Genomic DNA, 121,754 nt, shown 5'->3' with positions numbered 1-121,754 from the left:
GGGGATTAATCCAGCATTAGATTATTATTTACGATCATTCCGACGTTATTCATCGAAGAGTGATGCACTGACGTCAGCATCGCCGGGGTATTAAAAGAGTCTGTTTACAAAACGCTTGAGGGGCATCATTTTCAAGGATGAAGATCCAAGATGAAGCAGCGACCCATTTCAGATTCAACATCTAAGAGAAGTCAAGTCTGTAAAGTGGACTGTCTTGTAATGTGAAAACTTTTATTTCTGGTGAAAATTGTTCTAAAATATTCAGTGTGGGGATCAACATTTCTGCATTTGCATTTGCATCGTTGCATTTTGCATAACATTCATTTAAGCATGTTTACATGCATTAATCATACCTTGCTGGAAACTTTGAGGAAGCACTTCTAACTGTGCAACTACATTCACACAGTACTGAGAATGGATGCAAAATTCGAGCAACTGAAGAAAGAGCTAGAAGAGAGGTTACAAAAGATGCAAGCTGAGTGGGAGGTTAAAATGGAGCAGATGCAAAAGACCACCGTGGATCGTATCTTGCAAAAAAAAAAAAAACCAAAAGGACATAGTTGGCCAAATGGTAGCAAAAATGGTTGAGCTTAACCAAGGAGAGGCAGAGAGAAAATTTCCTTGACCCGTGAAACAGTTGAATGTGTGAAGGCACAGGCTAATTCACAACCACTTATCTCGTCTAACAGGATTCCTAGTCACCAAGCGACGAGAAGAGCCAAGAACGAGATCCCAGAGAATTTGAAACAGTGGTGCAGAGAGACATTTCAGGGAATGAGAGGACAAACCTCTCACAACGGGATGGATGCAACAGAACTAGTACTAGTTCCCGACTTGGTGCTCCCGCCCAAATTTAAGATGCCCGAGTTTGAAAAGTACAGGGGAACTAGTTGCCCCAATGCCCACCTCACGATGTTTATTCGAAGGATGACTGGATACACTAACAATGATCAGATGTTGATCCACTGCTTTCAAGAAAGTTTGATTGGACCCGCTTCAGGGTGGTACCACCAACTGAGTCGTTCTCAAGTCCGCTCCAGGAGGGATTTGGCTAGTGCTTCTTTGGGCCCATACAAGCACATGATTGATATGGCCCCCGATCGAACAATGCTTCAGAATATGGGGATGAAAAAATTATGAGAGCTTTCGACAGTACGCACAACGAGGGAGGGATATTGCATCTCAAGTGCATCCACCAATGACTAAAAAGAGTTCATCACTCTATTCATCGATCCATTGAAGTCTCCATATATTGACTACATGATAGGGGTTGCCACTAAGAGTTTCTCTGACATTGTCATGTGTGGAGAAATGATCGAAAGTGCAGTCAAGAATGGCCAGATAGGAGGCACTGGTCTTTCCGACCAAGAGGAAAGAGATGAGATTAACATTGAAGGATCTTATCTAGCTAATCTGGGGACCAAACCTCATAAGGCATTCTGTCGTATCAATCCAATCCCAATGACATATGAGGAATTGCTCCCAATGCTAGTTGAGAGGAACCTTGTGACTCCAGTTCAATCCAAACCAAGAGAGACCCCATATCCTGAAGGCCATGATATTAACGCCATATGCAGCTATCATGTTGGAAGCTCGGGGCATACCTCTGACAACGGCAAGACACTAAAGCACAAAATCCATAATATGATTTATTCAGGGGTATCCTAATACTAAGCCAGAGAAGTCATTGCATCAACCACTTGCATCCATAGAGATTGTTTTGTTTGAACTCGTTTTTGTTCTTTCTTCAATATTTGCTTAAATATTTTTAATCTTTGATGACTGAAATGATGCTACTTTCTAAGGTTAAATAATTGAACAAATTTTAATCTTTAGTTCTTTGAATATCAAATGAATTACATATTCTTTTAATTCTTCAAGAATTATAGATTTTTGACATATGGCAAGATTAGACCTATTTTATCTTGTCTAAAACCTTAAAATAAAATCTCTCGATTTTTACCCGAAATAATTCCTGGTCACTACCAAATAACCAATTTTTGACATTCTATCTCTTTGAGACCTTGAAACATTATTTCCACTTTGAAACACTGTATTTATTCTTGAGACACAAAAGTTATACCCGTACCTTTCTTTGAGCCAATAAAGTCATCATCGTCTTCTTAGATGTAAAACCAACATTTTCTACCAATAAAACCTACAGACATTGAGTACAAGATGTTCAATTGAACATAAACCTTCCTACAAAGAAGACACAGTGTGGGGCATCTCGCATCAATTTTCTGAAGACGAGCATGAGCAATTGAGACATGTTGAGAGCAAGAAGCGAAGAAAAAATAATTCTATCATGCATTAATTACTGTTTTCATTTAAATAAAAATTAATCCTGAAAATCTATCCCCTGGGGATACCTCTTCTGCAAGGACTTCTGTGTATGAGATGACGAACGGCTTTCTTTCATTATCCCTTCACAACAAGAGAAAATATATATCCCTTGTGTCCCCATTTGAGCCTGAATTATATTTTCTTCTGATTAAACCCTAACCAAGGATCACCCTCCACACTGGGGGGCAAGTTGGAGGAAATCTGCTCGTATAAGTGAAGACCATTGATCCAGATAAGATACCAAAAGGTGAACCAAATACATAGTGCAAAGATCATATTAAAGCGAAGAGAAAAGAAGAGCAAAGAGCAGAGAGAAAAATCAAAGCAAAAATCAAAGAAAAAGCAAAGAACAAAAAGAGGACAAAGAACACAGACAAAGAGTCTCCTGACTCAAATGACGCATTGAGCTTCAAACCGTGAGATTAATCAAACACAATCACTCTAGAATCACTTGACTCGAAGATCATAAAACATCAAGAGAAGGGCACGCGAGTAGATTCAAATTGAGCAAAACAAGATCGAAGGCATCAGAGTTAATTGATCCTTGGTTCAAATACCCTTAAAACACATGTTTGGGCCTTTTATCCCTTTCTTTCATAACCCTGAACCATGACCTACATTACGTGCCTTACAAGTCCCTTCTAATCATACATGGATTTCTAAGCGGAAGAGACTATCCTCATATTTCATCCCGCCTATCAGGATTAATATTTTACTTATAAAGATTTTCTAAAATCTTTAATGCATGATAGAGAAAAATAACCAAGGGGGGTTAAAGACGTAAAATTCTGAGTAACGTCTTGAAACCAAAGGAGGATTCGAGTTGAAAACCTGAAAAGGCGGCTCGAATATGAAGATTATTACATAGGAGATGATTGCTCAAATCCCTTGATGAGGCATCACTACATGAATGAGAACATGAGAGTTGGGAGTCAGAGAACACTTCCAATAACTGAGTACAGAAGCTGCTCCATCAGATCAGAGAACATCAAATAAATGAGAACACTATACTTTTGACCAAAAATAACCACTTGAGACTTTTTTATCCTTCCTTACTTAACCATATCTCAAAGATAGCATTGATCTTGACACTTGTCAAATAGCTATAATTTATTAAAGGATTAAAAGAGTAATTAATTCTTTGATATCCAATGAACTATTGTTTTATGATTTGTCAATTGTGAAACCTTGAAAGGAGCAATATTTTCAAAACTTTTGATTAAACATTTTTTAAAACTATTGATATTTTCAGACTTTTGAAAATAAAAGAAGAAGAAAAACATTTTCAAACAAGATAATCTCTCTGGAGGCATATCTTGGAATTCAAAAAAAAAATATATCTATCTGAAGCTCAAGATCGAAGCTGGGGCAAGAGAAAGCCAAATTGTTGGGGCAAAATTTGATGGGGCAAGGAAAACAAATTGTCTCAGGTCTAAGTTTGCAAGAGTACACCCTAGTGGAAATGCAGACAAGCTGAATCAATGATAGAGTGAAGAATACTCTCGCAACTATTCTCCTTCCAGATCGAGAAAACATACATACATACATACATACATACATACATATATACACATACATACATAATACATAAAATTTGCATCAAACATTTATCATCATATATATTAAAGACATTTTTCTCCTCACGTGGGGACAAATTGGACAAAAAAATCAAATAAATTTCATCTTGACATCCATCATAACATCCAATATAGTCAGTCAAAAATGCATCATTTTGATCTCTCAGGAAATCAAAGCTCGGAAATGACCAGATGTCTAACTTGCAGAAACAATGATTTGGGCTTCCTGAAGTCAACAATCAAGACATTTCCTCAACATGCATGAACAAACAGACTTTTTATCGCCTTTGAGGGTGTTTTTCTTGAAACAAAAATTTTGTCTTACTGGAGATATTTTCCCACAAATTTTGAGAATTTTAAAAACAAATTTTATTTTGTCTCGCTTGAGACAACATTCTCTTTAAAACAAATTACGTCTCGCTTAAGACATTTTTCCACAAATTTTGAGAATTTTAAAACAAATTGCGTCGCTTGAGACATTTTTCCTTTGAGATACAAATTTTGAATTTGATTCACTTAAAACAAAATTAATCTCACCTTAGATTGTTGTTTCTTTCAAAACAATTTTGTCTCGCTTGAGACCTTTTCCCTCTGAGATCCAAATTTCGAATTTGTTTCACATTAAACAAAGTTGATCTCACTTGAGATCGTTTTATCAAAAACAAACTTTGTCTCGCTTGAGACAATTTCTCTAAAAACAAATTTTGTCTCATTTGAGACTATATCTTAAAGCAAATTTCATCTCGCTTGAGACATCATTTTCTCTCATAATACAAATTTCAAGGTTGTTGTACTTAAAGCAAAATTAATATCACTTGAGATTTTCAAAGCTGATTTGTCTCATACAAGACAGTTTTCCCTTTTAACAAATCCTGAAATTGTTTCATTCGAAACAAAATAAACACTTTTGAAAACACCCTTGAGATTATTTCCATATAAACAAAATCGACAATATTTGAGTCTATTTATTTTAAAACGATTTTTGTCTCTTGAGACAGTTTCTCTTGAAAAAATCTTTGAGTTTGTTCCTTTTGAATAAAAATCTTGGAGTTTGTTCATTTCGAATAAATATCTTTGAGTTGTTTCTTTTGAAAAAATCTTTGAGTCTATTTATCTTAAAACGATTTTTGTCTCTTGAGACAGTTTCTCTTGAAAAAAATCTTTGAGTTTGTTCCTTTTGAATAAAAATCTTGGAGTTTGTTCCTTTTGAATAAATATCTTTGAGTCGTTTCTTTTGAAAAATCTTTGAGTCTATTTATTTTGAAACAAAGTTTTGTCTCTCTTGAGACAATTTCGTGAAAAATCTTTGAGTCTGAAACAAGGTTTTGTCTCTCTTGAGACAATTTTGTGAAAAAAAATCTTTGAGATTGTTTCTTTTGGAAAAAATCTTTGAGTTTGTTTATTTGGAAACAAAATTTTTCTCTCTTAAGATAGTTTCTTTTGAAACAAAAAAAATCTTTGAGTTTGTTTCTTTTGAAACAAAATTTTGTCTCTCTTAAGATAATTTCTTTTGAAACAAAAATCTTTGAATCTGTTTCTCTTAAAATGAATTTTGTATCTCTTGAGACCGTTTCTTTTGAAGTAAATCTTTGAATATGTTCATTTTGAAAATCTTTGAGTTTGTTTCTCTTAACAAAATCATCTTTGAGTCAATTTCTTTAAAAAAAAACAACAACAAATGTTGTCTCTCTTGAGACGGTTTCTAATGAAAAAAACTAACTTTTGAGATTGTTTCATTTGAAACAAATTTGGTCTCACTTAAGATGAGATACATCTTTGAGTCTGTTTCTTTTGAAACAAAATTTTATCTCTTAATGACAATTTCTTTTGAGAAAAATCTTTGAGTTTGTTTCCTTTGAAACAAAATTTTGTCTCTCGAGACAACTTCTTTTGAAAATACCCACATTTGAGATCGTTTAGACAATTTCTTTTAAAACTACCCACCTTTGAGATTGTGATTATTAAAACAAATTTTGACTCTCTTGAGGCAGTTTCTCTAGAAATACAAAATCTTTGAGTTTGTTTCACTTGAAATAAAACCATTTTTGAGTCGTTTCACTTGAAACATTTTCTATTGAAGCATTTTCTCTTAAAACAAGATCATCTTTGAGCTTGTTTCTCTGGAAACAATGTTTTATCCCTTAAAACAATTTGTTTTGAAGAAAAATCTTTGAGTCTATTTCTTTGGAAACAAAATTTTGTCTCACTAAGATACCATTTTCTGAAAAACAAAGTTTTGTCTCTTATGACAATGTCTTTTCAAAAAAATAAAAAAATAAAAAAATCATTGAATCTCTTTCTTTGGAAACAAAATTTTGTGTCTCTCGAGACAGTCTTTGAGAAAAATCTTTGAGTTTGTTTCTTTGGAAACAAAATTTGCCATCTTTGAGTATGTTTCCCTTGAAACAAAGCAAACATCTTTGAGATCGTTTCTCTTAAAACGAATTTTGTCTCATTTGAGACAGTTTTCAATGAAACCCCGATCTTTGAGAACATTTCCCTTAAAAAACAAATTTTCTTGAGACAGTTTCCTTTAAATCATTTTTGAGTCATTTCCCTTGAAAAGAATTTTGTCTATTTCGAGACAGTTGCTTTTGAAACACACATCTTTGAGTTGTTTTCTTGAAACGAATCTTTGGGTTTGTTTCTTTTGAAACAAATCTTTAATTTGGTTTCTCTTGAAACCATAACTCTTAAAGATGGCCAGCCGTCCTCATCATGTAGGAACCGTGTCATCCCCAGACCAGATCTCCTCATCACGTAGGAGCCGTGTCAACCATAGATAACCAGCCGTCCTCATCACGTAGGAACCGTGTTATCACCTTTAGATGGCCAAGAACTCTTCATCACGTAGGAGCCGTGTCACTTTTAGATGGCCAGAACTCTTCATCACGTATGAGCCGTGTCATCCCCAGACCAGATCTCCTCATCACGTAGGAGCCGTGTCAACCATAGATAAACAGCCGTCCTCGTCACGTAGGAACCGTGTTATCACCTTTAGATGGCCAAGAACTCTTCATCACGTAGGAGCCGTGTCACCTTTAGACGACCCAAACTCTTCATCACGTATGAGCAGTGTCGTCCCCAACAACCAATATTATCCAATTTCTATGTATAAATGGAAGAGAACCAGACAAAAACGTGTGGTCTTATCATCTTTGCCCTATTCTTGTTAACACAAGAATGTGCAAAGAGGGGCAGCTGTAGACACCCGTTTTTGTCCGGGTTTTTTATCGTTATTTTATTATTATAATTATTATTATTATTTATTATTATATTATTAATATTACATTTTACATATTTTGCAGGCCAAAGCCCAATACAACAAGGCCCACCCGAAGCCCAATCGGCCCAATCCCGGAGCCCAACAACCCATCAGATTAGGGTTTCAAACCCTAAATCAGATTAGGGTTTCAAACCCTAAAACAAATTAGGGTTTCAAACCCTAATCCCCTACTCAGCCGCCACAGCCGTTTGGCCTCCAGTTTCACAGTCGTTCAAGCTGGCTACTTCCCACCGCCGCCGTCGCTGCTGCCGGTCCATCTCATCGTCGCCGTCATCATTAACAGAGGCCGAACAGTAAAAAAAAAAAAAAAAAAAAACAACAATCACAGAAACCAAATCAATATCAACTTATCATCTACAGTTCAATCTCAACAAATCTGAAAACCCATTAAAATATGCCTAAATCCCGGTAAATCGGGAAATTGGTCACCCTAAATCAACAACCCATAATTTCCCCTATTCCTAGACCTCATCATCTCAACCAAATGGAGGATTAAAGCACATGCAGTAGAAAAAAGGGGGTCATTCGGTTGAGGTTTGAAAAACAGAAGAAGAAAAAAAATATGAAAAAATAAAAAGAAAAAGGAAAGAAGAGATTACCTTTCGTGATACCTCTGCCGTGGGCTTCGCCGAGACCAAAGCTAGGCCACCGCACCGAAGGTAAACAAAAGGGTTATCGTTTTGGTTTAGGGTTGAGTGTTTCAAGGGTTTTGAGCGATTTAAACAGAGGATAGAGGAGAGTTTAAGGTTTTATTCGTATAACCCCGTGGCCACCGATTCACGGTGGCCGGGGTTTTCTTTCTCTTTCGGCAACAAGAAAGAGGATTGAGGGTCTTTAGGGTCGGTTTGCTCCCCATGGCCACCGATACGGTGGCCGGGAGCCTCTGTTTGGTTGTTGCGGCGAGGGAGAAAGGAGAGTAGAGAAAGGAAAAGGAAAGGAGGCTGAGAGAGGGGTGAAAGTGATTTAGGGTTCGGTTAATAACCCTAAAATGGGATTATATCCCAGTTTCAAAAACGACGCCGTTTAGAGGTTTCCGTGTTTTCATATTAAGGGGTAAACTACTCTTTTAGTCCCTGATTCTTTGTAACCGTGCGATTTAACCATTGAATGAAGTTTCATTTTATTTGACTTGGGCTTTCATCTTTTCACTGTTACATATTGGTCACTATCCGTGCTTTATGGCATTTTGTCTATATTTGATTCTGGTTTTAATATTTTCAAATATTTCAATTTGATCACTGATTCAATGTATTGTATAATCTTTGTGTTATTCGAATCTGGCCATCACATTTATCAATATTTTATTTTAGTCCTATTAATGCATGTTATGTCGTTTTTGTGGATATTTGATTTTGGTTCCAATGTTTGTAATAGTCTCATTTTAGTCACTAATTTCGTGTGTGTGTATTTTTGTGGATGTTCGAATTTGGCCATGATATTTATGTTTCTTTATTTTAGCCACTGTTTGGTATTTGGTATAATTACTGTTTGAATCTTTAAGTTTCTGTTTATTCTAAAATTGACCACTGATTTTGTTCTGTTTTATTGTAGCCATTGATTAATCTAGTTTCTTTATTTTATGTTTCTGATATTGTAGTTTCAATTTACACAGTTTAGTCACTTGTCTATAAAGCTTAGTTATTTTATTTTATTTTGCGTTATGGTTTGCCATGTTTGCATGTTTACATTTTAACCCATGTTATATTATTGTACTCATATTTTACTTTGGCCACAATGTTTGTATTAGTTTCATTTTAGTCATTGATTTTTATATGTTGTATGTTTTGGCTGATGTTCAAATTTGACCCTACGATTTGTAAATCTGTTCATTTTAGTCACTAGTTTGCATTCGGTTTAATTACTATTTTAGTCCCTACGTTTCTGTTTTTGCCATTTTAGTCTTTAATTTTATTTTTCTGTTTTAGCCCTTTAATTCGTTATTACCATGTTAGTCATTGTAATTATTAATACTTACTTTTTGACCATTATATTTTGGGTTGTAAATTCTTTTAATCCCCTATGAATGTACATTTTTCATGTTATGTATTTATTTGTACCATATGTAATTAAACATGCTTAATTCTATTTGTTGTAAATATTTATTTCACATATTTTTATTTCTATTTATTTCCATTTTTCTTTATTTTAATATTATCCAAATATTTTTAAGAACGCGTATGCGTAGAATGGGCGTGGAAAGTATCACTTGATCGAAGTGGTGTGATCCGGTACGGCATTTTAACGACATAGAAACTTGCAACAAGTCGAGTATATTTCACTAATTAATTTGTGCAAATGATGCAATGTGTGTTATTTTAAATAGTAATTCATTTTATTTTATGTAAATGTCAATTTCAAAATTTGCATTTGTATTCAATTCACATTTTAGTTAATCAATTTATTTTGTTGTATGCAAACGTCAATTTTATTTATATTCGATTCACATTTATCAAGAGAGAAATATTCTTTATGGATGAGAAATAGTCGAGTTAGCTTTCCCGATGGAGGATTGCTAATTTCGAGATTTCTTTTCGAGTTAAAGAATTTTCTCTAATTATTTAATTCGAAGCAAATTAATCAACGTTCGATAAATAGATCATATTTTAACCTTATATTTGATTTATAATTTCCACCATTTACAATGATGTGTAAGCGACACAGTACCAATTTTGGGCGTTGTGGGGGTGTTTACCCTTCCCTGCACGTAACCGACTCCCGAATCCATTTAAAATGAATCTTTGGTAACGCAGACCGAATCTTGTCTTAAAAAAAAATGATTTTTTCTTAAAATTGTTTTAAAAGACGTTTTTAGGTATTCGACCTACCTAACCCAAAGGTTGATGGCGACTCTTTTTAATTTTATTCAAATCAATTCAAAATCACCCAATCTTTCCAAATTAAAGTAATAATCGTTTTTTTAATAATATTTAATTGTTTTTTCCTAAAAATGGTTATGACTTATAATGAATATTTTATCTTTTCAACCTTTTCTTTAACAATAATCTTAAACAGTTAAATTTTAAATTACACTTTTAAACAACACTTTTAAAAGTTTTTTATACAACACTTTAAAAAGTAACTTTTCGAAAGTCTTGCTAAAATAACCTTAATTAGATGAAACTTGCGTAGTTTATTTTTGCACCAAATGAAAGAATTCAAACTCATATATTAAGATTTATTTAGGAATTTTTATAGGTCAGGACGTATTGGGTTTATAGTACATTTGAACTTGATCAGAGTATAACACTCAAATTTACAGAAGGTCTACTCGACCTGATTTTAGAGTAAAAATTCACATCCCACCTAATATAAATAAATTTATAAAAAAATATTTTTATCAGGTAAAATAGAGACTTGATTGAAAAAATATAAAGAGAATGATGTTATAACAATCTTACTCAAATATATATAAAAAAATTATACTACTAATTCGGAATCGAATCGAATTGAATATTTTTCATCAATACATATGAATATAATTGATAAAACTTAAATTTTTGAAAGATTAATCCTATCAAATTTAATCGAGTCAAAACCAATCGAATTTAGATCGAATTTTTATCCCTGTGCTTAGAGAGATTTTGAGGACAAGACGATGCCACCAAGTTAATTCCTGTGTTTAGCATGACCAAAGTCCAGGAGCAGTCGGAATCCGAACAAATGTTTCAAACACTTTTCCAGGAAACTTCTGCTGGTAATAAAGTCTTCATATATATTTGAACTGGTTTGGCCCACACCTTTGCTGTAGTTTATTCCTCACGAATCACCCGTTGATCGATTCTGATGGATCGAACGGGAGTGTATAGAGACAATTATGTTATTAAAATTTTTAAATAGTGTATATTTTTTATATTTTTAATTTATAAATTAATTTTATTCCTTACAATTTTATAAATTCGCATTCTTTTAGAATTTTACAAATTTAATCTCGTAATATAAGATTTTTGCGTCCGTTTTTGACTGTTCATTTTATTAGCTGTGGATCCACTCATTATTTAGGATAAGCATTTTGAAATTTGAATTTTTTTCAGTTAATTATTTATTTGATTAATTATACTCATATTAAAATTTTATTTGTTTTATTATGTATATAAAATTATATTATTAATATATATATTCATCCTAAAAAATATTTCTAAATTCACTACTACATTTTGTTCCAATAGTTTAAAAATCCTATAGTTAATTGCAACATAAATTTAAGGGTAAAATATACAAATGATCGTCTGACTATAGGACACTGTTTTATTGAGTCCCTACTATTAAAAATTACAAAATGATAGTCCAATTATTTATATGTTTCAAACTCATTTTTCGTTAAAAAAATGATGATCGTTTGAGTTTGATGTCGATATGTTGATTATGATATGATAAAATCATATTTTAATGATGTCTACTAACACTAATGTTGTTTTTAAATAGGGATGGAAAAGAGTTGGATTGGGTCGGTTTTTGGTCAGTCTTGACCCAAAAATATGTATTCTCCATCCGAATATGACTTGACTCGAAAATTATATATCTTCCACCGACCTAACCCAAAAAATATATATCCTACATCGAATCTGATCCAACCCGAATTTTTAAAGTATAAATCTGACCCGATCAACCAGACCCAACGTTACTCTTTTAAGAAAATTCGATCCAACTAGAACCCAAATTATTTTAAAAAAACCCGGCCTTATCAGATTAGGTCAGGTCAGAACCATCTATTTCGAGTTAAATTATCATCCTTACTTTCAAGCATGGGCTCGATAACATAATATTTCAAACAATGGGTCGACAATATAATATAAATAGAGGCTCAATCCATAAAGTACAACTTAAACAATTATGATATCATATTTTTATCATATCACAATGAGTATGTTAATATTCAACTTAGACGATTATAAAAGTTTTAACAAAAAAGGACAGGTTCGGAACATATAAATAGCCATGTAACTATTTTATAATTTTTAATAGTCAATAGACTTAATAAAATAATATTCTATATTCGAAGGACCATTTATGTATTTTACCTTAAATTTAAATATTTGAGTAATGATCCTATTATCAGTGACGAAATTATTGCGACGCGACGAGAAACATTGATTATTTCATTAATTAATCTGCGACTTACAACATTTCTTCACATTTTCTCGGAGTGATTTGTGATCTAATGTTTATTAATTTTATCATGCGATTCTTTCTAATTATATTATAATAATTTAAATATAAAAATATCTAAAATAATTATGGAGAATAACTAAAATATATGATAATGCCACGTTACATTTTGGCTTTAAAACGATCGCCTAGTCGGCCTCCATCCACGTCAGAACACTGTGGGCCACCACCTTACAAAAAGTTAATGGGTAAAATACTCATGATATCGACAAAGATGTTAGTTTTTTGAGTTTTTTTATTATAAAAATTTTAAAATAATTTAATGTTGTTGTTTGTTAACTCATCGACTATTAAAAATTACAAGATGATCACTCGATTATTCATATTTTAAACTTGTCATTTTTGTTAAAAATTTCACGATTTTAACATATAATTGTGATATGATAAAATTTGATCTCAAAATTATTTAACTTGTATTTTATGGATCGACACTTTGTTTATATTATGTCATCGAGTCATTGTCGAAACATTATATTGTCGGATGCTTAAGAGCAACGAAGACACCAATAGACATCATTAGGTTATAATTTTATTTTATCTCAATTAGTATTAACATCCAACATAGAAGGCCGTTAATTTTTAATAAAAAAATAATGAATTTAAAACATATGAATAATTAAATGATATTTTTTAACTTTTAATAATTGAAATATCAAATAAAATAATATCTTATATTCAAAAAAACTATTCTAAACTTTTAATAATAAATAGACTCAACCACGTATCTCGCTATAATTGGGGACCACTGATGTCTTATGCCCAAAGTTAAAAATCTCTACATTCGCGTTTGCATTCACTCCAAACCCAAATCAAACGATCCATTTCAACGGCCTTTCCCTTTACACGTGTCCATACTTTTAATCGCAACCGTAAATACCAGCTCACCTGGTCGGTCATTTGGTCAGTTACAAAATCTTTAACAATCGTTGGATCAGAAAGCAGACTCCATCTAACGATCAAATATTTGCCCGAAACTCTATCGGGCAGATCTCTTCACCTTTAAGAATCGAGCGCAGGCACTCTCTTGTTTATTGCTCATACTAGGATTCCAAACCCTAGTTCCTGATGTATAAATTATTCGCCAATTGCTCGTTTTAAATTCTCGATTCACATTGGTTTGGGCGGCGCGTGGTGGCCGTTCAGGTAGCTCGTGAAAGGAACGATTTACCGTTTCATGGTTTGAATTTGCCATTCCGAATTGGGAAACCCTCGTCATTGCTCTTCCGGCTCCTGATTATTTTAATGGCATCGGCCGTTTTGGCGAACCAAAGTGAGTCGAATTGGTCACCGCAGCCGAGAAGCAGTGTAGCTAAATTCATGGGCAAAGTTCCTTACCCAGCAACAAAGCGTAAACACAACCCTAAATTGAAAAAGAAACGTCAATTCAACAAGCAATTGCCGCCGTGTGATGATGATGCTGGCCATGTCGTCGATGATTTCCTGGCCGTAGCCCGACCGGCGGCTTCTGATGCTGCGTCGTCGATTGATCGGAAACAGAACCAGTTTAGCTCCAGCGCTATTGTAAGCTTCTGCGTCAGCACTTATTCGAGGAATGAGTTGATTGATCTGAAGAGCCAGTTGATTGTCGAGCTGGATCGGGTTCGTGAGTTGAAGAATCGAGTCAATTCGAACGATTTTCAGTTGAGATCCAGCTCAAAACCCTTACCTCAAAAAGGAATTTCCGGTGACAAACGTCCTTTGCCCCCTAATTCCATCAAAGAATTGAAGAGACTGAACACACAAGAGAATGGAAAAGCACCACAAGCTCATTTGATGAAAATTTGTTCCCAAATACTGAACAAATTGATGAAACATAAGTATGGCCATGTCTTCAATTCTCCGGTTTATGTCATTGGGTTGGGGCTTCATGATTACTACAGTGTAATTAAGAACCCAATGGATCTGGGCACTATTAGGACGAGACTAGCGAAGAAATTCTATGGGTCACCGTTGGATTTCGCAGCTGATTTAAGGTTAGCTTTCAATAACGCCATGTTATACAATCCTAAAGGGCTTGAAATAAATGCGTTGGCTGAACAGTTGCTTGCAAGATTCGAGAAGTTGTTTCAGCCGCTGAGTTATAAGCTGGAGTACGAAGAGCCATTGGAAAGAGGTTATTTTGAAGAAGAGTTGCTGGCTAGTTCTTGGGATCATGGCGATGATAGGTTGAAGAAAGATAGAGAAAGAAATGGGGAGAAAAATACTGTTGAAAGTGATTGTTTAATTAATATGTCAGCAAGACCCGGTAAAGATGGCGCCGGTTCACGCTTTGTTTCAAACCCAAATGTTCCACCGCTTCCGCTTCAGTTGCCCTAACCGGCAAGGGTGGCGAGGGTTGGTTCGCCGATTCGGGTACCGAAGCAGCCAAAGCCAAAGGCTAAGGATCCGAGCAAGAGGGAAATGACTATGGAGGAGAAGCATAGGCTGGGAATGGGATTGCAGAGCTTGCCGCAAGAGAAGATGGATAATGTGGTTCAGATTATAAGGAAAAGGAATGGGCATTTGAGCCAGGATGGGGATGAGATTGAACTTGATATCGAAGCAATGGATACTGAAACACTGTGGGAGTTGGATCGATTCGTCACTAATTACAAGAAGATGGCCAGCAAGATAAGGCGGCAAGCATTGTTGGCGAACAATGTGGTGTCTAATGGCACCGATAGGGTAAGCACATATTTGGTTGCTTGATGAATGGTTGATAATTTGTTTACTTCATTGCATTAATGTTTGGATATTATGTTTTTTTTTGACCCAAAAATGGTGGAATGTTTTTTTTTCTGACCCAAAAATGGTGGAAAATACAGGGGGAGATAACTATGAAGAAAATTGAAGCTCCAGTGGAGATGAAGAAACCCAAGAAAGCGGATGCTGGCGAGGAAGATGTAGATATTGGGGATGAAATGCCAATGAGTAGTTTCCCACCCGTCGAGATTGAGAAGGACAACGATGTGCTAGTAGCAGTTCTAGTGACCCCAGCAGCTCGAGCAGTGGTTCATCATCTTCAAGTGGTATTACTCAACCCTCTTTCGAATTTCAGAATGATGGTTTCTGAAAAAAATAACAACCAAAAGAACTGCGGGAAGAAATTCTTATCTAGATAGGTTATCATTTGCAGATTCGGATTCTGGGTCTTCTTCAGGAAGTGATTACGATGCAGATGACAGACAGTCTTAAAAGCTCGGATTGAAGGATTGGTTATTCATTTCCGAAGCTTGTGAGGTGTGGTTCTGGGAAATCCGGTGCTTGAGATGGGGTTGGAACCCTGGTACTCAATTTTTTCTCCGAGGCATCTACCATCCTATCTTTTGTTTATTGGTTGGTGGCATGTATGCGTGGTATATGGAAACAGACTGGAATGCCGGCGTTAGCCTCTTTGGGGTCATACGTTGAGAGGCGGCAACAGCGTTGGCTTGAGAACATCACATATATTGGAGCAACCACCTAATAAAGCAAAAGTGCGATCCCAATGCATGTGCTCGGTTCCGGGTTAACCATTGCCGTGTCTGGAGAAGGTTAGCATCTCTTGTTATCGGCCTTTGCTTAAGAGACAAGTTGATGAAAATTGACTGCCAGTTTGGGATTTGGAAGCCCTATTCGAAGTGATGATTCAGATATATGATATATGCAGAACTTAGTTTTTGTTGCATATGCAAAGTTTCTTAATGTACGAATGAGAAAACACGTTTGAAAACAAGATGGAATCACTTCCCCCAAGTATTGGGTGGAACTACCGTTTATTATCAGTGATATTTTATGTCGTATAAAACAAACAAAAAACGGGTGGAGATTCTACAGTGCTGGAATTAGCCAGAAATGATGTTGTGGGGACCCAGTTGCTGGAACCACGAAGCTTCAACCCAACACACTTCAAACACATACCCACGATTCACTTGCAGATATATATTTGTTTAATGGATAAACTCGGAAACAACAGTGAACCCACTAGCCTACATTCACTTCATTTATATACAAAACTGCTTTATCGCCATATGCAAAAGGATCTGCATCGTTCGAAGAATAAGGGGAAACAACTAAGCGAATCATTGCCTAATCACTCACTTTTTCACCTCCTCGTACTCTGCCTCTTACGCCTGCTCACCACGTTGAGCATCTCCGGAAGAACCACCTTGGGCACCACAAGAACCACCAGACGTGTTCCCCCGATCTTTGAGACTGCCTTGTTTGCTGCGTCGATTTTGGCCTTAATATCCTCCACATTCTCTCCTTCCATTTCCTTCCTCAAATTGGCGACAGCATCACAACAACCTCTATTGCTTTTCCTACTTCACTAGGAACTTTGTCAGTGTACTCGTTCAAGCTTTCTCCACACTATAGATGGTAGTGTCTGCAATGTTTTTTATATCGATCAAAGCTTTTCTTTGTTGGTCCTTCTGAGCATGCAACTTGGAGGAGGCGACCGGATGGTAATCTGCTGTTCTTTCCCGGTGGCCTTATCCTTGGCAGAGACGGTCACAATACCATTGGCTTCAATGTCAAAAGTCACTTCAATATGTGGCATGCCACTAGGAGCAGGTGGAATGCCAACCAAGTCGAACTCACCCAACATCTTATTGTCGGCAGCCGTTTAACGCTCAACTTGAAGTACCTTTGTGCCTACTTGAGTCTGGTTATCAGCTGCAGTGGAGAACACCTGAAAAAAAAGGAACCCCATCAAATACGGGAAAAAAAAGATAACATTTGTACACAATAAATCTGGAAGCAATTAGACTGTGGTTGCACAAAAAACAGCAAACTACTTATCATGTCTCAAGGACTAATACATATAAATGTCTAAGAAAAATGCAGACAATTGCACAGAAGACAAACCTGACTTCTCTTGGTGGGAATGGTTGTGTTCCGGTTGATTAGCCTTGTGAATATACCGCCAAGTGTCTCAATACCAAATGAAAGAGTGACATCAAGCAGAAGCAACTCTTTAACATCACCTCGAAGTAGGTCACCCTCAATTGCAGCTCCCATAGCAACTGCCTCATCAGGATTGACACCTTTGCTCGGACTCCTCCCAATGATGCCTGACACAACTTCTTGAACTTTTGAAACACGAGTCATCCCTCCAACAGAACCTCATCAATATATCCTTCGTAGAAATGCCAGCATCCTTCAAAAAATTCTTACATGGAGCCCTAGTCCTCTCAATCAAGTGATTTACCAAAGACTCGAACTTTGATCTGGTCAATGTTATATTCAAGTGTTTTGCCCCAGATGCATCAGCTGTTATAAATGGCAGGTTAATTTCAGTCTGTGATGCAGATGAGAGTTAAATTTTAGCATTCTCAGCCGCTTCCCGAAGCCTCTGGAGAGCAAGTCTATCCTTTGAAAGATCAATTCCCTCAGTTTTCTTGAATTCGCTCACCAAGAAATCCAGCAAGGCATTGTCGAAGTCTTCACCTCCCAAGAAAGTATCACCATTTGTTGCTTTGACCTGGATAAGTGATATATTAATATAATTAGCCTAAGCATACCAAAAACAAACCCTCTTAGAATAGAAAAATATGCGTACCTCAAAGACGCCATTAGAGATCTCCAAAATTGAAATATCAATTTATCCAAAAAAAAATTGAAATATCAAATGTTCCACCACCAAGATCTACGATTGCAATGAGACCCTTCTTGTTGATCATTCCATATGAAAGGACAGATGCGGTAGGCTCATTGATTATTCTCTGAACATCAAGACCTGCAATTCTACCAGCATCCTTAGTTGCTCATCTCTGAGCATCATTGAATTAAGCTGGAACAGTGATAACAGCATTAGAAACACTCTTTCCCAGGTAAGCCTCGGCAGTTTCCTTCATCTTGGTCAAAATAAATGCCCCAACTTGACTAGGAGAATATTGCTGCCCATTTGCTTCGACCCAGGCATCTCCATTGGGAGCCTTCACAATCTTGACAGGAACCATTCCTATTTCTTTTGCTGTCTGGGGATCATCAATCGTCTACCAATCAGACGCTTGGTACCAAATAGTGTATTAGTTGGATTGGTCACTGCCTGTCGTTTTGCAGGGGTGTCAACAAGTAACTCTCCCTTTTGGTTGAAGGCAATAACAGACGGTGTGGTCCTTGCACATTCGGAGTTCTCAATAACCTTGGGATTCTGAATACAATAACAGACTCAAGCAGATATAATCACAGAATGACTTCACTGTCCAAAGCTAACAACGAAATCATTAAGCCTATCAGTCACAAGAAAGTTACACTGAGCAAATCACAAATTTACTACAAATAAACAATAATGAAAATATATCAAATCAACCTTACCTGAAAGCTCTCGAAAAACATCTCCAATTAATTCCTACTGAGGACTTGCCATTGCTAGTAAGCTGCACAACAACAAATTAAGCATAGGCATCATCTCATTCCATTTCATTCAGATGGGAATCCTATTCTTGTACTGAACAAACAAACTGCAATAATCATTCACAGAATAGCTGAATCTCACGCATAATCGTCTTTGACTCTAGTTGGAGAACTAAGCTCACGTTATAAGAGACAATCCAGAAATCAAAACACGTCCACTTAAAACTACTAGGCAAAAATGGTTATTTTTAGTATCCTTCATATCTTATCATAAGATACAACAACTAAAAATATCAGGCTAAATTCCCTCTTCCCTCGACTTTACCGAAAGCCAAACAGAATATATAACACCAGGTAATACAGATGAATCAAACAAATCACCTAAACCGAACATGAAAAGTTCCAAAGCGAACAGAAAAGGATTAGAAACTTACGCATCAATAAGCGGAGAGAGGCTTAGAGACGGCATCACGGCGTCGAAATGAACGGATCAAAGCTGCCGTAGCCATGGCTATAACTAAGCTAGAGCCGGGGAGGATCTATTCTACGTTCTTCGTGAAACTGATATTGAAATGCGAGGAGAAAGACGTTTCTAGGGTTTAGGGTTTTGTATCGAAAAGATTTTAAGAAATATGCCGTATTTTAAGATTTTTTCCTGGTAAGTTATGGAATGTTCTAGACTAACACCACAGCATTCATTTCAAATTTTCTTAAACTACATTATTAATTACTTAATTATAAAAATTGTAATATAATTATTTTATCTTTTAATTTTATCTATTAAGTTATTTAATTATGGATAAAGTATATCAATGATCCCCTACTACAGGGCGATGTTTTGTTAAGTTATATAACTATTAAAAGTTATAAAATGATCTTTTAATTATAAGATAATATTTTGTTAAGTCTTCAATTATTAAAAATTATAAGATAGTCACTCAATTATTCATATATTTCAAACTTAAAACTTTTATTAAAAAATTAACGATAATTTAAGTTGAATGTTTACTCGCTCATTAGCGGGTAGTAAATGTGGAAATTTATTGTTAGTTGTCATAGTCGTAATCATAGGTAACTTCTATTTTCTTCTTAGCTTCATTACTACGGTAAGTCAAGAGTCTTCCTAATATATATTAAGTTAATTTTATATTTATTGTATTATTTTTAAGCAATTATATTATGTAGATATTTGGTTTTAAAATATGTTTTGGAAAATACTTTCCTTTGTTCATCTATTTTCAGTGAATTCTTTTAATTATCTTGGATCAAACAAAGGGAATTTACATCACATAACTCTGATAATATTTTAAAATAAAATTATTTTTGTTTAATAATAAAAAAAATCCATGTTCAAGTGAAGGGAGGGGTCGAGATGAGAAGATATATCAATAAAAGTTTAACTTCAAATGCGTAATGTTGAAATTTGCATAATAAGTATTCCCATTGTATTGCAAACATTAACTTGAGCATCTTGTGATCGCAGATTAGTTGCCATTTGACAAATTTACCGATGATCAGTTCATTAACTTTTTGTTTGATAGGTTTAGCTTTGTTCCCTCCTATGTGTGCGCAATCCGCACCATCAGCTAACAATTTGATGTAAGGCACTTGTATCTTAACAAATTGATTGTGGATCTAGGAAGGAAGCAAACAACCTGCACAAGTGAATGGCTCAAAAAGAGATGGTTAAGGGTGTTAAACGTATGGGTGAATAGGTGGGTTGTTTAAATGAGAGATGGAAGTGGAAGATGATTGAAATGGCTATGGGTTATGGCTATGAAACAAAGGGATGGTAGTGAGGATAATATCTTGAAGAAGTCTCAAAGAAGAACCAGTGCTATAGAGAGCAAAGACTCAAACTTTATATTGCTTCTTCAAGGGGTGGTGTTAAGGACTTTGACCCACTAGTTATAAGAACTAGGAACCAGAAGTATCAAGGTGAAAAGAAAAGGGGTTGACGCCACAAGTATAAAATAATACTTGATAAGTCGATAAAAGTCACCAGGACTTAAGGAAGAGAATAATCTCACTTATATTAATCAAAATGGTCTGATTACAAATGAAATATGCTTTCCTATTTATAGGAAATAGAGAGGCATGGCCGAATGGTTACAAGGGGATTCAACCAGCCTTGTACCTTCCTATAGTGACATAATTAATTACAAAATAGAGATGATATTTCAGTTTAAATGGAGGGTGATAACCCTTGGCCGAATAGCTATACTGTCCCTTCATGTTGGCGCCAAATTGGATGGGAGATGATGCATGGCCGAATAGAGAGAAGGCTCTTTATCTTGGCGCCTAAATGAGTCCACATGCAAGGCACATAGGGGCTGGTCATATGTCATGCACATGGGTGTTCTAGGGAACATTATGGTACAACCTTGTGCATTGAATGATGGCTGGTCATGTGCTCCATCATGGGCGTGCATGTGTCTCCTTCCAAGCTAGCTTGAATGTGGAGCTTAACTAGCAAGCATGGGCTGTTTGTGAACAAGCTTCTTAGCCGAATCCTTGTGAGCTTCATAACATCACGTTCAGCTATATTCAGCTACCATTGACATCATTTTTGACAACTCAGCTCCAAATAGTTCAACTAGCTGAGTTTAGCTATCATTGAGCTCCTCTAGCTGAATTGAGCTTTCATTAGTGTTCCATGAGTTGCCTTGTACTTTGTAAGCTGTTTGTGAGCTGCATAGGACGTCCAAATCATCCACCAAGCTACCTCATCGTGCATCTCACTCCAATGTACCTATATGTGCAAGGAAACAAGGTAAGTCCATGGTATTGAGCTGTTATGAGCTAAATACATTGCTGCCATGTAAGAATATGGTAATGTGAGCTATGATTGAAGGTCATGAGCTAAATATATCATCTCATAATATGTGTAAGATAATGCATGAAGCTTAAGAGCTAATATGAATGCATATGAACTAATAAAACGAATTATAATGATGCTGCCTTGATGTATATAAGGTAATCATGTTTAATATGATAAAACTATCCTAATATGCTTAAATATCAATGTGCATGTTGTGTTCATACTAAGTTATTCTTTAACTTCATAACAAGAATTCTTATCATGAATTGTATTATAAAAGCATGTAGTATATAACTAATATATAGTAATTTCAATATAAAGGTGTTAAAGAGTACTCCCTTTATTGATGAAAACGTGCTTGCATCATCCCCCTTCTTTAAGGCAATTTATCCTCAAATCGAGTTCATTCTGTCCTTGCATAACTTCACGTCTCCTTACTAAAAGAAAGCATCCTTTGAACGGTTATGTTCTTCCATTAGGTATCCTTTCATAAGATTTCCCTTTTGGCCTTTCTTTGGAATTTGATTTACCAACAGGTACCTTTTGAGAGTGATCTTCCTTTAAGGATATCCCTTTTGATAGTGACCATTCACGTTGTAGACATCAATTTTTTTTTTATTTTAAAATTTATTATTATTATTATTATTAATATATATTATTTATTAATATTACAAAACCCAAATTGAGGCCCAATTACAAACTTGGTGGCCCATATCCAGAAGCCCAATGGAAACCCTAAACCAGATTAGGGTTTCCCTCTTCTCCCAGCCGCCTCAGCTTGCCACCGTTGGATCTGGCAAGATCCAACGGTCCAGAAATACCCAACAAGGAAACCCTAGGGTATCATAACCCTAGGGACACGTCCCAGCTGCCAGTGCCACGCCACGGCGCCTCCGCCTCGTTGAAGAATCTAGAAGCTTTGCTACTTCAACACCCGCCGCCCACGTCGCAAGCTCTAGGGGTGAGTCACCACATAGCTCGGTGACTCACCGAACTCCACCTTTCAGACCGGTCCGAGACAGACGCCGGTGATGGCTATAAAGCCATCACCCAACCTGCAAAGAAAAAGGGACCCCCAGTAAAAAACAGAGAAAAAAAAAAGGGAAAGAAGAGAAGCTTACCGAGGAAGCCACGACCGCCGGACCTCACCAAAACCTTCGAAAACCGAAGGTATATTTCTTAGATTTGCTTCGATCGGGAGCCGTTTAAAAGAAAAGACCATCGGAACCGTCATTAGGACGGTTCGATCTATGTTTTAGTATAAAAAAAAATTTATTCCGAAGAACGCCGGCGAGCGGCTGCCGGCCGGATAGCTTCTCTCTGTTTTAGAGAGAAGCGAGAGAATTTTCTCTCTCTCAGAGAAGAGAGAGAGAGGGAAGAAATGAGAAATGAAGCTGGCCCTTCGGGCCAGCCGATTTTAGCTTTAAATAGCCCTTCCCGAATGACGTCGTTTCGGGGAGGGCTATTTGTGTAATTAAATAATAGTTAAATCCTTTCCGCAGTCAGCCTAATTTGTAAACTTTATATTTTAGTCACTAAATCAATTTATAATCCTTTTAATTTGGTTCTTTAATGTTAATTTTATTTATTTTAGTCCTTTATATTAAATAATATATTTAGGGTAAATAACAGATTTAGTCCTATAATTTTAATAATTAATATTTTAATCTGAATAGTATGTTTTAATTTATTTTATTCTAATATCCGAATTTTATATAATTTTATTTTAGTCACTAAATTAATAAATAAGAAAATAGCATGTTTAATCCCTATAATTTTGATTAATTATGAATTAGGTATTTAATTTTAATTTTACTATAATTTAGTCACTAATTTTAAATCTTTTCATTTATTTTACTGCTTTTAAAATATATAGTTCTAATTGTATTTTTATGGTTTTAATTTTACTTGTTTATATATTTAAATATTTTTATTATTATTATGTAGTCATAAATATATATACAATAAATAATATATATATATATATATATATTTAATAAATTAGTTTAACATTTATTTGTCAATATCGAAGAAAAGGGCAGTCTTAATACAACTGGATGTCCTATTCTAGTATTTTAAAATTAAATATTATAAAAAATTATTATTTAATTTTATTCAAATTAATATTTATTAATATCAAAGAAAAGAGCTGTCTTAAGGCACCTAGAAGTCCTTTTTGATATTTTTAAATATTTTTTTATAATTTTGAAATAATAGGATTATAAATTAAATATATATTAAATTTTTAAATTTTTAATAATAAAGACAATTTATAATTAAAAAGTACCAATTTTGGGCGTTGTAGGGGTACTAATCATTCCCTAAACGTAACCGACCACGAATCCCTTTTTATTATTAAAAAGAACAAATTTTTGGTTATAAACGCAGATCAGTTCATTTTTTAATTGATGTTTTCTTAAAACTCTTTTAAAAAATAATTTTTAGGTATTCGACCTACCTGACCCAAAAGGCCGATGGCGATTCCCAAATTATTTTCAAAAACCATTTATTCACATCAATTTTCCCGCCAAATAAATATTTCGTACCTGGACGAAAACAGGTTACGACAGCTTGGCGATTCCACTGGGGAACTGGTCAAACTTTTAAAAATCAATTATAAATTATCTCTATTAATTATAAATTAAAATTTCATATATTTAATTTATAATTCTTTTTATATATATACATATTATTTTTATAGTATTTATATATATTATTAATATTTCATTTTATTTGCAAGTATTTTATTTCATTATTTATTTTTCTGTCAGAGGTTTGAACATTTCTCCTCACATACAATACTTGCATTGCATAACATAAGCTCTATAATTGAGTTTGTCCCTTTTAAGTGGGAGTGAAAGCGACGTCTTCGTGAGAATTTATTCTCCGTGTCAGACCTAGCAAGTAACTTTCGGGGTTCATATGCTCTATGTCTTCGTGAGAATTTATTCTCCGTGTCAGGCATAGAGAAATGTATCCCCTCGAATTGAACTCGATCCATTTTAGTTTGTGATGGACTAGGATTGAGGGTTAGCAACCCAAGGGGGCACTAACAAGGACAATTCGGGTACCTTTATTCTTAGATCTGAAACCTTGCATATAATAAACCCTAGAAACTCTTCCGATCTGAAGTCATGCCGAAATAGGTGTACACACAGGAGAAATGAATTCTAACTTTCCTTTTAATTAATTTATTTATTATCTTACTGATTAAATTACATGTGAATTTAAATTATTTAAAAACATGTTTAAATAAAGATATTTAGGTAGATATTATTGTTAAATTTCTTTATTATGTAAACTAATTCATTTCTTTTTGTGTGTTCTTTATTTTTTCTGTTTTCATAGCATCATACAGGATAAAAGGAATTGATCCTCGTGTTAATTGTCTCATTGGAAAGCCTTCATCCATGGATAAAAAGTGTTCAAATCAAATAATTCTAAACTCAGAAGTAAGACAGTGGGCTGAGGACTTACAAAGACAAGGAGGAGACAGTCTGCAAGATGATTATGTATCAGACTTGGCCAGTTATGCTCCAGTTTCGCTAAAAAGAAATGACATGCAAGATTTGCGAAGCATTTGGGAAAGTTGAGACTCAAACAAAAAATTGCAGTTTTATCATACTTACGGAGACATCCCATATTTGCTCTATGTCGAAGTTGATGATGAATTACTCAGAGCCCTAATTCAATTCTGGAATCCATGGTACAATTGCTTCACTCTCAATAAGGAGGACTTAGTCCCTACTATTGAAGAGTACACAACTTTGCTACATATAGAAGGGGCTTTGGAGAATCGAATTTATTCAAAGTCAATTAAAACTCAACCCTTTCGAGTTAAATTAGCAAAGATTGCCGGGGTACGAGAAGAATGGGTGGCATCCCGTACAAAACAAAAAGGCGAAAGCGAAGGCATTGCTTGGACCAACATTAAAGAACTTTTTCAGAGTCATCCAGACACTAAAGTACGATTCGATCTATTTGCTATGGGTATGTATGGTATGGTCATCTTCCCTAAAGTATTGGGATATGTTGAAGCTACAGTGGTAGATTTGTTTGAACAGCTACCGAAAAAGATTAATCCTGCTTCTGCAATTCTAGCAGAGACCTTCATATCGTTAAATGCTTGTAGAAAGCTAGGAGGTGGACGATTCTCAGGGTGTACCCAGTTGTTATATGTTTGGATCCGTAGTCATTTCTGGAGGACAGAAAAGGTTTCATACCGACGCTTTAATACGGATTACTCACCATTAGGAGAATTTCTGGAGCAAGAATGGCCGAAAGAAATTAAGAAAGATATGTGGATTAATGCCTTTCGAAATCTACAAAGCAATGACATTGTTTGGCGAGCCCCATGGCAAATCCAAAGGGAATTCTTTTACAAATGTGGTGATTACAACTGGATAATGCTGCTCGGATTGTGGGGAGGAATTGGATATGCACCACTTCTGGTCATAAAATAGTATGAAGGTCGTCAATTTGTACCTGTCACCATTGGATTACATTCATCTGAGTTCGCATTCCACAACAAAAATTATAAAAGAAATATCATGGAAGCTGTTACAGCTTGGAAAACAACTTTTTGTATCCGAGCTAAAGCAGCAAAAGAAATGCTAACTCCTGATTATGAGGAATGGAGATCTGTCAGGAAAAATGAAAATATTCCTCTACCAGATCAAAATGAGGATATCTCTATGGAAGATCGCATTAAGGTGGTTCCATCAGAAATTGAAATCTTGAGAGCTGAGTTTGAAGCAGAAAGAGAAGGCTGGTCAAGAGAATTAGAGCAAATGAGACGAGATAAAGCTATGTTGGGTGTTGATATTGACTTTCATTCATCACAATGTGCAATGTTGAGAGAAAACAAAGAAAAAGTTGATGGTGAATTTAGAGCATTAAAGAAAAATTACCAAGAGTTATATAAATCCCGGAAAGCATCAGAACCAAGCCAATCAACAGTACAGATGAGCAGAGAATTGAACATCGAGAAAAGTCGAGTTGAAGATCTGAAAGGAAAGAATAGCCGTCTACTCAAAAGCCTTGAGAAAGGAAAGCAAAAAATGGAAGATTTTGAGGTTGACAGAAGAGAGCGAATTATAAAACACAAAGCTGAACACCGCGAAATCATGAATGAAATGCAAAGAGAAAGGGATCGAGCCAAAGATTTAGAAGAGATGAAAAATGACATCTTTGATAAATTTGAAGGTGAGAAAATATCATGTTCAAAGGATTTGAATCTGAAATGAACCAGTTGATTGCCGAACTTGAAGTCAGGGGCCAAAAGATTGAAGAGTTTAATATTGAAAAAGAAAAATGGGAGTTGGAAAGAAAGAATTTCAACACCAAACTTGAGGTAGAGCAAGAAGTGGCTAGCAATTGGATGCAAAGATGCAGAAACAAGAATGTTCAAATCCAGAAGATTAATCAAAGAACGCAAGAAGCACGAACAAAACTTGAAGAAGATCTGGATCAGTCTAGAAACAAAAACTCAGAGTTTAACGCTTACATTTTGCAACTTGAAGAATCATTATTTCAAGAAAAGGTTCGTCTAGGACCTAATGATCTCAAAGAAAGTAATGAGGAAAGTGCTTCACTGCAAAGACACATTAGAGATCTTGAAAAAATTCTGCAAAATTATCAAGTCAGAATCACTGAATTAGAGCAAACTCTTGAAGGAACTAATGAGCAATGGCAAAAGTCAACTGATTTCTATGTAGAAAGAAGTGAAGAAAGAAGTAATATGGTATTCGAGGCCATGGTACAAATGAGTGAATTTGCTAGATATGTCGGGGAATTAGCTGTTGAAGCTAAAATAATTGAGCATCACGTTGATCCAGTTTCTAAGTTTGGAAAGAATGTGTCATGGTTAATGAAAGAAATTATAGAGCTTAATAGGAAAGCTACGCCTTATCTGTAGTTATGAACTATTATAAAGAAACTTTTGTATGCCGATGAAAGTTGTTCTATGACAGTTAACTTTTTGGGATCAATACCTTTTTGCATACATGCATTTTGCATACATTCATTATTCATTTCATGATTTTCTTTATGGATATTTTTTTATTTTATTAAGATAAAATTCATTAATTAAAATTTGGAAAAAAATAATATCAAAAGATTTTTCAATCGCAGTTATTCTGGCCAAAAGAGAAATACAACATCACTACGGTACTAGACAAGCTACTAAGAGAATTATGGAGGATAAAATACAACGTATTGAGGAACAGCATAATAAAGAACAAGCAGAAATGAGAATGAAGCTGGAGAAAATTGAAGCCAGTATTGCAAATTCACAAGACAGTATGATGCAGAAAATATAGGACATGTTTAAAAGGCAGGCTATCATTGGAAAAATGCATGAAAATCCTGTATCTTTTGACCAAGAACCTATGTATCCTCTAGGTTTTCCACCAGAACCAATTTATCACTATGGTACTACACCTATACAAATTAATGCTCGCACTTCAGCATTTCAAGAAGCCAAATCACATGAAAATCGACAAGTGGATCATGCATCTTCAAGCAAAAATCCACTTATATCAGATGTGAAGATAGGGGATTTTAATACTGAGCATTTAATCCCATATTTGAATGAGCTGAATGAGAAAGAAAAAGTAAATGAAGAATTGACCAGACAGATCAAGAGCTTAGAAGAACGAATGAAATCCGTGGAAATAACTGAATCATTCTATGGGTTTGACGCTAGTGAGTTGAGTTTGGTTCCAGACCTAATCCTCCCCATCAAGTTCAAAGCTCCCGAATTTGATAGATATGACGGTACTACATGCCCTTCATCCCACATCACTCTGTTTTGTCGCAGAATGGCAGGATATGTGAAAGACGAGAAATTGTTAATTCACTGCTTTCAAGATAGTTTGACAGGACCAGCTTTAAAATGGTATACTCAATTGACCAAAGCCAACATTAGATCCTGGAAAGATCTGGCTAAAGCATTCCTAGAGCAGTACCGCCACGTAACAGACATGGTCCCTGATAGATGGACTCTCCAAAATTTAGAGAAAAAGAATAACGAAACGTTCAGACAATATGCCCAGAGATGGCGTGACACAGCAGCCCAAGTTCAACCACCTTTGTCAGAAAAAGAGGCCACAGTAATATTTGTCCATACATTGAAAGCTCCTTATTTAAATCATCTAATAGGGAATGCAACCAGAAATTTTGCAGATTTGGTCATTTCTGGAGAACTCATTGAAAATGTCTTGAAAAGTGGCAAAATTGAATCAAATGAGGGGTCTAGTTCCAAAAGACCTATGTACCGGAAAAAAGAGAATGAAGTCAACAATGCAAACTCTTACAACAAGGATTCATCGAAAAGTGTTACAATAACCCAGCCAAGGGTTAAGAAAGAGGAAACAAACACTAATCGAGCAGAGTCCAGAGGATCTCGAAAGGAAAATGAAAGGTTATCTTTTACACCTTTACCAGTACCATATGCTGAGATCTATGATTCGCTGTTAAAAACAGATGTCATACGGCCCTATCCTTTGGTTCCCATGCAACCACCATTCCCTCCTTGGTATGATATAAAGGCACACTGTGTTTACCATGAAGGAATTACGGGTCATTCTATTGAAAACTGTTTGGCATTCAAAAGGGTGGTTCAAAATTTGATCAACACTGGAAAGTTGGAATTCAATTCACCATCTACATCAAATCATCCATTGCCAAATCATGGAGATAAAAATGTGAATGCAATTCAGGAAGAGAACAGAAAGAAAGCAAAAACTGACATTTCTGAAATTAAATCTCCTTTTGTTTGGGTATTCCAACAACTCTCTTTAGCCGGTATAATTCCACAACAATTCAGGCCAAAACATAATGAAGGCAAGAATTATTGTGAATATCATCAAGATAAGGGGCATGAAATTCAACTATGTTTTGAGTTTAAGGATTTGGTGCAAAAATTAATGAATAGCAGAGAGATAGAATTCTTTGAAGAAGAACCAAGGAAAAAAGAAGATGATGTTTGCTCATCAGAGGATTCTAAACCTAGTCAAAGAACAAATGATCATGTGATCATTAATGTGAAATCATCTACGGTGATTCCTGTACCAATAAAGCCGAAAGTAGTTATCACCACTCATCTACCATTTCCATACAAAGATACCCGCAGGGTACCTTGGAATTATACTACCAATGTTTCAATGGTAGGAGGATCTGTTTCTCTAGAAAAAATGGAAGAGAAAATACAGAGTTTGGATACAACATCGACATCTGAAGCAGTGAGTGAAGTCTGTTTCTTTACAAGAAGTGGGAGATGTTACTCTCCCGAAACATCCAATGCCTCGGAACAAGTGAAAACAAAAGGAAAAACCATGGTAATACCTCAGAAGGTATTTGATGATGAATCTCCTCCAGCATTCAATGAGCCTGTGACAGAAAAACAAGCTCAAGAATTTTTTGAAATTCCTGAAGCATAGTGAGTATAGTGTGGTTGAACAACTACACAAACAACAAGCGAGAATTTCTATTCTTGATCTATTGATGAATTCAGAAGCACATAGAAATGCTTTGATGAAAATGCTCAATCAAACATTTATCCATGAGGATATATCCCTCAATAAACTTGACAGAATTGTGGGACATATAGCCGCTGACAATTACATAACGTTCACGGATGATGAAATACCTGAAGGTGGAATGGGGTCAGTAAAAGCTTTGAATATCACGACACATTGTCATGGTCATGTGTTGCCAGGAGTATTGATTGACAATGAATCCGCTCTCAACTTGATGCCTCTAGTCACACTTCAAAGAATGCCTGTGGATAAATCACACATGAAGAGCTATCAGAATGTAGTACAAGCCTTTGATGGTACTCAAAAAGAGGTGCTTGGGAAAATGGAAATACCGTTGTTAATCGGACCAGTCGTGTACAATATTGACTTTGTGGTGATGGACATCCACCCTACATATAATTGTTTATTAGGGAGGCCATGGATTCATTCAGCAGGAGCCGTTCCTTCTTCATTACATCAGAAATTGAAATTTGTTGTTGATGGACAACTAATATGTGTTAGAGCTGAAGAAGAAATCATTGCGTCTGTAACAAGTGATGTTCCATATATTGAAACCAATGATGATGCTCTTGAATGTTCTTTCCGAGCTCTTGAATTTGTCAATGCAACTTTTATTGCAGAAGGAAGCAAAATTCCATATCCCAGATTATCTGATTGTACCAAGATGACGGTACAACAAACTTTAGGCATCGGAGCTAAAGCTGGGAAAGGTTTAGGAAAGAATCTTCAAGGGATTTCAGTTCCTGTAAGTATAAAGATGAAGAAAGATCGTTTTGGGCTTGGATTTAAGCCCAATTTTCAGCAAAAGAACAAAGAGATGAAAAGAAGATGTGAAGACAGAAAGGCAAGGTTGAAAGGGAAAGAAATCCTTTGGGAACACATGTTTTTCCCACAGTTGAAGACCACATTCAGATCAGGGGGAACAATTAATGTAGAACAACAGCTTGTTGAAGCCTTTAAAGAAGAAAAGTTGACGAAAGATCAAAACATAGTTGAAGAAGCTATGAATGGATTATTTATCAACATGATCATGAATGACAACAAGACTGGCAAATACTTGGATAGGATTCGCCCATGTTTTCCTGGAGAAACACTCAACAATTGGACCACTGAAGACCTTCCTATAGTTTTTAATATTGACGCAGAGTAATATTCAGAACTAATCTTTATGTTTAGCTCAAAAGTATGAAAACTTTTTGTTATCTTGTAAAGAAAATTAGGTTAAATATAAGAAATTTTCTTTAAAATTTTCAGATGACAATCATTCTTTACATTTTCTTACATTTTTACATTTATTTCATAAATTTACTATATTCTTTCGGAAATGTGTCCGACTTAAATTTGCAGGTGTCACCATGTTAATAGCATGTTTATTCCTAAATTTAATCAAGAGATAAATTTAGAGTAGCCCATATGTCTGGAAGAAATCAATGGGTGTGAGGATGAACTAGAATATGCAGTTCCTACTGAATTATTAAGATTGGTAGAAAAAGAAGACAAACAAATTCTACCTCACAAAGAAGAGATTGAAACTGTGAATCTGGGAACAGATGAAGAAATAAAAGAGGTGAAAATTGGTATACTCTGACCATCCAGATAAAACAAGAATTGATAAATCTCCTTCAAGAGTTCAAGGATATCTTCGCCTGGTCTTATCAAGATATGCCTGGTTTGAGTACAGATATAGTGATGCACAAGCTTCCAATCAATCCAGAATATAAACCGGTCCAACAAAAGCTCAGGCGAATGAGGCCAGAAATGTTGTTACAGATCAAAGAGGAAGTAATGAAACAGATTAATGCAGGTTTCTTACAGGCAGCCAAATACCCAGAATGGGTAGCCAACATTGTTCCCGTACCGAAGAAAAATGGAAAAGTTCGAATGTGTGTGGATTACAGAGATCTCAACAAAGCTAGTCCGAAAGATAGCTTTCCATTACCCCACATAGACACATTGGTAGACAATACTGCAGGACACGCATGGTTTTCATTCATGGATGGCTTTTCAGGATATAATCAGATAAAAATGAATCCTGAAGACATGGAAAAAACAACATTTGTAACCATATGGGGCACATTCTGCTATAAAGTGATGCCATTTGGATTGAAAAATGCAGGGGCAACGTATCAAAGAGCCATGGTAACTTTGTTTCATGACATGATGCACAAAGAGATTGAAGTATACGTGGATGACATGATTGCTAAATCCCGAACTGAAGAAGAACATATTCAAAAATCTGAGAAAGCTTTTCCAGAGATTGAGGAAGTATCAATTAAAGCTCAACCCCGTAAAATGCACTTTTGGGGTAACTTCCGGGAAACTTTTGGGATTTGTGGTCAGCAAAGGAATCGAGATTGATCCAGATAAAGTAAAAGCAATTCAAGATCTTCCACCACCCAATACAAAAAAAGAAGTTCGAGGCTTTTTGGGAAGATTAAATTATATATCTCGGTTCATTTCTCAATTAACTGACAAATGTGATCCAGTGTTCAAATTACTTCAAAAGAACAATCCTGAAGTCTGGAATGAAGAATATCAAGAAACTTTGGATATTATTAAGAAATATTTATCCAATGCCCCAATTTTAGTATCACCAATGCCTGATAGACCATTAATTCTCTACTTGACGGTCTTTGAAAATTCAATGGGATGCGTACTGGGACAACATGATGAATCTGGAAGGAAAGAAAAAGCTATTTATTATCTGAGTAAGAAATTTACTGATTGTGAAATTCGATATCCACCAATACAAAAATTATGTTGTGCCTTGGTGTGGACTACTCGAAGACTCAGACAATATATGTTATACCATAATACTTGGTTGATATCAAAACTTGATCCTTTGAAATTCTTAATGGAATCACCAGCTTTGACAGGCAGAATGGCTAGATGGCAGATGTTATTATCTGAGTTTGATATTGTATATGTCAAAACAAAAAGCGATAAAAGGAAGTGTCATAGCTGATTTTCTGGCCAGTCGTGTATCAAATGATTATCAGCCTTTGAGTTTCAATTTTCCCGATGAAGATTTGTTGTGCATATCCATGAATAAAGAAGTCAGAACAAATGATGCATATGCATCTTGGAAGCTTTACTTTGACGGAGCATCCAATGCTTTGGGACGAGGAATCGGAGCAGTGTTAATTTCTCTAGAAAATATTTATTATCCCTTTACAAGTAGACTGGAGTTCTTTTGCACCAATAACATGGCGGAATACGAAGCTTGTGTCATGGGATTGAAAGCAGCTATAGAAAGAAAAATCAAATGTCTCAAAATATATGGAGATTCATCGTTAGTGGTGTATCAATTGCGAGGAGAATGGGAAACAAAAGATCCCAAATTGTTGGAATACCGAAATTTTACCCTCGAATTAGTGAAAGAATTTGAGAGAGTTACCTTCAATTATCTCCCTCGAGAAGAAAATCAAATGGCAGATGCTTTGGCTACATTAGCTGCTATGTTTCAGGCAACTAAGAAAGTTGATATGATGCCAATCAAAATGCAAGTATATGAAATTCCTGCACACTGTTATAGTGTGGAAGAAGAGGTAGATGGTAAACCATGGTATCATGATATTCTGCAATATATCAAAAATCAAAGTTATCCACAAAATGCATCTGAAATTGATAAAAGAACCTTGAGAAGAATGGTTGCTGGATATTTTCTTGATGGAGAGATTATGTATAGAAGAAGCAATGATCAAATGCTATTGAGATGTTTAAATACCAGCGAAGCTAGAAAACATCATTGAAGAAGTACACAGTGGAATATGTGGAACACATGCAAATGGTTTTTCCATGGCCAGAAAAATAATGAGATATGGATACTATTGGGCTACCATGCACACAGATTGCATTGATTATGCAAGGAAATGTCATAAATGTCAGATATATGCAGACAAAATTCATGTACCCCCATCTCCTTTACATGTAATGACAACACCATGGCCGTTTTCTATGTGGGGAATAGATGTCATTGGAGCAATCACACCAAAAGCATCGAATGGACATTGCTTCATCCTTGTGGCAATTGATTATTTTACCAAATGGGTTGAAGCTGCTTCATATGCCAATATTAAGAAGTCCACAGTCTGCAAATTCATAAAGAAAGAGATAGTTTGCCGGTATGGCCTACCAGAAAGGATCATTACAGATAATGCTCTGAACCTGAACAACAAAATGATGACCAAACTTTGTGCACAGTTCAAGATCAAACATGCAAACTCAGTGGCATATCGTCCAAATATGAATGGGGCAGTTGAAGCAGCAAATAAGAACATCAAGATAATCATTAAAAAGACCACTGAAACTTACAAAGATTGGCACGAGAAGTTACCTTTTGCTCTATACGCATACCGAACTACTGTTCGAACATCTACTGGGGCAACGCCTTTTTCTTTAGTCTATGGGATGGAAGCAGTCTTACCAATTGAAGTTGAGATTCCATCGCTTCGAATTTTGAGAGAAACAAAATTGGATGAATCTGAATGGATCCAAGCTAGATTTGATCAATTGAACCTTATTGAGGAGAAAAGATTGAAAGCTATTTGCCATGGACAGATGTATCAGAAACGGATGATGAAGTCTCATGACAAAAAGGTACATCCAAGAGAATTCCAAGAGAGTGATCTAGTACTAAAAAAGATTTTGCCTATACATAAAGATTTCGTGGGAAATGGATGCCTAATTGGGAAGGGCCATACGTTGTGAAAAAGGCCTTTTCCGGAGGAGCGTTGATCTTGGCAGAAATGGATGGAAAAATTCTGAGAAATCCAATAAACTCGGATTCTGTCAAGAAATATTATGCTTGAAGAGAAAAAGAAAAAAAAAGAAAGAAAAAAAAAGAAAAGAAAAAAGAAAGAAAAAAGAAAAAAGGGGGGTCAAGGTGAAAACCCGCAAAGGGCATCTTGTAACCAAAGGAAGGATTTGAGTTGAAAACCTGAAAGGGCGGCTCAAATGCATGTTGATATTAGGCATCTGGCAATTGAACTCTCTTAAGATTTTGACAGTTTGGGAGAAACTTCACATCTACAAGCATTTTGACAACGTTTGAGATCTTCCAGACAAAAGTTTACATCATTACTCTAAATTGTGTCAATTTGATTAATTTAGAAATACTTATGCTAATAATTTGTTGAGTCATTTAAATTTTTATCATTCTTATGCTTGTCATAACTTTGAATACAATTCTATCTATTTCAAGTTCAATTTATTTGAGATTCAATTTATTTTCAAAAATTCAATTTATTCTTTTATGGATTAACATAATTTTGAAATAAGTTAAAGATTTCTGAATATCACTTTATGTTAATACTTTTAAAGGCATGAAATACAATGATTCAAAAAGAATGGGGTATATTGGAGCAGTAGAAAAGATAGTTCGTTGTAGCAATCATTACAAGTAAATACACCAACAAAAATCTAGTTCATCATGATGATGTTTATTGCTTCCATTAAGATTGTTACACGGGATGCTACCGACAACAAGGTCGAATTCGACAAATCTACTCATCAATTGCTCCAATCGATCATCATTCAGTTCTTGCACATCTGCTTTCAAAAGTATGCCAAGACAGTAAAAGGCAACTTCTGCATCATGATCCCAGAGAAAAGAGACAGGACATTGATACCACCATGGAACATGTCTCTATACAGATCATTGTGTATGGTTTTTAGGAAACCTAGAAGCATTTCCACCTCATCAGATCCAAGTGGAGCAACTTTATTCCTTCAAACCCATACTAGATTCCATTTTCAGCACTCATCAAGAACATACTTCTGGACACTCGAATGTGACTCATTGTCATAAGCTTCAAGAGCCTTACAGATCCTTTCTGTCAATTTGGCACTTCATGTACATGTTTATAAACAGTTCAACTTTGTTCTTGGATCCCAGGAAGGCCATCATTTCTTTGTCAATGGAAAAGCATCAGCACATGGAGGAAGCAAAATAAGAGAAAATCTGTTCTTAATTGGCAGAATTATGAATATTTTTCAGTGTAGTAGCATGAAAATGCTACGAATCTACAAATTCTGGCTTTACATCGAATAAGTATTGTGATATCTCAGTCCAAACATTAACTGGAACAAATACCATGTGCTCATAGCATCTTATGGAAGTGTTCTTTGAGTTATCTGATCTGGTTTGGTAAAATCAATCATTGAATTTGGAAGAGTAATGTGCTCATAGCATCTTCTGGAAGTGTTCTTTGAGTTATCTGATCTGGTTTGGTAAAATCAATCATTGAATTTGGAAGAATAATGTGCTCATAGCATCTTCTGGAAGTGTTCTTTGAGTTATCTGATCTGGTTTGGTAAAATCAATCATTGAATTTGGAAGAATAATGTGCTCATAGCATCTTCTGGAAGTGTTCTTTGAGTTATCTGATCTGGTTTGGTAAAATCAATCATTGAATTTGGAAGAGGAATGTGCTCATTGCATCTTCTGGAAGTGTTCTTTGAGTTATCTGATCTGGTTTGGTATGAACAACAGAACCAGTTATTGAATTTGGAAGAGGAATGTGCTAATAGCATCTTCTGGAAGTGTTCTTTGAGTTCTCTGATTTGGTTTGATATAAAACCCAGAACCAATATTTGGAATTAAAAAATGAATTGCATGATCATCTTCATTAAGAAGTTTCTTTTAAAGCTTCTTTTGCTTATTCCTTTCCCAAAAATCATAGCCCAAGTTTCGCATTTTCTTGTAATTGGGATCATTGCATAATGGCTTCCCATCTTTTACCGGAAGAAATGTGTCAGTAACCTTAGCCATTTGAGCAGCACATATAAAATTTGTCAATTTTGCAATTGATGAATCTGGACCACATCTCTCCATGGCTATTGAAGCTTCAGCCTCTGAGAATCCCATTTTTGTCAAGTATAACAGTTTATTCTCCTCATCAGAATCAGAATTCAAGATTTCTCGGTATTAAAAGAACTATCGATATCTGTGAAATCATCTTGAAAGATCACTTCATAATCAGATGAGTTGTTATCAGAATCAGAATTCAAGATTTCTCGGTATTAAAAGAACTATCGATATCTGTGAAATCATCTTGAAAGATCACTTCATAATCAGATGAGTTGTTATCAGAATTAACATGTTGCATGAATGCAAGCTTTTCAAGAGCCTATACTATTGAGTTTTATTCTCAAGAGGTTTTGTGACATTATATCTACATCTACATTTGTCAAAGATGATAGATTCTCTGATTTGAAGAAGAAAGATTTATTGGGTTTCTACAACTGAAGAAATATTCAGTTCATAAATCTGAAATCAAATAACTTAACAATCATGCATCATATTTAGGTGTTTGCAAAAATAGGTGCATTTTCATTCATTTTCATCCATGTTGAATTTTTTACAGGAATTTCAAAGATTTTAGCAAAGATTTAAATCCATCATTCAATGGATCAACAGTGTCAGTTAGAGTTCATAATGAGAAGAACTCATCTGAAGAGAAGAAGAAGTTCATAATAAGAAGAACTTGTTCAACTTTTGCTCAAATCCATCACTTGATGGATTAGCTTTGCCAGAGAAAGTTCATAATAAGAAGAACTCATCTGAAGAAGGAAGAATAAATTCATAATGAGAAGAATTTGTTCAACCTTTTGCTCAAATCCATCACTTGATGGATTAGCTTTGCCAGAGAAAGTTCATAATGAGAAGAACTCATCTGAAGAAGGAAGAAGAAATTCATAATGAGAAGAATTTGTTCAACCTTTTGCTCAAATCCATCATTTGATGGATCAACTTTTCCAGGTAGAGTTCATAATGAGAAGAACTCATTACTTGAAGGAGGAAGAAGAAATTCATAATGAGAAGAATTTGTTCAACCTTATGCTCAAATCCATCACTTGATGGATCAGCTTTTCCAGTTAGAGTTCATAATGAGAAAATTCATCTGAAGAAGGAAGAAAAAGTTCATAATGAGAAGAACTTGTTTAACCTTTTGTTCAAATTCATCACTTGATGGATCAACATTTCCAGAGAAAGTTCATAATAAGAAGAACTTATTTGAAGAGGAAGAAGAAGTTCACAATGAGAAGAGCTTGTTCAACCTTTTGCATAATTCTATCACAGAAGCAGATAGATTAGCATAAACCTTTCCAGAGAAAGTTCATAATAAGAAAAACTCATCTGAAAAAGAAAGAAGAAGTTCAAAATAAGAAGAACTTATTCAACCTTTTGAATGACTCTATCACAGAAGGAAATAGGTCAACATCATCCCCAGTGGAAAAGTTCGTAATGAGAAGAGCTAATCCCAAAGAAGAATTATTTCAACATTCCCATCATAATCAAGGGAAGCCAAATGAAAAAAATTATTGTCTTTTTCGTCTTTGCTCTATTCTTGTTAACACAAGGATGAGCAAAGAGGGGCAGCTGTAGACATCAATTTTTTTTTATTTTATTTTAAAATTTATTATTATTATTATTATTATTATTATTAATATATATTATTTATTAATATTACAAAACCCAAATTGAGGCCCAATTACAAACTTGGTAGCCCATATCCAGAAGCCCAATGGAAACCCTAAACCAGATTAGGGTTTCCCTATTCTCCCAACCGCCTCAGCTTGCCACCGTTGGATCTGGCAAGATCCAACGGTCCAGAAATACCCAACAAGGAAACCCTAGGGTATCATAACCCTAGGGACACGTCCCAGCTGCCAGTGCCACGCCACGGCGCCACCGCCTCGTTGAAGAATCCAGAAGCTTTGCTGCTTCAACACCCGCCGCCCACGTCGCAAGCTCTAGGGGTGAGTCACCACATAGCTCGGTGACTCACCGAACTCCACCTTTCGGACCGGTCCGAGACAGACGCCGGTGATGGCTATAAAGCCATCACCCAACTTGCAAAGAAAAAGGGACCCCCAGCAAAAAACAGAGAAAAAAAAAGGGAAAGAAGAGAAGCTTACCGAGGAAGCCACGACCGCCGGACCTCACCAAAACCTTCGAAAATCGAAGGTATATTTCTTAGATTTGCTCCGATCGGGAGCCGTTTAAAAGGAAAGACCATCGGAACCGTCATTAGGACGGTCCAATCTATGTTTTAGTATAAAAAAAATTTTATTCCGGCCACCGAAGGCGGTGGCCGGCGGCGGAAGAACGCCGGCAAGCGGCAGCCGGCCGGATAGCTTCTCTCTGTTTTAGAGAGAAGTGAGAGAATTTTCTCTCTCTCAGAGAAGAGAGAGAGAGGGAAGAAATGAGAAATGAAGCTGGCCCTTCGGGCCAGCCGATTTTGGCTTTAAATAGCCCTTCCCGAACGACGTTGTTTCGGGGAGGGCTATTTGTGTAATTAAATAATAGTTAAATCCTTTTTGCAGTCAGCCTAATTTGTAAACTTTACATTTTAGTCACTAAATCAATTTATAATCCTTTTAATTCGGTTCTTTAATGTTAATTTTATTTATTTTAGTCCTTTATATTAAAATAATATATTTAGGGTAATAACAGATTTAGTCCTATAATTTTAATAATTAATATTTTAATCTGAATAGTATGTTTTAATTTATTTTATTCTAATATCCGAATTTTATATAATTTTATTTTAGTCACTAAATTAATAAATAAGAAAATAGCATGTTTAATCCCTATAATTTTGATTAATTATGAATTAGGTATTTAATTTTAATTTTACTATAATTTAGTCACTAATTTTAAATCTTTTCATTTATTTTACTGCTTTTAAAATATATAGTTCTAATTGTATTTTTATGGTTTTAATTTTACTTGTTTATATATTTAAATATTTTTATTATTATTATGTAGTCATAAATATATATATAATATATATATATATATATATATATATATAATAAATTATTTTAACATTTATTTGTCAATATCGAAGAAAAGGGCAGTCTTAATACAACTGGATGTCCTATTCTGGTATTTTAAAATTAAATATTATAAAAAATTATTATTTAATTTTATTCAAATTAATATTTATTAATATCAAAAAAAGAGTTGTCTTAAGGCACCTAGAAGTCCTTTTCCGATATTTTTAAATATTTTTTTTATAATTTTGAAATAATAGGATTATAAATTAAATATATATTAAATTTTTAAATTTGTAATAATAGAGACAATTTATAATTAAAAAGTACCAATTTTGGGCGTTGTAGGGGTGCTAATCCTTCCCTAAACGTAACCGACCACGAATCCCTTTTTATTATTAAAAAGAACGAATTTTTGGTTATAAACGCAGATCAGTTCATTTTTTAATTGATGTTTTCTTAAAACTCTTTTAAAAAATAATTTTTAGGTATTCGACCTACCTGACCCAAAAGGCCGATGGTGATTCCCAAATTATTTTCAAAAACCATTTATTCACATCAATTTTCCCGCCAAATAAATATTTCGTACTCGGACGAAAACAGGTTACGACACACGTGATTGGTCCTGAAAAGTGAGGAGAGAAGAGGTTTCAAATGAAGGGTTACTTACCTTTTGGTGATTAAAACCCTTGGTGAAGAGTTGTGTCTTTAAATTCCAATCATCACCAATTTTCGTAGGAACCTCTTCATTTTCTAGCCTTGAACCATCGTGTTTCTCTATGAAGAAGTTTGGTGTCATGTTTCGTTCCTCTTCATTCTTTATTGGGGTTTTGTCTTTGCGCCATGCTTGTACACTCTTTTGCATATGCAACTGATCTTGTTGCACCTCTTTTGGCGTCAAAGGCATCAAGGTTACCTTGCGACCATCATGCTTAAAAATGTATTGATTGTGATAACAATCATGAATGGCCCTTTTGTCATACTACCATGGTCTTCCAAGTAAGATGTGGCTAGCATGCATAGGGACAATGTCACAAAGTACCTCATCCTTGTACCTACCAACTGAAAAAGGAATTAGAACATGTTTGGTAACGTTTAACTCACCTCCTTCATTGAGACATTGAAGTTTATATGGAGTGGGATGCTTTGATGTTGCCAATTCAAGTTTTTCAACCATAAGAGTGCTGGCGACGTTTGTGCAACTTCCTCCATCGATGATCATTGTGCAAACCTTGTCCTTGACATGGCATCTTGTATGGAAAATATTGTTTCTTTGAATATCCTCTTGGGATGTTTGTGATTGTAGGCATCTTTTCGAAACAAGCATTTCACCATGATCTGCATTTTCTTTAGTTTCTTCGTCTTGCTTTGTTTCAGGTTCCTCATCAAAAATAGGCTCGTCAGAATCTGATACAATATCTCCATTGTCAAGTATCATCATGGCATTTCAATTGGGAAATTGACTAGCAACATGTCTTTTCCCAAAATATTTGAAACATTTGATGTCTTTGGATCTCTCAAAAGTACTGGTTTGCTTTTTTTTACCCTTACTAGATTCACCCACTTGTTTAGTCTTGGTAACTTCTATATGATCCTTTGTTTGTGCTGGAATTGGTTTCCTGAAGGTAATAGGCTCTTGTTTCCATTTGGTGGCCGAACTTGGACTGCTCTTAGTGTAGGATTTCCTTTTGAGTTGTCTTTCAATTTTCATGGCCACATGTACCATCTCTTCAATCTCTACATAATGCTGAAGTTCAACAAGGTTAGCAATATCAGAATTTAGGCTAGATAAAAACCTTGCCATGGTTGTTTCTCTGTCTTCATCAATATTGGCTCGGATCATGGCTATCTCCATTTCTTTGAAATAATCTTCAACGCTCTTGCTTCCTTGTTTCAGATTTTGTAATTTATGGTAAAGATCTCGGTGATAATGAGTAGGAACGAACATTTTTCTCATAATGGCCTTCTTTCTTCCTACGTATTGATGGGACGTTCACCATTTCGTCTTCTGGAACTCACTAATTGGTCCCACCAAACTAACACATAATCCACGAATTCCATAGCAGCAAGCCTGACATTCTTTTTCTCCGTATAATTTTGGCATTAAAAAATGTGTTCAATCTTGATTACCAAATCAAGATAGGCTTCAGGATCAGTTCGTCCTTGAAATGGAGGAATGGTCACTTTGATATTGCTGAAGTTGTCATTCTGATTTCGATAAGCATCTCTTCGTGCTACTGATGTTACTTCAGCCTCCTCTTCTTCAAATTCTTCTTTCATTCTAGGACGATTTACTCTTCGATTGCCTAAAGATGCCTCAAATTGGTCTATACGATCATACGAAGGCTCCAATTCTAATTTTAGCAATCTGGCCATTTCATGCATGATTGCTTGAGTTTGTAAATTAGGGGCATCTCTTTCAGGGGTTCGTCCTGGACTTCGAGACATGGTTAGTGAAATAAGAAAAAGAGTAAGATGTGTAAAAGACATTACCAAAATGTACTCTCACAAAGCCTCGCAAGTCACTCCAAGGAAACTTGAATGTCACTCAATCCGCTCGTGTTTGCAACTCTAGGACTTAATGGCTTTTATTTGTCCTCTTCTTATCTCACACACTCTCTAGCCTTTTTCTTCTCGATTCTCTTGTCTCAAGTTCTAGAGAACTTTACTCAAGACTATATCAAGTAAATTTTACTTGTTTGGCGTCGGTTGCAAAAAGGTTAGTAGGAAGGGAAAACAAATATAATGAAAGGGTGGCTTAGAAATAGAAAGAAAAGAACAAAAGGGGGTTACTTACACAAGTCACTTTAAAAGCTTCTATCACCACAATCAATTTAAACGACTTACTTTACTTGCTTGATAATGAGAATTGTTGATGAGTGATTCAACTTCTTTCTCTTCTTTTCTTTGCTTTTCTTCTTTTTGAGTGCTGGATTTTTCTTTCTTTTGAGTGTTTCACTTTGTTTTCTGATTTTTCTTGATTTCTTTGACTTTGCACTTCTTTTTGTATTTTTCTTTTTGTTGTTGTTGCACGTTGCTTTCTTCCACCAATAGCTCTGATACCACTTGATGTAAGACACTTATATCTTAACAAATTGATTGTGGATCTAGGAAGGAAAAAACAACCTGTACAAGTGAATGACTCAAAAAGAGATGGTTAAGGGTGGTAAACGTATGAGTGAATAGGTGGGCTGTTTAAATGAGATATGGAAGCGAAAGATGATTGAAATGACTATGGGTTATGGCTATGAAACAAAGGGATGGTAGTGAGGATAATATCTTGAAGAAGTCTCAAAGAAGAACCAGTGCTATAGAGAGCAAAGACCCAGACTTTATATTGCTTCTTCAAGGGGTGGTGTTAAGGACTTTGACTCACTAGTTATAAGAACTAGGAACCAGAAGTATCAAGGTGAAAAGAAAAGGGGGTTAACGCCACAAGTATAAAATAATACTTGATAAGTCGATAAAAGTCACAAGGACTTAAGGAAGAGAATGATCTCACTTATATTAATCAAAATGGTCTGATTACAAATGAAATATGCTTTCCTATTTATAGGAAATGGAGAGACATGGCCGAATGGTTACAAGGGGATTCAGACAGCCTTGTGCCTTCCTATAGTGACATAATTAATTACAAAATAGAGATGATGTTTCAGTTTAAATGAAGGGTGATAACCTTTGGCCGAATAGCTCTAGTGTCCCTTCATGTTGGCGCCAAATTTGATGGGAGATGATGCATGGCCGAATAGAGAGAAGGCTCTTCATCTTGGCGCCTAAATAAGTCCATATGCAAGGCACATGGGGGCTGGTCATATGGCATGCACATGGGTGTTCTAGGGAACCTTGTGGTACAACCTTGTGCATTGAATGATGGTTGGTCATGTGCTCCATCATGGGCGTGCATGTGTCTCCTTCCAAGCTAGCTTGAGTGTGGAGCTTAACTAGCAAGCATTGGCTGTTTATGAACAAGCTTCTTAGCCGAATCCTTGTGAGCTTCATAACAACACGTTCAGCTATATTCAGCTACCATTGACATCATTTTTGACAACTCAGCTCCAAATAGTTCAACTAGATGAGTTTAGCTATTTTTAGCTCCTCCAGCTGAATTGAGCTTTCCTTAGTGTTCCATGAGCTGCCTTTTACTTTGTGAGCTGTTTGTGAGCTGCATAAGACGTCCAAATCATCCACCAAGCTACCTCATCGTGCATCACACTCCAATGTACCTATATGTGCAAGGAAACAAGGTAAGTCCATGGTATGGAGCTGTTATGAGCTAAATACCTTGCTGTCATGTAAGAATATGGTAATGTGAGCTTTGATTGAAGGTCATGAGCTAAATATATCATCTCATAATATGTGTAAGATAATGCATGAAGCTTAAGAACTAATATGAATGCATATGAACTAATAAAATGAATTATAATGATGTTGCCTTGATGTATATAAGGTAAACATGTTTAATATGATAAAAATATCCTAATATGCTTAAATATCAATGTGCATGTTGTGTTCATACTAAGTTATTCTTTAACTTCATAACAAGAATACTTATCATGAATTGTATTATAAAAGGTAGTATATAACTAATATATAGTAATTTCAATATAAAGGTGTTAAAGAGTACTCCATTTATTGATGAAAATGTGCTTGCCATACAAGCCATATCATGGGGCATGGAGCTTTGAAACCGAGTATGTCGATAACCTGCGTTATCGACGGGCGGGCGAAATAGCCTGGATGAGCACAAGCCAGCCCGACTAAGAGCAACCGTTCCATTTGTTCCATGTCGTAATTGCCATACAAGCGTTGGTCTGCAACATCTACAAGACTCTCTTTCCCATACAGTTCCCAAACCCATTCCACCAGTTTTGTCCTGCTTTTCTTGCTACGCCTTTCGTGTGCAGCAATGGCCTTCTTCCCAGAGGCTATCTCTAAGATGACGATACCAAAGCTGTATATGTCGGATTCCTTGACGGCTCTGTGTGTGTCGAGACACTCGGGGGCGATATAACCGTCAGTTCCGAGCATAAATTTAGTTGTTCGAGACCCTTGTCCATGTTCAACAAGCCTAGCCAGCCCAAAGTCACCGAGCTTGGCGTTGAAACTCAAATCCAACAGAACATTACTTGACTTGATGTCTCGATGCAGCACGCACTGGTCACATTCTTCCTGCAGATACAACAACGCCGAGGCCAATCCCATAGCGATTTTGTACCTTTTATCCCATGTCAACAAGCATGGCTCTCTGTGTAGATGGTAATCGAGGCTCTTATTGGGAAGGAACTCGTACACGATGAGGAATTCGTTATTGTCATGGCACCAACCAATGAGTTGGGCCAAATTTCTGTGTCGCAACCATGCTAATAATTTTAACTTCCGATACGTACTCTTTCACACCTTGTCGAGAATCCGGGGTAATTCTTTTGACAGCAACATTGCAATTCATATCCATCAAGAAGCCTAAATAAACCTTCCCGAAACCGCCCTCCCGAGCAAACCTTCGTCGGAAAAATTACCGGTTGCAAGTCTTAGTTTCTTGTAGGAAAACTGCCTAGGTGCGGTCACCATTTCCATTTCTACATTGACAGAAATGGCCCCATCTTCCCTGCTGATGTACTTCCTTCTCCTGCAGAAAAACCAAACCGAACCGAGACCTGGGATCAAAGCAGAAATGGCACCAGCAATGGCTAGAACTACCCATAGCCATGACCTGCTCTTCCTTCTTGGGATTTTTGCCGCTGCAGGTGCTTCTGTTGGAGGAGGATTGGTAAGGGCCTGGAAACTTGTAAGCTTGAGCTGAAATTCCAGGAATAAATAGAGTGCATCTCGTTCGAATCTTCTCCGGTGGCCGCGGCGGATCCTGAGAAGCCAAAAGTGACCCATTCGGTTAAATATAGGCTAAGATCCAGTGTTGTGGAGAGAGTAAGTGAATATGAGCAGTAGAATCATCAGCATCAAGTAAATGAACACTCAGGTTCTTCGTACTAAAGTTGTAGCTGATGAAAGCATAAACCTGTCCCCCATCTTCAACGTCATTCCACCGCCACTGGACGGCCTTGAGGGAAGTTGTGACATTGTTGATATCAATACCGACGTGATCTGAGATCCCGGACGTATCAAACTCCACCGCAACAAAACTAGAGCCGTTGATGCCTGACTCCGGGTAGCAACTTTGAAGTCCCAAGCAACCGCCTCCGGAGTCGGGGGGGATTTTGAGCCATTGGGAGCGAGGAAAAACGTGAGCCCGTCACCAGACATGCCGCCTTGGGAGGAGGAATCGATGGAGAATGAGAAATGAGTGGTGAAATATGCAAGTGTGAGATACCAAGATGAGTTGTCCCAAAGGTGCATTGGTTTGTAATAAGTGGCTCGACCAACACCGTCAACGTCTCCATTTGAACCGGTGAGTTGGATCGCGTTGTCCAATACGTATGCATCGGATTCATAAACCATCTCCGGCATAGTTGGGATGATAAAAATGATAAAGCCTTAAGCCGTTACAACAACAACAACAACAAAAACAATGCTTCTATGAGTTTTCTCATTTTTCAAGAAGAAAAAGTTGCTACAGAATTTTTTTTTTCTTGGATAAAATGTATGTATTATATCTAAAGAAAACCAATACAATCACCTATCAAAACTAGATACTCGAGAACAAACTCCCCAAGCACTACACACTTGGAGAACCTGCCTATCTTTACAAATACTATTAATCTTTACCTGTACAATCTCGGCAGTAAAACAAAGAATACCATTTCTAGACAATTGTAGATTCTGAAAAAACCCCTATTACGTTCCTCCCAAACAAAATATAAGAATGCAGTCCAAGCAAGTTTAAAGATCATGGCACAAAACGACTTACCTCTTGCATTCGCACATGTCCATTCTACCTTCCGATCCCAACCCAAAAAAGGGCTGAATATCCCACACCTGCCAAGTATCACACTCCAAACATCCATCGAGAAGGAACAACCAAAAAATAGGTGGTGTGAGATTCACTCTCCTCCCCACACATCACTCACTCTCTCCGGACCAAAACCCCCATGCGTACCAAGCGATCATGCATCGGCAACATGTAGCCATCCACACTATGATTGCGTGCCTCAGAACATGCAGCGGGAACCACACAAGTCTTTTCCAAGCAACCTTCTGCCCCCACGTTCTCATTTCCTCCCAAATCTCACGAGCTCGAGTAACTCCTTGGAACCTCACCAAACCAAAGACCCGAACTACCTCCTCCCTCAAAGCAAAGATCCTCCTCAAGCTCCAACTCACCATCCCTTTCGACACAAAACTCCATAAATTAACGTCCTTGACGATATACGTACGAACCCAAGCAACCCACAATGACCCCTCATCCTCAAACAGCTTCCTCAGCAATTGAACCAGGCACACCTTATTCCAACCCACTAAATTCAACAACCCCAACCCGCCTTCAGATTTAGGAGTGCAAACCTGACTCCATCCTACTCTCGCCCCCGAACCAGCCACATCACTACCCTTCCAAAAATACCTCATACAAAGCTGGTTAACTCGCTCCACCACCACCTTCGGCAACACAAGTTGCCTTCGCCAAAAATTGTAAATACCATATAGGACTGAACGAATCAGCTGCAATATGCCCGCAAAGCTAAGTTTCCGAAGCATAGGTTGCCGCAAGAGAAGATGGCAAGAGAAGCATAGGTTGGGAATGGGATTGCAGAGCTTGCCGCAAGAGAAGATGGATAACGTGGTTCAGATTATAAGGAAGAGGAATGGGCATTTGAGCCAGGATGGGGATGAGATTGAACTTGATATCGAGGCAATGGATACTGAAACACTGTGGGAGTTGGATCGATTCGTCACTAATTACAAGAAGATGGCCAGCAAGATAAGGCGGCAAGCATTGTTGGCGAACAATGTGGTATCTAATGGCACCGATAGGGTAAACACATATTTGATTGCTTGATGAATGGTTGATAATTTGTTTACTTCATTGCATTAATGTTTGGATATTATGTTTTGTCTGACCGAAAAATGGTGGAAAATACAGGGGGAGATAACTATGAAGAAAATTGAAGCTCCAGTGGAGATGAAGAAACCCAAGAAAGCGGATGCTGGCGAGGAAGATGTAGATATTGGGGATGAAATGCTAATGAGTAGTTTCCCACCCGTCGAGATTGAGAAGGACAACGATCGTGCTAGTAGCAGTTCTAGTGACCCCAGCAGCTCGAGCAGTGGTTCATCATCTTCAAGTGGTATTACTCAACCCTCTTTCGAATATCAGAATGATGGTTTCTGAAAAAAATAACAAGCCAAAAGAACTGCGGGAAGAAATTCTTATCTTGATAGGTTATCATTTGCAGATTCGGATTCTGGGTCTTCTTCAGGAAGTGATTACGATGCAGATGACAGACAGTCTTAAAAGCTCGGATTGAAGGATTGGTTATTCATTTCCGAACCTTGTGAGGTGTGGTTTTGGGGAAATCCGGTGCTTGAGATGGGGTTGGAACCCTGGTACTCAATTTTTTCTCCGAGGCATCTACCATCCTATCTTTTGTTTATTGGTTGGTGGCATGCAAGCGTGGTATATGGAAACAGACTGGAATACCGGCGTCAGCCTCTTTGGGGTCATACGCTGAGAGGCGGCAACAGCCTTGGCTTGTGAACATTACATATATTGGAGCAACCACCTAATAAAGCAAAAGTGTGATTCCAATGCATGCGCTCGGTTCCGGGTTAACCATTGCCGTGTCTAGAGAAGGTTAGCATCTCTTGTCATCTGCCTTTGCTTAAGAGACGACGTTGATGAAAACTGACTGCCAGTATGGGATTTGGAAGCCCTATTCGAAGTGATGATTCAGATATATATGTTATATGCAGAACTTAGTTTTTGTTGTATATGCAAGTTTCTTATAATGTACGTATGGGAAGACACGTTTGAAAACAAGATGGAATCATTTCCCCCAAGTATTGGGTGGCACTACCGTTTATTATCAGTGATATTTTATGTAGTATAAAACAAACAAAAAAGGGGTGGAGAATCTACAGTGCTGGAATTAGCCAGAAATGATGTTGTGGGGACCCAGTTGCTGGAACCACGAAGCTTCAACCCAACACACTTCAAACTCATATCCACGATTCACTTGCAGATATATATTTGTTTAATGAATAAACTCGGAAAAAGCAGTGAACCTCATTATTCTAGCCTACATTCAACCTTTTTGTTCATTTAGATACAAAACTGCTTTTATCGTTCGAAGAATAAGGGGAAACAACTAAGCGAATCATTGCCTAATCACTCACTTTTTCACCTCCCTGCCTCTTGCGCCTGCTCACCACCCTGAGCACCTCCGGAAGAACCACCTTGGGCACCACAAGAACCACCAGACATGTGTTCCCTGATCTTTGAGACTGCCTTGTTTGCTGCATCGATTTTGGCTTTAATATCCTCCACATTCTCTCTCCTTCCATTGCCTTACTCAAATTGGCGACAGCATCCTCTATTGCTTTTCCAACTTCACTAGGAACTTTGTCTCTGTACTCGTTCAAGCTTTCTCCACACTATAGATGGTAGTGTCTGCATTGTTTTTGATATCGATCAAAGCTTTTCTTTGTTGGTCCTTCTGAGCATGCAACTCGGCAGAGACGACCGGATGGTAATCTGCTGTTCTTTCCCGGTGGCCTTATCCTTGGCAGAGACGGTCACAATACCATTGGCATCAATGTCAAAAGTCACTTCAATATGTGGCATGCCACTAGGAGCAGGTGGAATGCCGACCAAGTCGAACTCACCCAACATCTTATTGTTGGCAGCCATTTAACGCTCACCTTGAAGTACCTTAATGCTTACTTGAGTCTGGTTATCAGCTGCAGTGGAGAACACCTGAAAAAAAGGAACCCCATCAAATACGGAAAAAAAAGGATAACATTTGTAAACAATAAATCAGGAAGCAATTAGACTGTAGTTGCATAAAAAACAGCAAACTACTTATCATGTCTCAACGACTAATACATATAAAATGTCTAAGAAAAATGCAAACAATTGCACAGAAGGCAAACCTGACTTCTCTTGGTGGGAATGGTTGTGTTCCGGTTGATTAGCCTTGTGAATATACCGCCAAGTGTCTTGATACCAAATGAAAGAGTGACATCAAGCAGAAACAACTCTTTAACATCACCTCGATGTATGCCACCCTGAATCGCAGCTCCCATAGCAACTGCTCAGGATTGACACCTTTGCTCGGACTCCTCCCAAAGATGCCTGACAACTTCTTGAACTTTTGAAACACGAGTCATCCCTCCAACAGAACCTCATCAAACAATTCTTACATGGAGCCTTGGTCCTCTCAATCAAGTGATTTACCAAAGACTCTAACTTTGATCTGGTCAATGTGATATTCAAGTGTTTTGCCCCGGATGCATCAGCTGTTATAAATGGCTGGTTGATTTCAGTCTGTGATGCAGATGAGAGTTCAATTTTAGTCTTCTCAGCCGCTTCCTGAAGCCTCTGGAGAGTAAGTATATCCCTTGAAAGATCAATTCCCTCGGTTTTCTTGAATTCGCTCACCAAGAAATCCAGCAAGGTATTGTCGAAGTCTTCACCTCCCAAGAAAGTATAACCATTTGTTGCTTTGACCTGGATAAGAGATATATTAATATAATTAGCCTAAGCATACTGAAAACAAACCCTCTTAGAATAGAAAAATATGTGTACCTCAAAGACACCATTAGAGATCTCCAAAATTGAAATATCAAATGTTCCACCACAAAGATCGACGATTGCAATGAGACCCTCCTTGTTGTTCATTCCATATGAAAGGGCAGCTGCTGTAGGCTCGTTGATTATTCTCTGAACATCAAGGCCTGCAATTCTACCAGCATCCTTAGTTGCGCTTGTCTCTGAGCATCATTGAATTAAGCTGGAACAGTGATAACAGCATTAGAAACACTCTTTCCCAGGTAAGCCTCGGCAGTTTCCTTCATCTTGGTCAAAATAAATGCCCCAACTTGACTAGGAGAATATTGCTGCCCATTTGCTTCGACCCAGGCATCTCCATTGGGAGCCTTCACAATCTTGAAAGGAACCATTCCCATTTCTTTTGCTGTCTGGGGATCATCATATCATCTACCAATCAGACGCTTGGTACCAAATAGTGTATTAGTTGGATTGGTCACTGCCTAACGTTTTGCAGGGGTGCCAACATGTAACTCTCCCTTTTGGTTGAAGGCAACAACAGACGGTGTGGTCCTTGCACCTTCAGAGTTCTTAATATCCTTGGGATTCTGAATACAATAACAGACTCAATCAGATATAATCACAGAATGACTTCACTGTCCAAAGCTAACAACGAAATCATTAAGCCTATCAGTCACACTAGTTTAATTCTTACCTTCCCCTCCATGACAGCAACACAAGAGTTGGTTGTCCTCAAATCAATACCAAATGACATCATTACCAACATGTTTTGAACTGCTTCAAAGGAATAACAAGAAAGTTACATTGAGCAAATAACAAATTTACTACAAATAAACAATAATGAGAATATATCAAATCAACCTTACCTGAAAGCTCTCGAAAAACATCTCCAATTAATTCCTACTGAGGACTTGCCATTGCTAGTAAGCTGCACAACAACAAATTAAGCATAGGCATCATCTCATTGCATTTCATTCAGATGGGAATCCTATTCTTGTACTGAACAAACTAACTGCAATAATCATTCACAAAATAGCTGAATCTCACACATAATCGTCTTTGACTCTAGTTGGAGAACAAAGCTCACGTTATAAGAGACAATCCAGAAATCAAAACATGTCCACTTAAAACTACTGGGAAAAAATGGTTGTTTTTAGTATCCTTCATATCATATCATAAGATACAACAACTAAAAATATCAGGCTAAATTCCCTATTCCCTCAACTTTACCGAAAGCCAAACAGAATATATAACACCAGGTAATACAGATGAATCAAACAAATCACCTAAACCGAACATGAAAAGTTCCAAAGCGAACAGAAAAGGATTAGAAACTTACGCATCAATAAACGGAGAGAGGCGCAGAGACGGCATCACGGCGTCGAAATGAACGGAGCAAAGCTGCCGTAGCCATGGCTATAACTAACCGAGAGCCGGGGAGGATCTATTCTAAGTTCTTCGTGAAGCTGATATTGAAATGCGAGGAGAAAGACGTTTCTAGGGTTTAGGGTTTTGTATCGAAAAGATTTTAAGAAATATGCCGTATTTTAAGATTTTTTTCCTGGTAAGATATGGAATGTTCTAGACTAACACCACAGCATTCATTTCAAATTTTCTTAAACTACATTATTAATTACTTAATTATAAAAATTGTAATTTAATTATTTTATCTTTTAATTTTATCTATTAAGTTATTTAATTATGGATAAAGTACATCAATGAGGCAATGTTTTGTTAAGTTATATAACTATTAAAAAGTTATAAAATGATCTCTTAATTATAAGATAATATTTTGTTAAGTCTTCAATTATTAAAAATTATAAGATAGTCACTCAATTATTCATATATTTCAAACTTACAAATTTTTATTAAAAAATTAACGATAATTTAAGTCGAATGTTTACTCGCTCATTAGCGGGTAGTAAATGTGTAAATTTATTGTTAGTTGTCATAGTCGTAATCATAGGTAACTTCTATTTTTTTCTTAGCTCTATTACTACGGTAAGTTAAGAGTCTTCCTAATATATATTAAGTTAATTTTATATTTATTGTATTAATTTTTAAGCAATTATATTATGTAGATATTTGGTTTTAAAATATGTTTTGGAAAATACTTTCCTTTGTTCATCTATTTTCAGTAAATTCTTTTAATTATCTTGGATCAAACAAAGAGAATTTACATCACATAACTATGATAATATTTTAAAATAAAATTATTTTTGTTTAATAATAAAAAAAATCCATGGTTCAAGGGAAGGGAGGGGCCGAGATGAGAAGATATATCAATAAAAGTTTAACTTCAAATGCGTAATGTTGAAATTTGCATAATAAGTATTCCCATTGCATTGCAAACATTAACTTGAGCATCTTGTGATCGCAGATTAGTTGCCATTTGACAAATTTACCGATGATCGGTTCATTAACTTTTTGTTTGATAGGTTTAGCTTTGTTCCCTCCTATGTGTGCGCAATCCGCACCATCAGCTAACAGTTTTGATGTAAGGCACTTGTATCTTAACAAATTGATTGTGGATCTAGGAAGGAAGCAAACAACCTACACAAGTGAATGGCTCAAAAAGAGATGGTTAAGGGTGATATAAACGTATGGGTGAATAGGTGGGCTGTTTAAATGAGAGATGGAAGCGGAAGATGATTGAAATGACTATGGGTTATGGCTATGAAACAAAGGGATGGTAGTGAGGATAATATCTTGAAGAAGTCTCAAAGAAGAACCAGTGCTATAGAGAGCAACGACCCAGACTTTATATTGGTTCTTCAAGGGGTGGTGTTAAGGACTTTGACCCACTAGTTATAAGAACTAGGAACCAGAAGTATCAAGGTGAAAAGAAAAGGGGTTGACGCCACAAGTATAAAATAATACTTGATAAGTCGATAAAAGTCACCAGGACTTAAGGAAGAGAATAATCTCACTTATATTAATCAAAATGGTCTGATTACAAATGAAATATGCTTTCCTTTTTTATAGGAAATGGAGAGGCATGACCGAATGGTTACAAGGGGATTCGGCCAGCCTTGTGCCTTCCTATAGTGACATAATTAATTACAAAATAGAGATGATGTTTCAGTTTAAATGGAGGGTGATAACCCTTGGCCGAATAGCTCTAGTGTCCCTTCATGTTGGCGCCAAATTTGATGGGAGATGATGCATGGCCGAATAGAGAGAAGGCTCTTCATCTTGGCGCCTAAATGAGTCCACATGCAAGGCACATGGGGGCTGGTCATATGGCATGCACATGGTGTTCTAGGGAACCTTGTGGTACAGCCTTGTGCATTGAATGATGGTTGGTCATGTGCTCCATCATGGGCGTACATGTGTCTCCTTCCAAGCTAGCTTGAGTGTGGAGCTTAACTAGCAAGCATGGGCTGTTTGTGAACAAGCTTCTTAGCCGAATCCTTGTGAGCTTCATAACAACACGTTCATCTATATTCAGCTACCATTGACATCATTTTTGACAACTCAGCTCCAAATAGTTCAACTAGCTGAGTTTAGCTATCATTGAGCTCCTCCAGCTGAATTGAGCTTTCCTTAGTGTTCCATGAGTTGCCTTGTACTTTGTGAGCTATTTGTGAGCTGCATAGGACGTCCAATATATAATTTCAATATAAAGGTGTTAAAGAGTACTCCCTTTATTGATGAAAACGTGCTTGCATTATCCCTCATTCTTTAAGGCGATTTGTCCTCAAATCAAGTTCATTCTGTCCTTGCATAACTTCACGTCTCCTTGCTAAAGGAAAACATCATTTGAACGGTTATGTTCTTCCATTAGGTATCATTTCATAAGATTTCCCTTTTGGCCTTTCTTTGGAATTTGATTTACCAACATGTACCTTTTGAGAGTGATCTTCCTTTAAGGATATCCCTTTTGGAAGTGACCTTTCACGTGATTGGTCCTGAAAAGTGAGGAGAGAAGTGGTTTCAAATGAAGGGTTACTTACCTTTTGGTGATTAAAACCCTTGGTGAAGAGTTGTGTCTTTAAATTCCAATCATCACCAATTTTCGTAGGAACCTCTTTATTTTCTAGCCTTGAACCATCGTGTTTCTCTATGAAGAAGTTTGGTGTCATGTTTCGTTCCTCTTTATTCTTAATTGGGGTTTTGTCTTTGCGCCATGCTTGTACACTCTTTCGCATATGCAACTGATCTTGTTGCACCTCTTTTGGCGTCAAAGGCATCAAGGTTACCTTGCGTCCATCATTCTTAAAAATGTATTGATTGTGATAACAATCATGAATGGCCCTTTTGTCATACTACCATGGTCTTCCAAGTAAGATGTGGCTAGCATACATAGGGACAATGTCACAAAGCACCTCGTCCTTGTACCTACCAACTGAAAAAGGAATTAGAACCTGTTTGGTAACGTTTAACTCACCTCCTTCATTGAGCCATTGGAGTTTATATGGAGTGGGATGCTTTGATGTTGCCAATCCAAGTTTTTCAACCATAAGAGTGTTGGCGACGTTTGTGCAACTTCCTCCATCGATGATCATTGTGCAAACCTTGTCCTTGACATGGCATCTTGTATGGAAAATATTGTTTCTTTGAATATCCTCTTGAGATGTTTGTGATTGTAGGCACATTTTCGAAACAAGCATTTCACCATGATCTGCATTTTCTTCAGTTTCTTCGTCTTGCTTTGTTTCAGGTTCCTCATCAAAAATAGGCTCGTCAGAATCTGATACAATATCTCCATTGTCAAGTATCATCATGACATTTCGATTGGGAAATTGACTAGCAACATGTATTTTCCCAAAACATTTGAAACATTTGATGTCTTTGGATCTCTCAAAAGTAATGGTTTGCTTTTCTTTACCCTTGCTAGATTTACCCACTTGTTTAGTCTTGGTAACTTCTATATGATCCTTTGCTTGTGCTGGAATTGGTTTCCTGAAGGTAATAGGCTCTTGTTTCCATTTGGTGGCCGAACTTGGACTGCTCTTAGTGTAGGATTTCCTTTTGAGTTGTCTTTCAATTTTCATGGCCACATGTACCATCTCTTCAACCTCTACATAATGCTGAAGTTCAACAAGGTTAGCAATATCAGAATTTAGGCCAAATAAAATCCTTGCCATGGTTGTCTCTGTCTTCATCAATATTGGCTCGGATCATGGCTATCTCCATTTCTTTGAAATAATCTTCAATGCTCTTGCTTCCTTGTTTCAGATTTTGTAATTTATGGTAAAGATCTCGGTGATAATGAGTAGGAACGAACATTTTTCTCATAATGGCCTTCATTTCTTCCCACGTATTGATGGGACATTCACCATTTCGTCTTCTGGAACTCACTAATTGGTCCCACCAAACTAACACATAATCCACGAATTCCATAACAGCAAGCCTGACATTCTTTTGCTCCGTATAATTTTGGCATTAAAAAATTTGTTCAATCTTGATTACCAAATCAAGATAGGCTTCAGGATCAGTTCGTCCTTGAAATGGAGGAATGGTCACTTTGATGTTGTTGAAGTTGTCATTCTGATTTCGATGAGCATCTCTTCGTGCTTCTGATGTTACTTCAGCCTCCTCTTCTTCAAATTCTTCTTCCATTCTAGGACGATTTACTATTTGATTGCCTAAAGATGCTTCAAATTGGTCTATACGATCATACGAAGGCTCCAATTCTAATTTTAGCAATCTGGCCATTTCATGCATGATTGCTTGAGTTTGTAAATTAGGGGCATCTCTTTCAGGGGTTCGTCTTGGATTTCGAGACATGGTTAGTGAAATAAGAAAAAGAGTAAGATATGTAAAAGACATTACCAAAATGTACTCTCACAAAGCCTCACAAGTCACTCCAAGGAAACTTGAATGTCACTCAATCCGCTCGTGTTTGCAACTCTAGGACTTAATGGCTTTTATTTGTCCTCTTCTGATCTCACACACTCTCTAGCCTTTTTCTTCTCGATTCTCTTGTCTCAAGTTCTAGAGAACTTTACTCAAGACTATATCAAGTAAATTTTACTTGTTTGGCGTCAGTTGCAAAAAGGTTAGTAGGAAGGGAAAACAAATATAATGAAAGGGTGGCTTAGAAATAGAAAGAAAAGAACAAAAGGGGGTTACTTACACAAGTCACTTTACAACCTTCTATCACCACAATCAATTTAAACGGCTTACTTGACTTGCTTGGTAATGAGAATTGTTGATGAGTGCTTCAATTTCTTTCTCTTCTTTTCTTTTTTTTTCTTCTTTTTTGAGTCCTGGATTTTTCTTTCTTTTGAGTGCTTCACTTTGTTTTCTGATTTTTCTTGATTTCTTTGACTTTGCACTTCTTTTTGTATTTTTCTTTTTCTTTTTGTTGCACGTTGCTTTCTTCCACCAATAGCTCTGATACCACTTGATGTAAGGCACTTATACCTTAACAAATTGATTTTGGATCTAGGAAGGAAGCAAACAACCTGCACAAGTGAATGGCTCAAAAAGAGATGGTTAAGGGTAGTAAACGTATGGGTGAATAGGTGGGTTGTTTAAATGAGAGATGGAAGCGGAAGATGATTGAAATGGCTATGGGTTATGGCTATGAAACAAAGGGATGGTAGTGATGATAATATCTTGAAGAAGTCTCAAAGAAGAACCAGTGCTATAGAGAGCAAAGACCCAGACTTTATATTGGTTCTTCAAGGGGTGGTGTTAAGGACTTTGACTCACTAGTTATAAGAACTAGGAACCAGAAGTATCAAGGTGAAAAGAAAAGGGGGTTAACGCCACAAGTATAAAATAATACTTGATAAGTCAATAAAAGTCACCAGGACTTAAGGAAGAGAATAATCTCACTTATATTAATCAAAATGGTCTGGTTACAAATAAAATATGCTTTCCTATTTATAGGAAATGGAGAGGCATGGTCGAATGGTTACAAGGGGATTCAGACAGCCTTGTGCCTTCCTATAGTGACATAATTAATTACAAAATAGAGATGATGTTTCAATTTAAATGGAGGTTGATAACCTTTGGCCGAATAGCTCTACTGTCCCTTCATGTTGGCGCCAAATTGGATGGGAGATGATGCATGGCCGAAAAGAGAGAAGGCTCTTCATCTTGGCGCCTAAATGAGTCCACATGCAAGGCACATGGGGGCTGGTCATATGGCATGCACATGGGTGTTCTAGGGAACCTTGTGGTACAACCTTGTGCATTGAATGATGGCTGGTCATGTGCTCCATCATGGGCGTGCATGTGTCTCCTTCCAAGCTAGCTTGAGTGTGGAGCTTAACTAGCAAGCATGGGATGTTTCTGAACAAGATTCTTAGCCGAATCCTTGTGAGCTTCATAACAACACGTTCAGCTATATTCAGCTACCATTGACATCATTTTTGACAACTCAGCTCCAAATAGTTCAACTAGCTGAGTTGAGCTATCCTTGAGCTCCTCCAGCTGAATTGAGCTTTCCTTAGTGTTCCATAAGCTGCCTTGTACTTTGTGAGCTGTTTGTGAGCTGCATAGGACGTCCAAATCATCCACCAAGCTACCTCATCGTGCATCACACTCCAATGTACCTATATGTGCAAGGAAACAAGGTAAGTCCATGGTATTGAGCTGTTATGAGCTAAATACCTTACTGCCATGTAAGAATATGGTAATGTGAGCTATGATTGAAGGTCATGAGCTAAATATATCATCTTATAATATGTGTAAGAGAATGCATGAAGCTTAAGAGCTAATAAATGCATATGAACTAATAAAACGATTATAATGATGCTGCCTTGATGTATATAAGGTAATCATGTTTAATATGATAAACTATCCTAATATGCTTAAATATCAATGTGTATGTTGTGTTCATACTAAGTATTCTTTAATTTCATAACAAGAATACTTATCATGAATTGTTATAAAAAACATGTTATAACTAATATATAGTAATTTTCAATATAAAGGTGTTAAGGATTACTCCCTTTATTGATGAAATGTGCTTGCATCAAGTTTGTTTCGATGCGGCCCTGCAGTCACTCTTGGCGTCGTTGCTAATGGCCCAGCAACCACTGCTACTGGCACTGCATCCAATGTCATTGTACATGGCCCTGCATCCATGGTGGTGGTGGTGTACCTACCGTCGTTGCTTATGGCCCTGCAACCACTGTTGGCGGCTTCCTTACGTTGTTTCCCTGCAGCCACTGCTGGTGGCGTACCTTACGTCATTGCTCATGGCCCTGCAGCCACTGCTGATGCCCTACTGCTGGTTGTACCTTACGTCATTGCTCATGGCCCTGCAATGGTTGCCCAAGCCCCCGTATCGTGCCAGAAAATGGGACCGACTCGAAAGATTCACATCAATCTCATTCGACGATTGACACTGTGGTGATCGGGTTAATATTAGGAGGAGCCGGTGCTTTGATTTTTGGCATAGGTACCATTTGGTTCATATTAAGGAGAAGAAGAAAGAAAGCAAACAAAGTTAATGAGGACATATTTGAAGGTGATTTCCAAAATGGAAAGGGACCTAAGAAGTTTTCCTTGGTACAAATAGCTAAAATGACCTCTAATTTCAAGGGTGAAAAGCTTGGAGAAGGAGAGTTTGGTGCTGTTTTTAAAGCGTACTTGACGAATTGGATACCAATGTTGCCGTTAAACGGATTTCGAAGGCCTCGAAGCAAGGTATCAAGGAATACGCGTCGGAAGTGAAAATAATCAGCCGATTGAGGCACAAGAACTGTGAATCTTGTCGGTTGGTGCCACGAAAAAGGCAAACTAATACTCGTTTACGAGTTCGTGGCTAATGGAAGCTTGGATTCCCATATTTTTAAAGGTAAACCCTTATTGACTTGGGATGTAAAGTTTAAAATCGTGCATGGCTTGGCATCGGCTCTGTTCTATCTACACGAAGAAGGCGACCATTGCATACTACATAGAGATATTAAAGCAAGCAACATTATGTTGGATTCTGGTTTCAACGTTAAACTCGGCGATTTCGAGTTAACTAGACTAGTCGACCATGCTAAAGGGTCGCAAACGACACATTTAGCCTGGACTATGGGCTATATGGCACCCAAATGCATTTCATTGGTAGCGTGGGTGTGGGACTTGTACGGAAACCGACGGTTCCTCGATATGGCTGACCTGAAACTATCAGTGGGCTTCGATGATAAAGAGACGGAATGTTTGTTGACAGTCGGACTGTGGTGTGTTCATCCGGACCAGAATTCGAGACCGTCGATAAGGCAAGTGATTGGGGCTCTTAATTTCGAGGCACCGTTGCCAAAGCTTCCAAGTACGAGGCCTACTCCAACGTATGATGTACCAATCGGTCGTGCAATTCAAGCAAGTGAGCTTTGTTGTTCTATTGTTTCTATTACTCTCCCGAGTTAGAGCCATGCGTGTTGTATAAGTATTTGAAATACAATTATAAGATTATAAAAAGAACAATAAACGAAGTACAAAAGCATCGAAACTGGAAAAACAAGACGTCAAATGAACAAATAAATAGACAAAAATGCTAGCTACCAACAACATATGACTGACCGGCTTCCATGTCTGAACCTGCAACACTCCTTGTTTTGCGTTTATCCTTCAAGAAACGGACACTTGGACCGGAAATTTGGGGTTGGCTTCTGCTACAACCAACGGTAGGTAACGAAATGAATCCTGAAGATGCAACATTATTGTCTTCAAGAGCTGAACCGAATATTGGCAGTGGCATCTCCCGTGGTACCATGGGGCATGGAGCTTTGAAACCGAGTATGTCGATAACCTGCGTTATCGACGGGCGGGCGAAATAGCCTGGATGAGCACAAGCCAGCCCGACTAAGAGCAACCGTTCCATTTGTTCCATGTCGTAATTGCCATACAAGCGTTGGTCTGCAGCATCTACAAGACTCTCTTTCCCATACAGTTCCCAAACCCATTCCACCAGTTTTGTCCTGCTTTTCTTGCTACGCCTTTCGTGTGCAGCAATGGCCTTCTTCCCAGAGGCTATCTCTAAGATGACGATACCGAAGCTGTATATGTCGGATTCCTTGACGGCTCTGTATGTGTCGAGACACTCAGGGGCGATATAACCGTCAGTTCCGAGCATAACTTTAGTTGTTCGAGACCCTTGTCCATGTTCAACAAGCCTAGCCAGCCCAAAGTCACCGAGCTTGGCATTGAAACTCAAATCCAACAGAACATTACTTGACTTGATGTCTCGATGCAGCACGCACTGGTCACATTCTTCCTGCAGATACAACAACGCCGAGGCCAATCCCATAGCGATTTTGTACCTTTTATCCCATGTCAACAAGCATGGCTCTCTGTGTAGATGGTAATCGAGGCTCTTATTGGGAAGGAACTCGTACACGATGAGGAGTTCGTTATTGTCATGGCACCAACCGATGAGTTGGACCAAATTTCTGTGTCGCAACCTGCTAATAATTTTAACTTCCGATACGTACTCTTTCATACCTTGTCGAGAATCCGGGGTAATTCTTTTGACAGCAACATTGCAGTTCATATCCATCAAGAAGCCTAAATAAACCTTCCCGAAACCGCCCTCGCCGAGCAGACCTTCGTCGGAAAAATTACCGGTTGCAAGTCTTAGTTTCTTGTAGGAAAACTGCCTAGGTGCGGTCACCATTTCCATTTCTACATTGACAGAAATGGCCCCATCTTCCCTGCTGATGTACTTCCTTCTCCTGCAGAAAAACCAAACCGAACCGAGACCTAGGATCAAAGCAGTAATGGCACCAGCAATGGCTAGAACTACCCATAGCCATGACCTGCTCTTCCTTCTTGGGATTTTCGCCGCTGCAGGTGCTGGTGTTGGAGGAGGAGGATTGGTACTTGTATTCCTGGAAACTTGTAAGCTTGAGCTGAAATTCCAGGAACAAATAGAGTGCATCTCGTTCGAATCTTCTCCGGTGGCGGCGGCGGATCCTGAGAAGCCAAAAGTGACCCATTCGGTTAAATATAGGCTAAGATCCAGTGTTGTGGAAAGAGTAAGTGAATTCTGAGCAGTAGAATCATCATTATCAAGTAAATGAACACTCAGGTTCTTTGTACTAGAGTTGTAGCTGATGAAAGCATAAACCTGTCCCCCATCTTCAACGTCATTCCACCGCCACTGGACGGCCTTGAGGGAAGTTGTGACATTGTTGATATCAATACCGACGTGATCTGAGATCCCGGTCGTATCAAACTCCACCGCAACAAAAAACTAGAGCCGTTGATGCCCGACTCCGGGTAGCAACTTTGAAGTCCCAAGCAACCGCCTCCGGAGTCGGGGGGGATTTTCGAGCCATTGGGAGCGAGGAAAAACGCGAGCCCGTCACCGGACATGCCGCCTTGGGAGGAGGAATCGATGGTGAATGAGAAATGAGTGGTGAAATCTGCAAGTGTGAGATACCCAGATGAGTTGTCCCAAAGGTGCATTGGTTTGTAATAAGTGGCTCGACCAACACCGTCAACGTCTCCATTTGAACCGGTGAGTTGGATCGCGTTTTTCAATACGTATGCATCGGATTCATAAACCATCTCCGGCATAGTTGGGATGAAACGAGTGAAACTGAAGTTGATGTTATCATCAACTGATGCAGCCTTGGAAAGATTAACAAGGATGGATAATAGGAACACAAATGCACGTTTCTGTGATCTGAAACACAAATTCTCTGCATTTTCAGCTTTCATCATCTTGGGAGTAAGATCGATGGTCGTTACTGCAAACGCAAGGTGACTGATTGCATTCATATGTATGGATGGGCATTCAATCCGAACTATCATTTCTTTTTAATTCGATTCTAGTTGGGTCATATATTTTTTAGGATAGATCAAAATAAATTCAAATTTAAGATAAAAAAAAGAATTCTGATTTGACTTATATGATATGTGCGTGCCTACTTGTGTATGCATGTGTGTGTAAGTGTGCCTATATGTTTCTGGTCAGATCAGGTTTTATCTCAAAAATTATATCGAATAGAGTTCTCTTAAACTCGGGACGAGTCGGATGCAAGATAAATGTGTTTAGTTTTCAGATCGAGTTATGATGAGCCAAAAATTCTCGATTCTAGAAATTCTCGATTCTAGTTCGAATGAGTCAAAAATATGATCCGACCCGACCTATAATCATTCCTAATTATATATATTAGCAAGTGGTTTTAGGGTCATGTAACTTTTGGTCCCTGACTTTGGCTTCGGTATACAATTTGACCCCTGACTTGCAGCTGTCTGGCCAAGAAAAATGTCATTGGTGCAATATTAATAGTAAGCGTATCCAGAGGTGGAACGAGAGCTTTGGTCAGACGTGTTTAAAGGTTAATTTGCTACAATCCAAAACTATACAACAGCTGAGATTGAAGTCATAAATAAATTTCAATAGTGCACTACAAAAAGATTAGACGTGTTTAAGGATCAAATGTTTTGGAATAATGTTGCTAGATTTTACGTATTCAAGGGGTTCCGACGATTAACTTGATTTATGGGACTTGTATTTTGACAAAATCTTTTATAATTGTTTGATCCGATTGTTATTTAATCATTTAAAGAAGCGTTTTTATTTAATTTTAATTTTATATAAGGTATTGAACATAAAAATGATAAAGCCTTAAGCCGTTACAACAACAACAAAAATGCTTGTATGAGTTTTCTCCTTTTTCAAGAAGAAAAAAGTTGCTATAGAATAATTTTTTTTCTTGGATAAAATGATTGTATTATATCTAAAGAAAACCAATACAATCGCCTATCAAAACTAGATACTATTAATCTTTACCTGTACAATCTTAGCAATAAAACAAAGAATATCATCACTAGACAATTGCAGATTCTGAAAACACCTCCTATTACGTTCCTCACATACAAAATATATGAATGCACTCCCAGCAAGTTTAAAGATCATGGCACAAAACGACTTACCTCTTGCATTCGCACATGTCCATTCTACCTCTCGATCCCACCCCAAAAAAGGACTGAATATCCCACACCTGCCAAGTATCACACTCCAAACATCCATCGAGAAGGAACAACCAAAAAATAGGTGCGAGTGAGATTCACTCTCCTCCCCATACATCACGCACTCTCTCGGGACCAAAACCCCCATGCGTACCAAGCGATCATGCGTTGGCAACATGTGCAACAGAGCCATCCACGCTATGATTGCGTGCCTCAGAACATGCAGCGGGAACCACACAAGTCTTTTCCAAGCAACCTTCTGCCTCCGCGTTCTCATTTCCTCCCAAATCTCACGAGCTCGAGTAACTCCTTGGAACCTCACCAAACCAAAGACCCGAACTACCTCCTCCCTCAAAGCAAAGATCCTCCTCAAGCTCCAACTCACCATCCCTTTCGGCACAAAACTCCATAAATTAACGCCCTTGACGATATACGTACGAACCCAAGCAACACACAATGACCCCTCATCCGCAAACAGCTTCCTCAGCAATTGAACCAGGAACACCTTATTCCAACCCGCTAAATTCAACAACCCCAACCTGCCTTCAAATTTAGGAGTGCAAACCTGACTCCATCCTACTCTCGCCCCGAACTAGCCACATCACTACCCTTCCAAAAATACCTTATACAGAGCTGGTTAACTCGCTCCACCACCACTTTCGGCAACACAAGTTGCCTGCGCCAAAAATTGTAAATACCATATAAGGACAGAACGAATCCGCTGCAATCTGCCCGCAAAGCTTTGTTTCCTATTCTCCCACCGCTCTAACTTCCCCCTCACACTCGCAATCAGCATATGACAATCTTTCTCCAAAAGCTTCCTCGTAACGAGAGGAGTCCCAATATATCTAATTGGAAGACACCCATTTTTAAAGCCCGTGTCACTCTCAATTCTACACAACTCATCATTGGACACACCAGACGAATAAATCTCACACTTTGTAGCATTCAGTCGTAATCTAGAAATCTCATAGAATCGCTCTAACACACAATTCACCCCATTACTGAATCCACCGACCCCTTAGAGAATATGAGGAGGTTCTCGATAAAAAAGAGATGAGTACCCTCAAAGAATCTCACTCTCTTGCATCCCGGGTGAAATTGAAAAATTCCACTCTTTGCTGGCAGGTCCAATAGCTTGGACAACACATTCATCACCAAGACCAAAACATACGGGGACAAAGGATCCCCTTGTCGAACCCACTCGTCCCCTCAAAGAATCCCACCAATGAACCACTAAACGCAATCGAAAATTGAGGCGTAGTTAGACACACCCGAATCCAAGTTCGAAACTTTTCCAGCAGCCCCACCGCTTCTAACACCGCAAGCACAAAACCCCAATCAAGACTATCAAAAGCCTTTTGTAGGTCCACCTTTATCTCACATCTTGGAATCAAGGATTTCCGAGCATAACACTTGACTAACTCTTGTGCCAACAGTGTGTTATCAATTATGTTCCGACCCTTAACAAACTCTTATTGATTAGAAGCGATCATGTCAGGGAAAGGAACAACCAACCTACCCACCAAAATTCTTATAATGGTCTGATACACCATACTACAATACGAAATCGATCTTAATTCTTTTATGCCACTAGCATTAGTAGTCTTAGGAACAAGGACAATCGTTGTAGAGTTAAATGCATGTAACAAAGAGGCAGTATCAAAGAAATACCGCTGCCTGAAAATCAGCCCCAACATGGCCGTCTTGTAAATTTTAGTGGCCCTATGCCATAACGGTAAAATAGGCCTTTTAAAACTAAAATATTAGATATATAAAGAAGTTCACTAATATTTTAAAATTTATTATAACTATAGGAAAACGTTAAATAGTGGTAAAAAATATCTTCAAGTAATAATGTGGACCTTGGACTTGAAAATTCTTGGACCAAACATCCTAAATACACATATATACAAAAGACTTAAAAAAATTTGGAGGCCCTTACAAAAATTAGGCCATGTGCGGTTGGGCAGCCCGTACAGGCTCAAAACCGGCCCTGAGCCCCAAGTATCTCCCAAGCAGCCTTGAAAAACATCGGAGAATACCTATCTGGCCCTGGGGCTTTATCATCTCCTGCCTGAAAATAGCCAACCTAATATCCTCATCCGAAACATCTCTCGAAAGTAACAAGCTAGCATCCTCTGGTAAAGAATAACCAATAATCTCCTTCAACAAACTGATTTCACACCCGAGCACACGCGAATCACCTTTTCCAATTAAATCCCCAAAAAACCCCACTGCCTCCGAGATATCTCCTCAAAAGACCCTAACATTCTTCACAATTGATCATGCAAGACTCTAATAGTGTCAGGCTTCCTCTTTGTTACAAATGAAGGGTGGAAAAATCTAGTATTCTGATCCCCCTACTGCAACCAATGAACCTTTGCTTTTTGTCTATAAAACAAATTCTCAGTTTCTTCTAGATCCTGCAACTCTCAATTTAAAACCCCTTCCTGAGCAAATGGTCCATTATTACCCTGGCCCGAGAGATTAAGCAGTTGTTGCCCCTACAGTTGCATTCTCGCAACAGCAACATACCCGAGTAACTCTTGTTAAAAGCCTTAAGGACCCTTTTCAATCTCTTCAGCTTGCGAAAAAGAACAAGCATTGGATCTCCCTCAACAGACCTCAACCAAGACTCACGAACCATGCTAAAAAACTCTATATGATGCACCCAAAAATTAAAGAATTTAAACGCCTTCGGTTTGTTAACCAGGTTACTCTTATCCAACAAAATCAATGTAGGGCAATGATCCGAAACCCCTAGAGCTTGAAACTCCACAAAAGAAGCAGACAAGCGCATCAAACCACAAAGAATTAACTAGAACCTTCCTTAAAAAAAATTAACTAGAACCCGATCAAGCTTCTTAGTAATAAAACCCTCCTAGTGATTTGACCATGTGAACATAGGTCCACAAAACACATGGTCCATCACCCCCACCTCTTCAAGACAGCTCCTAAATTTCCCCATCTCAACCGAAGGCAACACTTTTAACCTAGAACTCTCATCCGGTCCCAAGGAGACATTAAAATCTCCCCCAATTACCCAAGACAAAGAGCCAACCAAAGAATGAACAGTTCGTAACTGCTACCACGATCTTATTCGATCCACACCATTATTACTGCCATAAACCGCAGTGACACCAAGCCTAACACCCCACAAGTTACCAACCACTGGAACGGATTGATCCCCCACATGACACACCCACAAAATTCAACCCACTCTTCCACAAGAACCAAATCCTACCATTCCCAATACAACTGTAATTAGAAGAAAATTCTCACCCCTCAAATAAATTAGACACAATGCCAATAACCTTATCCTCCTGTACTTTAGTTTCCAACAAGCATAAAACCTCCACTCTCAGCCTAGCCATCCTACTCAACACCAACTTCTACTTTGCAAGGGCATTAAACCCCCTAATATTCCAAAAACAAATCACCATTACAAAGCATTAGAGGAACCGTCCTCTCACTCGACTCCCTTCTTCAACTTCTCAACTTTATCATTTTTCTTTGACTTAATATCATTTAAAAAATCACCAATTGAAGCAGCCCTTGTGCGACACTCCATCCCCAATTCCTGGACAGCAATCAGTAAGGGCTCAAACCTATTTCGCGCCTCAATCGTAGTCTTACGAGCCCCTCCTTCAGACTTTTCCCCTACTTTTCTTCTTAGGCACTGACTGCATAACCGACACCTCAACCACCTCATTTACCTCTCCACTCTGCATAGGCCCATCACCAACAAAAGAACTAGACCCTTCACAAGCAATTCCTACCTTAACGATAACAACCTCAACCACAGCAATTGAACCCACCTCAGCACAAGCCAAAACCACCTCATTGGAACCAACAACAACTTCCTCTGGAGCAGATTGCTCAACTAACTGATGAGTACCGCTTCCCCCTGGACCAGACTGATCCCTCACTGCACCCTTATTCAAACAATCCCTATCCCCATGTAAAAATTAATTACACCTACAACAGCTAGTATGAATCCAGGGAATAACCATACCAATCGACGCAACTACTTCATTACTAAGCTCAACATCAATATGATTAGGACATCTAAAACCAGGGGAGATTTTAACACATACCTTTGCAAAGGAAAGACGTTGTCTCGACGCTGTAATTCCATCCATACATAGAGGCGTTCCCAACGCACTAGAGATATAACTGAGTCCCTTGTTCGTAAAGAGCTCTAGAGGCAACTTAGACAATTGAACCCACACCAGAACCCTATCAAGCTTGAAATCCAACTTTGGCAAATTCAGCTTGAAATATATAATTATTAATTTTATTAACGGTTAAATCAAAATTGATATATTTAAATAATTAAGTGATTTGATTGATAAAATTGAAAGATCAATGATATTATGAGAATCCCTCCTTAATTAAGTGCTCACAGTTGTAGTTTACCATTTCATTTATTTATTTATTATTTATCGTGTCTAATATTATTAGATTATCATTTGTTTATTCAGGTGAATAACATACAATTCATGCATCATACAACTAACAGAAAAAAAATGCTAAAAATGGCCATAAAAACCATCCCAATGATGAAAACATAACAGAGACAATCAAAGCTCCCTCAGCTAATGACTTTTGCACGAGACAACACAAAAAATTTGAGTTTGAAGAGTTTCATTCTTCAGTGGCACTGGCAGCACTCAGGTCCACAGATAAATCAAGAGCCTGCACAATATGACCAACTGTTATTCGAATTCGGATCAAGTTCGAATACGGATACTAATTGCGAATACTTTAGAGAAAACGAAGAATCTGGGTAAATAATGTGTATGCTACTTTGGAGAATGAAACCCTTACTTTTCCAGTAATCTTGGTATACATCTGGATCACATCATTCACGGTGGTTTCGAAGTGTGTCTTCGGATCATAACTCTGATACGAAATTTCGATATCCGAATCAGCAGATTATATGCTTCGAAGTGCTTAAGGTTCTTTCAATCATACAAGGACATGAAGAGTAATGAAGAGAGAGGTGTGTCCTTAGTCTTACAGCGGATATGAAGCAGTTGTCGGCCGTGTGGTCGTTAGTCGGGACGTATCTGTCATAGGTGTCGTAAAATATCTCATCCACCGGTCCCAGTAGCTTAATGCCGGGCTCCAACTCTACCTTGGGGTCGTCTGTCTCGGCCTCTGTCGAAACAAATGCAATGTATTTCCCTTGGGAGCCACATTATGAGCATATGAGCAACAAAAAAGGTACCTGCAACATCAAAAGCAAACCTCAGAAGGTGCAGAACACTGACGATAAGCAAATTAAGATAGCTGAGACAGTTATCAGCAAACATGTCCGATTTACGGCCGAGTTGCTTCTGAGGCAGAATAACTTGGGCCGAGTGTGAATCATTGGTATCCGGAATAGGATGGCTCATTATGCAGATGGCACGCGCTACTTTTCCAACCTTCTGAATCTGTTACATCAAAAGAACACGAAGAAAAAAGTTGAAATACTTGTGTTTCGAGGATGCAAAAAACGAAAAAATACGTGAGAGGCATCGTTTTTTCGGGAGTTACCCTATCAAATAAATAAGATGGATCACAAACAACTTTCTTGCACTTTGCAGTTTCCCCTTCCGAAGTCACACCGATAACTTTTCCGTCATCACCTAATTCTACCTGCAACCCGAAATTTTGCAAGAGATATGACACCTACTTGCCAATTCGTGAATTACAAAAACCATGATCATAAAAACGTCCAGAAAGCGAAAATTAGTTAGCGATATCGTGTACGTTGGAGAAAACGAAGCAAAATACATGCAGGGTTTCGGGTTCTGGGAGATTTACCTTGCATTCAGGCTTGTCGAGCATTTAAGTACCTACGTAAACTGCACTTAAACATGCAAATGCCTGCCGATGGAAACTTAATTACAAATCAACGTCAACAATTACTTTTTATTAAACTAGAAGAAAAAAAACTACAGAATGAAAAACCTGAGGCAATTCTCCCAGTCCATATAGTGGATAGATATAAGGAGATTCTCCTTGAAACCGAGCCAATGACTCTGCATAGAGCTATACAAAATGCGAATGCATAAATACTGAATATAATTATCGATATGATATAGGAAATAAACTTTTACCTTCATCCACTTAACAGAACTCGTAGCCGGCTGATCCAAGTAACTATCATCACTGTAAAGTGCCAGGGCATGACCGATGAAGTCAATTGTATTATCTTCTAGCCCATACTTTTTAGATTGCAAACAATACCATGTATCAAGACCAGTGCTAGAGCAGGTTTTTTAGAGGGCAATAGGGATGAGAAACATACGATATAAGCTCTTTCGCTGTCATTACATTCAGGTCTAGTCCATGAGATTTCGGATCGCTGTCCTCATAGTCCTGGACATAAATGAAGAACTTTCTGGCACGGCGCTTCTCAAACAGCCCCATCAGTGGTAATTTCAGTGCTTCGATGTCAGTCGCCGGAACTTTGTAGATCTACAAGTAATGGTGATTAAGTCATTGAAGACCATAAACGTTTGAACTAAACAAGTGATACAAAATTTTAAAACTACATCCCTTACTTGTGACTTGTTGTACACGAAACTACCTTCCACAGCCTTGAAGTTGAGATACTTGGTAACATCGGTGTGGATGAGAATTCGAACCAGACTGCCATTAGCCATCATGAACTGCAGTAAAACCACTTCAAACATTGGTCATGAAACATGAATAACTAGCACAAATAACAAAATTCGGAGGTCATATAGCATGCCTTGGGAACCATGTCAACATTATAATCCCTGCTTGAACCTAGCGTTTCCGGAGGCTTTTCATCTCCCTTGAAATGTTTCCAAAGCTATATATATATATAGATATATATACATATACATCAGTAAAACAGAGTTGAGAAATTGCCTAATGAAAATGTCAGATATGAACAAAATAGGTATGAATGTCTTGAAAGAAGAATGACCTGCGTAAGATTAAGCGAAGTTGATTCTCCGCCGTAATAGTCATTTCTGTCCGTGTGCAATGTCTATGGAGGAAATGCAGATATAGAATCGGTTAACGCAGAATCCGGTACCGATATGATCGTATTTAGAGGATCACACGCATATAGAGACAAATATTTTAAGAAAAACGAAGAGTTCGGGTATCATTAACATCAATCTCACTTCCTCACCTATATCACCCTAACAAATACTAATTCACACCTTCTGTTCGTAGTAATGCCTGTGCGAAAAATGTTCAAAAAAGAAAGGAAGAAAGACTGCCCAAGATTCTTAAAAGAAAATCCAGATTACTAGAGGCTTTGAAACATTGAACACAATCAAAATCAAAGAAAAAAAAGAGATTTATAAATGAATTGAAAAAAAGAAAAAGCTTACTTTGAGTCCATTAACGGAGAGAAGGCCACTGAGAATGCATTCTTTTAGACCGGTCCCTAAGACTATCACATCATACTCTTCATCCATGGCTGAATGAATATGTCCTTAAACACACAATCAATTTTTCTAAGTTTTTTTTCCCTTCTTTTCATTGAGAATGAATGTGCATCGAAATTAAAAGCAGAGAGAGTTGGGTTTTTCTTCTTTTTGGTTAGTGATTCGGAACAACTCTTCAGCTGAAGTAACGAGATCAACGGCTTTCGAGTAGGATCATTTTTTTTTATTCTATCCTTTTTAAAATCTGTCTCGAATCTAATTTCTTTTTAAATATTTTTATTGAACTGGTAATCCATTTTAATAGATAAATGTTATATATAATAATATAATTTAATTTAATTTAATCTGATTTATTATATACTAGTATTAAGACAATCAGTTATGTAAATAATAATCAATGCTTTTGTCTTTATAATTACTTTTAGTAATAAATGTTGGGTACAAATATATTAAAAGAAATTATTTAATCATATTGAAGTCCAACATTTATAAATGTGGGTTCCACTTAATCTTTTAATAGGCCAACAAAGCTTTAAATTGCAATTGGTCAATTCATAGTATAATGATTATTAGGTTTCCAAATTGGGATAAGTATTTGATTTGAATATAATTAGCCTTTTAAAGACAATTACAATAATTTTTAGGGTTAATCTAAATATACCGAATCTTTTATTAAACTTACTATTTTTTTATCATTATATTTTTTCTATTTTTTTATTGAATCTTTTTAGATAGGTGTAATGATTATGTAATGATTATCTTTTTATTTTTTATTAAAATTTTTTCTTTTTTTTTTAAAGTTTTTTATTAAACTATTTTTCATTTATTTCTTCAACATGGTAATAACTGTTCGAATTTATTTTCTCCGATCCGTCTGATTTTTCAGTATGTTGTTCGTGTTGGACTTGCGCAATTTTTCACCGTTCGAAACGTTGATCGTAGATCTCTATAAAGAGGTCAAAAACCGTTCGAATTTATTTTCTCTGATCCGTCGCTGTCCACCGTACGATCATCCTGATTTTTCAGTATGTTGTTCTTCTCTCTCCCGTATGCTCCTTCTTCTTTTCTTTTATTTATGATGAATTTTAGTATAACGTAGTTGATGATTTAAAATAATAAGCTAGTGGGTTTTTTAGTGGGGTTTTATTTAATGGGTAGTGGGATTTATTTATGATGAATTTTAGTGTAGTGGATGATTTAAAATAATAGTAGTGGGGTTTGACTTGGTAAGTTTAATAGAGTGGGGGTTGACTTGGTAACTTTAGTATTACCCTAATTTTTATTTTTTATATTTTTAATTAGGTTTCTATTTTTCCTTTTTAAAAGTAGATCAAATTTCAAATTATATAAGATTCTTTTAAATTTATATTAGATGAAATAACGATAAAAATATAATAATCAAATTAAATTTGGGTGAGCAAAAATTCAATTAAACCCGACTTATACTCATCTCTATTTCCAAACACTATGATTTTTTAATAAATCAAAAGGTTTTTTTCTTAAAGAATGAATGAAAATTTTAAACCAATGACTTTATATCAACAGAAAATAAAGATGCATTTGATTCACGAAATGTAAGATTACCATTAAGAATAAAAGATTACTAGGGAACATGATTACTGGTAATGTTGTATTTTGTGTTTGGTTGGTTTAACATGAATGTAAGATTATTGTGTTTGGTTAAAGGAATAAAAGATTATTGTAATGTATATTTGACCAAATTGTCTTTATTATATATTTATTTTTTAACAAGTTGAATTCTACAATAATATTATTATAAGATATTTATATATTTTCTTTAAAAAAATTAAATTCATAAAATTTATATATATTTTTAAATTGAAAATATAAAAAGGTTTAATGAAAGGGTAAAATTTTATTTTAATTTCTGAACTTCATATAAAATTTTAATTATTGATTTTTTTTGTAAATCTAAAATAGTATAAGGATAAATTTGTAATTTAACCTTTGTAGAATTTTTATTATTAAGAAGGATATTTTTGAGAAAAAAATTAAGGGCATTTTAGTCCAAAACATCGGTAATCCAACCATACCTAAGGGAAAGGGTAATAACATTCTCGGTAATATATCCAAAAAATCTATTATTGGTAATAAATATTACCGATAATGACATTCTCGGCCAACTAAACGGGGGGAATGTAAATTTCATTCCTGGAGAAATGTGGATTCCATTCCGGAGGAATCCCACATTACTCCAACCAAACGACCCTAAGTGATGTAAAAACATTACATCATCCCGTGCAAATAGCTACTTTTGAAAGGACCACTTTATAACATGCTTTGCTCTTATGAGAATATATATATATTTAAGGATAAATTACACAAATTATCTCTTAATTGTAGGGTATTATTTATGAATTCATCTGATTATTAAAAGTTACAGAATGATATTTTGATTATAGGGTGCACTTTATTGATTTCTTCAACTTTTAAAATTATAAAACTCATTCGACTATGCATGTTGTAACCAGTTTTCGCCGGGCACGAAATTTTTACTTGGCGGGAAAAGTGATGTGAATAAATGGTTTTTAAAAATATTTGGGAGTCGCCATCAGCCTTTTGGATCAGGTATGTCGAATACCTAAAAATTATATTTTAAAAGAGTTTTTAAGAAATCATCAGTTAAAAGATAAATTGGTATGTGTTTTAACCAAAAATTCGTTCTTTTTAATAATAAAAGGGATTCGTGGTCGATTACGTTTGGGGAAGGATTAACATCCCACAACGCCCAAAATTGGAACTCATTAATTATAAATTGTCTCTATTATTGGAAATTTAAAAATTCAAAAATATATTTAATTCATAATCATGTTATTTCAAATTTATTAATATAATATAACTATATTTTTAATAAGATATTTATTTACTTAGAAATATCAGAAAAGAGCTTCTAGGTGCTTTAAGACAGCTCTTTTCTTAATATTAAAAAATAAATAAATATTAATAAAATATTTATCTAAAAATAATAAAAAATATTTATTTATTTAAAATATCAGAAAATGGACATCCAGTTACTTTAAGACTGTTCTTTCTTAATATTGAAAAAAATATAAAAAAAAATTCCTAAGCAAATAATTTAAATAAAACAATATGTATTTTCTGGTTTTTATAAGTAAAATATTTATTTATTTTTAAAATACCAAAATAAGACATCTAGTTACTTTAAGACTGCCATTTTCTTCGATATTTGAAAAATAAATAAATATTATTAGTTAAACAAATATATACATATATATGTTTATATGACTAATATAATAATAAAGTAATAATTTAAGCATATTGGAATTGAAATGATAATAAATTAAATTAAATAGTGACTAAATCATATAAAATTAAAACTATATAGTTTAAAATATAAAGCAATAAAGCTTGTAATTGAAAATATTAAAATTAATGACTAAATTAAAATATATTAAAATTAAATATCCTAAATCATAATTAATTATTTAAAAATACAGTGGCTAAGCATGCTATATTACCTATTTGTTAATGTAGTGACTAAAATAAATATATATCAAATTCAAATATTAAATTAAAACAAATTAAAACTTGCAAATCGTGATTAAAATATAACATAATAAAATTAAAAGTTCTAATTAAAATATTATGAAAACTAAGTATCTATAGAGTAATTTAACCATATATATTTATTCGGGATTAAAATAAAAGTCTATTAAAATTATGAGGGCTAAATCTATCATTTATCCTAAAATACATATATATACTGGTATGGACTAAAAAAAATAAAGTTTGAAGATAAATTAAAATGATCAAGAATGACTTTTTAGTGACTAAATTCCAAGGATTACAAACTAGGAGTACTGCGGGAGGGGTTTACCCTTTTACCCAAAACGCACAGTTCTACCCATGAAATGGCGTCGTTTCATATCGGGTATAAATACCCTGAATGGTCGGCTCTAAGGGCCACCTTTCTCATTTCCATTTCTCTCTCTAGAGAGAGATATCAAAATCTCTCTCACTTCTTTCTAGTTTCCCTCGCCGGAGGGAAACCGCCAGCCGCAGGCCACCGTACTCTGGTGCCGATCACCGCCGTCGGCCACTGTCAATGGTGGCCGAAAAATTACAAAATCCCTCAAAATAGAGATCTGAACGTCCTAATGATTGTTCGGTCTCATTTTCCCTAAATCTCTTTAGATCAACGTAGATCAAATTTTTTTACCTTCGAACTCTTGGTTCTACAGCGGTATACAAAGGCTCCGATGAAGGTAAATATTTTTTTCCACTTTTGGTTCGTTGTTTGGCTACTGTTGATGTATTATTTTGCTCGAAATGGTTGATTTGCTTTGGGTTTTTGTTGTTGATTTTCGGTTTTTTACTCTCTGTATTGTCTCTCATTGTCCTCTGTCGTGGCTATCTGTCTTTATTTATAGGTTCGGTGGTGGCTTTTATAGCCATCACCGAGGATGCTCTCGGACCAGTTAAAGGAATGACCCTTGGTGAGTCACCGAACTATGGTGGTGACTCACCATAGGGTAGCAACGTGGATGGCTCAGTGGCGCTTCTGGAGGCTTCTTTGAGGTGGCGGTGTCGTGGCTGCAGCAGGGTGAAGCACCTGGTAGTGGGAGCGTCGGCAGAGGCGGTTGGAATCTCTTAGAAGTAGCGGTGGCTGGGAGTTAGGGTTTGAAAACCCTAGCTAAAACCCTAAATGGCTTTGGGCTTTTCGGGCCTGGTTTGTAAATGGGTCGGGTTCTGTAAAATGGGCCAGAGTTGGGCCTTGTAATATTTATTTATTTTTATTTTTATTTTTTAATAATAATACATATAATATATATAATAATAATAATAATTAAAGTAATAATTAAAGTAAAATGAGAAATTAGTGTTTACAGCTGCCCCTCTTTGCTCATTTTTGTGTTAACAAGAATAGAGCAAAGACGGGAAAAAACGATAATTTTTCATTTGACTTCTTTTGAGTAGGATGGAAATGTTGAAAATATTCTACCCAGAGGTCTTATGAATGGCCCTGAGGTCTTATCATCTTGCACTGTAGGTCTTACAGATGACCCTGAGGCTTTAAAATCAAAAAGCTCCCGAAGGCTTTTTGAAAACATCATGCATTGTAGGTCTTACAGATGACCCTGAGGCTTTAAAATCAAAAAGCTCCCGAAGGCTTCTTGAAAATATCATGCACTGTAGGTCTTACAGATGACCCTGAGGCTTTAAAATCTAAAAGCTCCCGAAGGCTTTTTGAAAACATCATGCACTATAGGTCTTACAGATGACCCTGAGGCTTTAAAATCAAAAAGCTCCCGAAGGCTTTTTGAAAACATCATGCACTGTAGGTCTTACAGATGACCCTGAGGCTTTAAAATCAAAAAGCTGTCAAAGGCTTTTTGAAAATATCATGCAATGTAGGTCTTACAAATGACCCTGAGGCTTTAAAATCAAAAAGCTCCCGAAGGCTTTTTGAAAATTTCATGCACTGTAGGTCTTACAGATGACCCTGAGGCTTTAAAATCAAAAAGCTCCCGAAGGCTTTTTGAAAACATCATGCACTGTAGGTCTTACAGATGACCCTGAGGCTTTACGATCAAAAAGCTCCCAAAGGCTTTTTGAAAACATCATGCACTGTAGGTCTTATAGATGACCCTGAGGTTTTAAGATAAAAAAGCTCCCGAAGGCTTTTTGAAAACATCATGCACTGTAGGTCTTACAGATGACCCTACGGTTTTAGGATCAAAAAGCTCCCGAAGGCTTTTTGAAAACATCATGCACTGTAGGTCTTACAGATGTTGGAAATAGTTTACTAAGTAAAAAACTATGGAAATCGTTTTCTTACTTTTCAACAATTTCATTTTTAGAAAAGATTAAATGAGAAATTTTGAAAATCGTTTTCTCATTAAAATAACTTGTTGATTGGGTAAAAGGCCCCATTTTAAAATAATGTCTCTTATGTGGATTGCGTCCATCTATTCTTCAGATGTTTGTGTGATTCCTGTATTTGAGGTTTTGAATTCTACCTTCTTCTTGTAAGGTATTGTTCATCATGAATCTTCTTTTTCATACGAAGATCTGTAAAATTTCATGTTTGAATGCACTCAGATGTATCAATATAATGCATTGCCTATTGTGTAAATGATGTTCTTATGAATGCATGAATGTTGATGCAATCTTCATTTGACTTCAAAGTGGTGAATTCGGTCTTCCTTTACTTCATCATTTATTGTCAGGGTTACCTTTGGATATCAGTGTAGTAACTTATGCTATCAAGCTTGTATCTCTGAGGAACCATCTGATCAACCTGTATCTTTGTGTCTTCTTTGCTTTATGAAAGTCTCAGAATAAATATTTTATTTATGGAACTCTTGTCGTAGTCAGAACTATGACCTTGATACCCCCATTTTGTCTTTGATAACATCGGCTTTCTTTATCTGGACTTGTTTAGAAATTCATTAAAACTTTCATCTTTGAAAAGAGAATCTATCATCTTTGAATAGTGCAAATGTAGATATACCTGACTCAATAGGGATTAATTAGGAGAGTAGAGTCTGTTCTTATTTGACTCTTGAAACATATCTTAAGGAGGATTTATCCTAATTCCTTTCATGTCTCCACATATAATTGGATCTCGAACAAGGCAGCTTGGACTATATCATGTCGAGATGCTTAACAACAATCTGTCGTTCACATTAGTTGGCTCAACTAATTTCTTGTTGTTCAAATTTCTGCTTCCCTTCTGTGGAAAGAAATCTTCATCATATCTCACTTCTGACCTTGGGGTTGAAAAAGACAAACTTCATCTTGGATCAACAAATGGAAAACATATGATTACAATATTGGTTTAGTATCATAACTGGTTTGTAAAACATTTGACAACACATGCATCATCTCATGTGGTTTCTACTTGGATTGATGTTCAGGGAAACTCTTTGCACAGTGTCCAAAGCTTTTGTATGATGTCACAAGACCACTTGAGAATAAAATTCAGTGGGAATACAAATGAGATGCTGGCGTGTTTCATGACCAAAAAGTTGCTCAAATTCACAAGATATGTTGGTGTCGAATTGAATAAGAGACACTGAATGATCTTGATATTATATCTAACAAGGGCAAAGTGTGATATCGATCATGTTTTCTTCTATCATGAGCGTTGTATGAAGTAGAACCATATCAACTATAGGAGTCGTGTACAAAACGATATCCATGGAATTCTTGCCATTGGGGATGAAACGCACATGATAAAACCAAAATAGATGAAAACTCATTTCAGCCTAAATGGCAATGATAACCCCAGTAACAACGGGAAAGAGTAATATACGTAAGCCGAGCCTCTTTATTCAATGTCATAAAAAAACTGATGTGAAATCAGCTTCATAACCCCAACAGTATGGTTAAAAATAACTGCCAATAATCTCAAATAAATATTTTCAATCATCACCGACACAGAGAAAGCAAAATTTAAAGTTGAGATTTTGAAGCACTGAACCCTGGATTGAATAGTCTGCTTAGGGACCATTCTTATCTATGCAACCGTGATGTAGCTTAACAAAGAACACACTGTCATGTGACACATGGTCAAGAAGATTGGGTATTTAAAACCATACTTGCTGAATAAATATTTGTTCAACAACATGATCATAATGCAATTGCCTGATGAACGAAGCAATTATGTACAATTAGTTTGACTGTCATTGTTTCATTATTTTCATTCTTTATACCTTTTTGCCTCATTGGAAATATTTGCTCAAGTCAATGATTTTTCCACAAGATGATATAGTCCTTCAGCATGCCCCAACATTAGCTAATACACGCCCCAACATTAGCTAATACACGCATTCAAAATGTGTCAACATTCTTCATTCTGATTGAAAGGGGCTTTCAGCATGGCCCACATTTGCTGATATAAATGTTCAAAATACATCAGCATTCATGATTCTGATTGAGAGGGGCTTTCAGCATTCCCCAGCATTTGATTCTTGTTAATCTGAGCCTTCAAAATGCCCCACATGGATCTGTCTGAAGTGGCCTTTGAAATGCCCCAGCATTTGCTGATACAGATATTAAAAATGCATTCACATTATTTCTTGTTGAGATGAGCCTCCAAGAATGTCCAAATATTCATATTACTATGAGCATTCAAAATGCCCCACCATTCTATTCCTGGTTGAAATGGGCTTTCAAGATGTCTCGCATGGATCTGTCTGAATTGGGCCTTCACAATGCCCCTGGCCTTCTAAACTGTAAGGTCTACTCTCAATGTCTGTTTGACTTTGAATATCATGATCCCCACAAGGTCCAATTTTGACAATGTATTGTTGTGGGTACTCGCAGCTTTATTTATGCTCCAAATCTGTTTATCTTGAATACTCTCATTCTGGTGTCACTAAACAACAATTGTCCAATAACTTGAGGAATTCTCTTCATGTTTTTATAATTGTAAGAAGTACTCCATCATGACGAAAATGTATGAGATATGTGCCTCTTATGAATGAGGTGACCATTTACAGTGGTATAGGTTCTTGAAAAGTCCGCACCTATGCAATATGTTGATTCTGATAACTATTCATCTGATTATAAAGCGATCTTTCAGGATGATTTCACAGATATTGATAGTTCTTCTGATACCGAGGAAATCCTGAATTTGATACTGATGATGAGAATGAACTGTTATACTTGATGAAAATGGGGTACTCAGAGGCTGAGGCTTCAATATCCATAGAGATATGTGGCCCGGATTCATCAATTGCAGAATTGACAGATTTTATATGTGCTGCTCAAATGGCTAAGGCTGCTGACGCACTTCTTCCGGTAGAAGATGGGAAACCATTATGCAATGACCCCAATTACAAGAAAAAGCAAAACTCGGGCTATGATTTTTGGAAAAGGAAGAAGCAGTGGAAGCTTGAAAATAAGCTTCTTAATGAAGACGATCATGCATTTCATCTTCTAAATCTAATGATTGGTTTTGGGGTTCATATCGAACCAGATCAGATAACTCAAAGAACACTTCCAGAAGATGCTATTGGGCCTCCTTATTTCTACTACGATAACGTGGTACTTGCTCCAGTTAGTGTTTAGACCGAAATGTCACAGTACTTATACGATGTAGAACCAAAATTTGAAGATTCGAAGTATTTTTGTGCTGTTGGAAAAGGGGCTACATTCATAATCTGCCAATTGAGAACATATTTCCTCTTATTCCGCTTCCTCCATGCACCATACATGATTATTTTCCATTGACAAAAAATGGTGGCCTTCCTGGGATCCACGAACAAAGTTGAACTATTTAAAAACATGTACAGGAAGTGCCAAATTGACAGAGATGATATGTAAGGTTTTTGAAGCTTATGACGATGAGCCACCTTCGAGTGTCCAGAAGTATGTTCTTGATGAATGCCGAAAAGGGAATCTGGTATGGGTTGGAAGGAATAAAGTTGTTCCACTTAAACCTGATGAGGTGGAAATACTTCTAGATTTCCCTAAAAACCATACATGAGGAGGAGTATCTGCTAGAGACATGTTCCCCGGTGGTATCAATGTTCTGTCTCTTTTCTCTAGAATCAATGATATAGAGGTTGTCTTTTACTGTCTTGTCATACCTTTGAAAACAGATGTACAAGAACTGAATGATGATTGGTTGGAGCAATTGATGAGTAGATTTCGCAAATTCGACCTTGTTGGTGGTGGTGTTCCGTCTAACAACCTTACCGGAAGACATAAACATCATTGGGATGAATTAGAAGATTTTTGTTGGCGTCTTTTCTTACAATGGCTACTAAAGTGACTGCCTCTTCTGCTACTTCAAGATACACACTTACATATCTCACTCTTCCCGAACCATGGAAAGGTTTAGTTGAAATGGGCTTTCAGTATCTCCCTTTAGAACAAGGTAATTATTCTTGATAAGTTGCTGATAATGTCACAGGAAAGCATCATAATTTCAATTCTCCAAACTTTCTGGCTTCTCAGACCACTTGATTTCAAGAGTGCTTCATCATTTTGGCATGATTTATTCTTTCTCTTCAATAGGGGTAGAATAGGCAACAACTTGCTTCAAGGACCTTCCTCATTTGAGACTATCATGTTTGAAAATGTTTTTTTCTCCTTTCTTTATTGAAGAATGATAGAATTTTGCAAAGTATTGCCCTTTACAGGTTCACAATATAATGAAATCATAAGACATGAAATTAATGAATATCAAATAAATCAACTACTTATTTAAATCATTCAAAAATCATAGTCCTATGGCAAGTGTCAAAATTGTTGACTGATTTAAGATGTAGGTTGATTCTGGTAAAGTAAGGTCTCTCAGGTCAGTCCAGCACATATGTCTCTTTGGGTTAACTTGAAGAAATGATTGTTATGCTCATATTGTAGAGATACTTCTCGTTGTTAGGCTCATCTCGTAGAGATACTTCTTGTTTCCAGACTCTCAGGAACATCTTTGGGATGTGTGGTGCTTCATCAAGAGCTTAAGATCGTATCTTATGTCGTTGTTGCACCATTTAATATTCGAGTCACCTTTTCAGGTTTTCAACTTGAATCCTCCTTTTGTTTGAAGATGTTATTCAAAATTTACATCTTGAACCCCTTTTATCATTTTTCATATCATACATGTAAGATTTTAAAAACCAATTTTTGCAAATAAAAATCAATCTTGAGAGGCGAAATGAATTATGAAGATATTCTCTTTTAATTAGATGCCTTCAATCTTGCTTTGTTTAACTTGGATCTGCTTTACTGGGGATTTTCCCATGAGATTCACTCATTTCCAGTATTTCTTGCGCTTCTTGTTGAATATGAATCTTTGAACTAATTGTACTTAATCAATCTTGTAACTTGAGGTTCCATGAGTCACTCATCTTGGTTCAATTTTTTTTTTTCTTTTTTTCTTCATTTTCTTCCTTTTTCCTTTTTACTTTTTTCCTTTTTTCCTTTTTTTCCTTTTTTCCTTTTTTCCAAGTATAATATTTCTTGACATAATCTGAGTTTATTTGGTTTCTCAGAACTTTCCCATTTACTTCTGCCAAAATCAATACTCCTTCGGAAAAAGGCCCATTTTTTACAACATATGACCCTTCCCAATTAGGCATCCGTTTCCCACGGAAATCTTTATGTATAGGCAAGACTAGATCACCTCTTGGAACTCTCTCAGATGTACTTTCTCATTGTGATCTTTCATCATCCGTTTCTGATGCATCTGTCCATGGTAAATAACTTTCAATCTCTTCTCATCAATAAGGTTTAATATATCAAATTGGGCTTGGATCCCTTCAGCCTCCTCCAATTTTAGCTCCTTTAAGATACAAAGTGATGGTATCTCAAATTGGTAAGACTGAACAATAAGGTGTTGCCCCAGTGATGTTCGAACAATATTTCGATATGCATATAAGGCAAAAAATAGCTTCTCGTGTCAATCCTTGTAAGTTTCAATGATCTTTGTAATGATCCTCTTAACGTTCTTATTTGCTCCTTCAATTGCCCCATTCATCTTTGGGCAATATGTCACTGAGTTTGCATGCTTAAACTGTGCACAAAGTTCAGTCGTCTCATACATAGAAGTCTTTGTGAAAAGATGTATCTTCAGGGGGATGAATATTCAAGATTAACTTTCATTTATATGAAAATAATGTAATTAATGCATGATATATTTATTTAAATCAATCATTTTTCTTCTTTGAGTATGCCCTAATTACTCGAAATTATCTTCGATAAGCTGGTCCATAATGCCTCATCTCGCCTCTTCTTGCAGGAAGATTCTTGAAAGTTTGGTTCTTTTGAGGTCATTTGGTTTTTGATGGTTTTGTGTTTAGAAGGACAAAAGTGTGACTTATGAAGTCATGTATATGGTGGAAGGTAGTATCATAAACCAATAAACATCTGGAGTTGGTCTCTCAAAAATAGGTAGAGATATTTCTTCAGAGTCTCAGATAATCGTAGTGTTAGGATTTGGTTTTGTAAGGATCAAGTAATTGGCGTTGGTTGGGATATGGAAGATATAATTTTACCACTTGCCAAAGATCTATAGCTCTTGAAAAATTAAAAGAATATTTAATCTACTTGATACTCAAGAATTTCAAGATTAAAATTTTATTCCTTGCTCATAACCATAAAAGCAACACAAATTTATTTATTGCACAAAAGGCGGAGAAAGGAACAAAAAAAACATGTTAAAACAAGATGCTGAAAGTAGAAAGGTACTACGGTGGTAGATATAAGCTTCCACTTGTTTATCTATCATGCCTCATTATAATGTTGGGTGTGTAATAGGATCAGGGTCATTGTCTTCATTTGCCCATTTCTTGATCATTTCTTGTGTCACGACTCCTTTGTCAACAAGCATCTCTATTTCTTTTAACAGTTACCTACAATTGCCCGTGGAATGCCCAAATATTCCCAAGTGGAAATCACAAACACTACCGTGATCATAGCTATGAGCAGAAGGGTTTGGTGGCATTTTCATTGGTCTTGGTGTGATGTACTGACCTTTAATCAAATGAGGGTACAAGTCTGAAATGGAAGTTTGGAACATTTCCAAAGTTTTTCTTGATCGTGTGACTTTCTTTGGTCAATCCGAACAATTACTTGCTCTTTTTCTTTTGTAATTGCGGGGACTCTGGATACGACACTCATTTACATCATCAGCTTTCGCTTTTTGATCCGTCAGGCTTTGGATGTGACTTTTGAGTTTTCTTCGCTGATTACATTCTCAATTAATTCTCCACTTGTCACAAGATTCTCGAATTCCTTCGTCGGATTTGCCTGCATTAACTCGAAGAAAGGAGCGGGAAGAGAATCACGAAACATACGTGATATCTCTTTTTCTAACATGGGAGGTTAAACTTGTGATGCCACTCCTCTCCATCTTAAGGCATATTCTTGAAACCTTTAATTGGCTTTCTTCTTTACTCCTTGAAGATTCATATGTGTTGGAGCTAAGCCTTTAACATACCGATATTGTCCCAAAAATGCATCAGCTAAATCAACCCATCTCTTGATCTGTTCTTGGGTCAACTGATTGTACCGGACTACTATTGGGCCAATGAGGCTATCATGGAAAGAGTGAATTAACAGATCATCAGAACTTAAATATCCTTCTATTTTTTTGCAAAATATTCTCAGGTGGATTAGGGGACAACTGGTGCCATTGTATTTCTCAAAATCTGTCATTTTGAATTCATGGGGAATAACCAAGTCTGGAACCAAGCTAAGCTCTCTTGCTTCTAGTTCTTTGTGGGTGGCATTAACACTTTTCATATTTCTGATTGCTTCATCCATCCTCTTGGATCTTTCCTCATATTGTGAATAATTAACGAGACTATTCTTTGGGTTTGATTGGGATGCCCCAGGGTATGTTATCATTTTTGACTCTTCAATATGAAACATGGTTGGTCTTTATCGATTATCTCTTCTTTATCAGATGTCATCCCCTGAATGAATTGATTTGATCCATCTGGTACTGAATCTGATGCTTCTTTCCTTATATCCTGAGGTAACCCTGTCAATTGTTCTGGCCACTGATCTTGTAGTCCCTCATAAGATTGCTCCATTGTTTTCATGATAATGGCACAATAATATGAATGAATGGTCTCAATTTTACTGTTACAAAACCTTTCATGAATTATTTACATGTTTTTATAATTAATGTATATAACAATACTTAAAATAATAAATGTAATGTAAATGCATAAATGTAAAAATAAGAATGCAAACTGTGCAATGTAAAAGCATACATAAAAGTATGAATACAAAATGAAAATGCAAAGATATGAAATGCAAATGCATGTATGAAAAGGTGTTACTCAAGAGTGATCATCGTAGAACAGATTTCATTGAACACAAAAGTTTCCATGCATTAAACAAAACTTTTATATGTACGAGATGGCTTTTACTCTTAATTTCTCTATTTCCCATAAAAGCCATTTTAACTTCCACTCATGTTCAGGTGTGGAGTTATCCATATGCTTTAATTCTCTTGCGAAGCCAACTAAGTTTACCAGCTTATGAGCCACATTGCTTGCTTGAGCAGCAACTTCCTTTGTGAAATTGTCTTTTTCCTTCATCTTCTGTGTTAACTCTCGAAGTTGTAGATAATGTTGTTCATTTTTTCCTGTGAGAGAATATTTGTGCTCAAGAAGTTATCGTACAAGATCTCCATAATCATCTAAACATTTCTTCAATGTCTTGTTCTTGTTGATATTGGCTTTTAATTCAGTATCAATCTCATACTGATGGATCTGATATGATGCTTCCATATTGGTCATAGCACTATTCAACCTTTGATTGTCGACTTGATATTTTCTCGATTCAATGACAATTGTATTGAGTCTTTCTTCTGCAACTCGTAAATCATGAGAAAACTTCTTGGCTCGTCCTTCATTTATGTTGCAATTTTTTTTAGTTTGGTGACCCCTATTATCCACTCTTCTGGGTATTTCCTATGCCAGCATTCTGAAAGGATTGACTGACCTTCTGGAAATCTTTATGCATGGTTTCTATTTTGGTGCTCAATTTAACGTTTTCAATCTTTAAATGATGTATTTGAGCCTCAAACCTCAGCAAATCTTCTTCCTTCTGGACATCTCTACTGATATTTTTGAAGACTTTTGGTATTAATCTAGCAGGACCTTCAGTTACCAAACTAGGTCGATCATTTACCATAAATTGTAAGGTTCCATGATCCAAAAGACTTTGGACTCGACGTTTGAAGGCAAGACAATTCTCAATGGTATGTCCTTGAGCTCCGGTATGATATTCACAATAAACATTGATGTCATACCAATTCAGATACAGAGGTTGGAACGGTTTTATGCAGTACGGAGTCACTTCTCGTGCTTCAAGTAGCTTATCATATAATTTTTATATAATATAGGGATAACATCAAAATGAGAATCGCCTTTTGTCTTGGATTGAACCTGAGTTTTAGACGTCGGGAGCAGACAAAACTTGGTTTCAGATTACATGATTTATTCTCATCTCTAGAAGCTTTTACAGTTGTCACCATTTCTTTGGTATCTCCAGACGACTTGTGAATACGAATAATGACTGTCTGTAATTTCTCAAATTGGTTAGGATCAGAAGTCCCTTGCATATATGAAATTGCAAGATTATGTTCATTGATCTATATTTGTGCAGGGATCTCTTTTCCTTTGGCCAAAACAGATATTCTTTCCATCATCTTGGACATTTGCTCTCTTATTTATTGTATCTCCTTTTGCTCTTCAATGGACATACGATCTTTGGGTGCATAGCTCTCCTCTATCTTCGGAGTTCCCTCAGGATGCCATTCCATGGTTGCATCATATTTTGTTTGATCATAAAACTTTTTGTCCATTTACGATTTCTTTCCAATTTGATGAACAGTCTTTCAAGTCAACACCTTTTGGTTATGCCATGATCATGCAATGCAGTCAAAAGAATATAAACAAATTAGACTAATGTAACATGCATGGAAAAAATAAGAAAAAATAGAATAGTTAGTACCAACTAATGGAAAGAAAAATTCTATCTATAAAGGTATAACTCCTAACCTCATGCTTTCTAGTTCCATGCTTTGTTTGGAAAAATTAACCTAACTGCATGATTTCTAGTTTCGCAGGCATTTATTTAGAGAGAAAAATAATAAATTAAAAAAATTAAAAGCTAAAGCTTATTTCTCCTTTGTATACACCTACGGACAGAGGTTCAGTACTGTCATAGATCAGGAGAAGTTCTAAGGTTTATTATATGCAGGGTTTCAGTTCTAAAAGTAAAGGTACCCGAATTGTCCTTGTTGGTGCCCCCTTGGGCTGCCAAACCCTCAATCCTAGTCCATTACAGACTTAAGTGGATTGAGTTCAATTCGAGGGGATACACTTCTCTATGCCTGACACGGAGAATAAATTCTCACGAAGACATAGAGTATATGAACCCCGAAAGCTACTTGCTAGGTCTAACACGGAGAATAAATTCTCACGAAGATGTTGCTTTCACTCCCACTTAAAAGGGACAAGCTTGATTATAAAGCTTATGTTAAGCAATGCAAGTGTTGTGTGTAAGGAGAAATATTCAAACCTTTGACAAACAATTAAATAATGAAAATTAATACTTGAAAATAAAACAAAAATATTAATAAAAAATAATATATATATATATAAATATTATTAAAATAATAAGTATATATATAAATTTTGAAAAGAAAGAATTATAAATTAAATATATGAATTTTTAATTTTTAATTAATAGAGACAATTTATAATTAATTTTAAAGCTTGACGGTCCCCAGCGGAGTCGCCAAGCTGTCGTAACCGGTTTTCGCCCGGGCACGAAATTTTTACTTGGCGGGAAAAGTGATGTGAATAAATGGTTTTTAAAAATGTTTTGGGAGTCGCCATCGGCCTTTTGGATCATGTAGGTCGAATAACTAAAAATTATATTCTAAAAGAGTTTTTAAGAAAACATCAGTTAAAAGATAAACTGGTCTGCGTTTTAACCAAAAATTCGTTATTTTTAATAATAAAATGGATTCGTGGTCGATTACGTTTGGGGAATGATTAGCACCCCCACAACGCCCAAAATTGGTACTCATTAATTATAAATTGTCTCTATTATTGAAAATTTAAAAATTCAAAAATATATTTAATTCATAATCCTGTTATTTCAAATTTATTAATATAATATAACTATATTTTTAAATAAGATATTTATTTACTTAGAAATATCAGAAAAGTGCTTCTAGGTGCTTTAAGATAGCTCTTTTCTTAATATTAAAAAATAAATAAATATTAATAAAACATTTATATAAAAATAATAAAAAATATTTATTTATTTAAAATATCAGAAAATGGACATCATTACTTTAAGATTATCTTTTCTTAATATTGAAAAATAAATAAACATAAAAAAAATTTCCTAAGCAAATAATTTAAATAAAACAATATGTATTTTCTGGTTTTTATAAGTAAAATATTTATTTATTTTTAAAATACCAAAATAGAACATCTAGTTGTTTTAAGACTGCCCTTTTCTTCGATATTTGAAAAATAAATAAATATTATTAGTTAAACAAATATATATATATATATATATATGTTTAAATGACTAATATAATAATAAAATAATAATTAAAGTAATAATTTAAGCATATTGGAATTGAAATGATAATAAATTAAATTAAACAGTGACTAAATCATATAAAATTAAAACTATATAGTTTAAAATATAAAGCAATAAAGCTTGTAATTGAAAATATTAAAATTAATGACTAAATTAAAATATATTAAAATTAAATATCCTAAATCATAATTAATTATTTAAAAATACAGTGGCTAAGCATGCTATATTACCTATTTGTTAATGTAGTGACTAAAATAAATATATATCGAATTCAAATATTAAATTAAAACAAATTAAAACTTGCAATTCGTGATTAAAATATAACATATTAAAATTAAAAGTTCTAATTAAAATATTATGAAAACTAAGTATCTATAGAGTAATTTAACCATATATATTTATTCGGGATTAAAATAAAAGTCTATTAAAATTATGAGGGCTAAATCTGTCATTTATCCTAAAATACATATATATATTGGTATGGACTAAAAATAAATAAAGTTCGAAGACTAGATTAAAATGATCAAGAATGGCTTTTTAGTGACTAAATTGCAAGGATTACAAACTAGGAGTACTGCGGGAGGGGTTTACCCTTTTACCCAAAAGCACAATTCTACCCATGAAACGGCGTCGTTTCATATCGGGTATAAATAACCTGAATGGTCGGCCCTAAGGGCAACCTTTCTCATTTCTTCATTTCTATTTCTCTCTCTAGAGAGAGATATCAAAATCTCTCTCACTTCTCTCTAGTTTACCTCGCCGGAGGGAAACCGGCAGTCGCATGCCACCGTACTCCAGTGCCGATCACCGCTACCGGCCACCGTCAATGGTTGCCGAAAAATTACAAAATCCCTCAAAATAGAGATCTGAACATCCTAACAATTGTTTCGATATCCTTTTTCCCTAAATCTCTTTAGATCGACGTAGATCTAATTTTTTTTACCATCAAACTCTCGATTCTACGGTGGTATACAGAGGCTCCGATGAAGGTAAATCTTCTTTTCCACTTTTGGTTCGTTGTTTGGCTACTGTTGATGTATTATTTTGCTCGAAATGGTTGATTTACTTTGGGTTTTTGTTGTTGATTCTCGGTTTTCTGCTCTCTGTCTTGTCTCTCCTTGTCCTCTGTCGTGGCTATCTGTCTTTATTTGCAGGTTCGGTGGTGGCTTTTATAGCCATCACCGAGGATGCTCTCGACCAGTTAAAGGAATAACCCTCGGTGAGTCACCGAACTATGGTGGTGACTCACCATAGGGTAGCAACGTGGATGGCTCAGTGGCGCTTCTGGAGGCTTCTTTGAGGCGGCAGTGTCGTGGCTGCAGCGGGGTGGAGCACCTGGTAGTGGGAGCGTCAGCAGAGGCGGCTGGAATCTCTTGGAAGTAGCGACGACTGGGAGTTAGGGTTTGAAAACCCTAGTTAAAACCCCAAATGGCTTTAGGCTTTTCGGACCTGGTTTGTAAATGGGTCGGGTTCTGTAAAATGGGCCAGAGTTGGGCCTTGTAATATTTATTTATTTTTATTTTTATTTTTATTTTTTAATAATAATACATATAAAATATATATATATATAATAATAATAATAATAATAATAATAATAAAAGTAATAATTAAAGTAAAATGAACAATTAGTGTTTACAATGCATATATTCAAAACTCGTCATTTTTTATATAAAATTGGCGACAGTTTGAGCTAAACATTAACATGTTGATTGAGATGTGATAGTTGTTTGATTTTATCAATTATACTGAACTTTGATTTTTGTTTCAATTATACCATTGGACCGTTAAACCGTTAACAATAAGATAAAAATGATGTCGTTTTGGTGTTGTGTCTATATTGATAGCGTCAACCACGTCGACGGTCGTCAATCACGTCATCATGTCGTAAACAATTTAACAGTTCAGTGATATAATTGAAACGAAAATCAAAGTTCAGTGTTATAGCTGACAAAATTGAAAGTTCAATAATATATACGGTACACTACCTAAAGTTTGGAGGTATATGATGTAGTTTACCCTTACCATAATAACCTTTAGGGTGTGTTTGGTTGGCCGGGAATGTCATTCCCGGTAATCTTACATTATCAATAGTAGATTTTTTGGGTATATTATCGGGAATGTAATTACATCCCTTTCCTTAGGTATTGTTGGATTACCGGTGTTTTGGACTAAAATGCCCTTAAAAAAATTTCAAATTTTTTTATTCTGTCATTGAATAATAAAAATTTTACGAAGGTTAAATTACAAGTTTATCCTTAAACTATTTTAGATTTACAAAAAAATATATAATTAAAATTTTATATGAAGTTCAGGGGTTAAAATAAAATTTTACCCTTTCATTAAACATTTTTATATTTTCAATTTTGTAAAAAAATTATATAAATTTTATGAATTTAAATTTTTTAAAGAAAATATATAAATATTTTTCAACTTGTTAAAAAAATAAATATATAATAAGGACAATTTAGTCAAATATACATTCCAATAATCTTTTATTCCTTTAACCAAACACGATAATCTTACATTCCTGCTAAACCAACCAAACACAAAATACAACATTTCCAGTAATCATATTCCCTGGTAATCTTTTATTCTCACTGGTAATCTTACATTATATGAACTAAAAGCACCTTAGTGTTTTAAATAAATATTAATCACGTCATACATAAAAGTTGATTCGAAAAAATAATTAAAAAATTAAAAACATAAAGTAAATAGTGATCAAATAAGTAATTTACCTACTAAAAAAACTTAAATTCAAGTTCATTTAATTTATATTTATTAAACATACACAATCATATGATGTAAAAATTATTATTATCTATAGAATGTACAAAGTTATTTAGAGATGACAAAAGCCACAATGTTAGGTTAAGGTTCGGCGCACCTTATTAAAGACGACCGTTGCTATGCGAGAACTGTACCCTATTCAATAAATTCCTTCTAAATTTACCAAAACACCCTTTCCAGAAAAGCTTTCATGTTTTCAGGGTCAAATTTGGTGAAAGGTCCTTTTACTTTACTCTATCAGCCGTCGAATCCGTTTCTCTTGTTATCAGAGTAAACTGAACCTACCTGTCGTATTCGGTAATAGCTGAAATATGATCGACAAGGGCAGTTCCTTGGGCAGGTGAGTTCGGTCGGTCATAACATGTAGAATATCTTGATATTATCATATTCTACAATCTTTCAAAATCTCAATCTTCATGCTCAAACGTCTTATGTATTACTTAAAGTTATGTTGAAAACCGAATAATCTTCGTACATCTTCCTTACTCGCATCTTAGGATTCCCCGAGTCGCTCTTGATGTATTTAACTTAGGATATATTATTCTTATTTGGGATCACCTGAACTCCTTTCCCTTTGTATATGCTTTTCATATAAATGAAATCTCTTATTCTAACAAAAAAAAACAAATTATAATATACAGACAAATTCACAAAAACTGCATAGTATATGGACCTTCTACTGAATTCGACCAATTCTTTTTTACTAAAGTACCTTTTGCAGCAATGTTTTCCATATTTTTAGCATTACTTTTAACTTTTTATTTGTCCTTTTCATTTTGCATTTCAAAAACTTCGAAGTTCATCCCTCACTTTCATACTTCAAAAACAAAATTACATTATAGGTCGCTACACTATGATCAAATAACCCTTTTGGCTACAGTAGTTTTAAAATTATAAAATAATCATTAAAAATAATCAATAATTTTATTAAAATATAATAAATGATCATTTATTTATCTATTTTCTACCATTGATTACAATGTCACAATAATTATTTTATAATAGTTCAATAAATGTAATGATTATTTTATAATATTTTAAAGTTCAGATACTAAACTGATTATTTTGACATAGTTCATTGACTTGTGTACTTTACGCCAAAAAAACTTTCCACTCACACTGAACCTCCAAAGACAGTAATACCCATAAGCAATCATCATTATTCCACCCAAACCAACCGAAACGCTCAGTAATTTGTTCCAAAACACCTGTCCTAATCCGTCCAAACGAGAACAAAAATTGACTCTTGTCTAGTTTTTCCATTATTGAAGAGAATAGTTTCCGCTCACAAAAAAAAATAGTGGGAGAGAAGGCAAAGAATGGACGGTAACACTACTGAAGCTGAACGTTGGCTCTCCATAGCCGAGAAGCTCTTGGTGTCACGTGACTTGCACGGGACTCGTACGTTTGCGATACGAGCACGGGAAACGGCTCCGGTGCTCGCCGACCAAATCCTCGCCGTGACCGACACTCTCTTGGCGGCTCAATCGAACCCTCAGGACTGGTACGGGATACTCCAACTCGTTCCGTTGACTCAGTCCATGGAGGTGGTGGCGAGTCAGTACAGGAAACTCTCTCTCCTCTTGAATTACGGGAAGAACGGGCTGTCGTTTGCGGATCAGGCGTTTCGATGCGTTTCTGAAGCTTGGAGTGTGTTGTCTAACACGTCTAAGAAGGCCATTTATGATAACGAGTTGAGGTTCCTTCCGTTCGGCCCGGTGAGTCAGTTTGGTCAACAGTATCATCATCAACAACAACAGCAGCAAGCGCAATTTCAGCAGCCGCCTCAAACGCAGACGCTGTTTATGCAACCGCCGCCGCCGAAAGAAACACAAACTCTGTTCATGCAACAGCCTCCGAAAGAGACGCAAACTCTTTTTATGCAACCACCGGCGCCGAAAGAAACGCAGACGCTGTTTATGCAACCGCCGACGCATCCGCCTCCGAAAGAAACGCAACCTCTGTCTATGCAGCCACCGGCGCCTCCGCCTCTTAAAGAAACGCAGACGCTATTTATGCAACCGCCGGTACCTCCACCTCCGAAAGAAACGCAAACGCTGTTTATGCAAACGCCCAAGGAAACGCAAACGCTGTTTGCCATAAGAAGCCCTACGAATAGTTGTAAAGATGGGAATGCTGCATTTGAAGGGGGAGGGCAGTTAGGTTTAAATAACAATCAGCCGGAGGCAACTCGCCCGGCTGAGTCAACTTGGTCGGTGCAGATGAATCAGATAGGTTTAGCTGGGCCGAGTCAGATTAATCCTTCAGGACCAGTTGGTTCGAGCCACATTAGTCGGTCAGAGCCTACACACACAAGCCAGGTTAATCGGCCGGAGCCTACCCAGGCGAGCCAGGTTAATCTGCCTGAGCCTACGCGAACTAGCCAGGTTAATAAGGTAGGAATTGCTAGCTCGAGTGAATTTAATCGGACTGAGCCGATTCAGAGAGTTGAGATTAAGCAGAAACCACTTCCTCCTCCTCCTCCTCCTCCTCCTCCTCCAGCAGCAGATCATACTCGAACAGAGTCAAATGGTGCGACTGGGAGGATTGATTCGACTCGGCCTAGTCAAGCCACTGAGTCAGAGCGACCGACTTTCTGGACAGCTTGTCCGTACTGTTACATTCTCTATGAGTATCCTAAAATGTACGAGGATTGTACACTAAGGTGTCAAGCTAAGAATTGCCGGCGAGCTTTCCATGCAGTTGTGATACAGCCGCCGCCAGTGAACGGAAACGATACCCATTTCTGCTGTTTGGGGTTTTTTCCATTAGGGTTTTCGGGAAAAGATAAGAATGAGGGCGGTAAGTTTCCCAGTTGGCCCCTATTTCCAACGTGTTTGCTTGTCCCATGGACCACGTCACTGGAAAACAGAAGTCTGCTCCAAGAGTGTATTACGAAGATTATGATTCATATGTAGAGATTTTCGATTCGAGTGGACCTTCGGAGGATGACGACGACGATGATGATGAATGGAAGAAATATGAAAGGAAGAAGAAGGCAAAGAATGCCAAAGGGAAAGGATCTGCTGGGAGAAAACCTAAGAAGGCACCGAGTGAGACAGCGGATAAGGGAAGCAATCAGCAAGTTAGTGCGGCTTACAGTGCGAAGTTGAATGGTGTTCCAGTGGCACCTGAGGGCCAGCTAACCGCTGAATCGAGCAGACAGGGTGTCACAATTAATGGGAGGAAGCAGATGGTGAAAGGAGCAAAGAGTCTGGGGAAGTTGGATTTGAACGTGGAGTTTAGCAATGAAGTGGAAGAGCCGGTGGCAAGGAGGAGCGAGGGGAACCATGCTGGAATTGGGGAAGATGATAACATCGAAGGGAATGGGTTTTTTGAGGGTCTTGATGAGTTCTTAAGTAGCTTGCCTATACTCTCCAATGTCGGGGACGAAAAAGTTAAGTCTACTTAGTGAGTAAGATCCTTGTTTCCTTTTTGCAGAAGCTGTAGTTGTTCTAAATCTAATTGTATGCTTGTAGTATCTAATCGTGTGGAGGAACTCAGGATCTCCTTTCATAGCTTTTTCAGGGTTGCAGTTAACTGCATACTTGTATCATCGAATGTTGTCATCATTTTTATTGTTCCGAGCTGCCTGTTTATTCCTAGTGAATTTTCCTGTTTGGGAGGACAGGTTAGGAAGTTCGGTACATAAGCATGAGACATTTCGGGTTGACGATCGAATATCTGCCCATCATAATTCTTGCAAGTGTCCCTCTTTTAGAGAAGGGAAAGAAATAAAAGGGCGGACGCCGTGATATACCGATGGTGAAAAAATATGCTTGGAGAAAAGTTGAACCGGGCTCTTTAGGCTGTTAGTATTGATTTTTTAGAAGGGTAGGGGACTAATAGCAGAAGAAGATTCAGTTGTTAGGGATTCAATTACTAATGCCTGTGTTTTAAGCATGACTCACCAAAGGTTATTTTTCACTGGCATTTAACTCTTTCCATTCAATGCAATATATTAGCTTTAATATATTCTTTTGTTGATTGCATCCTTGCTTTTACTTTATGTGTGCTTGTAGTTCATGCATCTTTTGCTATCGTGACCACTTTAACTAGAATTACTTATTGACAATAATTGTTACTTTGTTCGTCTTGGTTCCATCAGTATGGATTGCCTGAAACCAGATAGTCATTTGAAGAATGGACTTTCCTCTGTTCTTTCCGGTTCCTTTCGTTTTGTACTTCAATGGCTTAAGCATCCAAATCTTTCGGTAATATGTAGCAAATAATCCTTATGACTTGGGTGTATAGAGATTTCAGCCTGAAGGAGTTATGTTGTCTGACTCTGGTTTAAGTATGCAGTTTCATCTGCTAGTTGCGGAGGATCACAATCTTGTTGGTATGCTAATGATCTGACTATTGTGATAACTGATAAGCTCCTTGTATTTGAAGGGTATTCCTAATTATATTTCACCATTTCATGTATTTGAAGGGCCTTTAGAGTAATCATCGTACGGTAACCGGCTCTTCAATGATTAGCCCAACCAAGTTATTCTAAACAATAAATCTAGTTAGTTGCAACATGAATGGCTGCATATTTTAGATGTTCCTCTTCCATCCGTGTTATTATTTTTGCTTTCTTTCCCCTTCCTTTGTGGTTGGTGTTGATGTTGCTCCAACAGATTTCTGTCAGCGAAGGAAAGAAATGTCGGAGTTACACCTGCTTATCTTGATGGAGTTCGGAATCGTTGCAGTTTGTTGCTCCGACTCATCGTTTCTCTTTCACCATCCATGTCCGGCGCATATCGGGACATTAGTTCGGGAGCTGAAATCGTCACACATTCATATAATCAAATTGCATTCAAGTAATGAATGAATGAGTGGTTGAGCTAACAAAATAGAATCTTGAAGCCAGAATTGCCTAAGGTTCATGAGGTGTTAAAACTAAAATTGCCAAAAGTTATCGAGTATTACCCAAAATTGCTAGTCCAGCTCGGTTGGTAGAGTGCAAGACTCTTAATCTTGTGGTCGTGGGATTGAGTCTTATGGTAGTCAATTTATAATTCTGACTACCGTATGTTTCTCACAGAAGCTGTTCTCAACCTGGTTTTGGGGGCAACTTACTATCTTATCTCTTCCTTATCTCATTACATATGAGAATAGAGTCAGCTAATTTTTTAGTAATGATCAAATATAAATATTTTTTAAATTTTAATATTTGATGAGTAATTTAATTAATTCATATTTAGATAATGATACTCGAATTTAATGTAGATAATGAATGAATTAAGATTTTAAAGTATATATGCATATCTAGACTTAAATTTTATAAGATTTTAGATATCATATGTCATTATCACTCTACTCAGGTGAACTCAGCTACCATGCATTAAATTAGGCTCATAAACGAACACGAAATGTTATGTTTATATTCGTTCGTTTAACTTTTATCAAACAAATGAACGAACATGAACATAAACGAACATAATTTTTTTTTGTTTATGTTTGTTTGTTAAGGAATGTTATTTGTTCGTGTTCGTTCATTTAAACGATAAACGAATACAATAAATGAATATAAACGAACATAAATGAACCTGCACAAGCATAATAAATGAACATGATTTAACACAATAAACGAACGTAAACAACAACAATAACCACATAAAATTCATTATTCATTAATGTAAACTACAACTTCAAAAGTAAAAATTATATGTGTTTTAAATACGTGTGATTTATATTTTCTTTAATTGATATAAGTTTAAAATTATTTGGGTTTTAAAATATTAATGATTGGACCTTAATATTTTAAATGGGTATGGAGATTGACCTCAATATAAATGAACATATACATACATAAATGAACGAACATACACGAACATAAATGAACGAACATACACGAACATAAATGAACGAACATACATGGACATAAATGAACGGACATAAATGAACGAACATAAATGGACAGATTACCAAACGTTCATGAACGTAAATTAACGAATGAGACATTTGTTCGTGTCTGTTCATTTAATTAAACGAATAAAATCTTGTTCATGTTCGTTCTTTTAATAAATAAACTAACATAAATGAATTTCTCGCTAAACGTTCGATTCGTTTACATGCCTACTCTAAATAGTACAAAATGTAAAGCAATATATTTATATGGAACTGATTTTGTGGCTAATAAAATTTAATTTGATTTTATCCTATTGAGTGATATTAGTGATAAAAATGAGTATTGTTCTTCTTCGAGATATTAAATTCCAATAGTTATATCTGTCATAATATGTTTGCATTATTAATGACTTTGATGAACTAACACCCCCACTCAATGGATTCTAATTCATTTTTATGATTGAAAAATAAGGAGAAAAATCAAATCACTTTTCAAAAATCAAATTATATTACTGTATTGACTTGGACGAACTTACACTCTGAATATTTTAATTTCTTTTGGACTGCTGAGCCATTTATTATGTCAGTTGCAAGTTACCAAACTTTAACAGCTTAACTCCCTCCGGTCTCTAATTTTACATGTATGTAGTTGGTAGATAGCTGAACAAATAAAAAACAAATAAAGTTTCTGGCTGTCATGTTATTCAATGTAAAGTTATGGTGTTCATATATGACATAATATTTGTATGCGGCAAATGTATAATTGGCAGTCAAGTGTATGTGTCATCAATTCAGAGTTTGATAAGGTTTCAAGTAAGGAAGAGGTGAGAGGTTTAGCTAACAAAATGCAGATTTTCTCACCAAAAACTTGGAAAATATAATTGTTTTCCACATCCCAATACCTATAAAAGGCTCATTAGCTCATGCAATTGCATAAACAACCAATTCTCTGAAGCATTTCTTATTCTCATCCCGCATCTGTTTTCCCTCAACCATGGCTTCCCAGCGTTTACCTTTCTTTGCACTACTACTCACTTTGTCATTGATGAGCAGTGACACCATCTCAGTCGATGCCCGACGTCTCTTAGAAGAGTCTGTGCCTAAAAAACCCGAACTTCCTAAACCAGAGTTACCACAGATACCTTCCTTACCAAAGGTTGAACTCCCAAAACCTGAGTTACAGGAAATTCCGAAACCTGAAATACCTAAAATGCCTGAGTTACCTAAGCCTGAATTGCCTAAAGTTCCTGAATTGCCTAAGGTTCCTGAGTTTCCAACAGGGTCAGAGTTGCCAAAGCCCGAAGTTCCTAAATTACCAAAACTTAAATTGCCTAAGGTTCCTGAGTTTCCAAAGGTGCCAGAATTGTCAAAGCCTGAAGTTCCTGAATTACCAAAGCCTGATGAGTTTCCAACAGTGCCAGAGTTGTCAAAACCTAAACTTCATGAGGTTCCTAAATCGACTAAGTTGCAAAAATCCGAAGAAGTTGAAGTTCCCGAGCCCAAAGCTCTTGAGTTACCAAAAGTCTCTGAATTACCGAAACCAGAACTGCCTAAAGTTCCCCAAAGCTCCTGAATTACCAAATGTTCCTGAGTTACCAAAAATTCTTGAGGTACCAAAACCAAAATTACACAAAACTCTCGAATTACCAAAAATTCCAGAATTACAAAAACCTGATTTACCCGAAGTTGCAAAAATACCCAAACCATAATTATCCAAATTATTTAATTACTCAAACCCCAAAGTTATGGGAACAGCTTTGTTTTCTTAAACATTAAACATATGGTTTATAAGTGTTCTTCTTATAGAAGAATGCTTGATTAGTATATTTTAGTTCATTTCACGAGTAATGTGTTATCGTCTATGTATTATAATGTATACTTTCTAAATAAATTTATAGTTATATACAAAGTTTGATTTCTGTATTTCGTATGATCGATTCTGTTCATCATAAGAGCATTTTGGCAAATCATCTAGAAGAATCAACAGAAATTCAAAGACAAGAATTAAGAAAGACGAATAAATGGTATAGGTACAACTCTCCTTTTAGTCCCTCCACTATGCTAAAATTTTAGATTTACCCCTTTTTGTTATAATTTAGTCATGACAAACATTTGTTTCTCTAAGAATGTAATCTAAAATATTAGAACGAGCATCAGCACCGGTTTCCAGTACATACGTGTTGATGATCTTGGGAAATATTTGGGGGTACCGCTCTTACACAGCCGTGCTACAAAAGCAACTAACCATTATATCGTTCAGCGGATCCAAGGTAGACTTTTCGGATGGAAGGCACGGCATCTTTGTCTAACTGGACGAGTTTTTCTAGCTAAATCGGTATTGTCAGCCTTACCAATGTATGCCATGCAATCTTGCTACCTCCCTAAAGGGACTTGTAACGGCATTGAAAAAATTATCCGACGTTTCATTTGGTGTGGCTCGGACGAAAAGCAGAGAACACATCTGGTGAAGTGGAAAGAGGTATGTAAACCACCGATGGAGGGAGGGTCAGGAATCAAACAATTGCAACATCGAAATGAAGCTTTTATTACGCTCCAAATACAAGATGATTGATATTGTTCCAGAACATAGTAATCGCGCAGGTTGTTCGCGTCTGTGGTCAGGATTGAATTTGGTTTGGGAAGAGGTACGCAAGGGTGTCTGTTGGAGTCTTAGAAATGGCTCGGTTGTTGACTTTTGGAATGATACATGGATTGAAGAACTCGGCCCTTTAAAGGAGTTTTACTCTGGCTCAATAGTTGGATAATTATAGAAGCTGGGATTGGAATTATCTAAATGGGATACTGCCCAAAGAGATTTTTCCTTACATTGCCCAAAGATATGGTTGACAATAGAGGATTTGATATCCCGATCTGGAAATGGGACAAACACAAGTGTTTCACAGTTAAGAGTGCTTATAAACAACGAGTAGGTCCTCTAATGGAGAATGAAAACGCTTTAGACTGGCACCAAATCATGAATTACCGTGGTCCTCCGCGTGTAAAGATGCGTCTATGATTACTGGCTCGGAATAAGCTTCTATCAATGAGGAGTGTTATAGGAGACGCATGACGATGGATAGCCATTGTGTTGTCTGTGGTGCGATGGTTGAGTCGAACTTACACATTGTTCGGGACTGCGTGGCCGCTCGAACTGTTTGGAATGGTTTAATTAAAACAAACTTGCTGGAAGAATTCTATAGTCTGTCGCTAGAAGATTGGATTGAAAAGAATTTATCTCGACCTTAACACTTCCCTCTTAACGCCGCTGACTGGGAGCTCTTATTTGGCTCGGTTATTTGGTGTTTATGGAACCATCGAAATCGAATTTTATTTGATGAAAATCATGTGTTTATAGACAGCATTATAGTGCAAAGCAAGCAGATCCAATCAGATACAATAAATGCCATTGCCAATCACCCGATCGGGAAGCTAGAAGTGAAAGCAATGTAAACCGGTCTCTCTCTTGGCAATGCCCCCTGAAGGATGGTGTAAAATTAATTCGGATGGTGCTCGCTGCAACGTAGATGGTTTTTCGACCCGGGGAGGTGTAACTCGAGACCATGAAAGAAGATGGATCATGGGATATTCCAAAATCATTGGAAAGTGTTTGATTCTTGATGCGGAACTTTGGGGCATTTTTGAAGGATTATTGATTGCTTGAAATTTGGGATTGAACTCCATCATTATGGAAACAGATAGCAAGGAAGCTCTTAGTGAAATTACAGCTAGATCGGGATCGAGGAATACATTTTCAATGACTCCCTTTATTACAGACTTGAGTAATAGATGCAGGAGTTTGAAGTTCGTCTTTGTACATAGGGAGAGGAATAAGGTAGCGGATAACATGGCGAGACTGGCATGGTCACAACCGATTACTATCAAAACTATTAATAATGTTGGTAAATTTTGTTATGATCAATCATTTTAATGATAACAAATAATAATCATTATTTATAACTCATATTTATATTAGATTTAACACTTGTATGTATTAACACGAATCAATCCAAAAATAACTCTCAACTTTTTGAGATTGAAGGTTCACATCATTCATTTATCAAAGAATAACAACAATTCTTTTATCATAGAAACCAATTAGTTCATGTAAGATTTGAAGATTTGAATATTTATTGTTAAGTGATTAATTTTTTTAAACAAATACTATCACTAGAATTCAGAGCAATTTTCTAGGGAAAACTATTGCATGCTACATTCTCAAAGGGAAAGGCTCATTTCCATTGATGAAGTTGAAAGTATGACATCTTTGTTTATAGAGGATCCTTGTTTGTTACTTATTGCAATTTATTTTTTTCTACTTTAAGGCTAAAAAAGCTTAAAAACCCTCTTCATTGTTGAGAGTTCGCTAGACATCTTAGTTTCCAGATGTCTCACCTGAAAGTAGACGCCGCCCGTCGACCAACTAACCTTTCAAAAGCTTCTCATCGCTGGATTCCGGTTCCGGTTGATAGGCAAGGAGAACTTCCCATTGCATGAAAATGACCTTTTCATGAAAATTGGCCTGATTTGCAAAGATCGACCTATTGACATTAGTCTCAACAAGCTCTGATGATTCCCGGTAACTCTCTTCGGTACAATTCTCAAGCTCGATTCTTTCGATTCGTTGTAGGAATTGCTTCCACCGGCAATGAACTCGCTGATCCGAGAAGCTGCCATGGAATCCAATGAAACTGATCTTCTTATAGGTTCAAGTTGAACAACCCCTGAATTTCCTTCATTTTCAACAGCTGCTGATTCATCTTCATGGCTTGTTCCACTTCCACCTTCGGATTCTTCATCATCTTCGGGGATAGGAACTAGGGTTTCCTCGGAAACTTCGGTTACGATGCTCGAAGAAGACGGTCCGTTGTTAGCAGAAACAAGGGGTGCACGGCACATGGGACAATTGGTGTGCGATCTAAGCCAAGTATCGATGCAAGGGATGTGAAAAGCATGACTACACTTGGGCAACAGCCTCAACCTCTCCTCTTCTTCGAACTCCGTCAAGCAAACGGAGCACTCGGTTCCTTCAATAACACCATCGTCTTTCTTGTATTTAAAAACCGCGATCGAGTCGATGATCGAAGGCTGTAAACCGACGGTGTTGATGTACCATATGTGATGATCGAGGACCGGACCGTGATCTTCATCGAGGAACACGTCGTGGGTTTCAGTCGTTTCACGCTCCAAATCCGATCTCCCGGTGACACCGCCGGACCGCCGTCTATGACGCCGAATAATGTAAACATAAAGGCAAAGGATCAAAAACGAAAACGAGACAATTGTGAGCGTTGATATCAGATACTTAGTGGGAAACTTTGAGTGATGGCTCGTCGTCGGAGGAGGGAAGACGACATCGTTTCCATGGTCACAGTGCTGAGAACATAATCTGAAACACTTTGATGTTGCTGAAGAAGAAGATGAAGTACAGATCTGGTAACAATCAAGATCATCACAGTCTTCTGATAAGGTTTTTCTGAGTAGAAAACCCATTTTTGGGGAATCAAAGATTAAGCATTAAAGGAAAGGGAAGAATGAATCAAACGGGGTGAAGTGAAGGGAAGAAGATGATGAAATTGAATGAAAAAGATAAGTATGACTTTTGCTCTACTGGTTTTTATTACTTTCGGAGCTTATTCTTGACTTTCTTGGCATGTCGGCTTATACAATAGTTGACTAGTTGAGGCCGAAAGCGCACAATTCTTTCCCAAAAATGGAAAATAAAAAAAAAACTAATTATAACATACATCCTCAAAACTATAATTTTTATTTTAAATTAATCCCTAAACTTTTCAAATAAACTATTCTCAAACTAGGACTTTATTCTAAATCAACCCTTAGACTTGTGAACATTTCGATTTATTTTCAAATTCTAACCCTCATTCTAAATTAAAAAAAAAATAATTGAATCTTTCAAATTCATCCCCAAATGATGAGAGAGTTATCCTTGCTTTGTGGTGCAAACCCAAACCACAACAATTTGACAAAATATCTGAAAAGGCAGATCATCCTCGTCCCTTGTCGTGCTGAAATACTCAAAAACGAAATTGGCAATTAATCAGGCCCACAAGAAATGGACGAAAATGACAATAATCAATCCCACAAGAAATTGTGCCGCTAAGGAAGTTGCTTATTAGAGGAGTTAAGATGAAGAATGGATTGAGGGATATTGCCATATTGGGACGATTACATATTTGAAAATTTTAAATTCTTAATATAATTTAAATATTTTTATTTTTTTAATTCCTATTAATAATCTAATTCTGTATCTTACAGATAATGGTGAGAAAAAGAATGTCACTAATGACAATGTTTATACTTGAACTTGCCAAATTATGAAGGGAAAAGGGATTTTGAAATGGATTAAGGATTAATTGTGTTATACCTCCCGAGAAGATCCTTCAAAAACTACCAAATCAGCACCGATGAAGACCTCCTGAGGACCACGCCCTCGGAGCGAAGCCTCCAGAATTCCTCTTGAGATATCATGTCTTCTTCGAAACCACCGTCCGCATGATCGCTCTATGGAGTTCATACTCTATCTTCAACGTGACCTTTGACAGCCAAATCTAATAATTGATAGTCGTATCTACAAATCTGTCAGCCTATTAACAGGTATGATGATCCTAAACTTGGCATCAACCACCTTACAATCGGGGTTACCCCGGGAAGGATTGAAAGAGCTGGAACTCTCTTTCTCCCAGCCACAATGCATGAAGCGACAAAACACCGAAGCTGTATAAACATGAATCTGATAATTCGAAGAAAATGTCTTAAAAAATAAGCTTAGGAAATATCTCAATATTCAACTACGTTATTGTTGAGAAAACAATTTAAGGAAAAGAGTGCACATAGCCTCACTGCAATCAGAAAGGTTCAAGTAACTGAAGAGATAGTAGGACCAACCAACTTCTCCATGCAAAAACAAGAAGAGAAGCAAAATACTACCCACAAAGATTCGGAACTTCAAGGTTATTTCTCATCCCCGTGTTTGGAAGCTTCTTTGATCTCATCAATTCCATCATCCTAAATGGATAAATATATATGGTTAATTTAAAAAAGAAACAATATAAAGAAAAGATACCTATATAGCTAAATACGGAGGCAAGAAAGAAAAACATATACACGGGGTATAACCTGCATATCCGAGGTCCACAAAGTGAGGTTATCACGAAGAAGTTGCATTATCAAAGTGCTGTCCTTGTACGAATCCTCTCCGAGAGTATCAAACTCAGCGATGGCTTCATCAAAAGCCTGAGGAAAGAAACAAAACATGTTTCGACTTAAACATATTTTGAAGAAGAGGTAAATGAATACCAAATGAAGAGCGAAAAAGGATTAGTAATGTAAAAGAATTTACTTGCACTGTCTTTGATGAACAAAGTAAATATTTCAATTAAACTATAATTTCTGATGTATTGTGATTCTACCTGTTTGGCAAGACTGCAAGCACGATCAGGAGAATTCAGGATCTCATAGTAGAAGACAGAAAAGTTCAGAGCCAATCCTAAACAGATAGGATGAGTCGGGGCTAGTTCAGAATTTGCAATGTCCTGAAAAGAAAGCAGCACAAAAAGATGCAGATATGATCGATAAAGGGTCGGAACCATGTACGAAAGTCATAATCACCTTACCAAATTCAAAATCAGAGGTAAATATCAGAATCTTCTGTTTAAATGTAAGATTAAGAACAATAATATTATGAAAAGCAGACTGGAAATACCCAATAATCCAAAGCAACTAACATTACACTACAAAATGAATAAAGGAGAGTGACCATGGTTCATGAATAAACACAAATTTCATTGGTCCCAACAAGAAATTCAACAATGAGTTTAAATTGCATGAACGAAGCGACCTCAAAAGTAAAAGAATTATTGTTATTCTTTGGGGTTCCAGATTCTTGCACCAGGAATGCAAGGGGTGTGAGCATTTAAGAGTTATATTTGAATAAATACTAACTTGTACTTAGCCCATATTAATAAAAAAAAACTATGAGCTTAAATCAGACAAAATAAGATGCAAGTTGCATCATATAAAATACAAAGCTAATTTATGAATTGAGATGATTTTTCTTGATAATTTTCATAAAATTCTATTGTAATTCGCAGTACTGTCTTCTTATGATTATGTTTCCTAGTCAAGCTTCGCAACTGAAAGAAGATCAGGATCTTAGTGATAAGAAAATAGCAACACATCAAGGACATAACTATAACTTAGATCTAAAAATTAGTTTGATCCCCAAATATGAAGCAATTAAACATAAACCAGATTCAAACAAACTGAACACATAATTTACATCGAAACTTAACCAAACCCTTAAATTACACATCAATACAAGCAAATTCACATGATCCAAACAGAGATTACAGAAACGCCTACAAACCTGAGCAGATTTATACGCAGTCAAGGTATTCTCGGCAGCAGCTTTCCTTTCATCGCCAGTCTTGAACTCAGCCAAGTACCTAAGGTAATCGCCCTTCATTTTCAGGTAAAACACTTTGGAATCGCCGGTTCCAGCAGCCGGAACAAGCGTCTCGTCGAGGAGCTTCAAAATTCCGGCGCCAATCTCAGACAACTCGGCCTCTATCTTGGTCCTGTAGTCGCGGATGACGGACACGTGCTCGGTGTTGCCGCGCCCTTCCTCCTTCTGCTCGATGGAGGAGACGATCCGCCAGGACGCACGGCGGGCACCGATGGCATTCTTGTAGGCGACGGAGAGGAGGTTGCGCTCCTCGACGGTGAGTTCGTCGGGAGGAGGGACGGCGTAGACGACGTTTTCCATGAACTTGACCATCTCCTCGTAACGCTCGGCTTGCTCGGCGAGCTTAGCCATGTAGACGTTCTCGTCGCGCGGGGAAGCGGCTGCCATGGTTCTTGGTTCTGGGCGGCTGTTTACGGAAGGAGGAGGTTTTCCTTTCGACGGAATTTGAGATTTGGAGAAATGGAGAAACAGGAACTTTTGCTAGCATTGTCATTGTCGATTTGTTTTAACGGAGGAGCCAGCTATGCCGGGACAGCCAGCCAGCCAGCCAAACGGATTCTCTTTTTTTCCTTTTCCTCTTCTGTCCTTGTTTTTCTTCTTGAATCTGTCAATAGATTTTTATTATTGGATAAAGTACACAAATGGTCCCTCAACTATAAGATACTATTTTTTTAGTCTCATAACTATTAAAATTTATAAAATGGTCTTATTAGTATTAAAAGATACAAAATAGTCAACTGACTATTCATATGTTTCAAACTTGTCATTTTTCATTAAAAATTTTGACAGTCGTATGAGGTATTCATTAAACTATTTATTGGGATATGATAAAATCAGGTCCTAGAATTGTTTGAGTTTTATTTTGTGTATCAACTCTCAATTAAATTATATTGTTGAGCTAGTTCTTAAAACATTATGTCATCAAGTCAGTGCTTGAAAGTAATGATCCTATTAGTACGCATCATTAAAGTATAATTTTTATCATATCTAGTCAGCATGTTAACGTCCAGCTCAGACGATTGTTAATTTTTAACCGACAATGATGAGTTTGAAACATGTTAATAGTTGATGATCATTTTATAACTTTTAATAGTTGAGAGACTTAACAAACAACTTCCTATAGTCGGAAGACTGTTTGTAACTTTTAATAGTCAGATGACTCAACAAAGCACTGTCCTATAATCGAGGATTATTTGTATAATTTACCCTTTATTATTTGTATGAATTAATTGTATTATATGTCCTCAAACTCTAACACTCATTTTAAATTAATCATTAAACTTCTAAATATTTTAATTTTATGGTGAAACTATAAATCTTTATAATACCAGCGTGAACCGACAACTTAAGAGAGGGTTAATGACTATTTTATTGAAGGTTAGACTTCCTTTTGTTTAGTGGCAAAGGCTATGCATGAATTGCATCTCTCTCCCCCCAATAGTCATTTTATCAGTCAAATTTTAAAAAATTGCATATATTCAAATTCGGATAAATAAATGTAAAGGCTTAATAGCTACTTTATGTATGTACTTTAGTCTAATTCTTAGCATATTCATGTATCAGTTCATATCTATACTATCGTTTAGTAAAAACATAATGGTGGTCGCCGCCTGAAGGTACTATTGATCCAGTGCAATCGATGCCTCACTCTCCCTCTGAAGGCGGCCTTGATCATCCGAAAGCCATGGGTGTGGATACTCCTATGGACGATGCTTTGGGCACAGGATCTGAAAATCCTGAACAGAGGACTGAAGCGTCAGTGAGCAACAAACCGTGATTTCGAGATATGGTCTGGGGTCCAACAGTTGAAGCTAAACAATCTAATCTGATTAACGATTTGGACGTGGAGATTCATCCTGATTTTGTGTGTTGTAACCGGTTTTCGTCCGGACACGAATTTTTTAATTGGCGGGAAAAGTGATGTGAATAAATGGTTTTTAAAATAATTTGAGAGTCGCCATCGGCCTTTTGGGTCAGGTAGATCAAATACCTAAAAAATTATCTTTTAAAAGAGTTTTTAAGAAAACATCCGTTAAAAGATAAACTGATCTGCATTTTAACCAAAAATTCATTATTTTTAGAAATAAAAAGGGATTCGTAGTCGGTTACGTTTAGGGAAGGATTAACATCCCTACAACGCCCAAAATTGGTATTTTTTAATTATAAATTGTCTCTATTATTAGAAATTTAAAAATTCAAAATATATTTAATTTATAATCCTATTATTTCAAAATTATAATTATAAAAAAATATTAATTTATATATTTATAAATAAAATATTTATTTATTTAGAAATATCAGAAAATGACTTCTAGATACCTTAAGACAGCTCTTTTCTTCGATATTAAAAAATAAATAAATAATTAAAACAATTAATATATAATTTATAAAATAGGATATTTATTTATTTAAAAATATCAAAAAATGGACATCCAGTTGTTTTAAGACTGTCCTTTCTTAATATTGAAAAATAAATAAATATTAAAACAGGATTAAAATAAGTTAAAAGTAATTAAATAAGATTTTAATAAATAAAATAAATATTATAAATATATATATTTATGGCTAAATAATAATAATAATAGTAATAATAATTAAAAGTAAACATATAAAATTAACATATAATGAACAAAATTAAAACTATATATTTAAAATAAATAAAACTTGTAAAATAAATAAAAATTGAAATTAGTGACTAAATTGTAACTTAATAGAATTAAATACCTAATTCATAATTAATTATTTAAAATTTGAGTGACTAAACATGCTATTTTTCTTATTTATTAATTTAGTGACTAAACTAAAATTATATAAAATTCATATATCAAATTAAAATAAATTCAAATATGCTGTTCGGGGTTTAAAATATTAATTATTAAAATTAAAGGACTAAATATGTTATTTATCCTAAATATATTATATACAGATAAGGATTAAAATAATATCAAATAAAATTATGAGACTAAATTAAAAAGATCAGAAAATAGTTCCAGTGACTAAATTGCAATGTTACAAATATATGGGGATTACGGGTATAGTTTACCTATTTGGGAAATTACACATGTACCCTCCCCAAAACGACGCCGTTTGGGGAGGGTTTTAAATACCCAAACGGCCGGCCCTTCGGGCCATTTATTTCATTTCCTCTCTTTTCATTCTCTCTCTAACTGAGAGAGAATAAAAAAATGCTCTGTCATCTCTCTTCAACTCCCTCATCTGAGGGAAAAGAATTCCGGCCGTCCCCCTTACTCCGGCGCCGGTAGCCACCGCCGACCACCGTTTAAGGTGGCCGAAATTTGGAAAATTATCCCAAACCGTAGATCTCTATATCCTAAGGTCAAATATGACCTCTATTTATCCTAAAAACCCTTAGAATTTCCTAGATATAGGATTTTACCTTCGAAATCCGAAGGTTTCCGACGATGTTTCAAATGCCTCCGATGACAAAGTAAGCTCTCTTTTCTCTTCTCTTTTTTTTATTTGGTTTGCTGTTGATTGGGATCGTTGGTAGCTTTCTGTCTTCCTTCGTTTTTCTTCTTTCGTCTTTGTTCTCTGTTACTGTCTCCTTGCTCTCCGTGGCTGTTGGTTCCTTTTTTGTCTTGCAGGGAACGGTGGCTTTTATAGCCACCTCGGTGCTTCTCTTCGAACTGGTTAAGGAATGTAAGCCTCGGTGAGTCACCAAAGCTAGGCTGGTGACTCACCGTAGGGATGGTCGTGGGATGCCATCTGGTGTTATGGAATTCTCGTTTGGTGTCGTGGCAACGATGGAGCAGCGTGGAGGTTTCTGGCGAGGCGGCTGGAAGCTGAATCGTCAACGTGGAGGCTGGATGAGGCACATGGCAGAGGCGGCGGCTGAACATGGCCCTAGGGTTATGATACCCTAGGGTTTTCTTTGCTGGAGTCATTTGGGCCGTTGGATCAAAACTAGATCCAACGGCAGCAAGTTGAGGCAGCTGGATGATGATATGGAAACCCTAATATGGTTTTAGGGTTTAGCTTGGGCCAAAATTAGGCTCAGGGATCCATTTGTAATTGGGCCTGTAATATAATAAAATTAATAATAAATAATAATATTAATAATAATAATAATAATAAAAAACCAAAAGTAAAAAAAACTAATGTCTTCAGCTGCCCTTCTTTGCTTATTCTTGTGTTAACAAGAATAGAGCAAAGACGAAAAGACAATAAGTTGTTTTTTCATTTGACTTTATTTGAAAATGTTAAACAAGTTTTTCTTTGGGATTAGTTCTTCTCATTATGAACTTTTCCACTAGGGATGACAATTTATCTCCTTCTGTGATGTAATCTAGCAAAAAGTTGAACAAATTCTTCTCCTTATGAACTTCTTCTTCTTCAGATGAGTTCTTCTCATTATGAACTCCTTCTGGAAATGCTGATGATGATATATCTCCTTCTGTGATAGAGTTATGCAAAAGGTTGAACAAGCTCTTCTCATTATGAACTTCTTCTTCTTCTTCAGATAAGTTCTTCTCATTATGAATTTTCTCTGGAAAAGTTGATCCATCAAGTGATGGATTTGAGCAAAAGGTTGAACAAATTCTTCTCATTATGAATTTCTTCTTTCTTCTTCAGATGACGAGTTCTTCTCATTATGAACTCTACCTGGTAATGTTGATCCATCAAATGATGAATTCAAACAAAAAGGTTGAATAAATTCTTCTCATTATGAACTTCTTCTTCCTTCTTCAGATGAGTTCTTCTCAATATGAACTTGACCTGGTAATGCTGATCCATCGAATGATGAATTCAAGCGAAAAGTTGAACAAGTTCTTCTCATTATGAACTTCTTCTTCCTTCTTCAGATGAGTTCTTCTCATTATGAACTTGACCTGGTAATGCTGATCCATCGAATGATGAATTCAAGCGAAAAGTTGAACAAGTTCTTCTCATTATGAACTTCTTCTTCCTTCTTCAGATGAGTTCTTCTCATTATGAACTTGACCTGGTAATGTTGATCCATCAAATGATGAATTCAAGCGAAAAGTTGAACAAGTTCTTCTCATTATGAACTTCTTCTTCCTTCTTCAGATGAGTTCTTCTCATTATGAACTTGACCTGGTAATGCTGATCCATCGAATGATGAATTCAAGCGAAAAGTTGAACAAGTTCTTCTCATTATGAACTTCTTATTCCTTCTTCAGATGAGTTCTTCTCATTATGAACTTGACCTGGTAATGCTGATCCATCGAATGATGAATTCAAGCGAAAAGTTGAACAAGTTCTTCTCATTATGAACTTCTTCTTCCTTCTTCAGATGAGTTCTTCTCATTATGAACTTGACCTGGTAATGTTAATCCATCGAATAATGAATTCAACTTTTCTAAAATCTTTGAAATTCCTGTCAAATATTCAACATGGATAAAATGAATGAAAATGCTCATATTTTTGCAAATGTCTAAATATGATGCATGAATGTTGATGCAATCTTCATTTGACTTCAAAATGGTGAACTCGGTTTTCCTCCACTTCATCATTTATTGCCAGGGTCACATCTGGATATCAGTGTAGCAACTTATGCTATCAAGCTTGAATTTCTGAAGAACCATCTGATCAACTTGTATCTTTATGTCTTCTTTGCTTCATGAAAGTCTCAGAAGAATTGTTTCATTTGTGGAACTCTTGTCGTAGTCAGAACTATGACCTTGATGCCCCATTTTGTCTTGGATAAAACCAACTTTCTTGGAGTTGTGCAGAAATCCGATAAAGCTTTCATTTTTGAAAAGAGAATCTGTCATCTTTAAAAAGGGAATCTATCATCTTTGAAGAGTGTAGATGTAGATATGCCTGACTCGGTAGGGATTAATTAGGAGAGTAGAGTCTGTTCTGATTTGAATCTTGAAACATATCACAAGGAGGATTTATCTTAATTCCTTTCATGTCTCCACATCTAATCCAATCTCGAATACGGCAACTTGGACCATATCATGTCGAGATGTTTAACAACAACCTGTCTTTCAACCTTAGTTGGTGCCACTAGTTTCTTGTTGTTAAAATTTCTGCTTCCCTTTTGTGGAAAGAAATCTTCATTATATCTCACTTCTAATCTTGGGGTTGAAGAAGACAGACTTGATCAATAAATGGAAACCATATGATCGTAACATTGGTTCAACATCAGAATAGCAGGTTTGTAAAACATTTGACGGCGCATTCATCCTTTCCTGTGGCTTCTGCTCAGATGTTCATAAAACATTTGACAACACATTCATCATTTCCTGTGGCTTCTGCTCAGATGTTCGTAAAACATTTGACAACACATTCATCATTTCCTGTGGTTTCTGCTCAGATGTTCTCAATCATTGAAGCTCTTTGCCTAGTGTTCAAAGCTTTTGAATGACGTCACAAGACCTCTTGAGAACAAAACTTAATAGGAATACAAATGAGATGCTGGTATGACCAAAAAGTTGATCAAATTCTCAAGATATGCTAGTGATGAATTGAATAAGAGATACCAATTGATCTTGATATTGTGTCAGGCAAGGGTAAGTGTGATATTGATCACGTTTTCTTCTGTAATGAGCGTTGTAGGAATTAGAAACACACCCACTATAAGAGCCATGTATGGAAAGATATCCGTAGAATTCTTGATGCTGGGGATGAAACACACATGATAAAACCCAAAATAGATAAAAATTCAGTTCAGCCTGACTGACAATGATAACCCCAGTAACAACGGGAATAACAGTAATATAAGTGAGTTGAGTCTCCCTTTTCAATGTCATCAAGTAAGCAAAAACTGATGTGTAAAATAGTTTCATAATCCCAACAGTATGGTTGAAACTAACTGTCAGGAATCTCAAAGAAATATTTTCAATTATCACCGACACACAAAAGGCCAAATTCAAAGCTGAGATCTCGAGGAACTAAACCCTGGATCGAGTAGTCTCCTGGGAATCATTTTTATTCATGCAACTGTGATATAGCAAAGATCGCGCTATCATGTGACATATGGTTTTAAAAAGATTGGATATTTGAAACCATACTTGCTGCATAAATATTTGTTCAACAACAGGACCCTAATACAACTGCCTGATGAACGAAGCAATTATGTGTAGTCAGCTTGACTGTCACTGTTTCACTATTTTTATTCTTCATATCTTTATGTCTTTTTGGAAATATTTGTTCAAGTCAATGATCTTGACACATGATGATATGGGTATTCAGCATGCCCCAACATTAGCTAATACAAGTATTCAAAATGCATCAACAATCCTGATTTTGATTGAAAGGAGTTTTCAGCATGCCCCAACATTTGCTTCTTGCTGATCTGAGCCTTCAAAATGCCCCACATGGATATGTCTGAAAGAACCTTTAAAATGCCCCAACATTTGCTGATACAGATGTTAAAAGTGTGCTCAACATTACTTTTTGTTGAGATGAGCTGTTAAGTTCCTAAAAAGGCTACTTTTAAAGCCTTTTTCACTTAAGTTATTGTTTGTTTAAAAGCTCATTTTAGTCATTTTAGGATCATGTAGTTGCATATAGTTGTATTTGTGGTGGTTGTGCTATATTATTTCTTAATGGTGTTGTTTGAGGGAAATGTGCAGTTTGTCTATGGTGTGCAGGGAATAGCAAGAAAAAGGATTCTTTGGGAAGTAATGCCGCGGCATCACACGTTGCTAAAGCAGATTGAAATGCCTTGGCATTTCTGGCGCAGAAAAAGACAAAAAGATATTTCTGCATAAGGACAGCTGACACTGGACAGCTGTCTCTGTACGTGAAGGACTGCTGTAACCGCCTGCCAGAGCTGCCAAAGGACCATTGCCTCTTGGAGGATAAGGTTCATGCACAACATGTGATTCTAGGGGTATGAGGGGTATTTTGTACCCAACAAACTCATCATTACCCCTAGATATTTTTTGTTATTATATATGACACCTCATGGGAGAGAGAGACACACGCATACACGGACAGAGAGCACACGCATAGAGCAGAAAAATCACATTTTTATTTTCTCTTTTCCTTTCTTCTTCCTTGGGATATTCCTCCATTGATAAAGCTCCAAAGAGTGGCAAGCTAGGCGCCGAAAAGAGCTAGCGAGCTAGGTGGTTCGTGGTGGCCGAGAGGAGACCTCTGGTGGCTCATCGAAGGCTTCTTCTCACTTCCCTTTTTGCTGCTATTTTTATATTATTTTGTGGGTTGTTGGAACGAATATTTTCATGACTTTGTGTTTAGATATTTCGAACCCCACCATGAACTACCTTATTTGGTGGTGGTTGATTTAATGGTTGTTTAAACTTTATTTTTAATGGTATATTTAAGTTTATTTTGGTTCCTTATTTTCTTTGCTTATGAATGCTTCACCATCTAGGCTTGTAAGAGGCATATAAATGTCCATCTCTTAGATGAAGGTTAGAGATTCTTCGGAAGAATCCTAAACTAAAAATACTTGTAAGTATTCGGAAGAAACGCAAGATAAGATCCTCATAAGCAATGGGTTATGGTATTTTCAAGGGGCTTTAAACCGACCTAGGAATATTATAACTTAATCCCTTAGATCTCGGAAGAGACTAGGATAGGATTTCAACGACTAAAAAGGGTGTCTTTATCAATAGGGTAGGCTGTCCAACATCGTTGAGTGAGAGCAGATGCCTTGGCATCCTATTCTGTTAGGTTCTTTTGAACACCTTAGGAAAGCCCTGTCGAGTAAGTAAAGACAAGATAGCTTAAATATACTTGAGAAATAAGTTTAGCAACCTTAGACCAATCCTTACCATTCATTTCATTGGAAGCTTGTCACGTTAGGATTATTTTCTTCTTATTTTATTTATTTATCTTTTTATTTACTGTCTTTACTATTTTTCATTGCCTTTACATTTCACCATACTCAACATTAAACATCCATCATTGCCACTGCATTTCCATTTGCTACACCGTCACACCATCAATCCGCATCCACCAGCATACACATATCCATTGCCGTGACATTTGTATATATCAAGACTAACTATACTTAGATAATTTAGTGCGTTGCTTTGGTTAGACTTTCGTAATTTCACCCAATCCCTGTGGAGACGATACTCACTCATCATTATATTACTTGAGCGATTGTGTATACTTGCACATTATTTGCGTATATTTTATAGTACTCACAACACGCGAACAAGTTTTTGGCGCCGTTTCCGGGGATTGGCAGCCTGAAGTTATTTAGTTTTGCCAGAGCATTTTATTTTGTTTTGCATTTTTATTTTTGTATAGTTTACTTGATATTTTTGTTTTATTTTTCAGGTTTATTTAGTGTATGCCTAGAAGAAATTCTGAAGAGCCTTTGGAACCAATAGAACCTGAGATTGAAAGACTCTTTAGAAGAAGAAGACGTGCTCAAGGAAATATGTATCAGATTGAAAACCAAGGCATTGGTCAAGATGACGGAAATCAGAATGCCGCGGCATTAAACAATGCTGAACCTGCTATCAGGCCTCGTGTTATTCGAGATCATTTAAATCCGATGTTGGATGATCTGAATCCTGGGATTATGGCACCCAAAATTCAAGCTGCACATTTCGAGCTGAAACCAGTCATGTTCAACATGTTGAATTCCATTGGGTAGTTTGGGGGTATGTCAACTGAAGATGCCAGGCATCAAATTCGCAATTTTCTGGAAGTTTGTGATTCTTTCCGCCAAGAAGGAGTGCATGAGGATTTTCTGAAATTAAAGCTTTTTCCGTATTCATTGTGTGACCAAGCAAGAGCTTGGTTGAGTGGTGTACCAGCCGGTTCGATGGAATCATGGGCCGATCTTTGCAAGAGCTTCTTATTGAGGTACAACCCACCGAATATGAATACGCAGCTAAGGAATGAAATATCATCTTTTCGCCAGGGCGACGACGAATCCATATATGAGTGTTGGGATCGTTATAAGAGTTTGCTTCGAAAGTGTTCAAATCATGGTTTTCATGATTGGACTCAAGTAGTCATGTTCTATAATGGAGTCAATGCACCCACGAGGATGTTACTAGAAGCCTCGGCAAATGGGACATTGCTGGACAAATCACCTACAGAGGCGTTTTCTATCTTGGACAGAATTGCTAACAATGATTATCAATTTCCTTCCTCAAGACTTGGGAGTGGGAGGAGAGCACCTGGAGCATTCGAGTTAGAAGCCAAAGATTCGGTGTCCGCTCAACTCTCCGCTATTACTAATATGTTGAAGAACTTACAATGCTCCACTGATATGAAGGAAGTGAAAACAACTAATCTGGCATGTCTGTTATGCCAAGGCAATCATCACGAGAGTGAATGCCCAACCAACCATGAGTCTATCAACTTTGTTGGTAATTACAATCGAGGTAGCAACAATCCTTACTCAAACACTTATAATGCTGGATGGCGTCAGCATCCTAATTTCTCATGGGGAAATCAAGGAGCCCACAATGCTAATCAACCTACTAGGCAGCAGAATCACACTGAGCCTCAAAGTTACCAAAATTCTATGCCATGGCATAATGCTAACAAAGGAGCTTCATCTTCAGCGAGCATAAGTTCCTTAGAAGCTACAATTCAAGAATTCATATCTACTACGAAGACAATGCTGCAAGACCATTCTACTTCAATTAAGAATCAAGGAGCTTTACTTCATAGTCAATGCGCCTTACTTCAAAGCCATAGCTCGTCTCTGAGAGCTTTGGAAGGTCAAGTTGGTCAGATTGTTACGGCATTGCAAGAGCGTCAGCAAGGACGTTTGCCAAGTGATACTGAAGTCACTAAAGGGCCTGGAAAAGAGCACTGCAATATGTTAACTCTTAGGAGTGGAACACAAATCAATCGACAAGTCAAGGATAGTGGGCCACAGCATAATGATTCTAATCCCACTACTGAAGCTGAATTACAAGATGATAGAGTTTCTGAGAAGGACAAGGAGGAGGATTCTACCAAGGTACCAGATTCTGATGCCAAGGCAAAAGAAAATTCTATTCCTACAGCTAAGGAAGCTAGACCTCCCCCACCCTTCCCGCAAAGATTGAAGAAGCACAATGATGAAGTTCAGTTCAAGAAGTTCGTAGACATTCTTGATCAGCTCCATATCAATATACCTCTCTTGGAAGCTGTTGAACAGATGCCGATGTATGCCAAATTTCTGAAGGACATCTGTACCAAGAAGAGGAAAGTAGAGATTGTTGCCACGGCAACAGAATTTTGTTCTTCATTGAGTAAGTTGCCACCAAAGAGAAATGATCCGGACAGCTTCATTATTCCTTGTTCAATTGGAGTTAATTTCGTTGGAAAGGCTTTATGAGATCTTGGTTCAAGTGTCAACTTAATGCCGAAATCGATATTCTTGAAGCTTGGCATAGGAGATGCAAGACCCACCTCAGTTATTTTACAACTTGCCGACAAATCCCATGTTAAACCTGAAGGGAGAGTCGAGGATGTCATAGTAAGGGTGGACAAGTTTGTGTTTCTAGTCGACTTCTTAATTCTGGACTGTGAAGTTGATGCCAAGGCACCAATCATTCTGGGAAGACCTTTCCTAGCCACTGGACATATCTTGATAGACTGTGAAAAAGGTGAACTCACCATGAGAGTGGCTGATCAGTGTGTGACTGTCAATGTTTTTAGAACACTCAAATATGTTGATGACACTGAAGAATGCCAAGGCATTTCTGAATTGAACTCAGTGATTGAAGAAGAGACTGAACATCTTTGCCAGAACAACTTCATTCAGTTAGCAGAAAATGAATATTTGGTGGATGATGAAAGCTTAGTGGAGTCCAACGACTTTCCAATTTTGGAGGAGCAATCTAGCTTAGTACAAGTTAGATCAGGTATGAATTTTGAACCTCTGAATTTTGATGAATTCATTTCTCCTAAGCCTTCATTATTGCATGCACCCAATCTAGAGCTTAAGACTTTGCCAGGGCATCTTAAATATGTTTACTTAGGTAGCGATGAGACTTTATCGGTGATTATTTCCGCTAACCTTACTGCTAACCAAGAGCAAAGTTTGTTAAGTGTTTTGATGCAGCATAAGAAAGCAATTGGTTGGACTATGGCCGATTTGAAAGGCATTAGTTCTACGATCTGCATGCACAAGATTCTGCTAGAAGATTGCCACGGCAATTCAATTGAACCAAAAAGAAGACTCAACCCTGTTATAAAGCAAGTGGTGATGAAAGAAATTCTGAAATGGCTTGATGCTGGAGTGATCTACCCTATCTCCAATAGCTCATGGGTAAGCCCTGTCCAATGTGTTCCGAAGAAAGGAGGCACGACGGTGGTTACGAATGAGGATAATGAGCTATTACCCACTCGAACTGTGACCGGATGGAGGATATGTATGGACTATAGAAAACTCAACAAAACTACGAAGAATGACCACTTTCCTCTATCTTTCATCGACCAAATGTTGGATCGATTGGCCGACAAAGCATTCTATTGCTTTTTGGATGGGTACTCGGGGTACAATCAAATTGTCATCGTACCAGAGGACCAGGAGAAGACTACATTTACTTGTCCCTATGGCACTTTTGCCTTTAGGAGGATGCCTTTTGGACTCTGTAATGCCCCGGCAACGTTTCAGTGCTGTATGCAATCTATATTTTCAGATATGGTTGAGGATTTTCTGGAGATCTTCATGGACGACTTTTCTGTTTGTGGGGACGATTTTGAACGATGCCTTGGCAATTAAGCAAAAGTTCTCAAGAGATGCGAAGAGGCTGAGTTAGTCTTAAATTGGGAAAAATGTCACTTCATGTTAACTGAAGGTATTGTATTAGGCCACAAAATTTCACACAAGGGTATTGAGGTGGACAAGGCGAAAATTGAAGTGATTGAGAAATTGCCACCAACAACTTCGGTCAAGGGAATAAGAAGTTTTCTTGGACATGCTGGATTTTATAGAAGATTTATCAAAGACTTCTCCAAGATTTCTAAGCCCTTGTGCACATTGCTTCAACAAAACCAACCCTTTGTGTTTGACGAATTATGCCTCGGCGCCTTTACTGAGCTGAAACGACAACTGATCTCGGCACCCATTGTAGTCCCTCCCGAATGGACATCACCATTTGAGCTGACGTGTGATGCAAGCGATTATGCCGTAGGAGCTGTTTTGGGGCAACGCCGAGGTAAAATCTTTTATGTTATTTATTACTCTAGCCGCACTTTAAATGAAGCACAATTGAACTACACCACCACTGAGAAAGAATTACTTGCCGTAGTATTTGCTTTTGATAAATTTAGACCTTACCTAATAGGCACTAAAGTTATTGTTCACACTGATCATTCGGCTATAAAATACTTAGTGAACAAAAAGGATGCCAAGCCTAGACTTATTAGGTGGATCTTACTTTTGCAAGAATTTGACTTAGAGGTGGTAGATAGAAAAGGAACTGAAAATCAAGTTGCTGATCACTTATCTAGGCTAGAGAACAATTCTGAATGCCATGACACTGTAGATATCCAAGAGGAATTTCCTGATGAGAAAATTTTATATGCCGCGGCAATCCCGTGGTACGCTGACCTTGTTAATTTTCTTGTTAGTGGAATTGTGCCTTTTGATTTGAATAGTCAGGCTAAAAAGAAGTTCAAGCACGATGCAAGGCATTATTTTTGGGATGAGCCATATATGTTCAAACATTGTGCCGATCAGCTCATTAGACGATGTGTACCTGAAGAGGAGCAAAGTGATATTTTGTACCATTGTCATTCGGCCCCAAGTGGAGGCCATTTTGGTGGAGCAAGGACTGCTGCTAAGGTCCTGCAATTAGGCTTTTACTGGCCAACTTTGTTTAGAGATGCCCAAGCATTTTACAAAGGATGTGATCGATGCCAACGGACTGGAAACATCTCAAGACGACATGAGATGCCGCTGCAAAATATTTTGGAGATAGAGCTGTTTGATGTGTGGGGCATCGACTTCATGGGACCATTCCCATTTTCTGAAGGAAAATTATATATATTGCTTGCTGTGGATTATGTGTCAAAGTGGGTGGAAGCAATAGCAACATCAAGGAATGACTCCAAGACCGTACTAAAGTTTTTGCACAAGTATATTTTCACTCGGTTTGGAGTACCTCGTGCTATCATCAGTGATGAAGGAACCCATTTTGATAACAAGTTGATTGCCAAGGCATTTCTGAGATATGGAGTTCGACACAAGATTGCCACGGCATATCATCCGCAGACAAATGGCTAAGCTGAGATATCTAATCGAGAGATCAAGCAGATTTTAGAGAAAGTGGTGAACCCAAAGCGAAAGGATTGGTCGCCAAAGTTGGATGAAGCACTTTGGGCGTACAGAACAGCATTCAAAACTCCTTTGGGGATGTCACCCTTCAAGTTAGTGTATGATAAAGCTTGTCATCTCCCAGTTGAGCTTGAACATAAAGTTTATTGGGCTATCAAGCGATTGAATTTCGATGCTCAACTAGCTGGGGAGCAGAGATTATTAGAACTTAATGAAATAGAAGAGTTTAGAGCACAAGCATATGAGAATGCTCGGATATACAAGGAGAAAACCAAGAAGTGGCATGACCAAAAACTGATGCCACGGCATTTTCATGTGGGGCAACAAGTTTTGCTTTACAACTCTAGACTTAAACTCTTTCCTGGGAAGCTAAAATCTCGATGGTCAGGGCCATTTGAGGTGCATTATGTCTATCCCCATGGAGCTGTTGACATCAAGAGAATAGACAATGGGAAGATCTTCAAGGTCAATGGCCAGCGTCTGAAAGCCTACAATGGAATTCCACCACCGCACAACAAGGACGTGTTACGGCTGCACGATACTGAAGCGTGCCCAGAGGAGAACCAAAATTCGATGCCTCGGCATGGAATTTGTGTCTGTGCATAAATAAAATTTAACATTCAAGTTTTTTCTTTAGTTTTATTTTATTTTATTAATTTTTGATCTGATTTGTAGGAACCACATTTCTGCAAACCGTACACGGAGCGGTTACCAAAGGGAGGAAAGGACAAAACATTAATTGGAGAGATATTCTTTTGATTTGTTTCTTTTTATTTAATTTAATTTCTGACATTTACTTTTCTCTTTCCACAGTTTTTGTCCCATCATCATCATTGCTTTTTGGCAGTTTTTCCTTCCCCATACACACACACCCCCACCCACTAATTTCTCTCTTAACCGTCCTATCACCCCCTTTTCCCTCCCAAATTTTTAACTTTTTTCTTTTTTCTTTCTTTATTCATTTTTTTCTCTTTCATTTTAACTTTTACCTTTTCTCTTTCTTTCATTCATCTTCTTTCTTTGTTATTTCTCCATAGCCGAAATACATCCAAGTTTTTAAAGCTTTCAAAAGCTTCTTCATTTTTCATTTTTCTTACTTCAAAAACACTGAAAATGGTGCGCTCAAGACCAGCTCCAACCGACACGACCGCTTGGCAACAGTTTGCGAACGATGAGGCCAAGGCTCGGTTCCAAAACTTCAAGAACCGAAAACTCTTTTTTGAGTTGGGATTTATTTTTACCGAGAAAACCGATGGTGGTTTTGGACCCGAAGTTATGGACAACGTGACGCCGCTCAAGTGGCAGAAGTTTGCCCGTCATCCTGGTTCGGTGAACGCCTCATTAGTTAAGGAGTTCTATGCCAACATTTCCAAGCCCAATCAACACTCCATCTTCGTTCGAGGTAAGCAAATCCGTTTTACATCCACTGATATTAATCGTTATTTTCATTTACAGGAGGTAGTAGACGGCCATGCCATGTTCGAAGAGGAAGCTGATAGCAACACATACGATGGGGTCTTGGAGGACCTTTGTTTCGAAAACACTGAGTGGAATGGTCGCCAGACGAGCAGATACTCGGTCAACCGAGAACGTCTTCAGCCGCGTGCCAAATTATGAAATCACTTCCTCAAGCATAAACTCATGCCCACCTCCCACAACACTACGGTATCATTTTCACGCTTATTGCTTTTACATTCTATAATGGTATCTTGTCCGATCGATGTGGGTCGTATCATTGTTCAGCAAGTTCACGACTGTTTGGGTAAAAAGGAAAGTGCTTTGGTGTTTCCTAATTTAATTACCGCTTTATGTCATAAGAAAAAGGTTGAGGAAAATGCTTTTGATGAAATTTTACCTGGATTATCGGGCATCACTAGGGCTAGACTTCCACTATTGTTGGGAATTGAAAATACCAAGTCTAACGACCCTGTTCATGAGCAATCTGCAGGTGCTACAGAATCGAATACCGAGGCAAGGTTACTTGCTCTCGAGGAAGCTGTGACGCAGACTCAAGCTCAAATGCATGCTTTACACGGTGACATCCGTAACTTTTTTGGATATGTGAAGCATAGAGATGCTGTGGTGGAATCATTCTTTCAAGAAATCATTCCCCACGGACAACGGAATTTTCCTGGATTCCCAGACGAAATTCTATCGGCATTCAATGCCGAGGCATCTCCAGAGCCTGAGCACGATGCACCTGATCCTCCTGCTGATGACCCTACTCCTGATACACACCGTTTCGAAACTCCTGAATATCCATCCACTGTCCCTGTCGAAGAAACACCCAACCCCGTCCCAGCACCCAATCCTTCTCATGCACAACGTAGTGGTCGCTGCACCAAGACCACGGCTGGACGTATTGCGCACTATTACTCCAATTCTTCCGAGTCCAGCCCAGCACCTATCCGAAAACGCACCCGACGAGGAGCTGCTAGCACCTCCAAAGCACCACCACCACGTAAACATTGAGGTACCTCTCTTGCATCCATTTTCATTTAGTTGCATTTCATTGCATAACATATAGTTTATAGTTAGTTTAGTTCTCTTTAA

General features: G+C 36.7%; 5 protein-coding genes and 7 pseudogenes across 10 annotated transcripts; 5 read left to right on the top strand and 7 right to left on the bottom strand.

Annotated features, from left to right (window-relative positions):
• The first annotated feature begins 13,456 nt into the window (after positions 1-13,456).
• Positions 13,457-26,283, top strand: LOC120129364 (transcription factor GTE7-like). Of its 5 annotated transcripts, none has more exons than XM_039146883.1 (3): positions 13,457-15,039; positions 15,180-15,383; positions 15,491-16,019. In XM_039146883.1, the coding sequence occupies exons 1-3, from the start codon at positions 14,776-14,778 to the stop codon at positions 15,560-15,562; spliced, it is 540 nt and encodes a 179-aa protein (XP_039002814.1). In that variant the 5' UTR covers positions 13,457-14,775; the 3' UTR covers positions 15,563-16,019. The 5 variants fall into 3 exon arrangements, 2 of the variants coding, with proteins under 2 accessions (XP_039002814.1, XP_039002813.1); XR_005516729.1 differs by having other exon boundaries at positions 15,180-16,019; XR_005516731.1 differs by lacking the exons at positions 15,180-15,383; positions 15,491-16,019 and adding an exon at positions 26,273-26,283.
• LOC120129366 lies at positions 16,324-19,297 on the bottom strand (annotated as a pseudogene).
• An 18,183-nt stretch (positions 26,284-44,466) lies between the features above and the next one.
• LOC120129309 lies at positions 44,467-47,484 on the bottom strand (annotated as a pseudogene).
• Positions 47,485-47,497: 13 nt separating this feature from the next.
• LOC120129365 (transcription factor GTE7-like) lies at positions 47,498-48,717 on the top strand. Its single transcript, XM_039146884.1, has 3 exons — positions 47,498-47,761; positions 47,870-48,074; positions 48,183-48,717. Exons 1-3 carry the CDS (start codon positions 47,528-47,530, stop codon positions 48,239-48,241), a joined length of 498 nt encoding a protein of 165 aa, XP_039002815.1. The 5' UTR covers positions 47,498-47,527; the 3' UTR covers positions 48,242-48,717.
• Positions 48,718-48,950: 233 nt separating this feature from the next.
• LOC120129363 lies at positions 48,951-52,046 on the bottom strand (annotated as a pseudogene).
• Positions 52,047-58,294: 6,248 nt separating this feature from the next.
• On the top strand, positions 58,295-59,836 carry LOC120129308 (annotated as a pseudogene).
• Positions 59,837-59,928: 92 nt separating this feature from the next.
• LOC120129307 lies at positions 59,929-66,191 on the bottom strand (annotated as a pseudogene).
• A 1,655-nt stretch (positions 66,192-67,846) lies between these two features.
• Positions 67,847-71,047, bottom strand: LOC120129339 (annotated as a pseudogene).
• A 20,926-nt stretch (positions 71,048-91,973) lies between these two features.
• LOC120129386 lies at positions 91,974-94,496 on the top strand (annotated as a pseudogene).
• A 2,974-nt stretch (positions 94,497-97,470) lies between these two features.
• On the top strand, positions 97,471-98,104 carry LOC120129348 (protein PELPK1-like). The gene is made up of 2 exons (XM_039146867.1): positions 97,471-97,759; positions 97,853-98,104. The coding sequence occupies exons 1-2, from the start codon at positions 97,511-97,513 to the stop codon at positions 98,087-98,089; spliced, it is 486 nt and encodes a 161-aa protein (XP_039002798.1). The 5' UTR covers positions 97,471-97,510; the 3' UTR covers positions 98,090-98,104.
• Positions 98,105-100,731: 2,627 nt separating this feature from the next.
• LOC120129388 (E3 ubiquitin-protein ligase RING1-like) lies at positions 100,732-102,096 on the bottom strand. Its single transcript, XM_039146901.1, has one exon. The coding sequence runs from the start codon at positions 102,004-102,006 to the stop codon at positions 100,945-100,947; it is 1,062 nt and encodes a 353-aa protein (XP_039002832.1). The 5' UTR covers positions 102,007-102,096; the 3' UTR covers positions 100,732-100,944.
• A 1,155-nt stretch (positions 102,097-103,251) lies between these two features.
• On the bottom strand, positions 103,252-121,189 carry LOC120129390 (14-3-3-like protein). Of its 2 annotated transcripts, none has more exons than XM_039146903.1 (6): positions 121,183-121,189; positions 120,162-120,169; positions 104,900-105,424; positions 103,944-104,066; positions 103,651-103,767; positions 103,252-103,539 (listed from the first exon to the last, which is right to left on the bottom strand). In XM_039146903.1, exons 3-6 carry the CDS (start codon positions 105,383-105,385, stop codon positions 103,486-103,488), a joined length of 780 nt encoding a protein of 259 aa, XP_039002834.1. In that variant the 5' UTR covers positions 105,386-105,424; positions 120,162-120,169; positions 121,183-121,189; the 3' UTR covers positions 103,252-103,485. The 2 variants fall into 2 exon arrangements, with proteins under 2 accessions (XP_039002834.1, XP_039002833.1); XM_039146902.1 differs by lacking the exon at positions 120,162-120,169 and adding an exon at positions 119,999-120,002 and having other exon boundaries at positions 104,900-105,429; positions 121,183-121,188.
• Between the last annotated feature and the right edge of the window lie 565 nt (positions 121,190-121,754).

Source organism: Hibiscus syriacus, unplaced genomic scaffold (assembly GCF_006381635.1).
Source record: "Hibiscus syriacus cultivar Baekdansim isolate YM2019G1 unplaced genomic scaffold, ASM638163v2 tig00110485_pilon, whole genome shotgun sequence".
In the NCBI taxonomy this organism is placed as follows: domain Eukaryota; kingdom Viridiplantae; phylum Streptophyta; class Magnoliopsida; order Malvales; family Malvaceae; genus Hibiscus; species Hibiscus syriacus.
This window is presented reverse-complemented; position numbering and strand designations above follow the sequence as displayed.

Excerpts from the sequence above, each read along its gene's own strand:
- LOC120129364 (XM_039146882.1), top strand. The coding sequence starts at position 14,776 with ATGACTATGGAGGAGAAGCATAGGCTGGGAATGGGATTGCAGAGCTTG. Across the intron at positions 15,040-15,179 it reads TGTCTAATGGCACCGATAGG|GGGGAGATAACTATGAAGAA; the intron begins GTAAGCACATAT and ends TGGAAAATACAG.
- LOC120129365 (XM_039146884.1), top strand. The coding sequence starts at position 47,528 with ATGGGATTGCAGAGCTTGCCGCAAGAGAAGATGGATAACGTGGTTCAG. Across the intron at positions 47,762-47,869 it reads TATCTAATGGCACCGATAGG|GGGGAGATAACTATGAAGAA; the intron begins GTAAACACATAT and ends TGGAAAATACAG. Across the intron at positions 48,075-48,182 it reads TGGTTCATCATCTTCAAGTG|ATTCGGATTCTGGGTCTTCT; the intron begins GTATTACTCAAC and ends TATCATTTGCAG.
- LOC120129348 (XM_039146867.1), top strand. The coding sequence starts at position 97,511 with ATGGCTTCCCAGCGTTTACCTTTCTTTGCACTACTACTCACTTTGTCA. Across the intron at positions 97,760-97,852 it reads CTAAGCCTGAATTGCCTAAA|GTTCCTGAGTTTCCAAAGGT; the intron begins GTTCCTGAATTG and ends AAATTGCCTAAG.
- LOC120129388 (XM_039146901.1), bottom strand. The coding sequence starts at position 102,006 with ATGGGTTTTCTACTCAGAAAAACCTTATCAGAAGACTGTGATGATCTT.
- LOC120129390 (XM_039146903.1), bottom strand. The coding sequence starts at position 105,385 with ATGGCAGCCGCTTCCCCGCGCGACGAGAACGTCTACATGGCTAAGCTC. Across the intron at positions 103,768-103,943 it reads CTTGCAGTCTTGCCAAACAG|GCTTTTGATGAAGCCATCGC; the intron begins GTAGAATCACAA and ends TTCTTTCCTCAG. Across the intron at positions 103,540-103,650 it reads TGTGGACCTCGGATATGCAG|GATGATGGAATTGATGAGAT; the intron begins GTTATACCCCGT and ends TTATCCATTTAG.